At 37.4% G+C, this 134681-nt stretch overlaps 1 protein-coding gene and 1 long non-coding RNA gene across 2 annotated transcripts in view; both read left to right on the top strand.

The window, feature by feature from the left end:
- The first annotated feature begins 17756 nt into the window (after positions 1-17756).
- On the top strand, positions 17757-92196 carry PLPP3 (phospholipid phosphatase 3). The gene is made up of 6 exons (XM_026707174.2): positions 17757-18581; positions 53935-54092; positions 66183-66466; positions 67508-67565; positions 80037-80213; positions 90256-92196. The coding sequence occupies exons 1-6, from the start codon at positions 18443-18445 to the stop codon at positions 90376-90378; spliced, it is 939 nt and encodes a 312-aa protein (XP_026562959.1). The 5' UTR covers positions 17757-18442; the 3' UTR covers positions 90379-92196.
- A 37077-nt stretch (positions 92197-129273) lies between these two features.
- LOC148126143 (uncharacterized) overlaps positions 129274-134681 on the top strand; it is a 6637-nt gene continuing 1229 nt past the window's right edge. The window contains exons 1-4 of the long non-coding RNA XR_015742880.1: positions 129274-129366; positions 129467-129548; positions 130099-130436; positions 133078-134681. The exon at positions 133078-134681 is cut by the window's right edge and continues 381 nt beyond it. This is a non-coding gene — a long non-coding RNA (uncharacterized LOC148126143). The remainder of the gene's footprint in view (positions 129367-129466; positions 129549-130098; positions 130437-133077) is intronic.

Below are 134681 nucleotides of genomic sequence, written 5' to 3'. Positions count from 1 at the left end.
GACAGTCGGAACAATCAATGGAACAGCTTGCCTCCCAGAGTTGTGGGTACTGCATTTCTGGAAGGACCCCGGCCTTGGGCAGGAAGTTGGACTGAAAGACCTTCAAGATCCCTTCCAGCTCTATGATTGTATGATTCTAAAATACAATGTATGCCTAGTGCTAGAACTTATGAAGAATATAGCCCAACTACATGCTTGATTCCTTCTCCAACTTGATTCCCACTTGGGGTGCAGCATTAATTGCTAGCCTTTCATTGAAGGAACTCTAGATGACATGTTATCTCTGCAACTGCTCTATAAAGTGCCTTACTGAAAGAAGTTCAAGGTCATTCAAGCTTGTCTGAATTTGAGCAGTAGTCTCTGATGCAAAACTACTGTTCTATGAGCCTCACTCCCAGTGGGTTTCTGAAATAATATCCCTCTGTTGATGCATGCAGCACTTGAACTCATGCTGGTTCGATACACATCTGAATTTATGAATGTCACCTACTAATGTCTGAGGCAGTTTTAGCATCTGCCGTCTATCAATTGTGGGCCTCCGAAAGTCTTTTGAAAAGAACATGACTTGATCGCACTTCAGATCTCATTACTACTGAATGCAACCAGCATATGTTGCCATGCACATTTCTCAGGCCCACAGGTTTGGATCAACCCTTGTCTGCACCACTAGCACAGCCGTGGCCTTGTTCAAAGAACAAATAAATACTGCCTTGCTTTGCCTCCCTATCTCGTAACTACAAGGATTTTCATATCCAGAAAACAGCAAGGTCTTTATCCTAAAACTGCTTGTGTGGTCAAGAAATGGAAAAGTTTTGTTCATGGAAAATTACAGAACTAAACTGGTCGCACAAAAGGACACAGCAGTAAGGGAAGGGAGAAGTAAAAACAAAACAAAACACAAGCTATTTTCTTTCCTTCCAGGATAAGCAAAAGAAGAATGATTCTAAAAAATCTGTTTATGGGAGAAAACCTCAAGGAAATAAATGGGTGTTTATTATAAGTAAATTAATACAGGTAGTCCATAAGGTACAACACTTTGTTTAGTGACCATTCAAAGTTACAATGGCACAGGGAAATGTGACTTATGACCATTTTTCACAGTAACCACTTTTGCAGCATCCCCATGATCATGTGATCAAAATTGAGGTGCTTGGCAACTGGTTTATATTTATGTCCCTAGCTGTGGCAACTGGTTCGTATTTATGACTGCAGCTGTGTCCCAAGGTCATGTGATCTTCTTTTGTGACCTTCTGACAAGCAAAGTCAGTGCGGAAGCCAGATTCACTTAATAACTGGGTTGCTAACTTATCAACCGTGGTGATTCATTTAACACCTTTGGCAAGAAAGGTCATAAAATGGAGCAAAACTGACTTAACAAATATTATGCTTAATCACAGAAATTTTGGGCTCAGTTGTTGAGGACTACCGGCATTTATTTATTTGCTTACAAACAAAAATGTGGGTGATTGTTCCATAGGTCTCGGTGAACATACATACAGGAATAATGTTCAGGAATAATGTTCAGGCAGATGACTGCAGTGCATGATAATGTTGGATTTTGAAGTTCAGTCTGCACAAAGGCAAAGCCATAGGGAGAAGAAGAGTTGTTATCCCAAGAAAGATTTGTTAAAAAAAAAAGTATAATGTGTATAACTTGTTCCCATACTTCTTGTTTCGTGTCAGCTCTAATGAAATCAAATGGAGGAGCTCGCTAAATTTAGAATTCCACAGTGTTATATATGCTTATTTATTACATTGCCATAGTTAGGCTGACATTCTGTAACCACATATCTGGAAATAAGCCTCCACTCCACATTTTCTAATTATCATGCTGTACAGGGTGATCATAAGCATGCAATTTACGAGAGCTGCTACTTGTAAGTGTGTGGCTGTAGCTTGTCTATTGTAAAGCTCCATTGAACTCGGAGGACTTGCATATAAGGAAAGGCACCCATAAGGCTGCATTGTAGAGTTACTTCATTAGAATATGTGGTCTTAAAAAATGCCTAAAGTATTTTGCTTCAATACTTTTTTTTTTAAAAAAAAAAGAAAAAAATACGTTGAATCTACTGTATTGATTTTTACAACCAGGCTGTATCTCCACACAGCTCATAAATCATAATAGAGCATATTTGGACAGTGTAGTTATTGTTCCTAATAGGAAAAGGGAGAGCTTATTATCTGTGACACTTCATGTTCACTGACATGAATGGAAAAAGAGAATGGGTTTGGAGGATTTTTTATTATTATTTTTTTGTGTGTGAACAAAGGAGAGGATTCAAAGATATAAGCTGTCTTAGAGAAATTTCAAGGACAGTGGTGTCATTTTAGATTTACAAACTTGATGCTGTAAAAGATTGATGCATTTTGACATGCCAGAGACAAATTAGCTTATATTACTATGCCTGTGCATTTAAACCAGCCTTTCCCAACCTGACGCCTCCCAAGATTTTGGATTTCAGCTGCTAAAATCCTGGTTATCATATAAAGTTGAAGCTTAGTATATCTAGAGGACATCAAACTGAAAAAGGGTGGTTTAAAGCTGCAGGATTAGAGCAAAGAAGAAATGTGAAAAAGTACAATTAGTTTAGTGTTCCGTTCTATGCAACTGGCACTGCTTTGGAAATTTTATGCATAATTATTCAGGGATAACTCTAAATGCATTCAATGAGTATAGAGCTACACTCTGTGATATACTGTAATAACTTATAGATGATCCTTAAATTTTCCAGCATTGAACCACGAGCACTAGAAAATCCATTTTAAAGATATTTATTTTCCAGATCCTTTATCAAAAGCATAACTGGTCTAAAATTATAAGTATCCCTATATCAAATGATACTGTTCTAAAAGTTTCTTTTGAAATATTTTTAGCCATTCTGTTATTTGGCAGCAATTTGCACCAAAGCCATAATAATTAGTTTATTCAGGTTCTATCTTTTCCTTGGATGCTTAATTCAATACATAATTTTTAAACCCCAGATTATCATAATTATCATTGTGAAAAAGGTGTGTCCCAAAAGTACCAAACAAAAATGTAAATGTCATTAACTTGCTGCAATATTCAGAACTTTGAATAACCACGAAGGTGGAGATTTGGAAGCCAAGAGTCATTCGTCATAGTTCCCAGGTGCTTGTACAACAGTTATTCAATGTGATCCCTCCCCTTTTCAATTTATTAAGTGTCTGGTGTCCTGGTCCATTAGTTCACTAATTTTGAGCATATACAATCTATCCTGATTCATAAGTTATCGAAAAATAGAACTGTTGAATCATATTGAAGTACCCAATTCCCAAACCTTGACATGAAAGATTACCTCACAAAGCTAACATAAAACAATTCCATTCAATTAAGTGAGATAGTACCATAGAAAACTCAGGATGATTTATTTTAAAACCAGTATCAAACCAGTACAAAGATGAGTATTTTTTTATCCTCAAACCCTTCATAACTTTGTCACTGCAAGATTGTGAGGTAAATTGGATTTTTTAAAAAGCAGTTCACAAAAAAGCCCTGGATCACCATAAGGAGCTCTGCTAGTCAGTGATTTGAGGATGTAATGGAAAATACAAGATAATTCTTTGGAGATTTAATTGCCACATAGCATGCATAACTAAGGTTTATCTGAATAATTCTAGTTACCCTTAAGATTAGTTGCACATCACATGATGACCATCTCTTGACCTGCTTCAATACATGGAATTCCCCCAAAACCAAGAAGTTTGGTCTCCATAGCACTAGTTAAATAAAATAATTAGATTTTTTTTTTTGTTATTTGTGGAATTATACAAGCAGCAGCTAAAGAAAAAAGCAAAGTAGACCTTTTCTGATTTGTTCTAGCAAAAGAAAGAATCTATCCCTATTTTTCGATTTAATATTAAAAATAGCAGTCAAGAAATGAACGGTACTTTCTGCACTGTTTGCAAAAGTGTATGATGTACTCTAGATTAGAATATTTGTCTTCAGCCTAAATGCTGGAATAGGCTATTTGAACATAACCTGAAAGTCTGCATTCTGTCTTTTTTTTTTTTTTTTTTGCAAAGTTCTGATGTATAATGGCAATTATTTTCATGACTCAAAAATACAGGCTTAACCTTTTGATTCCTTACTTTCTAAACTGCTGGATTTTGGATGCTGATCAGCACATTTTGGATGCTGGTCAGACTTTGTGATAGCACAAAGTCAACTATTTTAATGTCAAATGCTGATAACTGTGGCAAAGACCAAAGAACCAGTGAGTAGATTGGTTTTAGTTCCTTGGAACAGATAAGGAAAAATGAAAGATTGCTCACAAGTGCTCCAAACAGTGTTGTGGTTTGCCGGCAGCAAGTGTGGATGTCTGAGGTCTCGGAGAGCGAGGACTCAGATGAACGTCCTGTGTGTGCTGCAGGGATGGGACCAGGACCATCAGGGAGTGGAATGCTGCCTTCGGAGATTGTGGAGGCTGGCAGCAGTGATGAAGAGGTCCCAGAGGAGCCTGTACCCAGTGCACATGCGCAGAGGGCTGCTCGAAGGAAAGAGCAGCTGCAGCAGCATGGGTGACTCAGGAGTAAGGCTGTAAGGTAATGGCCCCTCCCTTAAGAGATAAAAGCCAGCTGAGAAACTGGAGTTCTTTGCAGGAAGCAAAGAAGTTTTTGCACTCAAGTCTTGTAGATGTTTGGAGTATATTGGTTGGTGTTTAGAGACTCTTCGTGTTTGAAATATTTCTTAGAAACTTTATCTAGTATTCTTGGCAGCCTTGCACAACCTTGGCAAGGCTCGTTCTTGTCAGAGACAATTAATTTGAAACAGCCTTTTAACCGTGAAGGAACTGAATTCGTAAAGAATCATTAAAATGTTTTGCTGTTACCTCTGTTTTGTGTTTGTTTCCTTGGAACAAGGTTTGGGTCAGAACACAAAGCAGCTCCTTAGGCGGAGACTGCAGGAGAACAATTTTCTGGACATTTGAGCACTGGGAAATGATAGGATTAATTATCTTGCTCGCAACCACAGCAGAGACTTTTAAAGGACATTAAGTTAGCAAATCTCACTTTCTAATCACTTTTGGAACTTGCTTGTTAATTATTTTTAAGCTATTAAAGATTCCATAATAACAAGTTTGAAAATACTGGGTAAGTCTTCCTTCAATCCAAAATGAAATAAAAATTTAATCATATGCGTAAGAATGTAAAGAATCTGAAATGAACAACGAAAAGCTAAATAAGATTGATCTTAGAAATTATAAATAAACTAATTGGGATATTGAAACGTATACACGAAGATTTTGAGATTAATTATAAAGAACAACTTCTTATAGGAAATGGATCCTGTTGTTTTTATAAGACATAATGAAGACAAACTGTTATCTTTGGACATAGATGCTGGACATTAGCAGGGGAGTTTTTTGGTAGAGGAAAGATTTTTAAGCATGTAAAATGTTATAGAATGTTACAACAATAAAAATATTGAAAGAGACTTGATGAATGGTCCCGAATGGAATTATAAAATAGTAGCCACAATAGCAACAATGTAATTAACTCTGTATCCAAAATATGTTATTGAAGAAATGACAAAAGTAGAATATATTTGACAAAATAGAAATGGTTTTGAAAGTAGATTTACAATTGGCAGGGCAGGGGAATTATTTAGAGAAGGATATTTTACTGGATCTACAAAAGAAACTGGTTGAGGTTTTGAAATTTAAATGGGAAATAACAAATTAAGAGATGTGGACATTTTGTTTCCTATTAAATTTACAGAAGAGGTTTGTTAAAGCCTTGAAGAACTCTGTGCAATTGGATAAAAGAAAAATGAAGAGAAAATGTCCAATAGGATAAAGGAAAAATGAGTAGACAAATCCTACAGCAACATTTGAATGAACTAAAAATTAAGAGTGTTAGAAATAAAAAGAAGGAATATGAAGTTGGTTTATTTGATCAAGTTAAACAAGATACGTTGTCCTTCTGGCAACCATTTATGGATTTTGAGCTGACACCAGCAGATGACTGAAAGGCATTTGGTAGGTTTATAGATAAGATATGGGGTGTGGGATGAAGAGATAATTGTTTGTAACCTCATAGGGGATGAAAGGACACTAAATTTCTTCATACTTGTGATGAAGAACACTTCCTTATATATTTCTTTCTCTTTATTCTTATTTTTCTGATTTTTTTTTCTTTGCACTTTTTATTATCTTCTATTCTCATTCTTTAAATTTAGTTTGTTTTAGATTTTACTTTTATTACAGTATAGCGACATTTGTATACTTACAATTTCTTTCATTTAAGATTAGTACCAAAAGCCTGATTTTGAAATATAAGGCAGAGAATGCATAGTTCTGTATGTAGAGATACACACATGCACACATACTTTTGACCTACCAATGTTTATTTCTGCTACAATGTCTACTAATTTGTTCTCTTTTCTGCCTTAATTAATAGCCTGCCATATTTAGTCTAATTTGGCTCTAGACACTTAAATTTGACAGCTGAACTATCTTGAATGCCAAAGGAGATTAATTTCAAAATATAGATATTTATTGAAATAGAAACTGAGAGGGTAAAATCTTTGGATGATTTAAGTAGTGATAGTTGTATTTGGTTATCCTGGCAGAATAGTAATTGTTTTAAATGCAATGTAACAATGAATAAGCAAGTTTTCATTCACAAATGATTTTGATAAAATTCTGAATTCTTCAGTAGCTTGGAAAAGTTTGATAATACCATTTTTAAAAATTCACTCATCATGACTTTTTCTATATCCTTTTTTTTATGATGAAAATTTAACTTTTGGGCATAGTAATTATTGCCAGATTTTCACTTTCAGCAATGGGTAAGCCAAGGTATTGTTGTTAAATCATAAAGTTGAATGTTATGAATTAAGCAGGGGAATTAATGCTTGTTCAAAAACCCTGGTTAGGATAATATTCTATAATATGCTAAGTTGTGTATTTGCTTACAACAGTCACAGTGGGTCATCAGAGATAGTGGCTGTAGAATGGAAAGAAGTCACATCACACAAATATGTCCGGCACTTACTGATCCTAACCAATATAATTATTTTATAAACATGATTATTCAAACTCTAAAAGTGTTTAATTTAAACTGAAGTCAAATTCTTCATTGAACATATAAATTTTGTTGCAAATTAAAGAGTTATAACAACCAGAACAGAGCATCTGAAAAATCATACAGATTTGGTGTTTTAGTTACAGTATATGGACAACACTAGTACATATAATACACATTTAGCTGCAATTATTTTGGATGTCCTTGGACCTGTTGCACATTGGGAATTAAAATTGAAGTGATCTAACTTAGGAACCACTCAATTAAAAGTGTTGGCAGTCCTTGAAATTAAGTTAGCATTTATAGACAATTAGCATAGTTAGCAACTAAAAAAATATATCCCAAAATCTTGAAAAATATATGCATTTGATTAATAGTTTAGTTTGTTTATCCTACTGAGTTTTTATTGACACTGAGTTAGAAAGAAAGATCTAGAACATAAAGGTTGTTTGAATATTGACTGATTCCCTCCCCCTTAATTTCATGGGGGTGATATCTGTTCCATCTTTTTAAGATACTTGGAGCTAATCATGCAAAAGTTGAAATGTTCTTCTTCAGTGCTTCCTTCAGTTCTATATTCCATTCAGTACATGTTGTAAGAAGATCCTTTGCTGGACTTCAAAAGCTAGGGATGAGAGATACATCACAAGAAATATAAAAATAGCAGAATTTACCGTGTTTCTCCAACAATATGGCCTCCACCAATAGGAAGGCCCAGCATGATTTCTAGGCATGAGGTAAAATTAAGCCCCGTCCCCAAAATGTAGGCCTATTTAATCCATGTGTTTCCCCACCATTTCTCACATTGTTCATTAAAACTACATGAGGTGAAGAGAAATGGGGGGGGGGAGGGGAGGGAGAAAACTTGCCTTTAGGAGCGCCCTGCAGGTGGCCTAGGCTAGAATACCCCAATCTACTACCAATAGAACATTGGCCGATAGAAGCTCCCCGAAGGCAGAGTCACCAGCCGCTTCTATCGGCCAGTAGAAGCAGCCTCAGGGCGAGTGCCCACACGCATTCCCCTCGCCACGAAGCCATTTCTATTGGCCAATGGAAGCTCCCCAAAGGCAGAGTCACCAGCTGTTTCTATCAGCTGATGGAAGCTCCCCAAAGGCAGAGTCACCAGCCGCTTCTATTGGCTGGTAGAAGTGGCTTCGTGGCGAGGGGAGTATGTGTGGGGCGGTCGCCCTGAGGCCGTTTCTACTGGCTGATAGAAGCAGCTGGTGACTCTGCCTTTGGGGATCTTCTATCGGCTAATAGAAATGGCTTTGTAGCGACGGGAGTGCACGGGCAGCAACACCTCGCCCTGAAGCATCTGGTGACTCTGCCTTCAGGGAGCTTCCATCGGCTGATAGAAATGTCTTCGTGGTGAGGGGACTGTGCATGGGTGCTCACCTCGAGGCTGCTTCTACCGATAGAAGTGGCTGGTGACTCTGCCTTTGGGGAGCTTCCATCAGCTGATAGAAGCAGCCTTGTGGAGAGGTGAGTGCGCATGGGGGACTCTAGGTTGGGGTGCATGTGGGGGAGGAAATTAAGTCACCCCCGAAAAGACGTCCTAGCCGTTTTTTCGGGGCTCAAAAAAAAAAAAAAAAGAAGACTTGGCCTTAATTTATGAGAAACAAGGTACATACATGCATGATTCAAGTTAATTCTCAAAATCAGAATTTTGAGACTTCTCCAAAAAAACCACCCCTTTTTATATAGGTGAATAATAGGTTTTTTTGATTTTTCTTCAATTTCTCTGCACAGCTTCTTTTTCTATCTTTAATCTAGTCTCTCTCTCTCTCTCTCTCTCTCTCTCTCTCTCTTTCTCTCTCTCTCTCTCTCCCCCATTTGCCTTCCTTCTGGCTGGTAATTGTGTATATTTTGAAGCTCTAGAAGATGCCAGACACAATTTCTGGTGTATCAAATATTAAATAATTAGATCACAACAAATAATCTGAAAGTTCATGGAGTACTGTCTATTTCCAATGAATATGAATGCAAGGCAATATAACAAATCTATTAAAATATATAAAATTATTTTACTGGTTACCGGTTGTAATAGACTAAAGAAAAACAGCTTTAGTGGTTGTGTGGAATCTCTGTCAGTGAGCATCAAGAATGTATAAGGAAATGAGAAGCCAAAATCAATATTCTGCTCCTCCAAGGCCTTTCAAAGTCTGAAGCAAGTGTAAGTTTCTCAGCTTTGTTTTAGAGCATATGCTTTTACAGAGACTAAGTTTAAAACCTGACTAATGTATTCAAGATTCAATCAAGACATTTATCTTGATTGCATTAACATGTGGAAGCACTAGATGGTAGTATTTCCTTCTGTTTGAGTTGATAAAAAGGCCTGCCAAATTTCAACTGCTTCCATGAAGGGGGGGAAGTGGGAAGAGAAATCTGATTCAACCCATAAAATAGAAAGAAACTTTATTCAAATCGCTGTGTATATGAATTCCTTTGTCAGATAGCTGTACACTGAATTTGGTAACAGCTCTTTTTTTTTTTTTAAGATGAAATAGAGAAGAATGAGACTAAATGGCACTTTTGGAGGGACCATTAGTAGCATGATGCCATTTCGGACTGCCGATAACATAGAACAAAGAATCAAGCATTGGTTGATTGCTAATACAACGGTTAATAAAATTAACCCTCTTCAAGTTTTCCCATGTAAAATTGACCCTCTCTGGAAATTATTAACTATACAATTATTTGAATTTAGACGAGTTTAGCAAGACATTCTTCGGGTCTCATATTTGTATACCTTTTCTGAGCGTATAGGTAGTCCTTGACTTATGACTTATTGTCCAGAACACTGCAACTGTCATAAATGCATACCAAGCATCCAAATTTTGATCACATGACTATGGGGATGCTACAGTGGTCGTAAGTGTGGAAAAAAAAGACCATAAGTAACTTTTTCCAGTGCCATTGTAACTTTAAACAGTCACTAAACGAATGATTGTAAGTCAAGGATTACTTGTATATAATAACAATTTCTGTTAAAGAATTCAATTATTAACTAAAGTTTTGACCATTTGATTAGGCCATACAGGATTATGTATTTTCATTTCATATAGCACATCATTTAACCATGTTCCACTCAGACTCATATCTAAGTCCAGATAATGAGACACATTATAAACATTGTCTCACTTTGTTGCCAAAGCTTAGGGCTCTCAAGAAATAGTCATAGGATCACAGCTATGAAGTATGATCTTGTTTCTGTTGCTTACTTGGATGAAATTCCCATCAAATGTCATGAAAATCTTTTTCATCAGAATTCCAAAATATCAAATCAATGTATTGGATTTACTTTGAGTTATAATTAGATATTGATTGAAATTATTGACATTTACTTAAAGTTGACAGGTCCCTTTAAAATCTCTATAAGCCAATTCTAATTATGACAAAAAATTCACTCAGCTCATTGACTACTAACCAAGTCTGTTTTTCATTTGGAACACTAGATACTGCTGAAAAGAGTACAGCTTGATTAAAGACAGTTTTACTAACTGATCACAGTTTTAATCAATCACTTTTGCACAGTCCTTGCATATGTAATGTAAAACATTTTTGAATCTAGAAGCACATTTATTTTTAGATGGGAGGCACATGTTTTACGGGATTCAAAGGAAGTGCTGTTTCACATTTGAGAGACATGAGAGAGAATATATCTCATAAGATAAATAAACCCAGTTTGGTCTAGTGGTTAAGGCTAGAAAGCAAGAGACCACGAGTTCAAATCCCAACTTGGCCATAAAAGCCCATTTTGGGTCACCTAGGGCTCTCACTCTCTCTCAGCCCACCTCACCTCATACATAAGATTATTGTGTTATGGGGAAAATGGGAGGAGGAAGCTGTGTTTGAATATGTTTCTCTGCCTTGAGTTATTTGTAAAAACAATAAAGATAGGATATAAATAAACAAACAAAATAGCTGGGAAGATCACAAATCACAATCACATTACTATAAGACACTGCATCATTGTAGATGTGAGCCAGTTGCCAAGCATCCAAACTGAGATCATGTGATTTCAGGGATGGTGTGTTGGTCATAACTTCATGAACGGGGCATAAATCACCTTTTTTTAGGCCATTGTAACTTCGAACTGTTGTTAAAACAGTCCTAAATCAAAGAGTACCTGAAATGCTATTTTATACCTGCCTTTTAAAAACAAGCCCTGTAAGATCTGAAGTACAATACTTTCTTTAAAGATTAGATAGATGTGTACTTACTTTCCACAGCAAGGTGTAAATGATGGTGTTTGTTGTCCAACACATACAGATGATACCTACTCTATTGGGAAAGTCTGGTGTAACAGTTGTGCTGTTTTGTATCAAGTTTCCTTTCGTTTCATTTTCACCAGTTATGTCAGACATCGTGATGGAAGTCTTCTCGAAAATATGTCCATTGCCAATGGACAGGGTTTTATTTTCATTTTAATAAAATGAATGTTGAAATGTTCTTAGAGCTATTTTCTTTTATTATTGCTAATTCAGTAAATAAAATCTATGTTTATTCAGAGCATGTTCTCTACCACTTTACATCAGAAATAGACCCAGTATGGTGTAGTAGTCAAGTTGTGGGAGTAATGTTGAGGAAACCTAGGTTCAAATCCACTCTCATTTACAAAAAGGTCACTGAATGACATTGGGCCAGTCCCTTTTTCTCAGCCAAGGCCTTCCTGAGGTTATTTTTTTTAGGGGAAAGTGGGAGGAAAAAATGCTAGCTATGCTGCCTTGAGCTCCTGAACAAAAGGTAGGGAATAAACCTAGCAAGTAAACAAATAATTGTCCACATTGATGACAGAGAAGCTAGCCTTAGTAAAGAAGGCCAATCCTTCATCCTACAATCATGTTGTATTAAGCTAGAAGCAAGCTTCCTTGAATACAAAAGATTTAAGAGCTTTACGTTGGATTGCTTTGTTAAAGGATCCTACCACCAGCTCCACTCCACCCGCTCCAGCCTGTATGCTGCTAGTAACGTAGCTATAAATATAATCTTATTGAGCCTCTCTTTAGATAGTGTCATTTTATTGAATGATTGGTTTTCAAATGTACCGGGTTGAAACTGATTAATGTTCTGTGGGACCTCATTGTAGAATAGATAATGCTAGATAAATGGGATATAACAAATGAGTTTATGTCTCCTTCCTTGTGCAATGCCCTGTCCTAATACACGTCGGTTTACCCAAGCAGATTGTCTTTTGCGTCTCTACACAAGGATACAAGAATCTGTTCTTTAATGCCAGAATTATGTATTTCTTGTCTTGCTGTGTTGGGAACGTTGGGTAGTAGCTCACTGCCGGTCTGGATAGGTTCCACCCAAATGGCTGTTGATCTAAGGCCACCCTTTCTGGATAAGCTGGATTCTGACTGAATTTTGAGAAACACATTTAGGGATCTAGGACATTTTTAAAAAAATTCCTTGGCTAAATGAATATTACATTCCTAGACAGGTTTCCCAAGTGCAAAATTTAAAAAGTTTGTCCTATTTACTTAGGAGCTTACAAGGGTCTACATCAGGGGTATGCAAGCCTAATTTTAAGACTTGTGGATTTCAACTCCCAGAATTCACCAGCCAGCATGGGAATTCTAGGAGCTGAAATCCATAAATCTTAAAAGTTGCTAAGGTTGTATACCCCTGGCACACACAGTTCTACTTCTTTTTCCTGACAACCATCTTGTGAGATGAGTTAGCCTGAGTGAAGAGGTGATCACTTAGTGAAGCCAAAGGTGGATTAGAAATTGAGTCTTCCCAATAACTTAACAGCATTTAACACAAAACAAGGAGAAAACAGACCAATCAAGTCCAGGCTGATGAAGGTTAGATTTCTATGTCAGATGTAATCTAATACCGAGCCAAAATCTAGTGGAGAGTGCTGCAGCTGCTACTGTTTTTATCACACAGTTTTCATCTCTCTCAAACATTTGTAATTGCCAATCCGGAAAAAAAAATCTTAGAAGGAGCTTCCCAATGATGCCTTCCATTTGTATTTAACTGAAGTGTGGGAAGCCAAGAAGACAGTAAATGGCTGGAAGGAAGATGGTTGTTGAAGGAAAAGCATGACCCTTAGTAATGACGGTAGCAGCTCCACTGAAAAATCTTGTGATGGAGTTTCCCAATTATATCTTACGTTGGCTTGCAATTGAAATATGGGAAACCAAAATGGTTGTGGACAGTTGGAGAGATGATTGTTAAGGTAAAGGAGAGAACATTCACACACATCCCTCTTGGTTGTGTTACAGTTAAATAAGGGCAGATAGGAAAGTAATTTACAGAGCACCCATGAGAATCTCATTAAATGCAGGTAGTCCTCAACTTATGATCACAACTGAGCTCAAAATTTCTGCTAAGTGAGTTGCTAAGTGAGTTCTGTTCTATGATTGTTAAGTGAATTACTGCAGCTGTTAAGTTAGTAACATGGTTGTTAAGTGAATCTGGCTTCCCCATTGACTTTGCTAGTCAGAAGGTCGCAAAATGATCATGATCCTAGGACACTGCAACTGTCATAAATATGAATCGGTTGGCAAATGTCCGAATTTTGATCACATGACCATGGGGATGCTGCAATGGTCATAAGTCACTTTTTTCAGTGCCGTTGTAACTTCAAACGGTCACTAAATGGACTTTTGTAAGTCAAGGACCACCATCTCTCTTTTTCTTTGACAGAAAGCAAATTTTCTCTCATCAAACTAAATGGACATTGCTGTGAAAAAATGCAAAATATTTTTTTTCCCTGCAGGTCCCTAATTAAGAATGAAAACGCTAAGGTTCCTCCTTAAATCCATTGAGGATTTTGATTTCCGACTCCGCAAGTCAGAACCACTGGAAACAACAACCAATAATCAATGGTTTAGTTAGAGTGAATGTCGGATGTTAGTAAGCCGACACTGCATATAAATTACATGAGTAATTTTACTTGTTGCCTTCAAATTCCCCCTATTAAGGCAAAAGAAAAAAAAGAAACAGGCATGTTAAAAGCATTAGGTGAAGTGTGCATTAGGCCATTACATTGTATGAGTCAAATCCATCTTAATAGTGTAAGAATTCTACGTCCTGCCTTTGGAGATACAGAATTATTTTCATGCCAGGCATTTAGTAGAAGTTGTATGATTCCCAAGCAGCTTCTAATGATCAGGTTTAAAAAAAAAGTAAGCAAGAGTAATAATCCTAAATGAATAATCTGTGCCCTCACAACTTGGGAATTGCTCTTACCCAAAGCCCAAGATGTCAATCATTGTGTACCATGTGAACAAACCAGCCTAGTTTTGCTTAAGGGACATTCTGGATGAATAATCCAGTCAAGGATAATGTGTTATCCTTTCCCCTATATACAGGTAGTCCTTGACTTAAAACAATTCATTCAATGACCATTCAAAGATATAATGGCACTGAAAAAAGTGACTTATAATCATTTTTCACACTTACGACCTTTGTAGCATCCCCATGTTCATGTGATCAAAATTCAGATGGTTAGCAACTGGTTCATATTTGCTGTGTCCCAAGGTTATTTGGACCTGTTTGGCAACCTTTTGACAAGCAAAATCAATGGGGAAACCAGATTCACTTAAGATCTGTAACTTATCAACTGCAGGGATTCACTGAAAGGTCGTAAAATGGGGCAAAACTCACTTTACAAATGTCTCACTTGAACAACAAAATTTTTGGGCTCAGTTGTACTCCTAAGTCAAGGACTACCTGTACAGAAATCGTGCCTAAACTTTAAACTTGGTTCCATACACTCCCAGTGCATCTCCAATGGAGTGCCCTGATTCAATTATTAATCTATTTGGGTGTCCATGCTTTGTCTTGAAAAGCTTTCTCCCTTCATTTCAGTGAAAGAAATCAATTTAAAAAATTTGTGCAAAATAGATTAACCAGCAAAGGTGATGCTACATTCCTTTTGGTTTTTGCTAGTATAGATTACATTGGTTCTCATCCACAAAGTAGAAGTGAATATAATCTGTATTTGGACCAAGTCAACATAGATGTATATTTTTGCCTGAATGAGTGCACAAACTGCATAATGATGGTGGCAATTATATTTGTGCGATAGATAACAGTATATGTTATGTAGCAAATCCCATATAAATGAGACTTTTAGTTTTCCTGGAACTGCAATTAATTTATGAGCAAGATTTTAAAATTCTTGGCTTTCTAAAATATTTCACCTTAAATTTAGTCTCTTTCTTTGGTTCTGAGCAGAGCTATTCCTGGTTTTATTTTCTAAGACACTAGCTGGCTATCAAGGTCATCCTTCAAAATTCAGAGGATGTCAAAGGTGGCTTGCTTTCTAGCATGCCAACTTTTTATTGGTTTGTTTAAATACCATTTAAGTAAACTTTTTTTTAAAAAAAGTAGAATATGACACCAAGGATTGTTTATGGACGATTTAGTCTCCACAAGCACCATGTTTGGGTTAAAATGAAATCAAATAAAATCAGCAGGTAGATTTATGGTGGAGAAAATCTCTTATGCAACATGGACAGTTTCTGCAACGAATATCTTGTAGGTTATTGGGTTATTTTAGATATAGAATGTGCAGAGATGAATATTTGGAATATGAAAGATGCATACAAAAGTCTTGCTACATACAGGCTGTCGCCACATGAGACAAAACACTATGCTATGTTGTGATTGTCTCTATGTCTCCTTCTCTTTAAAGAAACATAACTATGGATTAATGTTGATCTGGATAATCCAAATAACCCTTATTTAGGCTAAACTGCCCTGTTCCAGGATGCTGACTCTCTAAAAGGAAGACAAATGGGTTTTTGGAAAAGCATTATATTAACATTCTAATGCTATGGTAAAATTTGGAAACTTTTTTTTAAATAACTGAAGTTTTCATCTCATTTTCTTTCCCAACATTTTTGACAGGCAGTCTAATTTGACAGTTGCTATTACTCATTTCCAAAGGCAATTGAGTGAACATCCATTTAAAAATCTTTTTAAGGTGGCTAACTGAAATCAATGTCAAATTCAGTCCCATCCTGGCTTTTTAAAACTAATATTAATAAAATATATGTGAATCCACCCTTGTATCTGAATGACTGGATTCATATACTGTATGTAACAAATGTGAAGTGGTTTTCTGGTCTACCTACCACAATGCAGCACTGATTGTCAACAGCAAAAATGTTTTATTAAAAAATAAGAAGAAAAATAAGCCAATTATAACTTCACTAGGTTTTATATTATCTATTTCATTAACTCCCAAACACAAAAGGCTGTTAACATCCAATGGTGTTCCCATGGCCACCAAAGCCAGGTGTGAAAGTTGTAAGCTGCATAAAGGCACCATGACTTGTGGGATTGCCAAATGATGGGAATGGTAATAGCTCAGGTCTGCATTGCAAGGCACCATGTTGGGGGAAGAAACCCATCCAGTTATTATTCCATGTGTCTGTGCATGTGCTGTAAAGAACGGAGCAACAGGAAGCAACAGTTATCACATGACATGATCCTCTGGAAGCAAATATCGTTCTCCATTATGACCACCCTGTTCTCTGTAATCTTTGGAAGTCTATTTTGAAAGAAATGCAACCTTAACCATGGGTGAAAAAGATGAATATTTGTGACATGGACAATCAATTAAATAAAACCTCCACATGCATGTTTCTCTCTGATACATATTTAAATCCTATTAGTAGAAGTTGTGTAATATAAGTAGAGCAACAATGTTCAAATTTTGCACACATTTAAAAATATTTTTGTCTGAGGATTCCTTATTAAACTTAGACTTAGAATAACTTTATTGTCACTTTGAATGTACACTAATCAGCATACATTAAAATGAAATGTCATTGCACATAGCTCTCAAAGGGTTACCATCTCTAATATACACTACATAAGCATGACAAAATACAAAATTATACATATAACCATATATGACAGAGAAACCACAATCTAGTTTGGAATATTGTTTTAATATCCTGGAATGATTCCAGATTCTATGGCAACGTTTTAAGTTATCTATTTAAACCAGCATTTCTCAACCTCAGCCACCCCTTTTAAGATGCGTAGATTTCAAGCTCCCGGAATTCCCCACTAAACAGTTTGTGAGGATCCCCAAAACCCTTGCTGCTGAATTGCAATGTTTTAATAGGAAGGAAGGATATTGTAATCCATCTTTAATGTTGATAATTTTGAATCTTCTGCTCAAAAGGGGCCAAGCAAGCCCCTCAAACCTTTCATTTGAGCCCAGTTTCTTTAGTTTTCTAATGAAACAGTGGAGTCTAGTTTCATAAAGCCAGTATCCCGCCAAATAGGATGGAATGTGTAGCAGCCCCTTTACAATCCCAGCCCACGTGTTCCCTGCTGCAAAGTGATCGCCGTCTATCTCCCTCAGGCTGTGGATAATGGGATTTGAAGTCCATTATCTATCCTCCTCGAAGGAACCAGGCTGGGAAAGGCTGCTTTAATAGATAAGTGAGATCTTCCCTCGCTGTTTTCCTCACCGGCGGGACATCCATCGAAGTGCCTGAACTTATACTCGCTGGCCACAGTCGGGTTGCGGGTAAACAGTCCGGGCCTTAAAACCAGAGCTCTGTTGCTTTCCGCTGGGGGCGCTCGCACGCCGGATTTCTGGATCGCTTTCGCCTCTTTAACTTCGCTTCGGGCGGAGACGGGACGGGGAGGTGGAGTTGTGTTGGAGGGAGGGGGGAGACGACCGCGAAGTTAATTATCATATCTGCCAGTTTAAGGAAGGGGGTTGTACTTGGAAAGCGCACAGTGGAAAAAGGACTTGACGAAATAAAAGTAGCGATGCAACCAAGCTCGATCCCACAGTACCAGTGGCGGCGCTAGCAGCGGCAAGCGCAGCTTCGGCATATTTTGGGAGCTTGAGCTCGGCTTGCGGGCGAGGTCCTCCTGGACGCTCGCCTTTCTCTCTGCCCGGCCCCCCAACTCCATTCATTAGCAAACCAGCCTCCTGGCTGAGAAGAACTGAGCTAGTAAACCAAACTCTCTGGTTCGCCGGTCGGGAGTAGCCGGACCACAAAACACGCTCTGTGTGTGTGTGTGTGTGCAAAACTTTTTTTTTTCCCTTCCCAACTTTTGGAAACTCATCCTTTCCAAGGAGTTTTCATTAGCTTTCATCAGGACTCCATAAGGATCGAGAGGAGGGGAAGGGAGACCTTTCTGCGGTCTGGAAATTTAATTCTAAGCAGCAAAGTCGACCCAAACAAAGCTTGCGACCCCCTCGACCATCGCCTCTCCTCCTCCTCTCTCCTCCCGTAAGCGAAGATCCGGACGCGAAAAGCCAGCTAGCAGCATCGTTTCCAGCGCCGGGATTTTCTGCTTTCCCCCCCCTTTTTTTCCTTCTGCCTCCCCTCTCCATCAGCTCTCCCGAAGACATTCGTTGCTTGGAAAGGCGATTTCGGTTCCCCCTGTCCACCAAAACATGCAGAATTACAAGTACGACAAGGCGATCGTTCCGGAGAGCAAGAACGGGGGCAGCACTGCCTTGAATAACAATCCGACCAAAAGCTCCAGCAAGAAAGCTTTGTTGGTTTGTCTCGACCTCTTCTGCCTCTTCATGGGTGAGATTTGAACCGAGCAGATCCTTTCTCCTGATTTAATTCTCTCTCTCCCATCTCTCTTTCAAAAAAAGAAAAGGCAATCCTAAACTTCCAGCGTTGGTCGTTTGCACAAACTTTTCTCCTCCTTTTCCACAACCTCCTTGTAAATACTAACCAATTCTCCTGTTCTCACTCTTCGATCATTCTGCCTTTTTTACAAACTTTTCTTCCACTCCCTTTTTCCTGCAAACTTTTGATGGCCTGAACTTTCTCGCGCTGATTTTCTGCAAGGATATCGTTGTTTGGGGCTTGTTTGCACCGTGTTCTCACTGAGCCTTAGGAGAGGCTCCGCGGGTGGGTGGGTGATCTCAAATTCTCCATTGTCTTGCCTCAGGTGACTGTGTGTAAATTATTGGCTAAAGCCCTTCTTCGATTTGAGGCACAGGTCTTTTGCCTCCCCCTCCCCTTAATGGGCTTGAGTTTACTGTAGGAAAGCACCTAGCTCCGAGATTGACTCGAAATAAAAATGGATGTCCTACCACTGAGCTGAACCTCGTGTAAACAAAGCATCACTTCCCGACTTGCAACTTTAAAGGCAACTGAGCAAATGAGGCGCCGTTTCTGTGGGCTAAATTCATTTGGTTGGTACTAATTGAGCTTCTAAAGTTTTCTGGGGCGAGCGGGTTGCTTTTCGTGTGTTCCAGGTCTGAAGAATGTGTGTGAATTTTAATCTCAAGGAAGGATCCTATTTGCAGTCGTAGTAACAAACTCCGAAAAGGTTGTTAAAGGGGTTAGGAGAGTTTAAAGGGGTGGGGTATACACACACATGCACCATCATAAATCTACACAGAATGGCAGTGCAACAAAGCCATAGTGATTGGTGAGCTTGAAAGTTTGTTTTGTGGACTTCTGAGGGAACTGAGGACTTTCAAATCAGCTATATCCCTTTTAAATAAGAATGGTCTTCTGCAACATGTGGGAAGTGGCTAAGACTAAATAATTCTCTCCCCCTGCAAAGCTCCACTGCTTTAAATGTATGGCATGCCACAATCTGTATGACATGTCACAATCTGATAGAGAGCTTGCTTTTTTGCACCTAAAAGTTACACTTTTAGAATTTCATACCACTGAGTAGCTTTTAACAGGACACATGGACCCTCCCAGATAACATTTTGGATAATCATAGTAAGGGCTCATTATGCTTTATTTGTCTGGCTTCAGTTTTCATGAATGACAGGCAAGTGGTAAATGTCCATAAATGCAAAGGAGAGGATGAGAATTGCTCAGTACATAAGCAGATGTTAAGGGATGTTTAGAAGTTCTGCAAGTCCCTTGTAAACATTGATCCTCTTCATTAACACTGCAAACTATCCAGGATTGAAAGGTGATCAAACTTCTTGACTAAAAAGATTGGTTTTCAGGTAATCCTGCTGATAGTGCACAGAAATTGAAAGATGGTCACGAATGCTGTATGACACTGGTACTGAGCTGTTTGTTCAAATAACTCCCGTGAGGAAAAGAGAAAGAATGCACTCCAAATTTGTTACCATAACATGATCTAAAAGGTTCTTCAGCTTCTCCATTTCTAATATGGGTATATAAGATGTATGGGTGGCTTCTTCATTTTGGGGTATGCTGGTGGAAGGGATTTTACAGTTAGTAAAAATCAAATGTATTGAAATGGGATTATATTAAGGTCATTTCTGAGTTTATCCACTTACCAAAAAGAAGCAATTAACCTGGCCTCCTTTCTCAAAATGTTTTTGAAATTTCAAAAAGTATAAAACACAAAACAAAGAAAAAGATTTTTAAAAAATGGAAAGGGGTAGGAAAAAAGTAAATGTATGCTCTGATCAACTATATGATTTGCATACATATTGTTATATTGAAAAGATCATAAGTGTATTAGCTATAGACCAAAATAAATTTAGTCATTTATGCTAATTAAGAATCTGGCTTTGTTGACCTGTAATTTAATTGCAGCTGTCCAGCTTACACAATCTAATGGGTTTATAATGATGTATACATATCAGATGGTTGAACAATTAAACCTTAATTGGAGAATACCCATACTTTGGTGTCCTATGACTTCTGGGATTTAAAAGGCCAGCCCAACAATCTTTGGGGAAACAAATCAAAATGGTTCATTGGAAATGCAACATTTATATGATATCATTCAAAGTATTACATTTCAATAGAACTGGCACAAATGTGACCTTATTCTGTGCAGTTAGGACAATATATCATATTGTTAAGCATATTATCAACATTAAGCAAGAAGTAATGTCTCTAACAGTCTTCATGATTGGTGTTTATATTCTTAAATGCAAAGTTAATTATGTGGTAAGAAAACCAGTGGCCATCTGCTCCTGTATCATTCAAGTGGGATTCTGAACATAAATGCCTTTTTTTATTCAAATGTTTTCTCATTCACTTCAGAAAATACTCTTAGATTTCTGACATACAAAAAATGATGTTTTTGTGTGTTCCAGGTCTTAATAGTATGTTTATACATGTGAATTCTTTAGTCTCTTTACAGGCTAAACAAATCTCAGACTAATCTCAGACTCTTAGAGTTTTTACATTGTTTTCCCCTCATCTGCCTTATGCAAAATAATCAATGGAGGCTAATGCAAACAGAAAAAAGAACATGAGGACTAAGAGCGCTGCTATGTCTATTGAATAAGGTGCAATTAAAGGTCTGATCCTGTTTCTTAAACCTAAAATTGGCATATATATTTTGGGATTGCAGCTTCCACAGTATTCCCCAGATATTGATACAGGGAAAGCAAATTGATTTTGGCTACTGGGTTGCACAATTTCCTGTCAGTGAGTAACATTCCTGGAAAAAGTCACAGATTCATGATGCCATCCTTTGTATTTCATGAAAGGCATTTTATATAACTTTATAAAATGTTTTGTAATGAAACAAATCTAGAGAAGCATTTATTATGGAACAGATTCTTTATAGGCAATATGTTCTTCTGTCATTCTGCTATTGCACTCTTCCAACCAGGGAGATTAGAGACTGATTCTCTCCAGATAAGTTGGATTTCTGACTTGGAATTATGAGGGTCGTAGGCATGCTATTCTTGAGCAAATGTCAGATTCAGTAATGTGATACGCAGAAATCCTTCTACAAATGATTGCTCAACTCATTGTTCTGTACACTTTTCACCAAGTTAACATTGGACAACAATCCTTTAGTGTTTTGCACACTGTGAGATTGCTAAGCAGGTAAACATACACTTAAATTTCTGAAAACTGCAAGACAGTGAATCCCTGCTTTTAACATACTCCTGGAAGAATGTTAAATAGAAAAATATATCAGGGTGATTTATATCATTTGAGCAGTTAAGTCATTATACAGATTTGTCATAAAAATTAAGCTAGATGTAGCTGCCCTGTCTTTTCTTATTTTATACTGGGATGCCTAGATGCACATTTGGTCCATTGGAGCAACTACACTGGGTCTGTGAAATAGATTTCACTCTAACCCAAGGGTCTTCAAACTTGGCAAGTTTAAGACTTGTGGACTTCAACTCCCAGAATTCCTGAGCCAACATGATTGGAGGAGGAATTCTGGGAGTTGAAGTCCACAAGTCATAAAGCTGTCAAGTTTGAAGACATTTAATCATAGCTTCCTCGCCTAATACTTCCTTCATCACACTGACATGGTTCATACATTAAATTAAGCTATAATGTGGTTTATTTAACTTTACTTTCACATGTTCTGGGAACCCAGCTGTTATGGATTGTAAATTGTAGTCTAATTAACATATATGGACCCAGCCACTTGTGATTTATTTCAGGTCTTCCTAGGAATAATTCCCATTGAATTCCTGATAGTTTCCTTATGAATGAAGTTAGGCTGTCATTTTAAGCACAGAGTACAGTATAGCTTCTCTGCTTTAGAAGAGGCACTTGTAGTGGGTGCTGTTTGGCCAATAAATCAACACTTGTTTAAGAACAGTAATTATCTGCACTGTGTTCTCTAATGAAGCCTCCAAGTAGACACTACTATCATTTGCATATTCTCTAAGGTACTTCTAAAAAATGGCTTAGCTGTTAAAAAAATGTAGCAGTTACAATTTTTATCCTGATATTATGGTAACCTTAACAATGCTTTACTTATTTCACCATATTGCAAGAATCAGTTAGCTTTCACATACAAATGCAGTACAATAGCATGTCACTTTAATAACCACATTCATAACAGATCAGGGGTCTTCAAACTTGACAGTTTTAAGACTTGTGGACTTCAACTCCCAGAAATCCTCCTCCAATCATGTTAGCTGAGGAATTCTGGAAGTCTGCAAGTCTTAAACTTGCCAAGTTTGAAGATCCTTGCACTAGACCATACTGTTTGCATGGTGATCCTGGTAATGACTGGAGAAATACATGGTCTGGGATCAGTGGCATAACATAATTAATCTTTTATGTACACTGAGAGCATTTGCACCAAGACAAATTCCTTTTGTGTCCAATCACACTTGGCCATATATATTCTATATTAACAAAAAGCCTTTTATGTTCCGTCAAGTCTTTTTATTTAGTGTCATTTAGCATATTGAAATTTGGAATGAAAAGCCACAGCTTAATGCTAGCTATGACGTCTACTGTAAGAAATAAATCCCATTGATTTTAGCGGGACTTTCTTAATCCCATTAAATAATCACTTTGGAGTATTATGGCACAATGCTACTCATGTACCCTTGAAAGCAGTAAGGCTTCTTTCAAGGTAAATATGAATGATCTTAAGATTTATGAGCTGATTTGAGCATGAACTGATCGATAGGATTATTGAGTTATCAAGCATCAGTTGAATTTACTTCTTCAATGATCTTTGTAAATGTAGGAAAAGCAAGTGAATAACCTTTTCCTGTGAGCACTCAATTAAGGACACTTAAAAGTGGACTTCTGTGTATCTTCCCACATAACCATGTACTGTCCTTTGCTTGGCTATGGGCCAGTGTTTTCACTCCATGGTGACAAGGAAAAAGGGGTTTTTTTTGGTTTCCTTTTCTAGTACATAATATATAGATTCAGATTGTCAGTCCAATTACTGCTGGTTTTCAAATAACTTTTATAAGGGTGTAAGATATACGATGGACTAAAAGTTGGTAATTGTCTAATTTTAAATTCATAGCAATGAATGAATGTTTCAGGTAGCTATTTTATGGCCAAAAATGTTTCTGTAATTAACAATGCAATTATACACATTAAGATTTCAGTAGGACTTACTGTGCTAAGAGTTTACAACTTTGCCAACAGGTTAAAAACAACATTAATTAGTGTTTTGCTGAGATATTGGGCATTTTTTTTCTTTCCTCTGCTGGATATATATCAGATGAATCTTCAACCATATTCCTGTGGGATTTTAATCCAATGATAGCTTAACATGGTTTTCAAAACAATGGAAATGAGCTTGTTGGAGAAGAAAGGTTACTTTTTAAAAGAGTTCTGTTTATTTGTTTTGTTTTATTTTATTTGTATTCCACTTTTATTAATTTTACAAATAACTCAAGGCATTGAACATATCCAACACACTTTCCTCCATGCAACAACAAACCTGTGAGGTGAGTTGGGCTAACAGAGTGACTGACTCAACCTTGGCCAGCTGGTTTCATGTGTAAGGCAGAACTTGAAGTCACATTCTCCTGCTTTCTAGCCTGGTGCCTTAACCACTAGACCAAACTGGGTCTCAAAAACATTCATAAAGAAAACAAAATAGCTTAGATTCTGTGGACAGTGAAGAACTGAGTTACAGATAGAGTGGCCTTGGGCAAATTGTTGTTTCTCAGCCTGATTTCTCCAGTCTCCAGACAGAATAATAACTGTGAGCACAAATGAGGTAGAAATCATAAAATACTTTGAATAGTGGTGTGATGCTTTTTATTACTTTCTCTAGCACACATTCTAGTTTTATGATGATAGATTTTGTATAGTATCTAAAATGACTAAAATGCATTTTTGAAATCCCTTCTTATAAGAATATACTTAGAATCCTGTACTTAGATAGCTTCTAGGAAAGTCCCTGGCCTTGTCATGTCAACACATTGGAAACTGGTTTATTTTATTTTTATTGTACAGCAATAATTGATTTTCTGGGCATTATAAAACCACCTGAGTACTCCATTTTTTGTTCTTTAAAAATGTGAAACTGAAACAAATCAGTACATAAAAATGCATCCTATATTGGAATAGTAGTTTGTGTAAGGTACCAAGTAACAAGAGGAAAAATGGTAAATAATTGTTTTAATTGGATGCCAAAAAGAAATACATTTAATTAGTGTGTATGAACACTCCCTTCGCCCAATGTAAATCATGATTTTTTTTTCTTATTCTCTAAACTGCTTAGCGTACAGGTGGAAGAATAGTAATTAACATTAGAGTTAAATATCTTCTACATTAGAGCAGTTGCTACTGGATTCAGTGGGACTTAGTCCTAAAAAGGAGAAGGAGATTGCATATTTATCAATAAAGATGAAGCAAAAGAAGTAATTGGGATGAAAGATATTAATAAACTGCCTGGCAAGGATATTTATCTCATTTTTGTTGCTTACAAATTATGCAGCCTTTATTTTTGAATGCTGTGTTTCCTACCAGGATTAACTATTAAATAGACTCTGCATTTTATCTGTGTGATCCACCAGCTAATAGTTTGGTTGAAATTTATACTTTCAGTACAGTATCCTTCTTAAAATCCTGTACTTATATTAAATTATTGTAGATATGGAATAATGGTCTTGGAGCAGGAATAAATAGCTTGTGCATTTCCCCAGTTGCCATGCTGTGCACCTCCAGGCAATCAGCAGCTACATTATCTGCAATTGCTAAGTTTCAGCTTCCACCAACTCTAATTTGCATGACAAATGGAAAAGGATGATCTTAGATCCAATCAGTATCAATTGGAGGGCCACCAGAGATCTCCTTTGTGCTTTTTACAACTCTGATCCATATAAGTGTTTAAAAACATTCAGCATCTGCTGGCAAAAAAGCATTAAAACTTGTTTCTCTCCTGAGGATGCTATGGATTGGCAGATCACAACAAGTTTTTATGTTTATGTTGCAACTGATACTTAGTCAACTACTGAGGATCTTTCTATTGCTTCAGTCAGTTACTTAAGACCAAGCAGGAGCTGATGAGCAGATAATGCCTTTGTTATCTCCTTACACTTAAAGCAAAGTTTACCCAAGTAGGTGAATCCTATGAGCTATTTTTGAAGTGGAATTCAAGCACAGTAGTGCTAAAAATAAAAAAGACACCTATTTTATCTGAGAGATTTTACAGCATAAAGGATATTTTAAAAAGATAAACAAAGTCTAGAAGTATTATTTTGGAATTACCCAAAGCAATGAAGGTTGCAGTTCTAAAAATGTTACTGTGGAATTGAGTCTCATTCAGTCAAGAGAATAGTTGTCTAGCTTATTCACTACTATAAAGCTCAATTAATGGACAACAAATATATTTTTGTCAATCCAGGAACAAAGAATCACTTCTACATTCTATTAAACACATTTGCAATAAGATTACTTTGGATTTAATATGATCAAAGCTATTGGGAAATCAACAGCATGCTTTACATCACTCTTCCTAATCTACTATTAGATTTCAGATACTACTCAGAGGTGTTAGACTGCAGATTACATAATTCCCAACTAGTATTGCTTAAAGTTGTTTACCATTTTTTCCCTGCTCCTTCTACATGTTTTCATTGAATGTATTGCAGGTAAAATCTTTACCTAGTCCCAAATGCATACGGTCCTATACTCCAAGTTCCATTTAAAATACAAAATCATAAGATATGATATGTAAATGCCTGGTTTGAAATCCTAATCCCATAACTAGCTCTGTTAGTATTCTACAGGGTAGGTATTTTCTCTTTTAAAGACTGGAAGCAGAAACTAAAGAGACAGCTGATATCATTACCATATAGTAAGGTTTAAACCCAGACCATCTGACTAAACAGTCAGTAAAATTACTACGTTTGAATCTTGAGCCCTTTGCCAAATCAACATGATGATCAGCATTATCAACAAATGAAATTCTGTGTTACTTTAACGTGCATAATGAAGGAATCATGAAATAATTTGCCAGAAAGTAGCTCTCAGCAGGCAGCAATGGCATGTTCAAACTCTTGGCCCTAGAGAGTTCCATCTGGCAAAACCAAGAAGAGAGCTTTCTCTGCCATGGTTCCTGCCTACTAGAATAGCATTGTCCCTGAGATTAGATTTGCTGGCCCAGGTGGCCTTTTGCAAAGCATTATAAAAACTTGAGTTTGCCATTTAGCCTGAGGCTCTGGCAGTAGGAGTGAGCCCCTTTCATGGTTAATTTGTATGTAGGATGTTATGAATGTTCTTGGCAGCTATTTTATGCTTTTGACTTTGTAAAATGTGAGCACTTATCCTGTTTTTGTTTATCATTATCAGTTGTCCAGAAACATGTATATATAACAAGCATCCATACAAATGTATTAATATATTTATTTATTTATGAAATGTATATGCTGCTTACCTTGTAGTACAAAGTTACTATCTTTAGGTAGTAGGTTTGGAGCCTTTCTATTTATAGAAAGATCTGAGTTTGAAGCTAATCTCAGATAATATTAATTAAACTAATTTACTTTTTTGGGGATTGAGCAATTTTGTTGTTTTCTGCTTTCCATAAATTTGCTCATCTCAAAGGCAATACATATCATGAGAGATCGGAAGTCTGTGAATAAGACTTCTGTATGTGCAGCTTATGTTTTGACAGTTGCCGTAAGATATTGGAAAGGTAGAGGTTTTGCTGGATTGGTGGCTAGTTACAAGTGTAATGTCTCCAATCAATAAAACTAGCTTGTGAAATTACCAGGGGTTGTCATCAATTTGAGAAAGGCAGTCAAAAGACAAAATGGATTTGTATCCATTTGTATGGATTTGGGGTGGCAGTTTGCACACCTGTGTGCACACCTGTGATCAAGTACATCATAACCAATTCCTCTCCAGTGTATAGAAAGTTCAGGTTTCTCCCAGTTTAAAACATTTTGATCTTCTCTGATCTACAACCATAACAATAAGTACATAGCTTTTATTCCAGATTTAGATTAGTGGCTGTTATATTCTGGGGGAAAATGGTATCAAGAAATTAAGGCAGATAACATGATCCTTAACCAAACCTTAGGGAATGCAGATAATTCCCTACTGAGGATTATATTGTATTGATTATATGGTATATATTGAATTTGTAAAATACATTTTAATTTTCCCCATTGTCCCAAGTTGCTGGATAAAATCTGTTGCTTTGTGTATTCTTATAGTGTTATAGTATTTACTGCAGCTTAGAAATCAGTAAATTTTCTTCTGTTCTCCTAATAGCTGTGTTAGGTACTGTGGATTGAATCAATATTCCTAAACATTAAATCTTCTGTCTTCACTTGTTTGTAACAGGTTGGTGATAAGGTTAGTCTGAAAGCAGAATCTTTAGTTGGGAAGAAAAACTTCAGAAAAAAAGGGAAGAGAAACTAGTAATGATGGATCCCCTGTTTAATCCAAATTATTTCTGGTTCCCTTTCCCCAGCCTAGGATTCAGTGAATGCTCTGAATAGTTTCAGTATTTTCTTAGAAGCAACAGCTTCAGGTTGCTAATTCATTAATCACAGAGTTAAGATTCTATGAATGCTACTTTGAGTAACTCACTGACTTTTTTAACAGGCTACTACAACTTCCAATTGGTACTCATGAAAAATGGTGGCAGCATTGCATCCCAGCCACAAATCCACAATATCTTTTATTTTAAAATGGGGCTTGAGTACAATTGTTTTAAGTAAACTTTTCTTTTTAAAAAAAGTTCAACTCTGCACAGGTTTGATTGGGAACAAAATTACATCTTCAAAATGGGTATTCCCTTTCCAGAGCCCTTTTTTTTCCTCCCATTGTAGGCTTCCTCAGAGTTTAGATATTCTGCAGTAGAGGCAGGCCCACCCTTTCTTTTGGTGGATTTGCTGAAATTCAAAAGAAAAGGGGAGAAAACGAAGAGAACGTGAAGTATGCTTGTCCCCGCTCTTTGAAATCTTTGTCAGCTGTTTCAATTCTTCTGTTTGGAGGAAAAGAACAAGGGAGGTGGAGAGGCATTTTCCTGCTAGTTTTTCTTTTCTTTTTCAGTGCTAAAGCTGTTAGCAGAGGTTGGTTCCTGTGACACATAATTTGCACAGAAACCTAACTGAGCTGTCTTTCCCACTCTTATGCTCAGTGTAGGCATTGTACAAGCCTGGTCTCCATGGCAACTGGCCAAGAACACCAAGCTAAGGTCTTCTTAGCAAAAGAGACTCCGTTGCCATGGTTTTGAGGCAAGAATAACACCATCCCAGAAGCCTTTTGAGGTAAACTGGTAATTTTAATGCAGTTAATTGTATTTCTCACCCAAGCAACCTCAAACAGACTCCCAGTGAAAAATTATTTCTTCCTTGCAAGTCATCTACTCCTACTGCCCAGGATCTTAATTAGAGACCATTAAGATATCTTACTAAATTTCTTCAGAGTTAATACTTAGTTGTTAAAATATGAGCTTGTTCAGATTTGAAGCGGCCTTTTCTGTATCCTGAAACTTTCTTGGCCTTCCTTTCTGGGAATTTTTGGCAACATTTCTAAGCATTTTGAAAGGTGAAGTCCCCACACATCTAGAGGAAGACTCTGAACCAAACACCTGACTTTGTGGCCCACCATGGACCCTTCCTCTTTCTTCACCCCCTCTACTCATTACTTAGAAAGGCTGAATTGTCTCTCCTTGTAACTTAAACCATATATGACTTAGGCCATATCAAGATACCAAGTGAAAATGCTTCTGCATTTACTATTTTAAGCAACAACCCTGCTTTCATCTGAGCGCACTAGACAAAGAAATGCAAAAGCATTCTTAGTATCTTGATATGGCCTAAGAATTGTCTACCGCTCCTTGAGTGGCAGAAAAGTAAGATTGTGTTTACCCTTCTCCCCCACTTCTGATTTCTGTTTTGTCATGTTGACAAACCAGAAGATGATTCTGGCTTTGTTTCCCCTTCTATTAAACTTCTCTTGCTGACAGGACAATTACCACCAGTCTTTCTCCCTAACAAAGGATAAGTCAGGTGGCATAGACCAGGTTTACTTAGATGCTTAGAATGGTGGGACACTCAACTAAGGAATAGCATGCACTAAGTTCTGCTGTCTGATGGAGTCAGTGCTCTCAATTCTGTTGTTTGAACTATTTTTTGAACAGGAGTGAAATTCTTCCTTAAGAATAATAAGTTGCTTTTCAGAATTCGCCCAGCTGGCAAATAACAGGTATGGAGAAGGCTTGAAGTTGACAGGTAGGTAAGATCAGTGATCAATAAAGTAGTGTTTCAAGGGAATGACAGTTCTTGGCACTGAGATTATTGGTCTTTCCTGCAGCCTAGGATAAAATGGCCCCAGAAGGCAATTCCCAATGATCAGATTGAAAGGATATTCCGGCAACAGTTCAACATGGTCAGTAAAACCTGGGCTGATGGCTACTCCATGATGAATCAGCCAGCAGATGACCATTGATCATATCCACAGTGAAAAATTTATCAGGTGAAGAAGAAACTACTTTAAAGCCACCGCAGATAAAGATGACTTTAAGCTGCCCTCCAAGCATGGGAGATGAAACAAGAGCAAGATCATGAGGTCATGACAGGAAAATTGATTTCTGGACTATGTTTGTGTCCTGGTTAGGGTGAACAAGGAGGAGCAGAAGAAAACAGTCTCATTCAAAGATTAAGTGGGTTGGTTATTAAAGACAGAAGGAGAATGATGAACAGCCTTCTATTCATCCAAGAATTGTTTATTCAGATAAGGCAAAGAAAGAAACCGATGTTACCAAATTTTACCTTAGATGTGTCTTGAGTTCTATTTTCATCAGAGGACTAGAGGAACTGAGGTTTTCTGAGATTCTAAAATTGCCTTTTTCAGACATCATCAGTTGCTCAGAAAAGGAACAGATGACAACTCTTTTAGTCAAGATTAATTGATATCAACAAGCCCCTCTTCCATTTTGATGTAATTATATGGCTATAGCCCATTAATCAGCAACATTGTCTGCTCCTGGAATTCCACTGTGTCTCTTTCTGTTTGATTATATCAGTAGACTGCCTGGTGCTTTGATTGCATTTTTTAAGGCTTAGATTGTATTGCCAGTGGCATATCTACAAATAAGCTATTTATAGTTTGGGGCAAAAACGAATCAGAAGCAGGTGGGAAGCCGAGTTTCGTACAAGGATCCCTAAGGCTTTTACCAAATGGGCGTATTCCTTGCATTTATTTTATTGAGGTCTTTATGCTGCTGTCAAAGTGGCAGCACTTTTCAGATGCTGGAAAACTGATGCCTAATTATAGAAATCTTGTAAAGTTTACAAGTTCTGGTTTGTCTCTGATACTTGGGTTTCCTTCAAGCAGGTGGAGAAAGGCCCCTAAGACATCAGGCTAATGTTCTCATTAAATGGCTGGGTTGTGAAATCCAAAACCAGAGAGCAAGGGCCAAGTTAGACCTGACTAAACATGACATCTCTTCAACTGTGTAGAGTAGAGCTGAGGCTAATTTTGAGAGCAGGGCTGCCAGTGGATGAAGAATGGAGAACATTTCTTGTCCATGTTTTTTCCAGAACCATCCTAGTACCTTCTAGATCTGTTCTATTATAACTCTTATCATCCCATCAACACAACTCTAGTAGACAGGGATCATGAGAATTGTCATTATTGTAACATATCTGGCCAGCAGGTAAAAAAAAGAGTGCTTACCCTTATGCTACAATCACTGTAAAAATAACTACTAAAAAGGAATTATAGAGTTGTGAAGGGCAGCATTACCTGTTCTGCCTTAGACACATTTTTATAGACTTTTCTCTATTGCAGTAAGGCTGTACAGGTAGACCTCAACTTACATCAGTTCATTTAGTGATGGTTCAAAGTTACAAAGACACTGAAAAAGTGACATGACTGTTTTTCAAGCTTATGACTATTTCAGCGTCCACTTGATCACGTGATCAAAATTTGGATGCTTGGCAACTAGATAATATTTATGACAGTTGCACTGTCCAGGAGTTGTGAGATCAGAGTTTGTGACCTTCTGACAAGCAAAATCAATGGGGACTTTGACTTTAACAGTAATTGTTACTAAATCAACAGCTGCAGTGATTCACTTAACAACTGTGGCAAGAAAGGGGCAAAACTCATCAAATGTTTCACATTATGCAACATAAATTTTGCGCTCAGTTTTGTAGTCGTAAGTTGAGAACTACCTGGATATAACTACAATCATATAACCTCATTCATGACCAAGGGTCCATTTTTTCCCTAATAGATTTGTTAAGGAAGAAATGATGGAATAACCACACATTTTTTCCTCATCTATTATCATTCAGCAACTGTCTGCCAAGAAACTTTCTGTACACTGTACATCTGTACATCCATTCTGCAGCTTTTCTCAAATCCTCAGAAGGCATATCCTGATACTTGCACATAGGCGGGACTCAAAGACAGAGATGCTGCACACAAATTATGTTCCAATATTCTGTTCCAGTGTCTGTGCGCATCTGTCGAAAAGGGTTTTAGACCCCTGTCCACAATAGGGGACTCTTTCATATCAGTGTCCCTAGTCACATTTAGGATGCAAATGGGTTAACTCCTGTCTATTAATTAGCCTCCTTTTGCAGCAATATCTATGAACAGCTGGGCAAATGCAGTTACTCGAAATTGAGGCTTTTGTGCACGCCTGTACCTCTCCACCTCTATTTTATTCCTATTTCATGCTGGGTCTTTCCTGGCCTGTGTCTTTGTGGTTTTGTCATTCAAGTTTGCATCAGTTTGTGAGTGAGTTTTTAGAAAATTATACTTTCCAATAGCCTGTGTTCTCTTAAAGGTCAAGGTTTGCAACACTTTCAATCTTTCTCTTTTTATAACTTGTCATGAATTATTCACAAACCGAAATCCATGGAAGAGTCAAATGGAAACGGCCCATTTAAAGGAAGAGAAAGAAACATCCTCACGTGCTTAATGTTACAAAGAAGTTTCCTGAAGGCTTGGCTCTGTCCTTTCTTGGAAAAAAAATATTTCCCACCCTTTTCTTTCTCTATTTTGCATAGCAAACTGTACACCAGCAAGCATAGGCTTTGGGCGATTCTCTAGCGTGGACTTGGCTTGGAATGTAAAAAGTGAATAAACAATGGGTAAGTTTGGGATGGTGTTACATGACTTCTTGCAGTCAGACTGCATTTTTTTTAGTCAAGTCTTTTCTTTGAAATTCCAATCTTAATCCATACAGTTTGGTCAAAATCCCCCAGTGCCAATGAGTGAATCCTTTATCTAGTGCTAGATATGCCTCTGATGCTCCTATAGTGCTTGCTGTGACAGAGCATTGGAAGCAGCCATAGATGCCTGGTTGCTCAGAAACATCTTCAAATCGTTATTATTCTTTCTGGAGAAAAAAAGTATACGGTATTAAGGAGCATGTCGTCCAATCTTCTTGATTAGGAAGCTGAGTCTCCATGCCACCCATTGTCTCTCAGTAATGTGAAACAAAAGTGGTCTGGCTTACATTCCATAGAAGACAATTTAGCTGCCATCTAATTGGAAAATGATTTGCTTGCTCTCCCATGAAATAAATGCCAGTATTGGTAGAGGTATTTTCCTTAAAACAGAGCAAGAAAAGGAAGGCTAAAATTTTTCCTCCCTGGTCTGTGATCCAAATAATTATGAACTTGACCCTCAGCAAATACTCTCTACATTATTAATATTTATTTACTTGTATTCTGCCTTTATTATTTTTACAAATAATTCAAGGCAGCAGACATATTCAACACACTTTTCTACTATTTTCTTCACAACAATTTCCCTGTGAGGTAGGTTGGATTGAGAGAGAGTGGCTGGCTCAAAGTCATTGCTTTCGTGGCTAAAATGGGACTTGAATTCACAGTATTTTGTTTTCTAGTCTGATGCCTTAATCATTAGACCAAACTGTCCTTGAGGCAAAAACTTTCCCACTGACTTGGATATCACAGTGTTAGAAGAACTTTGCCATCTGCTTCCAAAGTTGTTTGCAACAGAACTAAAAGTGCTGTATGAGAATCAGATTATTTCAAAGCAGTGATTTGGATTTCAGATGTGTTTTCACACTGAATGGTCATGTTCCAACTTTGAGTTTCAAGCAGAGAATCGTTGATAGCATGGAAAATATGGCTCTGCCACCTACAGTTTTACTGCAGCAAGATTAGTTTAGGTCTGGGGGGAAAGGCTATATAAATTTATTCAGGTTGTCATTTGGTATTAATGTATGGGTCATACTGACCCTGAAATACTGTTTTGAGTGACAATGGGAGTTTTATGAATGCTTATCCTTAGATCTTTGGTTGTGCTTTCATAAGCTCACACTAGAGTATCTTAGTATTGAACAATCATTTGTCCTTGGCAGTCAGTGAAAATGATGCATGTGCAACCTGTTATAAAATCATATTGCCAGAACCCAGCTGTCCTGCTGTAAGTATTCCTGATGTGAATCTTCAGCATGTCTCTCTGGAATCTGAATTGTGACTCCCATTTCAGGATCAAGCTGCATGTTACCTTAACTTAATGGCTTTAGTTTGGGATGGATGATTTCTGATCCAGATTCAAGTGGGTTGAAGGAGGACTTTTTATCTGTTAGTTCACACTGAAATCTTGGTTCAGTTTATCTACCCCATAAATTGCTTTTAACTCAATGTTGACCCCAGGCGACTGCCCAGACTAAGGTCCCTGCAGTTTTCCTGAGAAGATTTTTCAGAAGTAGTTTGCCATTGCCTCCTTTCCAAGGCTGAGGAGAGAGAGTGATGAGCCCAAGAACACCTAGCTGGCTTTATGCTTGATGTGCTCACAATCTCCCAGTTCCTAGCCTGGTGCACCAAACCGGCGCTTTCCCCATAAATTACACAAGAATGATTTTTTCACATGCAGAACTGGAAAGTCACTTTGATCCCTACAGTAGACGAATGGCGACAAAAATGGATGGAGTTAGCAGAGATGGCTAAATTTACTGGTTTGATCGAAGAAAAAATACAAATACTTTTATTTCTACTTGCAAACTGCTTCTGGACTTTGTGCTTGAGGTGGGGAAAAAATGAAATTTCGATTTTAGGTTTTACTGATTAGATAGATTTGTTGTTATGGAAATGGTTAGTTTAAACTATTATGTGAAAGTAAAACGTTGGGGTTTGATGTTAATGCCTTATTCTACTGCACCAAAGGGATTTAAAAGTCTTTTCTTTCTTTTTCCTCTTTTCCTTCCCCTCACTTTTCTCCTGCCTTTTCCTTTCCCTATTTTTCCTGTTATTTACTTTCATATTTTCTTTGTATGCTACATTACAAACTAATAAAAACTGATAGAAAAAAATAATTATTTTTTCACACTCACAGAAAATGTAAATTGAAGGTGTAGGATAGGAGATTCTAGAACTTATTTTTGAGAGGAGAGGGGCAAAAGTTTAAAAGCCCTGACCTGAATCAGCAATTCCACGTTGGCAATTTGTATGTGCATGTGGAGGATTGGCACTCCAGGTTGGAGCATGGTGGTATGTATTGGCTCTTAGTGATGCCAGCACTGAGCTTTTTAAGTCTAATCATTGGTATTTATTTAGGAAAATAAATGTCTGGATTTTTCATAAGCAAGGAATTGGCAGTTGCCTTTCTGTGTGCTGCCAAATAGTATTGGTTCAGCAGACTATTATGGAAAAAAACAAATTCATAAATGTAACTTCGGAAAGACAAGATGAAAATGTATGTTGAGGTCAGGCTTTACTATTAAAAATAAATTTCATACATGCGTCCTTTTTTAGAACAAGCTAATAGAACATGTACGCTGTTACATCATCTACTGATTTATTTTAAAAATGAATCAGGGCAATTGTGGCCTTTTTGGAAGTGTTAGGCTTTTTGAACACTGAAGTGCACATTAGCAAAAGTAAGTTATAGATTAGAAAATTATTCCAGAGAAGCTGGAGGAAAGAATCCAAAACTTTCAATATAAAGAGCTTCTGGTCAACCAAAGAGAAAGAGAGAGAGAAAAAGCAAAGAAAAGCTGGAAAAATAGCAGATTTACTTTATAATTAAGTATTAAACTATTAAAGAATGAAAACAGCCTATTTCAAGCTTTGTGGTGCTTCTTAACCAGATATTGCTGGAAAATGATGCTTTTTCATGATTTAACCTGGAGTGGGAAAATTTTAGATCTCTGGTATTAGTTAAGGATAAAACTTGCATTTAAAATAGTTCAGCTTGGTTGATTCCCCCAGTTTTTTTATTGGCACTAGAAAGAGCTTCTTGATAATAAAAATGTCTTAGCACTGATGCTTGAAAATCTGTTAAGGGAAACCATAAACCTGCTAGCAGATTCTTCCAACAGCTAAGGCCCATCAACCATATTATAGGATTAAAGGGGTTCACTTGCTGAGTTGGGAGGCAACAGCAGCTCAAACAGCAAGAAGCTTTTCAGTGGCCAAGTTGAGGTTTGGCTTTGCTGAAAACTGTTTGGGGTTGGCGCAGCATCCAGAACTCTTTGGTAAGGAACAAAATATATTGGGTATATGCAGTGAAGTAGAAAGACACTCAGCAGAGCATGGCTTTTAATGTAAGGTGATAAAAACAGCTTTGGGGAGCTATCTCATTTCTCTTTTTTTGCTCGGCTTCTGTTCATTCTTCTGGGACAGCTCTTCCCTTATTCAAACTGTTCTTGTATTGGCTACCTAGAACATTATTGATGAATAGGATGTCTTGAGTTCAGCCTAGTAAAATTTAGGTATTTCTGCCAAAGTCTTTTATGTAACATAGACTATCAACCTACAAACTTGAGGATTTTTTTCTTCTATGGAGAGAACTTGCTTAGTTTTACAGTGTAAATTCTATTCTATTTTTTTCCAGTAAGACATAATACTCTTAATTACTGCTATATGTACCACATTTGTTCTTCTTTTTCTGACTTGAATCCACATTATAGAAAGTAATTGGAGGAAGATGAGTTGTGCTAGGAAGCAGTTAGTAACTAAGTTTTTCTGTTATATGAATAAAGTCAATTACATTTTTATTTTTATTTATAGACCCTATTGTTTTACAGGGTTTTTTTTAAATTTGAGGCAGGATGGTTTGCAAAATATTAATCATTCTGTCTCTCTGTTCCACTGATATAGCTGTACACTTTCCCATTATGCTTGGGTTCTCCATTAATTTTCCACAAAGTGACATTTGCTATTAAATGAGTGTAACCATTCTGCTTAAAGAAATTAATAATACTGTAATGTAAATTGGAGGGATAGGGGGAAGCCAACCATGTCCAAAGCTCAGCTGTGAAGTGCCAAGTACATATTTCCCTATTGTTTTCCTAATTCATTTGAACAATTTCTAATGAAAAAATTTTTTTTTATGAAAGGTTAAGACTTGCCACCTTGGATGTATGATGAAATGTTTAAAACACAAAAGCAGGGGTAGGAAGGAAGGTTTGGTTACACTAAAGACATTATGATTTTCAGCAAGCCACACACTAGAGGCTTTTTCTAATCTTTTTGGTAACATTAAGAGCACATGTGGATTTAAGCTTAGGGAGGTCTTTAAATCATTGAAGCTCACTCCGATTTTGTATCTAGTTTCTATCTCACTATTGTGAATGTAAGGAACTACTTCTAATGAATTCCAGAAAGAGAATTAGAATTTCCTAGTAAGTAAAATATAAAATCTAGAACAACGTGTATGCATGTTTCCTGTGGTTTGTAAACCTGAAAGCAAACACCAGTCTGGTAGTCTTCCACTTATGAACACCATTCAGCCCAAAATTTCTGTTGCTAAGCAAGACAGTTGCTAAGAGAGTTGTGCTCCATTTTATGACTTTTCTTGCCACAATTGTTTAGTGAATCACTGCAGTTAGTAACAGGTTGCTAAGTGATTCTGGTTTCCTCATTGACTTTGCTTGTCAGAAGTTTGCAAAAGGTGATTACATGACCCTGGGACACTGCAACCATCATAAGTATGAACCAGTTGCCAAGTATCCAAATTTTGATCACTTGACCGTGGGGATGCTGCAACAGTTGTAAGTGTGAAAAATGGTCATAAGTCACTTTTCCAGTGACGTTCTAACTTCGAATGGTCACTAAACAAATGGATATAAATCTGTAATCCCCACTGCTGCCCAGATACTTGATTCCTTCCAGATACATTGTCAGTATCGCCAGTAATTCCCATGACTAGACTTGAAGGATTATGTGCAGGGGTGGGATTTTACCTGTATAACAACAGGTCCGGTTATCAAGCGCTTCACATTTAAAAAAGGCAAGTCCATACTTACCTTCAGCTGCAGCCTTTGTGAAGACAACAGTAAATCAGCTTTGCTCTAAACAAAGGCATAAAGTACAGGAAAGAGCAGGGGTAGATGGGCGGGCCCACTTCGTCATCGCAGCGAATCAGTTTGGAGTGAGCTGAACATGGGAAAAAGGGTTTGTCAGATCCGGTCCAAACCAGTAGAATCTCACCCCTAGATTTATTTATTTTTTTTGTAAATTTTATTTGAGTATTCACAATGAGAAAAAAAATACAGATAAAACATCTTTTTTGAAAGTAGCGTAATCCCGGGTTACATATCTTTGTACAGACACAAATTCAGGTTCATGCTCATTTTTATATTCTATTCCATATCTTACTACTATTTTACAGTTTCTACATAGCTTCTCCCCTCTTTTAATTTTCTCAATTTTATTTTAATTATCTCAATTCAAATCATTTTATTTATATTTTTTGTCTGTCCTGTTTCAATTGTCTATTATCTTTTCTCATTAAACAAAATTTCTCCTGTAGTTACTGATTGGAGTATGACGCCTTTATATCTTTTAAGTTTATCCATTTAACTCTTATTTAGGCTTCAATATATACCCTAAAGTTAACATTCAATATAATACATAACTTCCATTCAGATTCTGCTTGGTACATTCTTAAAATACACACTATAATCTTTAAAAAAAAATTATAAATGTATGTAATTAAAACAACACATTCCATTCCAATTCAATTCTATCATTAATATTAATATTCATTAAAGTCTTAACTTCTTTAACATTACTTTTCAATTAAATATCATACTTCTATGGGAACAATTATAAGCTTTCCATAATTAATTCCCCTCCCTCTTCACTTATATTTTATAAAACATTAACTAATTAAAATGTTCCCGTTCCTTCCTAATTCAATTTTCTTATTTATTTTATTTCACTTATTTTATTCACAAACATTTCACTAAATTACACTATTTTATCCCTCATTTTAATCATACATTGTTTCCAATTTTCTAAAGTTATTTCTATTACTAATATAACAATACAATCTTATGTACCTTTACAGAATCCCTTTTTCAGTTAAATTTTCACCCATTATCTCTAAATAGGTCCTGTTTCTCTATATCTTGCTCTGATCCTTTGTAACTTCTTTTCCTTTCCTTCTTCCCTCTCTTCTTCCCTCTCCCCTTTTTACCCCCTTGTCTCAATACCTCTATTTCTCTCTTCTGTATTCCCCTTTTCTGTTGCTTTCCAGTATTATACTTATTTTTTGAATTATTTTTCTTTTCTCTGGTTGTTTTTTAAGTCTTAAATTCTCCCTTCTCTTTCCCCCCTTTCCTTTTTCTTCCCCACATAAAATTACTTGTTCATTAAAGATGGCTTCTTCTTTGTCCCAGTCTTCTTGTTTTGCAGTCTTTTCTTGTTGTTTCTCATAGTTCCAAATCTCCATTTCTAAGAATTGAAAAACGAAGCCAAAAGAACCCTTCCCTTCTTGTGCATCTTCTTTGTACTTTTTATGTTCCATTTTCAATTCATCCAAAAGTGGCGCTATTGTATAAATTTTTAAACAACCACCCGATTAATTTTAGTCATTCAAATGTAATAACCAAGAATCCAAAGATCACCAAATAATCCAAATACACGCAAGCTGTTTCTTTTTGCTCTTTTTTTCACTTTCTCTTCCTGGGGTTACTGTTTAGTTGCAAAGTTTCAGTTAAAATGTATCTTTTAAAAGTCTGGTTGAAGTTTTATTGTAAATTCTTTTTAATTCCAGGCAGTCTCCTCCCTCTTCCAGATCCTGCCCTTATTCTTTTTCTCTCCCTTCCTGCTTATGAAAAAAAAAATTAGTGTCCAGAAATCTTTATTATCCCTTTGACATTTTGTTTTATTTTCAGCTTAATTGCCTATTGATGTCAAAGTGGATTTTTCCGATTTCTTATTTAAGTCTCTTAGTTGTCAGTATAGGGAAGAGAGAGAAGAAGAAAAAAAACCAAACCTTTCCCTTTTCACTTTCCTTCGCTGCTTCTGACTCTTCTTTAGGAGTGATGTTATTTTTTTTGTAAGTTTAAGTTCCAGGGAACCTTACTTGTTGCTTTTGCAATTTAACCCGGTCAGCCAAAACTTTCACTTCTTATCTTCCTCCTGCACATTCTTTTCCAGTTGAGTTCTTCTTTGTGGTGGCCATTTCTGACCACCTCTGCAACCGCCTTCGGGAAAGGGAGTAATGGCCAGCTGAGGAGGAGAGATGCGGCTCTCCTCAACCCTGCTGGCGGTCTCCCCCCTCTTCACCAGTTCTATGGGGTGGCTTAGCCCCGAAACCAGCCAGCTCGGAGTGCTCCAGTGGCGAGCCCAGACCGAAACCGTGCACAACCGCGGATTTCTGTCTGTCGCCGAAGAGACTTTAAACCGGAAGCCGGGAATCCCACCCCTAGATTTGTGTAAAATGCCCAAATTGCCTGGGTCTGCACAGCACGCTGAACCAATGTTAAATCAATTTAGGTTAGCACCAATTACAGGGTATTTTAAATAGTGTTAATTACAAGCCATGTACTGTAATCTTTTACCTTTTCAAGTAAATTTGGGGAGGTCAACTCTTGTTTAGGATCTTCATCAACTTCTTTCAGTGGAGACAGTGATACAGATACGATCTGTACTATAATCATCTGGCTTCTGTTGCTTGTAGAATATGGAATAGAGAACTGTAGGGTTTGATCTCTAAAAGACCTTGATCAAAGGCACAATAGCAGTACTGTAGGACTTAATATATTGTTCCTATAATTTAATGGTTGTACATGACTGGTGCAAGCCAGGGGACTGAAGGCACATTTGAAGAAAAAAATCATTGCTATTTACCCAGCTCTATAAGTATATACAATATATGTATTACCTTTTGGCAAACTAAGAACTAAATTGATTTTTTCTTCTGGAAAAAAATAAACATGTTTCTTGACTATTTAATATTTGCCATTACTTTAAAACTAGAGTCAGTTAACAATTGCCTGCCTGTTAGGGCATGTCAAATTTTTCAACTTTCAATTTCCATACATTTAGGGCTGCTCAAAAATTGTGACATGCCTTGGGGATTGTAAAAATATTTTGGTTACTTTAATATAAGTTAGATGTGCTTAGTAAGTAACTACATAAATAAATACATAACTTTTTAAACATCTTGTTTGTTTCATTTACAATCCCCTTATCCTGAATCCTATGGCCTATTATTTAAACTATTTGTTTGAGATTAAGGTTGGCAAACGTTATAATCTATGTTGAGCCTACATTAAACTGCTAAATGACATTCGAAGACCATTAATGCCCTCAGCCAGTTCAGGCTCCTATACCTAGCAAAAGCAGCCAAATATAGTTTATCATGCTTTCATTCTCTGGTCTCTTATCTTCAAAGGTAAATTTCATTTACAGGTAGTCCTTGGCCATTCGTTTTGACTGTTCAAAGTTATAAGGCACTGAAAAAGTGACTTATGACCATCTTTCATCCAACTGTTGTTTCATCCCAACGATCACATGATCAAACCATGTGAGCCACTTGGCATATATTTATGATGGTTGTAATGTCCCAGGGTGATGTGATCACCTTTTGCCACCTTCTGACAAGCAAAGTCAATGAGGAAATCAGATTCATTTAACAACCATGTTAGTAATTTAACAACTGCAATGATTCACTTGACAATGGTGGCAAGAAAGATCACAAAATGGGATAAAACTCACTTAACAACTGTCCTGCTTGGCAACAAATTTTGGGCTTAGTTATGGTTGTAAGGACTACAGATTTACAACTCCAAGTACAGACTTTGAGAATAGGTTGACTCTGATGGGCCTGAAACAGGATCATAACCAAACTACTATCCACTTTCTTGCAATATATTACTGATACATGTGCTAGTTACATGTGTACATGTACACATATCCACACATTCCTTTGGGACACTACCAATTTGTTTCTGAAACTTTTATACTATTATGTTTGTTGTGCCGACTACTTCATAACTTTTTGTATTCATGAATCTCTGAATAAGCAGACTTGACACCTTTTTGTAGATTTTAATGTATCCAGGAAAAATGTAGTCTGTTTATTCATTTCTGTAGAGAAATAGATTTCTGGTTGGTGTAGTTTGACAAGCCTTTTCAAATCCCTCTATAAGAAAACTAGGAAAAGAGAGGAAGAGACTTTGGACAGTTTTTTTTTAAAAAAAGCTTCAATTTTCTCAACTATTAAACCATCAGAACCATTAAACCATCAGAACCAAAACCATTGCAGCTTTTAAGCACATCTGTTTCTAAGAATGATTGTGAATAAGGTTTTAATTGTTAAAACCAGCCTTTTGAAGGATCTTTCTGAGGGATGAATGATACACATCCAAGGTTGAAAAACGCTCTACTGTTGTATCATATCTATTGTATAGATTACATTTATCTTTGATATATTTTATTATTGTGCAACCTTGAGCAACATTACAAAAAAGTTTAGTAATTCTGCCATCTGTAGAGGAGTGGTCTTTATAGACAGAAGGAGTGGTCTTACTTTAATAGACTGTGGTAGTGCTCTATTGAGTACTACCAAATTTAGTTGCTGTTTGGGAGCTCTGTGTGTGTGTGTTTGTGTGTCACTCTCCCTCCTCCATCCCTTTGTGATTGTGGCATTTTCTCATAGCTTTGTTCCCAATCCCAATGATTAAATTTCATCTGGGTGCTTCTCCTTTTTTACTTTTCCCTTTTCATGTCTAATTTGACAAAGGGGGTTGTTGAGCAAAAGGATTTTCCATGAAAAGCCTACGATTTTCAGGCAATCATACCAGCTTGCTCTCATGGCAGTGCCATGGTGAAAGGGAATAACATTATTTGGCATGGAGCCGTTAAGGGGAGGGGAAAGTACTGAGAACAGAGGGGCCTTTGTCTAACATGTACCGCAATAAAGTGCAAAAAAAAAAAGTGAGAAAAAGAGATTGCTATTCCCCAAAGCTTTTTTCACTTTTTTCTCCTCCAATTTATTCACACATTGCCTGACCGCAGGGCACCTCATTGTTACAGGAGGTCTGAACAGGAAAGTTGGACATTATCCTTTTTTTATTTATTGAACATATACATATATGTCCTCTTGGGTCATATTTTTTATATATGACCCAATATATGATGATGGCAGATGAGATTCTGCTGAAACGTTGCTACAACTTTAAAAGCACAACTACAATGACGTGGGAAAATACCCGAACAAAGCTGAATGCCATACATGTAAGTACCAAAAACTTAAGAATATATATATATATATATATATATATATATATATATATATATATATATATATATACACACATACATACATACATACATACACACATACATACATGCATACACACACACATACATACACACACACACACACATACACATACATATATATATATATATAATATATATATATAGTATATAAAATGACCCAAGAGGACATATATGTATATGTTCAACATATTTATGATTTTGTGTGAAATCACATTCTGTGGGGATTCCATAGAAACCCTACCCTGGAATTACAAGTAGCAGTATTTTCAGCCTCATGTTAATGAAACTTGCTCTAAAAATCTGATTAAGGTAAAAAAAATTGTCATTATTCTGGAATCATTGGGGAAATTCCAACGTCATGGCTAAAAGTCAAACCCAAAAGTAGAGATGAGAGTTGGAGATTTTGAATTATTCCAGTCTGGGTTCCCTCACTCCAGAGTGAAAGAAGTCAACCAAGAGGGAATGGTTTTTAGCCATCTTTGTTCAAATGCAGCAAAAGGGATGCATAGTAGAAAATCTGGGCCTAATATGGTGAATACCATTGTGCGTCAGTGCATCTGATTCTATTTAACTGGAAGGTTTTCAATGTCACAAGTATATATGAATTTAATCTCGGATGCTAGCTGGTATATATGAATTTAATCTCAGTTGCTAGCTGCCTTGTAGAGCAATCAAAACTTACCAAGACATTGTGCTACCAAAACTTAAAGTCAAATTTTGCAAAAGGATGTGCTCTTCATTTCCTTTACAAAAGCTGACTGGATTGGCAATTGAATCTTATTTTTAAACTATTGGCAGTGGATTCACCACTTTATCCATGGTAGCAGATGGTTTAGAGCAGTGGAATAAGCAATGTTTCCACCAGAAGGAATAACAGTAGGTTTCACAATGATCAGAGGATTCTGCCTCTGTCACTTAGCGTGACTGCTTTCTTTTGCCTAATGAAGGGTTGGCCTTAATGAAAGCCCCTTGGACAGCTTTTTATACTTTCAGGGTAAGAGCTCCCTGCAATGAAAGCTAGTAAAAGCAAGAAAATTGCAATAGGCAGCAAAGAGATTAGGGTACATTCCTAATCTAAATGAGCAACACATGCAGAAAACTTTTCTAAGAAAAATGGAAAGGTGATTCTGCTAGAAGGGGAAGTAAAGAATCAAGAGCAAAAAAAATGGTCTTTTAGGTCTAAGAGGTGAATATTAGAATGTTTTGTTTTATGAACAGAAAGCAAGAGTAGACAAAGGCATGGTATGCAAATTTTTCAGGCTCACAAGTTTTCATAATTAAGTGTAGAAGAAAAGGATAGCTGCCTAAATGCCCCCAAAATTGGAATTACATAAGGCAGATGAAGGACCAACATGAAGTTATTGTGACTGTACAGTACTTTGGACAATGGGGCTAATGTTACCCCTCCTCCCACACACACACGGCTTATAAAGGTTTGTGCAGATACTTCGCAACTTGCAACCAGAGGTGGTATTCAGCAGGTTCTGACCTGTTCTGGAGAACTGGTAGCAGAATTTTTGAGTAGTTCGGAGAACTAGCAAATACCACCTCTGTTCCCACTCCCATTTATTCTCTGCCTCCTGAGTCCCAGCTGATCAGCTGGATCTTCTTTTGTTGCCCTGCACAGGAGAACAGAGCTGGAAAGCAGGCTAGGGGGAGGGGGAGGGAATGGGATTTTGTAGTATCCTTCCCCCAGGAGTGGGAAGGGAATAGGGATTTTGCAGTATCCTTCCCCTGCCACACCCACCAAGCCACACCATGCCCACCAAACCATGCCCACAGAACTGGTAGTAAAAAAATTTGAATCCCACCATTGCTTGCAACCATTCATTTAGTAACTGTTCAAAGTTACAACAGAACTGAAAAAAAGTGACTTATGATTGGTTTTCACATGACCGTTGCCTCATCCCCATTAAAATTTGTGCACTTGGCAACTGACATGCATTTATGATGGTTGCAGCATCCTGAGGTTCTGTTATCACCATTTGTCACCTTCCCAGCCAGCTTCCGACAAGCAAAGTCACTGGGGGAAGCCAGGTTCACATAACATCTGCAGGGATTCGCTTAAAAACTTGGCAAAAAAAAAAGGTTGTAAAATTGGGTACAACTCACTTAATAACCCTCTTGCTTAGCAACACAAATGTGCTCAATTTCGGCTGTATGTTGAGGATTACCTGTTTTAAGATTTGTGGAGATGTTGCATATACAAGATTGAAGCAGTTTACAACCTATATTGCTGCCAGTTTATTTTTTAAAAAAAAGTTTTTAAAAAATGCCAATATGATCATATTCATATCAATATGAATAAAATGTGGGGGGGGGAATCCTCCTCTATTCATTAGTCCTGGTGTCTAGGGTTAGATATATTTTTCTTGTTATGGATCAACAGTAAATCAGAATTTCACAGTTTGGCTGTAATAAGGCAGTCTGGCTCACCACCACCCCCTTGATTGTGTGTGGGGGTGGGTGGGTGGGGGGACACAGAATGGACCCAAAACAAAACTGGGAAGACTGTGTGTCCAGTGCACTTTTCCACAGCTTCATAAACCGTTGTGTATACATCTGTAGGCAGTAATTCAGTTGTGATTATTACGTAAGCTTCAATCAGTTAAGAACTTCAGAATTACAACTTTCTCGTCTCAGCTGGGTCAATCAAGGTCAGCCGCATATAATTTACTTCTGGAGCTTTAGCAGTTTGAAAATACTACAGCTTGCTATGATATGTCTTCTTTGGAATTTGATGGAATTGCATGGTTTTCTAAATTGCTATATTTTGATTCCATTTCTTTTTGGCTCCTTCTAGATGGATTCCCTTTAGCATACTTAATGGTTTCATCAACTATATAGTTTCTTATATCATTAAGCCATTAATGTGAGAAATATGGAGTTCTGTGCCATCAGAAATATGAGAAGTTCCTAACTGGATCTTCCAAATGGGGTTGCAGTGTTTTAGACTTCCCTCATTAACATGAGAACATTTATTAGGTGAGATTTGTTTATATTATTTTTAGGCCATTCAAAAGTAAGAAGGTCTGGGAAAAATGTTTAAAAGAATCAGATTAGATCACTGAACCAATTTATGAGCAGTTCTCGATTTACGACCACTCAGTTAGTGGCTATTTAAAATTATCTCAGACTTTCCGAAGGTGACTTACAACCCAGATTTGAAGTATTGATGGCCCTGACCCCATGATCCCATGATCACATTTTGGGTGCTCACTAAGCAGCCTGTATTTGCAGCCATTTGCAGCATCCCACAGTCATGTAACCTCAATTCATTATATATATTTTTTTGCCAGAATTGCTGTTTGCTTCCCATTTCCAGCTCAAAGCACCCATTGTAGACAATAAACTCACTTAATGACTGAGGCATTCTCTTAATGACCATAGCATTCTCTTTATGACTTCCATGTTCGCTTAACAACTATCACAACTGCAACATTTTTGCTATGATCCTCTTTTGCCTTTTGACATAAATGCTGGAGACAGAGAGATGATTCTTCAATAACAAAAACAACTATTTTCAATCAATGTACAGTTGTAGGGATGCTGATAAAGTACAATACTGAGTATATTTGCCTGGCAAAAGATTGCAGAAAACTGACTGTACTTTATCCCAAAAAATTGAATAATAAGCTCATAATTTTATGACCTAAACAAAGTTGCATGCATATGTTGAAAAAAAATGGAAATATTTACCTCTATTGCAAATGGAAATGTGCCCTCTTTTGTGACCTGACAAGCAAAATCAATAGGTAAGCCATTCACTTAACAACCTTGTTACTCATTTAACAACTGCAGTGATTCACTTAAAAACTCTTGCAAGAAAGGTCATAAAATGGGCAAAATTTACTTAACTGTCTCACTTAGCAATATTGTGGTTGTAAGTCAAGGACTACCTGTATAGTATGGATCTTATCCAATTGCATTTTATAATGAATTCATAAATTTGTAGCTTGGTTTTGACCTAGTATGATGTGTGAATCTAGAAAGTAAGACTTGAAAATCAGAGGTCATTGACCCCACATGCACACGTATACAAAATGTTCCAAAATATTTCAGTTTTTTCCCCTGTTATCTTTATCTTGAGTCATACATAGGAAGAATAGGAAATTTGGCTTCTTATCCCAACTAAAGAGATTTGATAGTGCAAATAAGAGGATTTGTGCAATTTTAGTTGTTCCAGGTTCTCTCTTTTACCCTATTGTCTCTCTAGTCTTTGTAAGCTAAAAACAGAAGGGGCAAAAAGTGTTCTATTTTTTTGTATAAAATCTAATCTATTGATTTATAAACCAAACATAAGCCAAAGTAAGGTATCACCATTTTAGATTAAATCATAGGTTGCCCAATGACCTCTAAATGTTTTGCACAGTACTCAAATTTATTGTACAACTTGGTATGTAATCTCCTAAGGCTATGAGTGTGGCTTAGCTTTCCAAACATTGCCATCAAACTTAACTTTTAATGAAACAGGATGAAAAGTTATTAAATGCATGAGAAATAATCATATGAATCATATTGCATTAATGCTATCAAATCCGAGTGCACATTTGTATCAAATTTATTAGACTTTGTCTTCTCATTCTGGACTTCCCCAGCTGTTTGATGATGACTGTTGGCCACCCAAAAACAAAAAAGAAAACAATTCCGTCTTCTTATCAACATTTCTTTAATATATTGGTCATGTGACTTAGATCCAATAAGAATTCTACTCTCAAAATCTGGAGGGCACAAGTTTATCTAGCCATAAATGAAATGCTTGAGTAAACAAAACTCATGTTTTTAAAAGTATATTCATGGCCTTCTAGAAGATAGTAAGAATTTGGCATTGTGTGTGTTTGAATGTGTGTTTGTATAAGATATACATTCACATATCAAGTATGTATGTACTTTTCACTTGACATTGTTGAAAGTTTTAACATGTAATGTTATTCCTTTTGTTCTTTTAATAACTCTAAACTGCCCAGAGTCCATGATGAGTGAGAGGGATTGATAAGTTGTATTAGTAATAAATAAATATATTGGAGAATAAGCTTTTGTAACAGTTACTGGAAATCAACTCAGGTGCTTTACCAAACTGGACTTCTTTTTGTGTGTCTTGTAACATCAACAGAGAACTGAAGAGGGTGGTATGAAAACAAAGTAAAGGGAAGAATTTGAAAGGTGGGGAAAGCAACTGTGTTTAATTTAGTGCAAAAGTGACCTTTCAGCTGGGAAGATCAGAGCTGCTTGGCTGGGTCACCACAGAGAGTCCAGTGATGGGTGGCCAGTGAAAGTTTACCCTCTCACAGCCCCCATTCCCTCCCAACCTGCCCAAGTGTTAAGTTTTCAAAGGTTCGATATTTCAAAGCATTGAATCCAACAGATGAGTCCTTTGATTTTTCTCCCCGGTGCGTGCTGTCCTAAAATGTCATGCTTTTTAAAAAGAAATTGCCTCCTATGGTCCTGGGGTTGTTAGCATTTGCAGAGGTAGAGTAAAAAAATTAATTGGTTGTGGAGCAAAATGTTGATAAAATAATTTATATGGTGCCTCAAACTCACCAGGATTCACTCAAAACCTACTACTCAGTATTAAAATGTATTAAAGAAAACAGCTTCAACTTTTTTTTCTTTCATTAAAGCCCCTTTGCAAATAAGACAGCACCAGCGGAGAGGAGTCAAAAAGTCACCGTGACTTCCCTCCATGCAATCGGTACATTGATTTTCTTTGTCTTTCATCTTCAACCATCGGTCTTAATTGGATCCATGAATATTCACATTTGTTTCTACCAGCACTGCAAGCAAAGAGGGTTTCATTGTATGCTGGAAAGAAAAATAGGTCTTAGAGATTAATGTCACGTTATTTAATATTTTAGGATGGAATCTCCAATTAAAGCGTGGAAAAATGAAGATTTCTTAAGCCAATAAATTGTCATGAATTCAAGAGTCTCTCAATGAGATTCTTTCATGGCAGAGGATGAAATAGAAGCTCAATCTCTCTGCTCAGAGTCCAACACCTCACAATGTTAAGATGAAGGGGAAGAACAAGGAAGTGATCTATGCAGTGACCAGCATTAACATTAGTGGCTGACTCAGATGTTGATGCCAAGTTATGTTTGCTGCTCTTTCTCTTTCACAAGGACTTCATCAAGGAGTTGGATTGTCTCCAGTTTGGTCTTTACTATACAACAAAATTAACATCATAACTCAGTAATTCAGTTATTGTTAGTGGATTTCTTCAGCATTATGCAGGTTGAACAAAACCCATCTCTGCATTGCCCCCAGCATGTGGATGGGACTACCTACCATTTTAGGGAGCAGAGGAACTGATGCTGTCATGCTCAGGACTATCCTTAGCCTGCTGGAAAATGACCCCTACCTCAGTTTCTTTGTTCCATACCCAGTTGTATTTTTCCCCATCTGCCAGCACACAAGTCAACCTTCCATGCTTCATTCCATTCTACGTGAATGCCTCCATTTGTGTTGGTTAGGATGTGCTTTAGCGGGTGCCTCCCTTGTCCCCCATCCTGAAATTACAGTAGTTATTGGTGTTGTTTAGTTAGTTGTTGTTTATTTATGGAAAGGGAAATGATGGACTTTTCTTTATTTTGTTGTATTTTGTTTTGACTTGGTGAATTAACAAGAGTTCTATCAAGTTTCTCCTTCTAGCCTAAGTGTCAGGATGAACTGTACAACTATTTTGTCCAAGTAAGAGAATGGAAAGAAATTGTTGATTGATATCCTGGAATAGGTAAAAAGAGGAAAGAAACAGGAGAGCCCACCATGGTCCAGAGAAAATAGTCATTATTGTGGGTGGGATTTCTGAAGCTGGCTTCATTTTAACTAGTTCACACCCAGAAGACAATCAAGACTGCTGTGCAGGAAACCTTTAAAGTCCAACTGAAAGCCCCATGAATGGAGTCTGTTTAGAACAGAGTGGAATACAGTAGTAGCAAAGCTGTTAATATTCCTGGTTTAACTGAAAGCAGAGGTTGGTGGGGGCCTTTCCTGTAAACATTCACACTCCAATGTCTGTGTGTTCTTTTTCCTCTGCGATTTTCATCTGTGGTGACCCCACAATTGCTTCTCCCTAGGGCCCAAGGAGAGTTTCATCTGTACTTTTATTTTCAGGGTGGCCTAAATCCATGCTGGAACCTCAATGCTAACCATTCCCATAAGTTGGGGTGGATGCCAGACATTGTTGGTGGCGACTGACACCCAACTCTTCAAACAATCTGGGCTCCAAAAGATAATCCTTAGAAGCAAGATTACCTTTCCCAACACAGTGGCACCATCAGGTTCTTTCAGAGGGCAATGTGTGGCTAGGCCTAGATGTAACCTTTCTAAACATGGCTTTTGCCCAGGCCTCAAGAGTCTGGGCATTACATGGGTTCTGTGAGCAATATCCGTTCAGCTCCTGTGGGTGTGTTTATGTTTCTCATATGAAAATAGGCAATCTGAGGTTACTGCTGTGTTGGAAAAATGTCAAGACTCAATTGGCAATATCCCACCAAACCACACGTTTGCAGGAGACAAAAACAAAACACTTGAATTTTAAAACCATGCTTGTATACTTGTGTGTATCTCTCTCTCTCTCTCTCTGTATGTTTGTATCTCTGTGTGTGTGCAAATGCATGTGTAATAAAAATAATTGAAAAGATTATTTCTAAAAGATATGAAGAAACTAAAACATATGAAGAACGGTTGCAAGATTTGGGTTAGGCCATTCTAGAGAAAAGGACTAGGGGTTACATGATAGCAGTTATTTCTATATTGGGGGGGCTGCCACAAAGAGGAGGGGGTCAACTTACCAGAAGTGAAGACAAAAAAAAACAATGGATGGAAACTAATCAAGGAGAGAAGCAACCTGGAATTAACGAGAAACTTCCTAAAAAGTGAGGATAATTAAACAGGTTGCCTTCAGAAGTTGTAGGTGCTTTATCACTGGAGGATTTTAAGAAAAGGCTGGACACCCACCTGTTTAAAATGGTATAGGGTCTTCTGTTTGAGCAGGGGGGGTTGGGTTAAAAGACCTCCAAGGTCCTTTCTAGCTCTATTCTGATTGATTGATTGAAAAAGAAAAATGAAGCCTCCAATTGTTCCCCGAATGAAGAGAAAACATAATATAGTGTCCGATCTTGAGAAGACTCTTCTTGCCTTTTCTTAAAGCCTTCTTTAGCTCTCAGGTTCATTGTTTGATGGAACATATGTTTTACAGATCTGTCATGTGAAAACTATTACACAGAGGAACTAGAGCAATAACAATAAGCCACGTAACCATGGTGCATTTAATCCCTGAAGTTGGATTATTAAACTATTGCTTGTGCATATGAAGCCAGATCGCATCATGCTGTGTTAGCTTTTCAGCAGTAAATTTTCATTGGGATGCAAAGGGTTTTTCTTTTTTTCTTTTTCTTAAAAAAAAAAAGATTATTAGTATCACATACTTTTGGCTCAGAGGTTCAACTCTGTCTCCGCATTGGCTGTCTCCCAACATAATTTAGGTTGTGGAAAGAGGATGTCTGCACACACTAAGTTTTGAGTTGCAAAATGAAGGCTCAATTGACAAGAATATTGCTGCTCAGTAATTATGAATGTGTTGTAAAATAGACAGCTCCATAAACAAAGCTACCTGATTAAATTCCAGGTCAGAAATTTCTTCCCTGATTGTAATTTCCATTATCATTTTTAACAGATGTTTATTAACATACAGTAAATATTGCTGGTAGCATGTCACAAATTAAAGAGCAAGAACATACTTTTTCTATTTTCATCAAGCAGTGGTTTTTCCTGTCCCCAAATTTATCCTAGTTTCAGGAAGATAATTCAGTTTTCTTTTATCTATTTGATTTACATTCTTCTCTGCTTTTGTTAGCACTTGGGGCAGTTAAATGTAGAAGAAAAACAATTTATAAAATAGTGAAATGGTCGTATTAAAATTATTGATAAAATGAAGGGATGAGGCCATCTTGTGTCCCGATAAATGATGGCTAACACACTAAAATCCTATTTCTGTGGGAATTGGGATTTCGATTCTAGAGTTTTTTTCATCTCACAAATGCTTTCTTCCAGACATGGGTAATTTCTTTCTGTTTGTATGAGATCACCAACTCGAGTCAGGGGGTTCAGAAACTTTAGGGATAAGAGAACTGTACCCAAGCAGTGTGCAGCCATTAGAGCAAATCAGAAAAGGTCCATGGACAGTATTGGCATCTAGAAGCACAGCTGAGAGGCCCTTCCACCAAGTTCATGAAAGACCTACACGAATCTGATAGTAAACTATGTAATGTGAGCAAGCTGTTTCCCATCAAAAGCCAAAAGTGGGACTTTGAAAAAGACCAGTTATCCCGAGAAATCCACATGCTCATAATCAGGGGGTGACCAAGTGAGATCTTGGTAAATAAAAGGCCTTGAGCAAGAAACATTTGATTCCCAACTAGCCACAATGGTAGTATTCTACCTCTGACTCTATTTAGTTCTCTGTCAATGTCAGTTTGGCTCACTGTGCAAGTTTCAGTAGATGTCAGAATATGTCCCAGACCATATACCACAATGCAGGTGAAGTAAATAAGCTGGCCTTGGTGATTGCTAGATCCTCAAAGAAGCCGCATCTTAATGCCAATTATGTTAGTGTTATATTTCTCCTTTTGTATCAATCCCCACTGTTGGCACTGGCAGTTGCACAGTAACAGCACTAGTTGCAGCCATCAAATCTGTACCATTAGCAAGTTCCAGGGTCATGGGGAGGTTTTTAATTTGTCAATTCTAAAGGAGAGGAGCATTGAGCAACAAATTGGTAAGAGCAGGATCTTCAAACTTGACAGCTTTAAGACTTGTGGACTTCAACTCCCAGAATTCCTCCTCCAGTCATGTTAGCTCATGAATTCTGGGAGTTGAGGTCCACAAGTTTTAAACTTGCCAAGTTTGAAGACCCTTGGGTAAGAGCATTGGAGAGCATGCATATACACGTCAGAGAGAGAAAGAGAGAAGATATTATTTCTCCTGTAATTCTGGAAGTATCCCTTTGGGCACGGGTGGGCAATTATGGTTCCTTTACATCTGTGGACTTCGACTCCCAAAATTCTTGAGCCAGCATGGAATTCTGGGAGTTGAAGTCTATAGGTCATAAAGGGGCCATAGTTGCCAATCCCTGCAATTGATATTTAGTGTTTCTGAGGCAAAAGAGACAAAACTCTACCCTTTCCCTTGAGTTAGAAAAAGTTGGTGTTGGTTGGCTATCAAATAAGCTGAAGACTTCTGGGCCCCTATGTTTTGTTCAAGGGGCATTTCCTAAGCACAGTGGTTTCTTTCATCAAGCAAAATATTGCTTATTTCATAGTAATTCATATAGATGGACTAATAGAAACCATATTTCTGTTTGGCAACTTTCCAAGTATGTTTTAGAGATGATTACATTTGTTACTGGTAATGTAAACTTTATTCAAGATCTTCAGTTTAGTTTTGTGAACTCACCAGGAAGTTCATTCTGATTATTTGTGGTTGGGCAGCACATAATTTCTGTAGCTTTTGCTGAGCAGGGAACTAACTATCTTATGTCCATCCCACCTTTGTATTCTATTACTACAAGATAGATGAGGCCTGAAATAAAATCGTTTTAAAGATGACAATTCTGCTGGGCTGGATGATTGTGCTGTTATGTTTCTGGCTTAAGATGAAGTTGCAGGCCTTCATTGAATTCTTAATAATAATTTTTTTTTTTTTTTGCTATTTGGCTGAGTTTTCTATGTTTCTTACAACTTTTTCTTCTCTTGCTTTTCTCTTATTAGCTGGATTGCCATTTTTGATCATTGAAACAAGCACAATTGCACCCTATCCACGTGGATTTTACTGTAATGATGAAAGCATCCGTTACCCTATGAAAAGTGGAGAGACCATCAATGATGCTGTTCTGTGTGCTGCAGGCATTCTTATTGCCATACTTGCTGTAAGTAAGACAAATAACAGAAATCTGCATCTTGTAACCAAATTTGCCATAAAATGTTTTCTGTCTTTAAATAGAACAATTAGCAAAGCCATAATGCTGGGTTTTTGGTTAGGCACACTTCATGACTTCAGCTGTGGTTGTTTTTTAAACACCAGGGCTTACATTAAACTCAGCCACTGGATTGTTAACAAAATACTGTACCTGTCTTTTGGTACTATTCATAAATAGCTAGTCATTAAACTATCTTTTGGAGAAAAAACGGTTGAGTAGTAAATGGCTTTGATATTACAGTTTCAACTGCAAAATATATCTGGCCACTATACGGATCAAAATAATGTAATGAAGTTAGGGTATCATTGTTCTGTCTCTGAAGATCGCATTAAGTGATTAAGAATGTAACACTTGAAGAACTTTATGAATCAAAGCATATACGAATAATCTCAAAGTAAAGACATGATGGCCTTTCAGAATCATGCAAACAAGATAAATCCCATAAAATTTAGTTCATTCTATTTTTACATTTCAGTAACGTGCAGCTAAGAGCTTAGAAGGTTCTGGTGCATAGTATCCCTAGACTGATAAGCTTTTTTTTTGGGGGGGTTATATTTCATGATGAATCATGAAGTATATTCTTTCTTGCAAGTAGCCATTATCTGTCAATACTTCTCACATGGTACAGGTAGGCCTCAGCTTAATGACCACAATTGAGTCCAGAATTTATGTTGCAAAGTAAGAAATTCATTAAGTTTTGCCCAATTTGACGACTTTTCTTGCCACATTTGTTAAGTGAATTACTGAGGTAAAATTAGTAACATGATTGTTAAGTGAATCTGGCTTCCCCATTGTCTTTGTTTGTCAGAAGTTCACAAAATATGATCACATGATCCCAGGACAATGCAACCGTCATAAATGTGAACCAATTGTCAAGCATTCAAATGTAAATCACATGACCATAGTTTGTTATTACGTGTCATCCCATAAACTATGATTTACATTTTCTCTGCAAAGTAGGTGAAACTTTGGTTTGTTAAAATAAGTAGCAATTAATTCCTTGAATGCTTAAGGGAAGAAAAAAGGAGAGAGTCCATGAAGCCAAGGGTAATTTTTACAATAACAAATAATGTTATGCTTATGAAGTAAGTCATCAGCTATACAAAACCACTAATTTGTAGACAAATGTAATTTCCATATTTCAGGACCATTAAAGTAACTATTTACATAAATAATATTTTGAGAAGAATTTTTGTTCACATGAATGGCCAACTTTGTTATTTCCTCTCCCAGGCAATTCATTCATTTTTGAATGCCAGCAGGATGACTGGACTGGTCGGTCAGATGCCATATTTTTAGTCTTCTTAACTGAGAGGCTGTCCTTTCCCCACTTTTTCCTTTTTAATTGTTTTTTCTCCCTCCATAATTTTTTAAAAAAATATGATCTAATTGTCATCAGCCCCCAGTTTTAACACATTTGGATACCTTACTCACTGCCCCACTTTTCTTAGCAGTTATAGCAGTGGGATAAGGATGAAAATCAAAATGACCACTGAGAAGCAGTGCTTAAAGAAGCTCAACCATAAACCACAAGCTGATTTTCAGGTAGAAAGTTTGGGCATGGAAATTATTTTATAAGAACTTAGTTTAATAAACTAACAAGATCTGCTTCTGATTTCTTGCATGCTTTACAGATAGTACTTGCTAAGCCACACAACTTGGATTGAAAACCCCATTAAGTTGAAAAACCACGTGATTGCACCACTTATTGAGAGCAGTTCTGGTTGCTGTCCTTAAGCAAGGACTGCAGGGTTATTAAACAAGGACCTCAAATATCTATGACTTCTGACTTCCTGCTAGCTTCCTTATTAACTTTACTTGTAAAAGCCAATAGGGAAGGTCACAAATCATAATCATATAAATATGGGACTTTGAGAACTGGACATAAGACCTGTTTGAATCCTACTGCAAGTTTGAACAATCACTAAACAAATGCTCATTAAGCAAGGACAACCTATATTGTATTAGTGACTGAAATAAATACAATGAAGTAATAAAGTATGTATTATGAAAAGTCAAGTAACTTTTAATCAGCTTTCTTACAACAAAAAAATGAAAATTAATTAAAAAATAAAAAAGAAGAAACAACCAAACAATTAAAAAAATGCTTCTGAGTTAGATTTGCAGATTAAAAAAAAAAAAACAAATTGCAGTAACCATGTATTGGGAAATATAAATGAATTGATAACTATTAAGGTTTTTAAAAACCGAAGAAAGCTTTATTTGTTACAATGAAATAGGGATACATCCTTTTTTGAAAAAAATAGAGGTGTTAGAGTTAGAGATGATACAAATAAAATTGTTACTGCAAAATTTAAAAACAGCATTTCTTGTTAGGTACATTCTAGTTAATGTAGCTATGTTTACAGCTTAAAGCTCTCTGTACTAGTCTAGTTAACACTTCAATTAAATAAAGCATTGCAACATTGCTATTGTGTACATAACCTGCTCATTTAGAAAGGTAATGATTGATGAATAACCCAGCGACAAAAAGAAGATAATTGTTTAGATTACCATTTCTATTCTGTATTAATTTTATTTATGTAACCATGGCTATGGCTGATAGAGCCATAGCAGCTATAATCCCTGCAGGTTTAAAAAATTATATTTCATTGTTTCAAAAAACTTTTAGATTTTCAGACAGCTATTCAAAAGACAAATACATATTTCCTTCAAAAGATATAATTTAGGTTCCAGGATTATTTGAGTAGAATATGAATTCTTCAGAAATTTTCAGAATCCCTATTCTTCTCTTACTCTTACAATGATTGTTTTGTTTTCCAACAACATAGAAATGTTGAGGAAGAAGAAGCATTCATTTTTATTGCTAGAACTTTTTAAAGGTGGGTTGTTTTTGTTTTTGTAATCAACAGAATATCTGTGAAAGGTCTAGATCATGTTTTATGAAGCTTCCAAGATCCACAAGGTTCTTGTTAAGTAAACTTTGGTGGTTATGACCTTTGGCTCCTATGGTGCATGAGAGGATATGAATGCACAAGGCATTTGAAATACTAATTGCCTTAGAGACCATGCTTCCAGGCCTCCCCTAAATATTCCCAGAGATTATCCCAGTGTGCATTTCTTTCACCTTAGAATGTATAGCTTAACTTTTGAGGTTCTCATTTTATCCACTAGTCCTGGTCATGATTTATAAAAGCTTCCCTTAAAGGCCAGCTAGTAACAAAAAGGCTTTCTCTTCCACTTCTGAGTAACTAGGGTTATTCATCTCTTGACTTCTGTGTTTGATCAGTTTAGAAAAGACACTTGATGTACATCATGCACAAGAGACACAGATGGAGTAAAGATCACATGCATACTTATATGGGAATACATTTAAAGGGACACTTTAGCCTTTGCTTCTGAATAAACATACAAAGACATAATTATGTTACACATTCTTGGACAGGATTTAAATTGTCTTTTTAGATGTCATCCCTGAGGTTGTTTAAGCAAGTCCAACTTCCTTCCTTGATTTTGCTCATTGGAAGCTGGCTGGGAAGGTTGCACATGGCGATCACAGGATGCTGTAATCGTTGTAAATAAAAGCCGATTAAGCTACCAGTTGAATTTTGACCTCAAATCACATTTTTTAGTGCTGTTGTTACTTAAGTAGTCACTAAATGAATGGTCTTAAATCAAGAACTACCTGTACAGATGCTTGAAAATTAAAAATTCCTACTCAGCAAGGGACAGTTGCAAGGGTGACTTGACAGAATCAGAGAGGCAAGTTCTGTTAGAAGCTTTTCATCCCTGTTTTTAGCATAGTGAAATGCTTGAACTTTATTCTTAACATCACTACTCCCCTTTAAACATTTCCAGCAGTTCACACCACATGCATCCTCTTTGCTGGAGACGTAAGTCAGAAGAAGAGCTTAATATCTTTAAAACTTGTTTATTCAGGATGAAGTTTCAGATTTTGCACATCTGCACTGAATTAGTTGCAGGAGCATTCTTTCTTTTTTTTTTCTTTTCTTTTTTTCTTCTTCTTACTAAAAAAAACCCCCGGGGTCAGCATTTGCCAAAAGAACAAGATTCTCCTACTTCAACTTATTAAGGGTTTTGCCACAATTTTGGCTATCGGAGGATGGGTCATGACTATATAATAGCACGCTGTTGGGGAGGCAAACTCCAATTTTCAAACTGCTATATTCGTGCAATTATCAAGACCACCAGCAGTTTAAAAGAAAATATAAATCTTGTCAAATGCTCACATGTGTCCCTTAAGCAAGTTGTTAGCAGTTTTTTTAAAAAAGGGGGTGCATATTTTTGTATATGCCAAAGATAGAACCACTCTGTATTTTTGGTTGTTTTTTCCCCCCCAATTCAGCCGTAATCATACTCCTGATTACATAAGATTAAGTTCCATTGTGCCCAATTTATGTTGTAAATTTTAAATCTTACAATGTTTTGCTAGATCAGGCAGAATTTATTTCTGTATCTTTGATGGTGTATGCAAAATAATGAGAATTGAAGGTAGAAAGATTCAATTGCAGTTTGTGATTATAAATTTGCAGGCATCAATATTTGATTTCAACTAATCTCAGAGCTGATTTGCCAAAAAAAAAAAAAAAATCAGACCCTAGGCTCTAATGGGAGGCATCAACATTTCTGCAGCCGCTTCAATTTTTTGGGCAGAGTGAGTTGAAAAGATCACACATAGAAGAGCTTTCTAATTTTAGAAATTTAAGCTCTATAATTTCAAGGATCTGCTGAAATAATTTTTGAACACTCTTCCTGAACCTCTTTTAAGGTAAGGTTAACACATGTGAGGAACCAATAGTTCCCGAATTGTGTGGCAAAGGGCATATTAGAAAGCTTTCCTTACCAGTATAGAAAGTATCCTCCTTCACAATAACAATTTTTGAAATTAAAACTTTTCCTAAAAAGTTTTCTACCTCTTAACGGTTTACTTTTGGCATGACTAATTGACAAGGTTAACTTTTGGGAGGAACAATGTATTATATAGACTTTGTGCAAACTTTAAAAAATGTCAGATATCACTACTGTCTATTATTATGAAATCTATAATATAAAATAGTACAGTTCATATACTGTAGTTGAAACAGCAGCTAAGCAATCTCAACTCATTCATGCAAACAAAAAGATATATTTGTTAAAATAAGCCAAGACACAAAAAGTTGCAGAATGGAAACAGAAATTACTTTCGTTTATTTTTGAAAGAGAGGGGGAGGAATAAAATGGAGACTTAGGAACTACAAACAGTTTGGAAAAAGAGACTCAGATATAGTTTAAGAATTAAGGACGAATAAGCTGAAATGATTTTATGTGTGTGACTGGAGAAAAATGGAAGATCATAGAATAGATTTGGGGAATCTTATGTAAAGTATCTTAAAGGAAAGAGGAGTTAAAAAAATTTTAAAAAATTGAGTCCCTATTTCTCTCCACTCACCCACCATCTATCAGAAAAGTGAGTCCAAACAGCAGGAGAGTACTTCCACGAGCACTGTGAAAATCAGGCGTGGTGCAAAGATGAGCAAATTCATTGGTTGGTGAACTCAACCATTCCTCCTCCTCCTCCTCCTCCTCTTGCCACCCATACTTGAGTAGAAACCAACAATAATGTTTTGGACCCTTCGAACCAGAAAGCCAGCTGTATGTCGAAATTGCTTTCACATCTCTCTGAAGTTATTTGAAAGGTCCTGATTTGATCTGATGCCCTGAATTGATTAGATTATTTGACTTGTTCAAATAATTCAGTCAGATTTTCTTCAATGCAGATAACCCCTTCAAAGATCTGAATAGGAAAAGTCGACCTGTATATAAGATATGTTGGGTGGAAGTATCAATCGCTGTAAAATTCAAAGTTTGCTGTGTCATGTTTTTATGCACTAATCATTCATCCAAACCCCAGGAAAGGATTCGAAGTAGTCATGAGGATCAACTTACATTTGTATGTTTTCCTTGTACTTAATCAAATATATTGAATGTAGGCTTACTACACATGCCAATGCGTGTGTGGCGGAAATACATTCCAAAGTGTCCACAGAAACCACAGAGGATTTGTAGGGATTCATCTTCCAGTAAAGGAACAATGTTTCAGTTGCCTGTAAATAAGTACAATAGACCATCTGGCAATTAATTGCATTCTTGCAAGGAAAAGATTGAGACAGAGATGCCTTTATTCATCCCGTATTCAAATCTAGTTATTGGTTTTCTGCCTGCATTTGAAGGTAGTCCAACAGACAAACTATCAGCTGGGCAGCACTTGTATCTCAAGGATTTTCAGCAGATTTTGGAACAGGCCAGGTCCTAAACCTAGGTAGCTTTAGTGAAGCTCCACAGCTTTCGTATCAATTTACATTTGGGAAAGTGTTGCAATTTTGCAGTCCAAATAATGCATGGAGTTTTATTTATAAACTAAAAATACCTTGATGTTTTTCTTAAATTTTATACCATGAAGTAGCCATGATTCCTGCAGATTTAAATTAATCTAATTTCCCTGTCTTCTCTTTTACATCTTTATTCTGTAATTTACATAATTCATTGCTTCATCCAGTTTCTGTTTCCCTCAGCCCAGTTTCTCAAATCAAGAAATCTAGAATCTTACTTCCATCTGTTTTGAAACTTTCTCTTGTCTCCTGCAAACTGGGTTTGCATGGCAGAATAACCTTCTATGAATTATATCTGTGTATACTAACTGCTATCTTAGAAAGAATCTTCTTTTGCTTTGACCCATAATTGTTTCTTATTAGATACTCTTAACCAACAATCAGTAAGTTTAGTGCCTGCTCAAAACCAGCAATGGATCTTTGAAGCATTTTTGTTCTTGTTCTTAGGTGAATGTAGAAGAAATGTGCTAATCATTAAAAGAAAATTTAGGAGATCTATTGAGCAATCTGATGTCTTCACTTGCATGAAGAACTCCAGATTTTAAGTAATATAATTAGCGATGTGTGCTTTGTATGTAGATAATGAAAGACATTTATTGTGTTGATACTTCAATTCTGGACAAGACTCCAATCAAGTTGTTTCCATTTGCCTAACATTTACATTTGCTTTATTTCCTCTGCTTCTTTTAGGTTTTTGTGCCTTTGGCATATTGACTTTTCATTTTATGATTCTGTGGCATATTGATTTTTTGGCTTCTTCTTTCATGATTGAATGTTTGGAATTTTGCTTTAGAAATTAAGACATTGAAAACCAAATCATAGGTTTCCTTCAGAAATAACAGTAAGCATAAATAGAGTTTCTTAGAAGTAGTGTAATCCATTGATTCTCATTTAGTTCTTGAAAATTATCTTTCTCTTTTGCTTGAGACCTTTTTAAAAGTTTTAATTTAGTTCTATGTTTTAGTTTCACTAGAAGTAATTAGTAAAATTGGAGTTCAGAGTACCTATTTTGAAAATACGGCAAAAAGTAATTAAACTTACGTTTCTCTTTCAGTGAGCATAAGCACTTGATTAATTTGTGTATTTTCATTAAATTGTCTTCAGGTTTTGAGATTAGAAGATGCTAGGCAAGCATGTTTTTACAGCTGATGCATAGTATTGCTATCAAGTCCAAGGTATTTCCTGTAAATGTGGAAATAACCTAGTTAAAGCTTGTGAAATGTGCTAGTAAAAGCATGCTTTCCGAAGCAACAGAAAAATATGAGCAAGTATGAACTCATCCATGATTGTAAGGACCATTGCATTAATAATTGAATGTAAACACAAGAGGTGCTCTTGAAAACATGCCTATGGTGATTACATTAGCATCACTTCTGTGCTTGCTTGCTTACTTACTTGATCCTTAGGCACAATCATTTGCATTGATCATGTCATCCATCTTGAAGCATGTGCCCTAATGTAAATATTCCCGCTTCTGTCTCATATACTTCCAGGAATTTGCAGGTTTGTGATCCTCTTTTCATTTCCAGTCCTCCATCTAGAACTATATAGCAACTGGATGACATAAGCATATAATTTGGAGGCAACTATAAATGCTGATTTATAGCACTCCAAAAATGAGTAGTTAATTTCACCGTGCTTTCTAAATAATGCCATGTAACACATTTCTTTTTGAAATGGCCTTTCTAAATGTCATGACTCCATATAACGATGCTTTTAGTAGAAAATCATTGTTGATGGTTTGAGTAAATGCTCATATAGCCTTGTACTTTACAGTGTAAGCAAAAGGTCACAGATATTCAGAATGACTATATTTTGTTTTAAATGTCCTTAATCTGGTACTCCCGAGACACTTTGGCGCCTATCCTCTGGAGCAAGGTTCTCTCCAAGAGGCAGATGGCCTTCACACTGCTGTTATTTAGATGAGCTGTGAATACCTAACTCTTCACCCAGCCCTTCAACAAGGGAAAGTGTGATCCCTCATCTTATCATACTTTCTATCTTTATGCTTTATTGTAATTTCTTTGATTGTTGGGATCGCCCTATATTAATTCAAGGTTGGGTGCATACAAGTGAGTGTTATTATTAAATTATTATAATCCCCATTATCTCAGCTGGCAGAAAATGATGGAATTTTGATCCAATACATTAGGATTATAAGCAGAATCAGTACTAAATAACATTAGTTAAGAACAATCATTTTTAATGATTTAGGAGTATTCTTCTCCCCCCCCCCCACTTCCTCTGTTATTATGTAGCTTGTGGTATAATAGAAGTGAGACTCAACCATGAAGTCTTTTTCAGAATTGTTTGCTATTTTGCCTGAGAATAAGTTGTGTGATAAAATAATAAATTAAAAGTAACACTAAAGATATTTAGGAGCTATGAAGAAAGTGCTTCTTTAAACACTGTAAAATAAAACTGGAGATGAGAGGAGAGCCACCACTCATAACATTCTTAAACAGGAAGATAAGATAAATAAGATTCATGGGCATATATGGAAGATACATCTTCCTGTGGTTTAGACTAGGGTGGGTAACAATAGCAATTTTATGATCTGTGGACTTCAATTCCCACAATTCCTACATCAACATGGTTGACTCAAGAATTCTGGGAAATCCACAGGTTATAAAGTTGCCATAGTTGCCCATCCCTGACTTCCACTATTGTTTTCAACCTTGGCATTGTTGAGGAATTCTGGGAGTTGAAGTCCACACACCTTCAAGCTGCCAAGATTGAGAAACACTGGCTTAGACATATGGGTGCAGTCATAGCAGTAGCACTCTTAAAAGCCTTAATCCAGAAGGCAAGCTTGAACTCTGAGGATTAGCTTAGGAACTGTTGTACCTGTGGAATTACTTGCAATTCTTGACTACACCTGAAGCTTATATTTTGCAATGTCTGAAGAGCAATTGTCCAATAAGTGGTGTAATGATGCCAGAAACGCCCACAGCTTTTTGATTTTATTTTATTTGGTTGCTTTTGGGTAATAGGCAGTACATGGTATTTCAAATGAAACCAGCTGGACCAGTTTTTCTAATTATGTCTCCAGAATTGTCATTGCCTGTAGGGTAAGACCTGGAACAAAGATATCAGGATAATTCTAAAGTTTGCAACTCTTAAAACAGTAACAAGATCTTACACACGTTTCTGATTTAATATCAAAGCCATGTTATACTTCTAATTTGGAGATCAATAAATTGCTCTGAAGTATTGCATGTCTGTATCCTGATATGTATGTTTTCTTTTCAATATCAGATTCAGCGACTGGGAAATAACCCAATCACATTTGTGTCATGTGGACTCTTTTTGTCAAATGTATAAACACAGAAATATAAAAACAAAACAAAACAACACACACACACACACACACGATTTTAGATTGCACAGAAATGTTTGGTACAGCAGAATGAAGTAGATGTAAGAATTCCAGCTATTGGGTGATGTGAACTACAAACTACATTTGTAACATCTTTAACCATGCTGAGTTGAGTAGAGCTACAGAGGTAGAGTGGAGGATTCCATTTTATTATTCAGAATAACACATTGTGTTATAGAAATAATCACATTGTCATATAGAAAAATAGGCTTAGCAAGTCTGCATATGAAGAATATGGAGATCTGTCATTTCACTGGTCAATAGAGCACAGATTTGTTCTTCAAGATGATCTAAAGCTAGCATGACAGTAACTCATTTAAGCAGATCAGTACTGCTTGTCCCATACAGACTCCTTTGGAAAACAAAATAAACAAGTCTTGTGAACTATAGTAACCCCCTGTTAATTTATTCAAGTATATTGAAGTTGAAATAGGTAACCCAAAGTACTAAAAACTAGTTCCACTGAATGAGCGGCTCCTTTTCTGATAAATCGAATTGTCTGTATATGAGCATTATTTAATGGAATTAGAAACATTTTTTGGTTAAATCACATCTTTTTATTAATGCATTTAAAAAGCCATATAAGATCTTAGAGGGAGAAGCAGAGAGAAAATCTGATTCATAGAAGAGAAAAACAAAGCTTTATTTTTATTCTAAAAAGGATGATATGATAGCTTGGAAATACATTAATAAACATAAAGTACCTGCTGCAACTGGTTAGATACTCGGGGGCATTTAAGAGAAACTAATACAGTCAAATTTAACCCGCAAAATCAGAGGAGCAAACCAGGGGTGGGTTTTTACTAGTTCTGTCCACCTCTGTAGAACCGGTAGCTCTGAAGAGCAGCAGACATAAAACCGATTCTATGTTTGCTGATGTTTTTGTCCACCCGCCCATCGGGGCTCTTACCTGACCTTTATTTACTGATTTTTTCAACTTCAGCTACTGTGCGAGGCATAGCTGCAGTTAAAAAAGCAGGAAAAAAGGGCTTTTTGAAAGGCTGCTTCTCTGCACGCAGCATGCTGATGACACAGCGTGCAGGGAACCACATCATAAATCACTGAACCTCATAAATGACCGAACTGGTAGTTAACCCTGTCGAATCCCACCCCTGGAGCAAACCCATGTGTCAATAGACACTCTCATCTACAAATTAATATCTGAGAAGTAAACATAAGTATCTCTTAGTCTTCATCTTCTTCCATAACTGTTGTTACTTCACTTCACATCATTTTCCCTTCAGTATCAGCTAGAAAATACTATCTATAATATGCAGTATGAAGGTCTGGATTTTATTTCAGATGGACTGGTGCTATTATTGGAATTGAATTGGTTTGTCAGGGGGTCAGGATAGAGAGTCTTATATGCTGCTGTTCCAAACTACTACCCAAAACAGCTGCTTCATTATGAAGTTCTAAAATACTGTGGCTAATTTGTTGCTCTGAATACCCTCTTATGTTAGCTGGTAGGCCAACTGGAAAATTAGTAGTAAGTGTGCCTGAGGCATTGAGTACTCTTGGGTTAGATCTGAGTATTTGGTATGTAAATGCAAATCATTTTGAAAGACCAGATAAATCATCAGATGTTCAAGCAAAGAGATCACTGTCCCAGACACTGGCAGTAATATGGAATTATTTGGTACACCAGTAGATTTTGAGCAAGTGTGAGCTTATGATTTCAAATATCTGCAAGAATAAGGACACAAAACTACACTGTGGGGCTTGATTGAATTCTACTTGGCTTTGATGGTATATTTGAAAAGCAAACTTATATTGAAAAAAAGTGCATGAGCACATTTTAGCATTCTGAAATATACTACTAGTTTCAAAATTAACAGTTCAAATCCCTTACTTTGAGCTAATTTATTGTCCACTTTTCTGCCTGTGATGACCCTCACTTTATTGACTATATTTCCCACTTTTAAATGGAGAATTGTGATTTAATGGAAGAGGTAAATCACCTTTTTAAAGTGAAGTTAAAATATCCTTCAAGACAATTTCATTACAGGTGAGAAAAGACAGTCTGTAGTTTTCTTGGCAACAATATGCCATTTCCTTTTTTCTGGATGCTTTCTCAATTCCACAGCTTTATATTTCCATGTGACCTCCCCCAAAACATATTGGATCCAGTCCAGATTACATTTTTTATATCAGCCAAATTCAACCAGTTGCTGCCAATACTTCATTACTAATAAATCATTTGGTGAATAGATTTTAGCAGTTACACTGTGATCGGCTACTGTATTAAAGCTATACAATCTTCAATAAAACTGAATATCCTTTTAAAGAATATACCTTTCTTTTTTGCAGATTATTATAGGAGAGTTCTATCGGATCCACTGCCTGAAGGAGAAATCTCGATCGTTTATCCAGAACCCATACATTGCAGCATTATACAAGCAAGTGGGCTGCTTTGCATTTGGTTGTGCTATCAGTCAATCCTTTACCGATATTGCCAAAGTGTCGGTGGGACGCCTGAGACCTAATTTCATTGCAGTGTGTATGCCAGACTTCACAAAAATCAACTGCTCCCAGGGCTATATACAAGAATATCAGTGCCTTAATCCTGATGAAAGCAAAATCCAGGAAGCAAGGTAAGAGTATTCCCCCCCCCACCCCCCCAAACAGATGTTTATAGCTCAACCAAAATGATGTCCTTTCGTCTATGTAGATTTCATAAATCTTTCTGGAAAAAAAATATGTGAAAGAAGAATGCAAAAGAATGTTAACATTGTTGGGAAATCAAAGTTTAAAAAAGCAGTTAAGAAGAGTGTGTGTGTGTGTGTGTGTGTGTATTGGTTTGTCTATTAATACTGTAATAGAAACTGGAGAAAGGGAGAACTCATTTATAGTCAGGATTTTAGATAAATTATACATACCAGTTTAATTCCACTGTAAAAGTGAATTGGACAGATTCTCTCAGGAAGACACCGTCTGTGAATCTATATGGCATACTAAATACGTATTATATGCTGTATAAGAGGAAGTGTGCTTTCTCATGCTGGGTACAGTGATGATTGCATTGTTTCCATTTTCTACTTTTCAAGAGTATGTGAATGCACTTCATAGGAAGATTGGATAGTAATAGCACTTAGACTTATATACCGCCCCATGTTTTGCAGCACTCTCTGGCAGTTACAGAGCCAAAATATTTCCCCCAGCAATCTGGGTCCACATTTTACCAGTCTTGGAAGGATGGGAGGCTGAGTCAACCTTGACCTTGTCAGAATCGAACTACTGGCACTGAGCAGTGAGTTAGTCTGCAATATTGCATTCTAATCACTGCACCACCATAGCTCACAATAATTGTTTAGTAAAACCAAACAGGAATATTCAATCTATTATTGAATGTTACCTAGAGTCACCTTGTGTGAGATGGGGTGGCTGTATAAATGTTTGCAGTGACATTTTTTGATTTATACTACACATAGATCAGTTAATATTTCATCTTATATGTCTGCTGTCTTTGTAACAAATGTTCAATCCTGAATTAATAGCTACAAATGAATTTGGATAAAATAAAGAGGAGTTTTAATTCTGTGGATTTTTCACCTTAAGAGATGAGAAAGCAGAGTAATTGACCATTTATTCAAATAACAGAGTGAATGCAATGCTTTGTATTTTTTCCTTTTCAGGAAATCATTTTTCTCTGGACATGCTTCCTTCTCACTCTATACCATGCTTTATTTGGTGGTAAGTGTCAAGGTTTTTTACTTAGCAAATCATATGTAATCTCTCTTTCTCTCTCAGGTTTATAATGAGAAATGAATGAATATTATGAACCAGAAAAAGTAAAATATCACTAGTACATATACTTCATGTAATAGAATAATAGATTAAAACTTTATTTATTAAAACCTAGAATATAACTTAAAGGGCTTGTCTCTTAATCATAGTTCCTATATTGGATTGTTTATGCAAGAATAAATCCATGTTAAAAAAAAAACCTCTGTTATTTATGAAATAGGATAGACACAGTAATTTAGATTCTACTAGTTCATAGAATATATGGTTGAAACTAACTTGACTTTTACAAGTTCATCCACACATAAAATTGCTTGGAAAATGCAGCCGTGTAAACATGAAGAAATGCAATCATGTGAACAATGTTTATTTTGGCTTCCAGCCATCATTTCCATATAAAACAATGTGACAAGGATCCCGCAATACTGGTTTCTCTCTTTACATTTTTAAGAGTTTCTGATAGTTGTTTTGCATCCAGGAGATCTTAGATTCAAATCAGGGACATAACAGGTTTTTATCGAGAAGATCCAGAATTCAAGTTGCAGTGATAGTGTTAGGAAGGACTGAAATACTGGAAGATCTCTGAATTTCAGTGGTAGATTACCACGAGTTTGATGTTCCAAAAATAATATTTATTCATAAATGTGGAACAAGTGCTTGTTAACAAAAGGGGCAGAAGTGAAGCAGATAAATCACTACGTTTGGAAATTAAAAAGCGGCAAAAGCTATATTAAGAATGTATTGGATGGAATGGGAGAAGAGTTACCAAAGAAGGAGTCAATAACCCTACATAGAATATATCAATTGATAGCCCAGATTAGCTGGTTGATGCACTTAAAAAAAAACACCACATCTCTGTTCAGGAGGAGTAATAAAATAAAGCCATGTGGCACAGGTATGTAGTCCCTCCCCATGTGTCAGCCTTACTAGATAGATCACACTAGAAAATCAACTCCACTGGAAAGATGCCAGAGATTGAGATGAGTTGTAGTACCAGAATCTTGTGAGGTTATACTGCACCTCCACTTCCTTATAGTCCAGTGAATTCAGAAGCCATCTGCCTGAGATGGTTTTGAATGTTATCTCATTCTAGACTTAACAGTGTTTTACACTTTGTTGATTTGCCAATGGACCTTGTATATCTCCATCAAGGTCATCTTCATTACTCTCTACACTGACATATCCAACCTTGGCAAATTTAAGATTTATGGACTTCAAGTCTTTGTTGTCTAGGAAATTCTAGGAGTTGAAGTCCTCAAGTCTCAAAGTTGCCAGGGTTGAATACCCCTACTCTATACCATAACACCTTGATTGAATCATCAATGCTGACCTGATTGAAACAATAGCTCTGATTGATGGCAAATATATTACTAAAACTTTACCCCCTCTTTCTCCCACCATAGTGTTTTATATGTAACAAAATATTCTCCTTCCTACAGCTGTTGCAGGATTACTAACCACAAATAAATAGATTGGCATTAGAACCGTAATTAGGGCCAGAATCTGCTTCCCCTGAGGAAATTAAATCAAAATCCACTCAAAATTGATCTAGTGTTTGGTGAAGTCTCATGTATACCCAAAATTTCACTATGGAAACTTGTTTTAGGTATAAATAAAATGTTTAGTAAAGCAAGGAATACAACAAAGGCTTTCCTACAATGTAGAGGAGAATATTTGGACGGATGGATGGATGAATTTGTTTTCAATTACAATTGTCTTTCAATTCTAAATGAGACTAATTTTAATATATTAACTTTTTAGTATAAATTAAGTTTAATATAAAACTTTTAGTTTATTTATATTTTTGTCATGTTCATGTAGTGTATATTGGAGGTGTGGTGACCCTTTGAGAGCTGTATGCAATGAAATTTCATTTCAATGTATGTTGGTTAGTGTACATTTAAAGTGACAATAAAATTATTCTAAGTCTTTAGATGCAAGATTTTAATACATTAACTAGATTCTGCTCCTTGTTTTTTTTAAGTGTTATTTGCTTTATTAGTATAATATATAAAAATTCATTCCAATCAAACTGTGTGTTGTCTGGGTACAATTGTTTTTAGGCTATTATAATCAGGGTATTTACAATAACATTCATCACAATAATAATACTGTAATAACAATAATATTTAGCTTGTCCATTTTAACAGATTTATCCTTTTTATGTCCCTGTCTTTCTAATTTCTGTTTTGATTGTCTAACCATTGATAAAATAAGTCCCATGTCAAAAAGTATTTACATTTTGTGTTTTATTACATCCATTTGATTTTTTTGATCTGTGTGTGTGTGTGTGTGTGTGTGTGTATGTGTGTGTGTGTGTGTGTATGGTTCTTTCTGTGATTCCCTTTCTAATCTTTGGTATTCTTCCTTTAGCATTTTCTTATTTTGTTTCTTCTTATTTTTCTTCCCCATGTAAATTACAGCGAATCCCCAGATATACATTTTAACAATATCCCATGAATTTGCAGTGAAGTCTCTCCTTTCCTGTTCTCTTTGAAGAAAAAGTGCAATTCTTTTTCCATATTTTGTATAAATTCTGCTCCTTGTTAAACAGCCTAGTTGGCAACCAGCATTAAAACAAATCCAGGTTAACTAATACTACCTATGAACTATGGTTGGTTGATCTTGATCATGAAGTGTCATTTATTAGCCCAGAAAAATTGTTAAGGAAGTCAGCATAATTTCAAGTTTATAGGAGAAGTAAAGACATTTTGGGGAAGGGGAGAAATAACAGCTCTTTATTTTAACTTTAGAACATCATTGTAGCCTAGAGCAGCAATTCAGCCACTTGTCTCCATCAAACAACACTTGAATCCTCTGAAAGATTACTAAAAATTCTTGTGCTTTCAAGAGTGTGGCTGCACCCACATGGGCCAGTGGGTGACATCAGACAGAATTGGATAGAGAAATACAATCTTAGAAATGGGTCCATTAATTTGAATCTCATGCATTCTTCAGAAGGATTGGAATGCTTGGAAATCCTTATCTGCATGGCTGCTCTGTACCTAGTTTCATTACAACGGCATCAAGAGCGCAGAAAACAGCGAGAGGAGGAAAAAAAAGCAAGGGTACAAAATATACACCCTTGCACATACTTCATTTCATCAGAAAACATAATGAGATAATGTTAGGCTGCTTATCTGGCATTTGCATACATTGAGTGAAAATTATAATTATCTCTTTCATTAGGCAAAAGGGGTAAAAAAAAAAAAACTCCTTTACCCAGAAGCACTCCAGGAGCAGGGCAGGTGGATTTGACCTGCCCACATAGTTTCACTCAAAATTTCTGGGTCTGGCCTTTTTTTTCTTTGTCAATGAAAAGTGGCTCTGCCCTTCCTTTCCTCCGCTTGTTATGCGAAAGTGCTTCCTGGCTGGAAGTAAGCTGGGTAGAACTCCTGAAAGAAACCTTGCATAGGTCAATTATGGGTGGAGTAGCCCTGAGCTCTTTGGAAGGAAGAGGGAGAGATTTAACGAGTGATTTGTGATTAAAATATAACATGGGAAAGGCCCCTTTTTTCCCCTTTTGAGACTTTCCAACAATCTGTAGGCCTCATATCTGCCATATTCTTAGGTATGAAATAGGAATACCAAGGAAGGATGCAGACTTGAACATATGAAAACATTAACTATATCTATGAATTTCCTATTACAATTCCTTCTTGTTGCTGCCTGAAAAGATAAATTAAGACAACTCCCTGCTGTTATTCCTCCTCCTTTCCCCTTTCCTCTTTAAGTTGGTAGCAATCTTTGTAATTTAATTACCATACATCAAGGCTGTTTGATAGTCTATGTGAATTTATTTCCTCATATTTTCTTCTCTCTTTCTCTCTCTCTTTCTGAAAGGATTTCAAGGTTACTCTGTAAACATTTATACCGTTTCCTCTCAGCAATGCTAAAATAATATGGCCAGTGAACTAGAGGGATGAGCATGCAACGCAAAAGCAGTTAAAATTTGATTTTGTTCCCAGCAATGCATAAATGGAGTGTTTATATTTTGGCTTTTGGTTATTAGCAATGAGGCTCATCTCTGGCCAGCATGTGATGCATCCAGCCCGTGGGCCGGTAGTTTGACAGCCCTGGTCTAGATATTGTACAGAGTGAAAATCAATCTATACCTGGCCTGCACAACTCATGCTGAAAGAGCCACAATGATAAACTAAAAACTATCAAGAGCTGAAAAAAAAAAATACTGGGAAGTGTCCATCAGCTTCTTTCTGTGGATAATGGAGGAGCAGGAACATTGGAGCTGGCAGTGGTGGCTCTAAATTTATTACTTTTAAAAAAATTGGTGGGTCTCACAAGGCTGTTTGGCAAAGTGTATGCAGCCTGCAAGATACATGTTGTGAGGCCTGATCTAAACCATGGATTAGCACATTGTATGAACCCAGTAACTGCAGTGGTTATGTAACCATCTCACTGGGGGGAAAAGTCTGATAAAAGTTTAATAGAAGCAAATAGCTATTTGAAGAATCGCATTGGATTTATGAAAGTGGGATTGCCACTACTATTGTCTAGAGGGTCCTAGGAGGATGAAGCTATGATTCGAACTGGTATCAGTCTGAGAGTACCTGAAAAGGCTCAAGATCTGCAAATTCTTTCACACTGTACTGATAAGCCAGGACAAGAGCACATGTAATGGAAGCGTAGCTATTTGTGAAATGTCCTTGTTTGATTGAGCACTGGAAATCTCCACAATAAATCCTGGAATTGCTGCCAGTGGAAATAGATGGGTAAGAAAAATAGGTGCAAGGAAGTTTTAAGATTCACCTTTGGTTTAAATTAGTCACTCTCGGTTTGGATTCTTTTTAAAAATACTGGCATGCTCAAACAAGTATTTTATTGCTGCTGTACTAGGGTCTGTCTTTGCATGTTTTGTCTCATACAAAAATGTTGCTAAATGTTTTCCTCCCTATAATGGTACATATAATCAAGGCCCTTGCTGGTTTTCAACCTGTTGAGAACTTTCTGGCCCAGCTGATCATATAATTAAATGCAACCTGTTATACTACTTTCATTTGTTAGAATTTGAAAAAAATGAAACTTGAAGTGCTGACTAATGGCAAACTTTTCAATAAGGTGCTAATTTTCTTTCATTCTCAAAATGAGGAAGGAGCAACTATTGAGGCCATTTTCCTTAAAGAATTATTTTGTCTACATTCTAGACCTCTAGGAAATGGATGTTCATGAAATTTGTCAAGGTTGCTGGTTGTGGCTGTTGTTGTTTTTAATTCCACCAAGATTAAAACTGTGTTCCCCAGAGCCATTGACACATTAGAAATTTTAAAGCTTCTGTATTTAAAGCTTTTGTAAGTTCATATTTGGTTCCTGTTAAATTTTAAAATCCAAAGAAATGTTTTCATATATTTTGAGGATTCAGATTTTGCCTCTACTATTCAACCCATGTTTAGAGCAGATGACATGTAATATACCACAGTTAATATAGCAGCTGGCATATTGCATATGTATATATAAAAGTTTAGGGAAAATATGACAGTGATCTGTAATCCATACTTAATAAAATGGAATATATGAAGTGGTCTCAAAACAATAATTTTTAAAAAGATTTTCAAATAGTGATGGCTTTTTTAAATAGATTTAAACAAATGCCTGTATATCTGAATACAGTTTGTTGTTGCTATAAGATAGCATCTCATCACATATTTTTAACATGTTGATCTATTGTTATATGGAAATAAATTAGCCCTTATTGTCTGTGAATATAGAACCAAGCCTTGATTAATTTGTGTTCCTTATGACATCCATTTAAAAAGAGTTGAGAAATAATGGAGACTAACAGATAATTCATTCCTTTAATTGATCAGCGGGATTTTTTTTTTAAAGATAAGTGTTGTTGCTAAGGAGACACTGCCACTTATGTACTTTCTATACTTGGACCTTTAAAATTAATTTTAGTTTGGGTGCATGGATTTTGCTCTATCATCTTATGGTAAAGAAGCAATGGCCCAAAGTATGTGATAAAATTAGCTGTTTTTGCAGAAATTTAATGCCAGAATGTCTATATTAAACTTGTAAAGAGATGTGCCAGAAATATTTGGCAAATAGACTTCTACATCTGGGGCTTTGAAATTATCTTTCTAAACTCAAGAACAGAACAATGATTGAAGAATCAGATATGATGGTTTCCCATGATCGGTTCAATATAAGCCAACTTTGTTAACCTGATGCCCTTTAGGTCTGTTGGGAATCAGCCCCAGATTGTAAGCTTTCTGCTTTTTCTTACAGAGAATAATATCTTAATTTCATTTTTAGATGCATCATTGATTAAATATGATAGACTTATTATGTGACAATTAGCTGTATCTGTGAAAGAATGTTACATTGTGCCTTTATATAAATCAGTAGTTCTGCAGTGAGTGCAAAATCTCTACTTCTGTAGGTTTACCTCAGTAAGGAGGAAGAAAAATGAGAGGAGGGGAAACCTGAAGTTCCAGGGTCACATAACCCTTGATCCCATCTCCTCTTTTTCAGCACCTGGTTGCTGATAATCGGCCCACAACATTTTTTTGTTATTTTTTAGTAGAGCAAAAAAAGAAATTAATATAATCTCCAGTTAGGTATAACATAGTTGATAAAATAAAAAGGGAAAGGGAATCCCCTTAACATCTTAGGAAAATACTTCCAGTTATGTCCATACATATAATGAGATCCTGCCATTGTGCTATTTAGCATTCTCAGTAATTAGAAATGTGACAAATTATCAATAGGTTGCCGACCCCTATATTAAAATTTGTTAGACCAAAACTTATTTTAGCCTTAATGTCCTGTTCTGATATAACTGTGTCAGTCTTCAAACACTACATATTCCCTTTGTCTTCATTAATATCAGTTACTGTCTTAATGTTTGCCAGGGTTTTGCTATACTGTAAGTCAAGTATATAATGTTGCCCTCAGAGACCATGCATGTGCCAACAGTCATTGGATTGCTTTTTTATGTAGCCTTTCCGACATATCTTTAATTGTGCCAGGATGAATTAGGAATTCAATTCTTACATATATTTAATAGTTGAATTTCTAAGATTGCTTGATATTCTTAGCTATCAAAGCAGACCTAAAAGTATATTTCAGTAAGATAATGGCCAGTGTATTATTTATTAGATAAACATTGGTGACTGGTTTCAAAGCGCAAATTCAACAAAGGAAATACTTTAGTTTTCCCCTCTTGCATTTTTCTAACTGATCTGAGCAAAGCCACATTCTGTTACTCAGTCACTTGTAAGATGTTAATCTTTACTACCATAAAAAGCTATGAATCAATTTTATAGCCACATTTCAATTAGAAAGTAGTATTTTATATTCCTTCTTATTTATCCCCCAAAACAACATTATATTGTATGCTAATCCATCCCATCAGCCTCATCACTAATGTGTGTGTGTGTGTATGTGTAAATAAATATATATATATGATAAATATATACGGTATATATGAATTTCAAGTGTTCAGCTCACAAAATATTTATACTTTGTAGTTGGTTGTATCTATCTTCTCCTTTTACTATCCAGCTCCAAACTGACACTTTCCACATGTTTGGAGATTATGATTAAAAGCTGTAGTTCCAACACAACTTCAGTTATCAAGTCAGAAGAGGATGTCCAGTTGGGTTGAGTTTTTCCATCCTTCTCAGCAATTTCAAATGGCACAAATTGATCTCAGTTTAGTGATACGGAGTATCTAAAAATGCTTTTGCTCAGCCAGGACAAATAAGCAGAAAGTTAATCTGACGTGCATGAACTTCATAACATGTGTTCACTAATATTACTGGAAACAGCCAAGAAAAAAAAAAGAGTTTAGTAGGTAGTGAATTTAGAAGCAGAGCCTGGGTTACAGGCTGGAATGAGCCCCCCCCCCTTTTTTTTTTTTACAATGTATTCAGAAAAGTAAAAATATAAGCAACTATTAATAGTTTTCTCCTGCTGTTTTATAACTTGCTGAAGAAACATGGATACCTCATTTTTATTTGCTTAGGATATCTGGCTGACCACAGTCTATTCCCTCTGACTTCACTGGAAGTCCCCTGGCAATGGCGTTGCTGCATGTTCCCCCAAAGCTGTTGGTTATGTGGTGGTGCAACTCTTGCCAGAATTTTAATACTTGTATGGTTTTTCAGCAACTCTCGCACTAGATGGTCACCGGGTCATTGCTTTTTTCCCTCCCTGTTTGGTTTTGTCACACTTTTCTAGTCCATGCTATTGGTGGCTGTTTTTCCCATGGCTGACCATTGGTCTGCTGCTATAGTTGCTCAATGTTTTGTTACTATCCAAACACCACCTTGGCGCCTCTGTAAACCTCCTATGACTGAGTTTGCAGCAGTTAAAGACTTTACTAAAAAAAACATATATAATTCGCTATAAAAACAACTTCAGATTTTTTTTAAAAAAAATAAAGTTTTGTTTTCTTTAGCTTGGTTTCACTTTATAATGAAAGCCTTTGAGAAGTAAGGATAGGATGGCAATGTCAAAATGGATCATGAATGAGAGAGAGGAAGATTTGGTTAAAGAACTCAATTAATTAACCCTTCATGTTTAGTAAAAGTCTTGGACAAACCTGCTGTTTTTACAGCATTTGATCATAAGAAAATTAGATGCAGATTTTAGCATGAATTCATCTGTGATAAAGCCAGCTTGTTTCTATTTTCCTAGGAGGGCTTTTTGCAAATTTGTTATCATGTCATATTTTGAGACATATCTAAAAAATGATTGGTAATTTGATTCTAGGGTATATGTATCATTCTTATACAAAAAGTGCTGGTTACAAGCCAGACACGATCTTTTCATTATAAAAGGATATGCATATAATGATTAAAATTTTAAAATTCAACTTAAAGCTTAATTTTAAAAGGCACATCAAGAGTAAAATTTCACTGGCTTTAGCTTTCTCTTTCAGAGCATTTCAGTAGCCAAAGTGCCTTTATGGGTGGAGTACTATGATTCTATTTATCTAAAAGATATGTGGGACCCCACATCTTAAAATACAACTCTGAATGGCTCACAATAATGGTAAAACCAAGAAATGGTAAATACTGTTTAAAACACATACTTCAGCCATTCTCCTTTGATACCTGCAACTAAACTAACTACCTTCAGTTATCTATCTTACCCTATCCCAGTGCCACAGGGCATATCCAGCTCTTTACACTCTTCTGGAAGGAGAAGAGGGTGAAGGTCTGATGGCTCCCCAAGGAAATGTAGTTTTCCAGGGTGGCAGCTGCTACACTTCCTAGGTCCCAGTAGACCAGGGGTGTCAAACTCAATTTCACCGAGGGCTGCATCAGGGTTGTGTTTGACCTCAGAGGGCTGAGGTGGGCATGGCCAGCATGACATCACTTGTGTTGGGGGGGCACCTGTGATGGCCCAAGCACTCTGCCAGCGAAAACAGGCTCCTCAGCTCCATTTTCAGCTGGGACAGCTTCCTGCAACCCTTTGCCAGCAAAAACAGAGCTCGGGGAGGCCGCACACAGCCCCCGTGAGTTCTGTTTTCGCTGGCAGAGGCACCACGGGCCAACCCTTCACTATTTTCAGGGCAGGCCCATGGGCCAGATCTAAGCACCCCGTGGGTCAGATCTGGCCCCTGGGCCTTGAGTTGGACACCCCTGCACTAAATGATAACATTTCAGGGAAGGACTACTAATGTTCTAATATGCCAGGTAAAAACTGGCAAAAATAGGATTTAGACATAGGGCTTGTCCTCAGGCTGGTAAACCTGCCTGACTTTGTCAGTCAGACATGTACATTTGATCTGGGTTATTGCTAGAAAAAATGTTAAGCATTTTCTTTGTACCCACTTTTTTTACAGCGCTAATGCACTCTTAATCACACGAACATTATCAAAGAAAAATAAAATCTAATATAGGACTGGGCTTAGCTTAAATAACTTTTCAATGTGAGAATACATGGCAGTCACAGGATGGCACACAATTGGACCCATTATGTTGATAGAAATAATTTGGGGAGAGGGTATTAGGGGGCAGTTGTGGGCAACTCCATTCTAGAGATACGGAAGTACTTTCACCAATCTAGGAGATGAACTTGGGTGGGAAGGTTTTAAATTCCGTACACACATCCGGGAATTACACCCACTGCATTCAACCACAGATACTTTGATCAGGACTGGATATGAGTTAGATCTAGATACAGAAATTGTATCAAATGAGAGCATTCTTCTAAGGAAGATTTGAGAGGCCTGGGATTCAGACAAGGGATTATCCCTAGTTGCAAAAAGCAACCTCAAGATTCAAGTATGTCATTCAGTAATTTACGTTCCACCAAAGAATCTGATTGCGTGTCATGTTCAGTGAATCAGAAACTCTTGTTGGATATTTTTGTATTAATTTTAAGTTCTTTATTCAGGAATATGCAGGACTTTTTTTTTAATGCACTCTTGTAGGTGTAACGTGACAGTCCAATTCCTCCAATCAATATTACAGCTCAAATCCTACCCAGGACATTTTTGTGACTTTGTCACATCCCATTCCTTGCTTCCTACGCACAGGAAGGCAGTAGTTGATGAGGTATTCAGTCGGGCCTACATTCTCTACACCCTGACTTTTTGGGTTGGGTCAGCTACCAGCTCCCTTTGATTTGTGAATAGACGTCTATGTGTTTCCTGCAGCCTCTTTCCCTTTTTGCCTCCCTGGTTCCCACAGGAACCTGAGAAATAGGCTGTGCCCTCAGCTTTTGAGAGGAAACGGGATCAGGATAAGTGGGGAGAGACGGGGCAGGGGACAAGTGCCCATTTGACCTCATTCAGCTACTTCATCTCAGGTCACACCCTCAGTTTTCATCTGCGTATATGTCTGCATATTTATAGGTTTCTGCTCCACCTCTGTAGGAAAAAAAAATGTCATTTTTCACTCTAAATTTTATGTTTAAGTAGCCTTAAAGTCAAATTCACAAAGCAATCTCAACAGAACTTGAATTTCAGGCAAAACTAGAAAAGGGGTGACAAATAAAACACATGACCTCACAGTGTAAGAAACTACATAGTATTTTAAGTTATCCAGCAGCCAGTTTTGAAAGAGCTTTGTTGATTTTTAGAGAGCAGAGAAAAAGGGAGGCCAGAAGGATTAGGGCACCTTATGAAGAAGCTCTTAAGGTGTGGGATATTTAGTCCCAAGAGGAAAAATGACAAAAAGGAAATATTATAACCTGGAAAAAGTGACATAGTATCCTTGTAATTCAGAATGAGACTCAGGTTTATCCAGTGAAGTTTATTAGCACCGATCCAGGGAAGACTAGGTAGGTAATTTGCTATACTTTGGTTTGAACATTCAGATTTTTAATCTGAATTGGAGCAGGATTGTGATGACCCGGAGTGTAACACAAACATAACAAAATCCAAAACGTAAATAAATGTCCTTTAATGCCACTAACTTGGCCCCACTGTTCAATAATTCTCATTTGGAGATAAAATGTACTCAAAAATAGTCTTCAAAAGAAAGCAATACAGTCAAAACTTAATGAGCAGATAGAGGTGAAATAAATAAATAAAAAACAAACTACATTGATGAAATTTCCACAGCGGACCAGGATAAGTAATTACCAAATTCAAGGAGATAACAAGGCACACTCTGTGGGAAGAACTCCAACCAAGATAACTTCAGCCCAAAACAACATGCTTTGCTTCTGGCAACACTGTGTTGTAATCGTCTCTCTTATATACTCCCCAGCTGCAACCAGTAAGGAGGATCATGGCCGCTTCCTCTCTTGTAAACCAAGTTGTTGCCTTCTCCATTCTTCCTTGTGTGTCCTAGGATGCAGAGGAGATGGACCTAGTTCTTCCTCTGACTGCCCAGCTGGCCTCTGCCCTTCCCCAGCCTCCTCCACCACCTCCAGAGCTACATCTTCACTCCCTGTTGGCTGTTTCTCCTCTCCCTCAGAGTTCCACTCTACCAAGGGCATGACAGGGATAAAATGTGGCTCTGGAAAGCAGTTCCCACCCCAAAGAGTAATTAACTTTCATAAAAATTGGGAGAGCTGTCATCTTCCAGGTGTTGCTAACTATAGTTCCCAACATCATGGCTGAAATAACCCAGCACTGAAAGCCCTCTGAATTAAAGAACGCTCTGCCATGTGATGTGATGTGATGTGATGTGATGTGATGTGATGTGATGTGATGTGATACTTAGTGGCATAAATACCACTCACACAGAAAATGGAAAAAAAATATTTCACCGTGCTACTGATTTCAGGGTGCCTGACTTATTGCATTTTGGGCATATTAGACTACAACTCCCATTGAACCTAGTATTGGTACCACAGTATGTAGTACTAGCTTTTGTACAGGGAGAATTGGCTAAGTTGAAGAGGATATTTTGGAAGCTTCATATTGGAGAAAGTTGACAGGGTAATTTGCTTTGAGGACATTATCATTGTACTTTTCTGTTACATTCCTTGTCGTTACAGTTGTACCTGCAAGCCAGATTTACTTGGAGAGGAGCCCGCCTGTTGCGCCCGTTGTTGCAGTTCACACTGATCATGATGGCATTTTACACAGGACTTTCTCGTGTGTCCGACCACAAACATCACCCCACAGATGTACTGGCAGGCTTTACACAAGGAGCCCTGGTGGCATATTGTATAGTAAGTCTTCTATATTACCAGCTTATTATTTCAGTAAATGTCTGTAAATGTCACATGTAACAAAAATTGTACTCTGTTCCATGGTAGGGACTGTGATAAGACTCCATTTAACTTAAAACATCCATTAATTGTAATACGCCACATAAAACAAACATCACTATCCAAGCACCATATGTAAGAATTTTATCTCCATCACCCTGTGAGGAATATATATCCAACAGAGAGGGAGACACTGCTAGTGAGACACTTGTTTGTGTATGTAGAAGATTTTTATACTACACTGCATCTGAGAATCTCAGTAAAACACTAACAATCTAAGCAGTAAAATAAACTAAACAGTAATAACACTTAGAAACGGAATAGATTAAAATCTGCAAACTAGGAAGTGACCAACAAGATTTCTTAAAATATTTCTAAGATAAATACACAAAGCTAGAAGGACCAGGAAATTATAACATGTTTTACATAATAATAAAGTTAGCTCTTGGCAAATGTTCCTGGACAGGATTTTTCCATCTTGTAGATATTATCTTTCTTATTTCTGATCATGATGGTACCTGGAAGCAAGTACAGCATATGACCTTATCATCTGAGCATGCTTTGTAAGGAAAATAGTTCGCTTTGACACCTTTATTGCAAGTTGTTTTATGTTTTTAAAAGTGTCTGCCACCACACACTTGAAGGGATCCCAGAGGTAGAGTCTTTCAAAATTAGCTTTTGTGATGCTACTTTTCTCTGTGTAAATCTAGGGTGCATTTTAAAAACATGAAACCTATTTAATTTAAATTAATTTAACTTCATTAATTAAATGTAATTAACATAATTACTTCTTATAAATTTGACATTACATTAAAATTGTGATTCAGTTGCAACTTTTGGAAGGGCTCAGAGCCACTCTTGTGGCTTTTGTAAGCTTGATGTGAACTCCAGGTAGAACAGCCCTGCTATAAAGAAACTGAATGCCTTGATTTCATATTCTCGCAGAGTGTTGATTAATTATTGGCAATTGGTTTACTTAAATTTTTGTGCTAAAATTATAGCAGAGTGCATCATTTAAAGTGATGGCGTATTGAAATTGGATTTTTGTTTTGTCTGGTCTAAATATGTTCATTTTAATGTGGAATAAGTCTACTTGCATTATAAAATCAGCCAACAAAAGTATAGAACTTGTCACTATAAGACAGGAAAAATGGCTATAGGATTTTAATACACTGGTTATAGTCTTGAATGTCAGCCGAGAAGCGAAGATGACATTGCATGCATAGGGATGGCATGATGCATATTACATGATACATCAAATGTCAGTTTATTATTATGGCTTCCACCAGACATTACAGGGCATTGATGTCTGGGACACTGGCACTGCAATATGCTAAGAAATTGTTGTGGCCCACAGGCAGGTTTCATGCTAAATAGTCTGATTAATACTGCTGCCAATTAAATTTGATTAATAGACAGTATCCCAATCTTAGAAGCTCATGATGAATTGCATTGGGAGAGACACCTGGATACTATCAAACAGCAGTTGATGTACATGGAAGTGAAAGAGACTCCGAAGTTTTAGCAGACTGAAAAATAATATACTGGGTTTTTTTTAAGTTGGTACAAATATCACTATAACAATATAAAAGAATAACAGAGTTGGAAGGGACCTTAGAGGCCTCCTAGTCCTCGTCAATCAGGAGACCCTATATCATTTCAGTCAGGTTGTCCAGTCTCTTTCTGAAAGTCTTCAGTGATGGAACACCAACATCTGAAGGCAAGCTATTCCATTGATTAATTGCTGTCACTATTAGGAAAATTAATTGCTTAATCCTTAATTCTAGGTTGCTTCTTTCTTATTTTTCAGCCATTGTTCCTTGTCTTGCCCTCTGGTAATTTGGAAAATAGTTTTATCCCTCTTGTCTTTATAGGAGCTCCTCAGATACTGGAACAGTGCTACCATATTCCCCACCTCCCTGGTCCTTCTTTTCATTAGACTAGAGACATACCCAGTTCCTGTAACTGTTCTTCATATGTTTTAGCCAGTCCCCTAATCATCTTTATTGCTTTTGTTTGCATTCTTTCTAGAGTTGCAATATTTTTTTATATCATAACCATCAAAACTAGGTGCAATATTCCAAGTATGTCTCACTAAGGTATTATGAAGTGATGTTAACGCTCACATGATCTTGATATTATTCTCTGTTAATGCAGCTTAGGACTGTGTTGGCTTTTTTGGAAGTTGCATCGCTCTTGCACTTATTACTATTGAGCTGTTATATTAGCTGAACATATTAGCAGCCAGGAATTGGTTTGGGGAAAGGAAGGAGATTTACCTGTCAGTAGATTGGATTAGGTTGGCATTGGTAAAACCAAGCAAGAATGGGAAGGACGTTCTTAAGCCAAGAAAACAAATGTAGGGTTTCTTTATATAATGCTGGGAAAATGGAAATATACATGCCAAATGACCTCCAGCCTTTCAGGTGTAATGTACAATGCTGAAACTCATGTGAAACAGCTGTTTTCTGCATTTCCCCCCAAAGATCAAGGTTTGGCATGTTTAAGTGTTTGAGGGGGAAAAAGCTTTCTTTGAATTTGGGCCAGACTGGGCATATTACCAGCATAGTTTATTTTATTTATTCATTCATTCATCAAATTAATTTCTCATGAAAAAATGTCTCTGAGCAGAGTTAAATAAAAACCGTAAAACAGTATTATATAATAAACAATTTTTATCCAAAATTGTGATTAGGCACTGAGAGGACAGCAAATGTAAGAACAATGGAGCCTTACTACCTCTCTAGGGGCCCTGGGGTCCCCAGGTCTGCTGGCATTACCAGATTTTGAGGGCCTTCCTTTTGGAAAAGAGGGAGCCAGCCTCACTTCAGAGGGAAGGATGTGTCATAAGATGGGTGCCATGGCAGAAAAGGAATCTTGGATCCCATCGCATACTCTTCTGCTGGATCTGGTGGGACAGGCAGTTGTAATTGGGAAGAGGTGGTCCCTCAAGCAACCCATGCCATAAATCACCTAGATGAATCCATAAATGATTACAGTGGCTTTTTTCTCCTTCTTTCCTAAAAGATTTAAACACTTTTGAAAGCTGCTGAATATTTTCTGTCTTACCTTCACTCCTCTCATGTTCCATATAGTCAGAGCAACTTTGCTGAATGAAACTTGTTTTGTTTTGGTTTTTTGCTGCAGCTGCTTTGAGCAGGAAATAAGAGCCATGACGGGTTTTTTTAGGTCTACTTGATAGGAGTCCACCAGTTATTTGGCTAATAGTTGAATTGCACTTATTGATAGGAAAGTTTCTCCTCCCCCTAACAATTGAAATTTGACTTCCTGTTACTAAATCCATTATTCTATATCAGGACTGTCATATTCCCAGCCATGGACCAGATGCGTCAGGTGCTAGCCATGCCCACACCCAGTTTAGCAAAGGGGGAGAAATCCCGATTCACATAATGTTGCCATGACGACGTAAGTTTGAGACTCCTATATTCTAAGGAAAAGGTGGGAAACTATGACCCTTTTATCACTTGTGGACTTCAGTTCCCAGAATTCCTAAAGCAACCCTGCTGGCTCAGGAATTCTGAGAGTCATAGAAGCCATAGTTTCCCACCTCTGTCCTAAGGAATGAGGAAAGAGAGATATTGCATTTCATGTAGCATCCTTTCAAATACTTGAAAAATACTTTATATATCTCAGCTTTTTTTTCCTATCAAGATTAATATGCCTTGCTTTTTCTACCATTCTTCCATTAACTCGGTTTCTAGTTTCCTGCAATTATCTCTTTAAATATTCAATTTCCTCACAGACACAACAATCCGAATTATTTGATTCCCATTTTCCATAGCTGTTTATGAAGGAATGCAGCTGTGTAAACATTCATATCATGTTTGTAACTGATAGCATTGTATGTGTCATTGAACTAATTTCAGGCTTTTTCATTTATTTATTTTTAAATAGTTGAACCAGGTTAAGTTCATATAACAAACTAAATCAAGAACTCTGATTAACAAGTGTGTGCATCATCACCCTCTCCGTGTGTTATTTCATTCCTCTCTGGAGTTTATTGTATTAACTAAAAGCTTGAAGAATTACCGTTTTGCATTTATGTACCTGGAATTGGTAACTAAGGCTAGTTATAATCCTATGCTTAATAGATACCAATTGTCCTCTAGAAGAGGAACAGAGGCCTAGGACCCCTTATCGGTATCGCTGTAAGGCAGCAGATTTGGGGGTGTCTCAAAAAGGTGGTGATTTGTGTTTTTTTAAAAATCATTTTGTTCTCTGTCCTAGATGAAGCATAGACTTCAAGGTGTAATTATTATGAATAATTGTGAATTATTGATGATCTCATGACACAGAAGTGAACAGCTTTAGACAGACAATAGAAGAGATGGACAGTTTCACTGTTTCCTGTGCAGTGGCAAGTTACAAATCCAACATACTTTTCCTGAGCAGTTAACAGATGGCCTGGTTTACTGAGGCAGAAGAGAGTTTGGCTGCTTTGCCTTGACTTTCCCATGATGAGCTAGAGGCCGGAGGAAACAGCTGTCTGTTCAATATCAAGCATATGCGTGGCTCTTTCCTTTTTCACCCCAATCATTTTTTTTTACCCTGCCAGCTCCTGTTCTATATGCATCAGCCTGAGCCAGGATACAGAGAAAGCATTTGTCACCATTTGCCCATCCTTGCAATGACAGGCATGACCAAAGAAAAGGAAACTGAGAAGAGGGGTGGTCAGCAATTTTCTAGGGCCTCCCATGGTTTCATGGCTACAGAATCTGTCAGTGTTTGCAGCAATAATATTTGATTCATGTATTTATTTGATTTATGTGCCACCCATCTCATCAATGTTTATGGTTATTGAAGACTGATTCTTATTTCTTTCATTGTATGTTTATTTATTTATATGCCTTAAATGGATTTCTCTAGTTCCAGATTGTGACTCTACCCTTGGTCTGCTTTAGCTTCTGTATAACAGAATTATACAGAATTATACTGATAATTCTTTTTAATCCTGACTGAGAGGTAGACCCATGTACAGAACTGTCTGTCTTACTGTTTTTCCTTCCTGTTGATAAAAGTCTGTATAGGCAAACTACTTCTTGCTTGCCCTGTTTTTCTTCTGTCCTTCTCACCCTACTCCCAGCCTGAAACTGATATGCAAAATGTTTTGCAGAAGATTTTTGAACTGGAGAACTTTCTCCCTATTTTTCTAAATCAATCAGTAAAGTGAAATCTGACACTCTTAATTGTCTCATCGCCAATGTTGGACATTGTCAGTCTGGTGTCATCCAGATATATGGGCTTACTATTCTATAACCCTTTGTCATAGGGTGGGTTTGATGGAAAGAGTTTTTGAATCATTTATAATAGATTTGTGGTGGTTGTGATTGTTCAGCTGCATAAAGAATGAGATATGTTCACTGAAGTGGAACTGTCACCTTAAGAGTTCTGTTGTTGCTTGTGTTACAGTGCCCTGCTGCACTTATCCAATTGACTTTTATTTAGTTGCTAAACTACCCCCTCTCCCCCCGAAAAAAAAAAGAATCTCCCTCAGGCAAAAGCTAAAATTTACATCCAGACTGAAATTCTTTGACTTATCTTCTAAAGTAAAAAAATAAACAGATCATTTCCGCTTAGGATTTCTAGAATGTTTTGGAGGAACAAGTCAAGAATCCTGATATAAACAGCTCAGTGGTAAACGCTTGGCTTGTGAAGTCACTTTAACAGCAGGAGCTTTGAGACAATATACACTATAGTCTTGTCACTGAAAAGTCAGAAGTCTGATTTGATCATTTATAGGGCTTTAAAACAGGTGTGTCAAACTTGATTTCATTGAGGGGCGCAGTTGACCTAGGGGGTTCATGACCATGGTGGGCATGGCCATGGCCAGCTCAACGTCACTTGTGTCAGGGGCACCTGTGGTGGCCAAGTGCTAAGGCAGGACTTGCCTCAGAACCTCCATCACTCTCCTTATAATCTCCTTCCTTCCTTTTCTTCTTTTTCCTTCCCTCTTCATTCTCCTTTCTTCTTCCTTCCCCTCTTTCCTTATTTTTCCTTCCTTATCTTCCCATCTTACCTTCTTGTTCTTTTTCTTTCCCTTTCTCCTTTCCTGTCCCTTCTTGTATGCTCAAATGCAAAGGGGGAAATAGTTCTCCCTTTGTTTTGTTTTTAATTTGTTTTGCTAGCCCTCTGCCAACAAAAATGGAGCTTGCACACTCCCCCGCTCTATTTTCTCTGGTACCATGGGCCAGTGCTTTGCTGTTTCCAGGACGGCCTCACGGACCAAATATAAGTTCCCCCTGGGCTGGATTTGGCCCGCAGGCCTTGAGTTTAACACCCCTCCTTTAGAAATAGGAAAAGCAGAAGGAAAAAGAAAATGATAGCCAGCAGCAAGATGGATAGATACAATCACAGTAGCAATGAGTACACTGTTGGGAAACCTGAAAGAACAGGTTAGAGACTGATTGGTATGGAGAAAAATCTATCTGTGTGGTAGGTAATAATTAAAAATAATGATGGCATGTAATCCGTCAATCCATCCATCTGTCAAATGCAAATCAGTCTCTATTCACATATTGCTAAGCCAATAAATAGGATACGGGTCTAGTGATTTATTACTCATTATATAATATTTTTTCAACCAGAAGGTTGTAATGTCCTAGCATTTGAATTTGTCTTGTTGGTATTGAAACCATCTAGTAATAGGTGGAATTGATTGTTCGATTGATTTCCTCAACTGAAAAATAAAAACAATATAAAATTTGTATTTCAACAGCTGAGACATACTTGAATTCTCTGTGACACTGAGATTTGCTAAAATCAAAATAAATTTTAGATTCAGACAGTATTACCCATGTGGTTCCAAAATTAGGGAGATCATGAATCTGAATCCATTTCCCTTTCCATCTTAGACTATTTCCAGATATTTCCCTAAGTACTCTTGATCCAATAAAAGTTTTTTTTTTAAATATCTGCTGATTATTTCAGATGACTTTGTATAGCAAATTTTTATTGGCAAAGAGCACCTTCCACAGGAAATGGAAGTTCAATCCAAAATACCTTGTGGATTTGTTTCATGTTTTTGGCATTCCACATACAAAGTGTGAACTTTTCCATGACCTTAGAAGGTCATGTTTTACTTTCTGTATGTGTCTGTATAACCCCAAGTCTTCACTAAAGCAAAATACAATTTAAAAGAGAATTAATGCTATTGCTACCCAGTATCTAATTTAAAGCCACACAGAACCAGGAGCTGCAGAACAAAGGCTAAGGCAGCCAAGATGATACCCCATCCATAATTTACTCATTTATAAAATTTGGGCCAGATAGAATCTAATCTCTCCATCGGTCATTTACACTGCATGAACATGATTCCTCCTTCCACAAATTGATCTGTCATGGAGTTTTGAATATATAATGTGGATATATGAGATTAAATGAAGTCTTGGCAGGCCTTCAGCTATCTACTGCAAAAAAGCTACAGCAACATTTGATCTGGAATATAAATAGCAATAGTACGTTGACTTATATGCTGCCCCATATTGCTTTACAGACTGTCTGGGTGGTTTAAGTGTTAGCATACTGCCCCCAACAGTCCGGGTTCTCATTTTACCGACTTTGGAAAGATGGAAGGCTTAATCAACCTTGAGTCCTGTCAGAATCAAACTCCAGATTGTTGGCAGTTTGCCTGCAATACTGCATTCTAACCACTGCCCCACTAGGGCTATTACAGTTGTGCACATACAGTACAGTTGTGGTATAATTTGAATGACATTTACCTTTTCCAATTACAAATCTAGAAAAAAACAAAATATCCTAATAGCACAAAAGACATAAATAGGACAATAAAGAGCATTTGGCTTCATTAATTATCTAGTACCAAGGTTCTGTTTTGAAGTTACCAATAGTGAGAGTTGCTCACTCTTTGAATATATGCCCTATACAAACTTCGGTTCATGCTCTGACAACTTTAGGAGGAAACAGAATGCAGATCTATCAGAGTTGTCTAGCACAAGTAACTTGTATGAATGGCAGGATATATATATGTATAAATACTGTATAGCATACAGACTAGTGAAAGTAAGTAGGCAGATGTGGTCATGAGTAAGTGCTTTGATTTCAATAGAATTTAGTCAGCGCTAACTTTTGTGAGTGACTCTGAGTTCACAGATCTTTTTCTTACAAAGTTTCTTACAAAGTTTCTCTGCCACTGAGCTAGCTGATGCTCTCTTTAATAGCATTTAGGATATTAAAGTGAGTAAACTTATTTCTCAAAAGCAAAAGGAAAAACATTCTGGAAGTACAATTGGGCTTTAATTTGACTTAATTTCAGACAAGTTTTAGGATGGCAGTGAGGAGGAAAGCATTCAAAAATATCTTACAGTCTAACTATGATTTTTCTCAAAAAAGTGTAATTCCTCAGTGAAGTAGCTATGCTTCAGTGCAATGTTTAGATGCAGAAATATTATAAGACTATTAGAAGTCTCGGTTTTAACATTTGCATCCATAAAATGAATCATTTCTTATATTTATAATGTACTTGGTGATTTCTCACTTTGGGAAAGCATTGAATGATACTTTGCTGGCATACTGAAGATGGCAGAGATTGAACCTAGTCCTGAAAGGAAGTTATACAATCTGAACAAAACTGACTCTTCCTCTCTCATTCTACTCCAGTCAATCTTGTATGCCATTTTTAAATATGTATAGTATAAGTCATCACCATTTCTCGGATTGTAGCTTCCGATTCTTTATTAACCCCATAGTATTTGATGAGCAATATCAGTCTAGTCGCCCACAAATTAGAAAGTAGAAAAAGTTCTACTTTCAGCGGAAATGTATAAATAAGTGCACATGTGTATCCATATGACAAGGATTTTGATGACTGGAATATTATTGTATAAGAGAGATTAACTTTTATTCTGCTGTTTGCAGAACGAAGCACTGTCTGGATCTCTTCCTTTCTGGCCTCAGAATAATATTTTGCAAGAGAAAAAGCACGCCCATTATGTGAGCCTGATAAGATGTTCAACTGCTATATTAAAGGAGGATGTTAAAGTTTCCTCTCTGGGATTTTTCATTGTGTGGCTGCCTCTGTGAATAGCTAAACGAAGACTTTTTCACATCCGTAATCGTGCTTACCTCATTGGCTATTTCAGGGAAAAGTAGCTGGGAATCTCTCTTACTGCTGCCCCATAAATACTGAACAGTCATCCTGAGTAAGTGTTAATATATTAATGGAAAGGAAAAGATGGTGAAGGAGAGGGCAGAGAAAAGTGGAGAAACATTAGACTAGTCCCTGACGAATAATTGCAGAGAACTGACTCTTAAGGAAAATTTATTAATAGCACAGTTTGGATTACCAGAAGGAGTGCAGCGGTGTGACTTTGTGTGATGATTTAGAAAAATAAAGTTGAAATTGGATTATTTCCACATTACCAAACCCGAATTCCTTACTTTAGTACACTGTTTGCTTAGGTATTTCCACACAGCACATTAAAATAGTAAATTATATTGTGAAGAAAGGCTAATCCAAAAGAAGAAGAAGAAGAAGAAGAAGAAGAAGAAGAAGAAGAAGAAGAAGAAGAAGAAGAAGAAGAAGAAGAAGAAGAAGAAGAAGAAGAAGAAGAAGAAGAAGAAGAAGAAGAAGAAGAAGAAGAAGAAGAAGAAGAAGAAGAAGAAGAAGAAGAAGAAGAAGAATTATTATTAAGAAATGGGAAATTCTCTTAGATAAGGGAGCTGTGTTGACTTCAGTTGCCAAAAAATGTATTTTCTGTGTGTTTTTGTGTATGTGTCTTGCTTGTTCTCCATTACACAAATTCTTTTCTCTTAAATAACTGGGGACTGTATAACTTCTAAAGAGCTATTTTAGCCTCTTCTGACAATGTTCACTTCACATGCCTGGAAAAAGTACCAAGCTGGGCAATTTTTTTTTTTTTTGGCAGTATCATCACTTTATCAATGAGAGGCTTGACTAAAACAAAATGCAGTAGGAGTAAAACATGCCAACCCTCATTTTAAATGTATTTATTTTTATTGACAGGTCTTTTATGTCTCGGACCTCTTCAAGCAGAAAATCAAGGTGTTGCAGCCTCCTCCCATCCGGAGGGAGATATTATCACCTGTGGACATCATTGACAGGAACAACCATCACAACATGGTGTAGACATTTGACTTCTTCTTATTTTGTTTTGTTTTTTTGCAAAATGACTGCTGACAGCAACTACCTGCTGCTCTCGATCTCATCTGACAGTAGAATGTAGGGAGAGACTTTTGCCTGACTGCAAGGTCTTAACTCTGTGGCCTTTTTACTCTACAACATTTGCATAAAATGGATGTTGTTCAGCCAAGTCAGAGGCAACAATCACAAAACATGTCAACACATGCAGGAATTTCTAAATGTGCAATTGGCTGAGTGTTCATGTTGTAGTGAATGCTAAATTGTTCATACTATAATGAACACTAAATAATTGTTAGGAAACTGGCCATCTCTGTTTTCTTTGGTTTTCCATCCTTCCTTACTTCCTATGAAGATTTGTAATTTTCTGCTAGGAAAATGGGACGGGGGTATAGAGACAAGCCCTCACTAACTAAATTATAGCACTACGTACCAGAAAGCACTGACATCGATTGTGGTCACTTTTTAGGGATAATCTCATATATATATAGGGTTCTTTCCATTCCATACTGTGACTTACTTTGGTTTAGATGAAGCATGCCCTGTAAAATATTAGAAAATATTTTTTTCCTATTGTACATTCTCCTGAACAATAATACCACTTTCTATCTGATGAGACATAAACAAAATTGGCTTGATAAACAGAACTCAGCTGATTTCCCGTTTGTAACATTCATTCAGTATTTGTTCTTGCAAGTGATACATCTCTAAACATTGGAGAATAGATAGGATTAATCAACTATAGGACATTCAACATATCCAGAATTTTGAAACAATACCTTTAATAAGTATTGTCCATAATCCTGTGGTATCTCTGGCCTGCAATTTACTCAAGGGCCCAGTAAACCTTCCTATTCACTACCACTAGTGGTGGAACTGTATTTTGAACAGTCCCCACTCATAAAATATTTTTTTTTGTGTGGACAGTCTTGTTGACGTATGTTAGCACTATGAGGTCTGGGGTTGAAACTCAGAACACTAATCCTCCAGGTGGGTGACGGACTGCTGGGCAGAGCCGTCTTATCCTGATATTCAGTTAAAACTCTTCTTGAATTTCCCATGCCCTGAAGAAAACAGGAGATTTGTAGCCATTCATTACGCCCGTTTCCTCCATTTTGTTGCTGTTGGGGTGAACTGGACCGCAATTCCCGTTATGATTGGCAGAACTGAATGAAATTGAGTGAGTTGAGTTATAGGATATGCATTAAGGGCACCAGGTTGGGGTGCAGCTCTGAAGAAACCAAGGGCAGGCAAAGGAGATGAATGAGAGCAGAACTAATTTTTGCCCTTTGAGGGGGAATTCTGAAAGACAGATGTTTAAATTTTATTTTAAGAGGTAAACTGAGCAGGCTAACTAAGCAGACTGGCCTTTGCACATCTTTGCCATGCAAAATCCGTCCTATCATTTCAATTCTAGCCAGCTATGTTTTTATATATATAAATATATATAAATATATAAATATTATATAAATAATGTATAAAACATTACAAATTAACTATGTAAAATATTATTTCCAAACAATGTTAGATATATCCACTATGATCATAAACTGTGTTTTGACCTGTGTTTATTTACATGTTGCTGCTTAAAAGGAAAGCATTGGTTTAATTTTTTTTATATAGTCGATTAAAATATTGTAGTTCTTTTGGTAGCAATATTTTAATGAAAATAACAACGAAAGACAGTTATATAAAATTGTATTAAATTGTCTGTATTTTTGTAATGTTTCTTTCTCCTTTTTTGTAAAAAGAAGAATATGCAAGACTTTTTGTAGAGTACAGAATTAAAGTTTGTATTTGCAAAAATATTGTTGTATAAATGTGCTTTATAGAAAGAATAACAATTTCTTGGGAAAATAACTTTTTCCTCTCCTATCAAAGGCTACATTCTTAGGAACTGCTTGCCTTGGGGGTGGGGGCAGATGTTGATGGGGGAATTGTCAAGTGCCTGGAAAATCAGGAAATTCAGGCAGCTCCAATGAATATAAAGATTTATTGCAAGCTTAAGTTCTCTACAGGAATCTTGACAGTCAAGGGAAGTGAGATGCATTCAAGGTCGACTGGACTTAGATCTCTTGTGGGCGCACAGAGACTCACGACTTATCACATGTTTGACCCCACCCTCAGGCTCAGCCATCTGGTCATCTCCTACAGAAATAAAGCAGCAGCACATACTGGGCCCAATGGGGCAGAATCTATTCTGTATCCTTCTGACAGAATAATTCTGCTTTTCTTTCCTAGTTCTTTCCACTCCTTTATCTCTTCCTTCCTCCCAATCCTGCAGCCGACAGGAAAAGAAGTAGGGATGGGGATCATTCATTCTTACTGAGATCTGAACTGAACAGATGGGAAATCATTCTGAGGGTCCCATAAAGCTTTAGTATTGCAAACTCTCCATCCTTGCTTTACATTAATCTTGGATCAGAAATATACAATTACTGGTTAAATTTTTTTTTGTTTAAATCATGGTAACTATGTCTCAATGGTAATGAAAAGATATGATGAAAGCATTGCCTTTTCCAAAACTTAATAATATGTTACTCATGGTATTATCAAGGAAATACCCCAGCTTTTAACTTACTCCTTCCTGGAATGCCTGCATACCAGTCCTTTTTTGGAAGATAAAAGCTTCATGTCACTGTGTCTAGTTTTTACTTCATGGGTTAAACTACACGAAATCCAGTTGTTCTACGCATACACACCACTTTCTCTGATTTTTAGTGTTCTTGTTTGAATGACAATGCTTAAGTAGCAAAAGTGGCATTATAAACAGGAGTTATGAGTAGCCTTGGGAAAAAGAATACAAGTCAGAAAAATAGAAGCATGTGTGCAAGGGTGTATTTTATAGAGAGATAGATGGAGTGCCTGTTAGAGAAAAATGAAAAACAAGTAGAGACCAAACTTGGTAAATTGGAGAAAATAGAATAGCATGATTGAAGTTATGAACAGAATTTTACACTGCAGGATACAGTATGTTATCATTTTTAAAAGTAGTTTGGGAAGCAGAGTGGCTCGATTGATACCTGAGAATTAAATTAAGTCACCTCCAGTAATTTCCATCCTAAAGTCTCATGACAGGGCGGTGAACAAATTTAATAAATAAATAAATGAAATCTAAGGTCACATATATGTACTAACCAAACATTAAATTGACTGCAGTTCTATTTGGGTCCAATTTGTGACATTACAATGTTGAATTAACAAATGAAATCAATGATATACTATACAACAGGTATTCAATTCAAAGTTGCAATGGCCTTAGAAATAGTGACTTACAGTACAGTATGACATGTACTCACATGACCATTGTATCATCCCCATAGTCATGTGATCACAATTTGGACACTTGGCAACAGCTTACATTTAAGAAACATGACTTGCTTAACAATCACTGCTTTGATTAACAACCACGAGGAAAATTGTTGTAAAATCAAGTCCAACTGGATTTCCAACCTCAGCAGAAATTTCAGTCTCAATTGTAGTTGTAAGTCTGAGAATACATGCCATACAACCATTAGCCAGAAAGAATACAATGTATTCTGTCCAAGCTGAAAGCAAATCAAAGTGAATTTCATTTAGGTGTTATCAGTCATTTATTGGAGTTCACTTGGTCAGTACAGAAAAGGAGTTTTAAAGAAGAGCACTGAGCACCAGACTAAACAAATAACCGCCACAAATAATATCAGAAGCTTGAGGATTCTCTATATCTATTTTACCCAGTTCTAAACGCAATCTGATATTAAGCAATTATGAATTGTGATCAGCATCTAAGAAAATGTCCGTTATGATTTTCCAGTATCAAAATACAGTAGATCGGTATATGGCCAATCTCTATAATTGAAACATATAAAATTGAAATAGTTGTGGGATTATACTCTTTTTTTTAATTTCCCAAAGAATTTGCCATCCAGAAAGATTGGTTTTGCATTAATTTACATGTTAGTTTTGTGGTAGAATCTGTGTTAGAAGTGTAAATTGAAAACTAGTTTTGGTTTGAATTGAAATCTGAAAGAAATATGAAGAGCAGACCTCCCAATAAAAGGATGGAGAATAGTTTAAAAATGAATAATTCAGAGGATCTCAAATGCTATGATACCATAACCCCCTGAAATGAAATATGTGAAATCCTAGCCCAACTTGCATGAATAAAACTTAATTATTTCGTAGGGGACAAGGCATGGCCAATAAGAAAAGAACTCTATATTTACGGCTAAAATTTAATTTATGCAGACAGTCCTCACCTTTGGACCACAACTAAGGAAAGCAAGACAGATGTTAAATGAGTGCCCCATTTTATGATTTTTCTTGTCCTGGTTGTTAAGAGAATCCTTGCAGTTGTTAAATTATTAAATTGGCTTGACTTGGCGGAAAGTAACAAAAGGAGATCACATGACTCTGGGACACTGCAACTGACATAAATACATGCCAGTTGCCAAGCATTTGAATTTTGATCATGTGATGATAGATAGATAGATAGATAGATAGATAGATAGATAGATAGATAGATAGATAGGTAGATAGATAGATAGATAGGCTGGCTGGCTGGCAGGCAGGCAGGCTGGCAGGCAGGCAGGCTGGCCGGAAGGAAGGAAGGAAGGGAGGAAGGGAGGGAGGAAGGGAAGGAAGGAAGGAAGGAAGGAAGGAAGGAAGGAAGGAAGGAAGGAAGGAAGGAAGGAAGGAGATTATAATGAGAGTGAGGGAGGGTCGGAGGGAAGTCCTGCCTTAGCACTTGGCCACCACAAGTGCCCCCAACACTAGTGACATTGAGCTGGCCTCCTGAGGTCAAACACAACCCTGATGCAGCCTTCAGTGAAAGTTTGACATCCATGTCTTAGGGGTTCCCATATTTCACAGAATCCCAAACATTTGTTTTACACAGTGAAACAGGTGAAGACAAATCCTGGAGGGATTTTTTTCAATATTCACATTTTTCCTATGAAAAGCGAAGGAGAAGAGCTGTCTCAATTCACCCCATTTTTTGCCAGGACTTAAGTCCGCAGCCAAAAAAAAGTGGGAATAAAGCTCTCCCTTGGGCGGAGGGTTGGACTGGATGACCTATAAGGTCCCTTCCAACTCTATCTGTTATCTGTACTGCCAAGCAATCAGATTTTTTTTAAAAGTATGAATCCCCTCTAAATCGCCCATAACCCCGATCCACAGTTTGAGAATACCATATGCAGTTGGCTTCATGCTCTAATGCTCAGCTTCCTAAAAGCTTCTCAGTGGCCACTATTTGAAACCTGACCCGGCTTTTTATAAACCAGCGGGACTCTTTTTAAAGTCTTAGGTGCCTTCATTGCCAGTCATCCATACATTCTCTTAATAAAAATGGTAAACTGAGAAAAAGCTGAAACTCGTGTTATAAAGTGCGGTCTGCCAATAGATTTAGAGGGTTGAATAATCCCAAGGATGCTAACTTACATATAAATTTTCAGCATTACAGTATCTATCACCGCAGTGGGGTTATCCTTATGGAATGAAATAATAAGCAGAAGATTCCATACTGAGTTATGTGGAAATATTGGGGGCCTAAGCTAGGGCTATACAGAATTACAGCTGGATTTGTTGGGAAGGGCCGTCCTCACAGAGGGAAACGGCAGAAATGGATATACCAATAAAGGAGAATGTTTATAGCTCACAGTTGAAATGAGAGGCCTTTGGTGCTCACCAAGATTGTTTTCTTGCAGACATTTCACTACTCAAATTAACACTGCTGATTTTACTTACTTTAGGTAATGCAATGTCTGCAAGAAAACAACAAGCTCGGAGAGTAGCACCAAGCACCCTTCAGATTTGTAGTAGATTTTATTTTTCCAATGTCGTCCAGCCAATTCTTTCATCAGGTACACATAATGCATTATTTTTGTATCACTGTACTTGAAATTTACATTGCATTACTGCTAATGAAACAAGGTGCTGTTGGAGGAACTACCACTGTTAGTAATTGTTAGCATTGTTAATAACGTTAGAGAACAGCCCTATTCTTTATAGTGGAGAAAATGTTTTATATATCTGAATATCAATCTCTGCATGTGTCAAATTACCTTCCTCCTTTTAATACATGCATTGCTCATCTTTCCTTCATTGCTTACAATGGACTTCCAGATTTCCAGACTTTCAGATTTCAAAGCATTACTCAGTTGCCTTTTGTGGAATCATTTTTATGTTCCCATTTATGTGCCCAAAGTTAAAATGCTCTAAACATTGTAGCTTAACCTTAAAGAGATGTTCTTTCATTTCTTTGATCATTTATTTTGCTCTTTTCTGTTCTAATTTTCTTCCTGCTGTTTAAAAGCAGAAACTCTGCACCTTATTTTAGTGTGACCACAAATGGATTTCTGTAAAAATCGCAATATTGACTTGGCTGTATTTTTAATTTTTTTTTAATGACCCCAACATGGAATTTAGTGGCACACGTGGAGCTGATCTTTTTAGTGAGCTGGTATTTTTTGCTTAGCTATTTGTGAAATGAGTACACCTACTTTTCTCATGATTCCTTGTTGATTTCCCTTTCTATCAATAACCTTGAAAATGTGCCATGTTCTTAAATAAAAATAAAGAAGTGAGAATGACGACCAAAGCTGGAGGAAATTAAAATGAACTTTACAGTACTCTGTAAATACCTATCAAGAAAGCTGTCCAAGAATCAGCAGATCCATTTGGAGACAGGGCTAATGATGGATTACGCCATTATCACTAAAGAACTTCATAAATTGTTTACTTTTGCAAACAGGATTGTCACATTCTATACATCAGTCCAGGTTGCTTAGGAGTAAAAAAAAAAAAAGCTAAAGACTTTGAATGCCCTTTTGGATCTGTTTAGCAGTGCAAAGGCTAACATCTGGCATAATTCTAAGAAGAGAAAAAGATTTTTTTAAAGATAGCTTAAAAATAAAAAAGGACAAAAGGTTAATTGTAAATAATTCAAAAAGGTGAGTCAGTTGTAATATTTTAAAAAAATAGAATAGGAAAAATGACAGGCCCAGAAATGATAATAATTCATTAAACTTACAAGCTGCTCAACTTCCAATGACGCTGGGGAGTTTATGATTATTAAAAGCATGTAAAAACAAAGAACAATACAAAAATAGCCCAAGACAAAAGAACAATGGCAAGAAAACCAACAACAACAACCCCAAACCAGAGGAGAATAAGGAAAGAGGCAAGAGTCATTCTCCCAAAGACCTAGGAGAAGAGCCAGGATTTTAAGATAAGGCTTTTTAAAACAGCAATCCCCAACTCTACCAGCTTTGCAGACTGGTTGCAGTGTGTGTGTGTGTGTGTGTGTGTGTGTGTGTGTGGAGAGAGAGAGGATGGAATGGTCCTGCAACCAGTGGATGAGTGCATGAGCACACACGCAAGCTGTTCACACAAGTAAAGCTGCGCACACACTCATGCACGCTAGCCGCTTGTGTGGCCCGGTTCCGATTGCCATGACCACAGGGGTTGGAGATCCCTGTTTTAAAATACCAATAGTTTAGCGACCATTTAAATCTTGTGGGGCGGGGAACCTTATTTCAGAGGGCAGGCACCCCTCCAGAGAAGATGTGCTTCTGGGGTCCGGACAGAGGGCAACGTTTTAATCAATGGAACACAGAGCATGCCATCCCTGAAAGATTGAACCAGCTGGGTAAATACTAAGGAGGGCAGGTGGCAACTCAAATAACCATGCTATATGCCATGCTAGTATATGTTTTCTTCAGGCAGTATTATAAAGGATGGAACTATATAACACAGGAATAAGCAATCTGGAGTTCTGGAGTTGTTTTGATTGTAATTCCCACCAACAGCGAAATCTGGTATTAGGAAGGAACAATTCTATTTGCAATAAAACCTGTTGATGCCAAAATAACACCTGGGCAATTATACTGTAGTATTTGTGGTTAGAATGCTGTATTGCAGGCTAATTCTGGAAACTGCCAGCAGTTCAATCCTGACTGGCTCAAGGTTGACTTGGCCTTCCATCCTTCTGAGGTTGGTTAAGTAAGAACACAGATTGTTGGGGATAATATGCTGACTCTGTAAACTGCTTAGAGGAGCTGTAAAGCACTACAAAGTGGTATATAAATCTAAGTGCTATTGCTATCATGAATTTGTGCGCCATTATTTGGTAGAAATCCATAAGTTACAGCATTTGTATAATGAAGTCACAAGTATACCTTGTCATTTTCCCTGCCTCGCTACCCTGCAGATTGCTACAGGAAGGTTGTAGATTTTCTCCATTGTACAATTTGACTTAGGCTACAAAATCTCCCTTGTCTAAAATTGCACCACTAGCAAAGTTGGAGCTGCACTTTCACTGAGGAAACTACAAATGTGAAACAGGATTCTTTTCTCCCTGCAAACTTAGGATACCATACTACTATGTGCAAGAATATTAACCTAACGAGAGTTCTTGCCTCTTGATGCTGTTGCTTAGGGCCTAAACAGCAAATGATGCAGCTGTCTTCAAGTGGCTCTGACTGAAAATTATTTCTGGGCAAACAAATAAATATAAAAAGTGGACTCTGTTCCTTCCCAGGTCACAGAGAACTTATCAATCTTATACAGACATATCATTGCTTCATCTCATTTTGAACTGGCAACCTTAATTGGCAGCAGCTTTCTAAGCTTTCAGACTGTTAGCTTTCCCAGACATACTTAGAGATGCAGACTGAACTGGCTATCTTCTGCATACAAAACATATGGATTATCATTAAACATATGTTGCCAGCAGCCTGTTTTCCACACAAGTGGTCTGGTTGTGCAAGAGGTGAATGAGTGAATAGACATTTCTGGGAAGGATCAGCACAATGAAATGTCCATGCATCCCTCTGTCCTCCCCCCAAAAGAAGAGGTGGGGGGGGAGGGAAATGTCTATTGGGTGACTTACTTTACTTATTTATTAAATTTCTATGCTGCAATTCTCCCCTAGAAGGTGACTCTGTGCAGCTTACAAATTATTGAACAAATCATTGACTTACTAAAATTGGGTAGCGGTATAGTTTTGATAGTTGCGATTTGCTGAACAATTCCCAGTTATAGTTCTTCAGTCTGTTGTCCTACAGATAAGTTGGACTACAACTCCTGTCACCCAGAACCAGTATCCCATATGCTGCCCAATTGGAGAATAACACTGCAACAGCCTGACACAAGAAAAGTAGTTCCCTGTAAGGTCACACTGTAAATTGTACCACACTGTAAACTGTATTGCAACTCACTAAAGTGGCTCTTGATGTTACAGATAATCCCTGCTTTGTAACACTTCATTTAGTGACTGTTCAAGATACAATGGCCCTGAAAAAAGTGGCTTTTGGTACTGTTTTTCACTCTTGAAACACTCATTGTAACATCCCCAAGATCATGTGATCAAAATTCAGATGCTTGGCAACTGACTCATATTGATGACTGTTGCAGTATCTTGAGGTCATGGCATCACCTCCTGGCAAGCAAAGTCAGTGAGGAAGCCAGACTCACTTAAAACGACCACACTGGTTGTTTAACCTGGAAATAAGGAGAAACTTTCTGACAGTGAGAACAATCAACCAATGGAACAGAAGTTGCCCTCGGAAGTTGTGGGAGCACCATCAGTTGAGACTTTCAAGAAGAGATTGGATTGCCATTTGTCAGAAATGGTGTAGGGTCTTCTGCTTGGCCGGCGGGGTTGGACTAGATGAACTACAAGGTCCCTTCCAACTCTGATTATCTGTTATCTGGTAATTTAACAATTGCAGTTATTCACTTAACAAGTGCAGTAAGAAAGGTCTTAAAAGGTCAAGTATTCACATAATAACTTGCAAGCTATTATAAGTTGAAAACCACCGATATTTGAAAAAGCATCTCTGTCAAGGTGCTTATTCAGAAAAAGTTACAACAAGGTCCCTCAGCAATTTCTTTTAACTCCCACTTCAACTGCTCTTAGGCTGATTTTATGGCCAAAACCTTACTTGCCTCATTTTGAGTTATTTTCAGTTTCATTCAATAGAAAAATTATAAAACATTACTTTGATTTAAGAAAACTTCAGAAAGTTTGGGCTCATATTACTATGAAGCAGCACAGAGCGGTCAGTAACACAAGGGCTGTGTAAATATTTCCATTATTTTTCACCGTGTATCATTCTAATTAGCAAGCAAAAACATATGTGCACAAAGGAGAAACAACAATAATGTTAATGAAGGCTATGAAACTGAATGTTGTGTTTCTAGGCATTTCTTTTTCATCAATTTGTGTTGTTCCAAGACTCCCACTGTTCATGCTACAAAATAGTAAAATGTAATCATTATCTTTAAAATAATATCAACAATATGTATTTCACTGAGGAAGTGCTTTTGATTTTGTAAATTGACTAAAATATTGCCACAGCTATATTAGAAATTAAAGAAATTGGTTTTCTCTTCCCTGTGTCATATTTCATTTAAATATGAAACTTAGAGAAAAATACCATAAGAACAAACATTTAAAGTGGGTTAAAAACTACAGGAAAATACTTGACACATAATTTGGAAGTTTGTACAAATACAGAAGAGGAATATGTTTAATGTTTAAATATTCCTATTCAATATGGTTGAATAAATATTAAAAATTTTAAATGTTAGCTAAATTGTTTAAATATTCCATTTCTGTGTTTATAGAAATTTCCAAATTATATGTCAAGCATTTTTCTAGTTTCTACCTTTTTAAAAGTTTATTCTTATGATATTGTTTTTAATTTCATATTTATATGTTCCAGATTTCAATCCAAACAAATATCTATATGTATATGGAAGTAATCTTGTTAGGAATAGTTTTTGTGGAGTAACTAAAAAGGTAGAGCTCAGAGGTGAGCAGAATTATCTTTGATGCTATGTTCATTTTTTAAAACTACGTAGTTTCTAATATGGATGTGTAGCACTTCAGTTCCAGAGCCAAGAAGATCCTTATGAGCAGAGAGGTGGGCAAACTGCACAGATCAGCACCTTTTTAGAAAAGCTATATCTTTTCTTGGGCTCACTCTGTGGTGTGCAAACCAGGAGAAAAAATATGCCTGAGTTAAGGAGGTGTCAACAACACACTCACACCTGCACACTTTCTTACTATCTAACCCAGTGGTGGTATTCAAATTTTTTTTACTACTGGTTCTGTGGGCATGGCTTGGTGGGAGTGGTGTGGCTTGGTGGGCATGGCAGGGGAAGGATACTGTAAAATCTCCATTTCCACCCCACTCCAGGGGAAAGAAGACCCAGCCACTCAGTTGGGACTCCAATCAGCTAGAACTCTGATCAGCTGGAATTCCGAACAGCTGGGACTCAGGAGGCAGTGATTTTTTTAAAAAGTATTTATTTGATTTGTCAGTTGCTTACAAAATACAGGTATAAGAATAAACATAGTTTTGAATACATGAGATAGATACTTATAAGAAAAATAAAAAGAAACAATAGGACAGGGATGGTAGGCACAATTGGTGCGATGATGATGATGATGATGATGATGATGATGATGATTATGTGGGGCCAACCAGAGGTAGCATTTACCGGTTCTCCAAACTACTCAAAATTTCCCCTACCAGTTCTCCAGAACCTGTCAGAACAGGCCGAATACCACCTCTGATCTAAACGCCACAGATACACTGAAAGAAAACCCTGATGGGCTTCAGTTCTATGCTTCTGTAGTGAGGTGAATCAGCAGAAATAGTGTGGCAGCTCTTCTGCTTACTCTCTTCCTCCAAAGGGCCAAAGTTGGGTGAATATTTTCTGAACTACAAAAAATTCAGACAACCGGTACATATGTCAATACAATACACTAGCAATAGCACTTAGACTTATGCACCCATAAGTGTTATAGTGCTTCACAGGCCTCTCTAAGCAGTTTACAGAGTCAGCATATTGCCCCCAACAATCTGGGTGCTCATTTTACCGAACTCAGAAGGATGGAAGCCTGAGGGAACCTTTAGCTGCTCAGAATTGAACTGGAGTAAACAGTGAGTTAGCCTGCAGTACTGCATTCTAACCACAGGGCCACCATGTTTCTCTACAGAGATACATAAAACACTAACTGATGATGATGACGATGGTGATGATAATGATGATGACAATGTTATCCATTCAGTCATATGTGAGTCTTGGCAATTCTATGGCCCAGGTCTCTCTGTGTCTTCCGATCTTGCACTACTTCTTTGAGTTGTTCTATTGTCCGGCTGGTGTCAGCTTTGATGGTCAAAACTCTTAACTATTGGTGGCCAACTCCCGATGCAATCAGACTTGGGGAAGGCATGGAGTCAATACCAAAGGTGATCCTTTTAGGCCTTCTGCACTTACAAATTTTAGAGCATCTGCCTTGCATCCATAATATTTTTGCCATTGATCCCTATTTAATGCTGCTGTATATTTAAAAGAAGGCTGCAAGCACAGAGTGATTCTAATTCCTCATTGTGCCAAAGAATATAATTGATTAATTAGAGCAATAAAACTATATCCAAATCCAATTTCCATTAAGAAACACTGAAGGCATTTACTCTCTGCTGTGGGAAATATTCACTGGTAATGAATAGACCTTTAAGATACTTAGCATAATATAATGTATTAAATTTCATTCTTGTTATTAATGTACCTTGAGGGGTTTTTTTTCCCTGTAAGGATGTAAATTTCAGCAGTGGAAAAATAGAAAAGGGTAGGTAAGAGTGATTAAAAATCAGTATAAGCACAGCTGCACATATAATAAAAATGCAAAAAAAAAGAAAGAAAAAAAACCTCCTCAAAATATCCCAAAGAAACAGCAGTTCAGAAATCTAGCAATATTTGCAATGTAGCAGGGATAGATTTACTGGCCTAAAAGTATGTTTAGAAAATAAAACATTTTAGATTAAAAGATTCAATATTTATTCTGGGAACATTTGAAAGCTTTGTCAGACCCTGGTTCTTTACTAGTTAAGACAAAATTTCTAATAAATCCTGATGGCATTTCTCCCCATCTCTTTTGTATTATTAACATGACTAGACAGATACTGTCCTGTTCTTGCCTCCTATCCCTATAAAATTTAGCTTTACAAAATATACTGTTACCTAACTTTCTTGAAGAATTTTGCATGTCTCATAAAATACATGACATTCCAGGAAGTTTGAAATTTATCTAGAGATTCCAGAGAACTCATATTAATTGTGATGTTTCTGTATGCAGAGATCCCTGACTGATGATAAATTGTAGCACAGGTAAATGTAAGAGAGGAATATCTCTCTCCCTCCCTCTCATTAAAAAGTGTCCACATGTGCAGAGCCACTCTTTCGATTTCTTTCATCCGTTCATGTCTATAGACATGTACTAATTGTGGCCTAAGATCGGCAACCTGGGGACTGTCCTTGGTATTTTGTAGGGAGCACAAAATACAGAGGACAAGAATGGAAGCAGGCTGTGTTATGCCTCATAGGTTGAAATAAATGGGATTTTTGAACACTGAAAGACAATCTGAGACTGCGCTGGCTAATTTTCTTTGAGTGAAGGAATCATTTGAAAGGATGCTTGACAAAGCAGATCAAAACGTCAAGGAACAGTACATCACAGACAATCCCAGAAGAAGTATCTTCTATGAGTGGCTATACATAGCTTAGATAAGGTCATTGAAATGGTTGCAGAAGCCCTCAAGATGATGCCGCACCTCAGATCTGCAAAGCAAGGGACTCTGCCATATCCCTAAGCAAACTATTTACTGGTTCATAAAGCCCTATAATTTATGGATTATGCTACAATTTTTCTCATCCTCTTGCCAATTCTCAACAACCACACTGCTTAAATTAACAATATATTTCAAGGAGGGTTGGGAGGCATGAATACAGATTGGGATATGCTTGTAGTCCTTAGGGTGCACAGTATACACCTCTGCTTTAATCTCCAATTTAACTTCTAGTTTTTCAGTAAAATAGAGTACTTTCAAACAAGTTGTTTATTGCAAAATCATCTCCCTTAGGATAGATCCTGAATGATCTGGGGAACTCCTCTATCCTTTCTCCCCACCACTTCTCCCTTTTATTTTTTTTCCTACAAAGGAAGGTTAATATTGATCAACATCTTTTGACTATTAAATCATTCTGCCATTATTGGTAATTGACCAAGATGTAAAAAAAAAAAAGCAAGGGAAACCACCAATCATAGAAACCCTCCTCTGGACAGAAAGCCTGGCTGGCATCACTATAAAAATTTGAATCCAGAAAGCAGCTCCTTAAGCCAACTTCAATTCTAGCCAGTGTCAGCCCAGGAGATTTAAGGCTGTTGTGTGTAGTTGTCCATTGTCTAAGAGGAAGAACCATAAAACTCTTATAAAGTAAGATCTAATCATGGGACCTTACTGAGATTACTGAATTTGGAAACATTTGTGGAAAATGATAAATGTGAATTATGATTGTTGCAATACCTCAATATTATTATCTGTTTGTCTTTAATTCTGTACTGCCTACAACTGCTCTGTGAATGAGTTAGATGGTCTCTAATTTTGACAGCTTCCCTGATTTGGGAGTTCATTTTTGCCATATGACATTCTTCCTCTTTTAACTGCTTTTTCACATGCATGGCTATATGGACCCAGTGACTATTCTATAGTCTTCTATCTTCTGTAAACAGACCAGATCAGTCCAAAGGAAACTGGGTGTAGCCGGACTTCAGGAAAACAAAAAAAGCCAATCAAGTTAGGCCTGGGAAGATTTCTTCTTCTGTTTCCATTACTGGGAAAAACATACGTAAGGAAGTAATATTTATAACAGTTGAGGAAAGACCATTTCCTGTGGCCATCCAGAAATGATAGCTATTTTCAGTGACCTGCAGTAAAAGGAGAAATTAGATTAAAAACTCCAGCATAGAATTTATACAGGGACTTTGTAATCTCCAAGTCAAATTAACATCTTTTGCAGTAGTGGGGACATGGGGAGTGGGAGGTGGTTTGAAAGAAAAGGGGTTATTTGCAAGCTTTAGTGAAGTCACCCATGGAAGATTAGCATTCTTGACATCAGCTAGAAGAAATTATCTCTTTGTATGGAATGTGGGGAAGACATCAGGAGCAATCAGTTACTCAGAAAAAGTGCACAGTTTGAGTTTCTGGAATGGAATATGCCCCTTTCCCCCTCTTGCACTAAATGTTACCTCTGCCTCCAAAAATTATTAAACTGTAAGTATTGATGTACCAATAAGGAAGATCTATCTCAAGAATTGTTGCAATCATTTTAATTAGCTTTTGAAATCAAACTTCTAATTTTAATTACATTATACATTAATCAAATCAAATTCTTATTCTACCTCAATCCATGTTTTGAAGCTTGTCTTTAGGTGTGGTTCTAGCTTGGATATAGGTTGGAATTTATATTTCATGGCATAAGGAAAAGTGAACAATACAGTGGCATGGGTCAAATATCAACTATCCAAGCCAAAAGAACAAGGATCAACATGTTCAACAAGTGCTAACTTGAATCTTTGCCAATTGAAATAGCTGATTCAGTTATAACTCACATTCAGTTATTCTGATGTTTATTTTGAATGAATTATTGGTCAGCATTATTGAAGATTGGAAGCCTTCTCTGCACACTTTCCAGAGCCTCAACATCTTTTTCGGTCATCATGAAATTAAAAAAAATATATTGAGACCTTGGAAACCATGCAGAGAACGGCAATAAAGATAAGAAAAGGTCTGGAGGCTAAATCATAAAACTAATGGTTGAGGGAGCTATATATGTCTATATTGAAGAGAAGGACTGAGGGGAATGATAACATCTTCCAGTACTTGAGAGACTGTCATAGAGAAGAAGGGATTGACTGATTCTCCAAAGCACCTGAGGCAATGGTGGGATTCAAATTTTTTTACTACCAGTTCTGTGGGCATGGCTTGGTGAATGTGGTGTGGCTTGGTGGGCATGGCTTGGTGGGCATGGCAGGGGAAGGATACTGTAAAATCTCCATTCTCTCCCCACTCCTGGGGAAAGGTTACTGCAAAATCCCATTCCCTCCCCACCCCACTAACCTGCTTTCTAGCTCCATTCTCCTGTGCAGGGCAACAAAAGAAGACCCAGCTGATCAGCTGGGACTCAGGAGGCAGAGAATAGATGGGGGTGGGGCCCGTCAGAGGTGGTATTTGCCAGTTCTCCAAACTACTCAAAATTTCTGCTACTGGTTCTCCAGAACTGGTCAGAAATTGCTAAATACCACCTCTGATCTGAGGGCTGGATGAGAAGTAATGGGTGGAAGCTTATTAAAGAGAGATCCAATCTAGAAGTAAGGAGAAATTTTCTGACAATGAGAACATTTGATCAATGGATCAGCTTGCCTCCTGGGGTTGTGGATACTCTATCACTGGAGGTTTTAAAAAATATATCGAACAACCATTTGACTGGGATAGTATAAATCTCCATCCTTGAGCAGGGAGTTGGTTTAGAAAACTTCAGAGGTTCCTTCAATCCTATGATTCTGTGTTTTATGTTTTAAACCCATTTGGGATGGTGATCAAGTCAAGAGACTAGAAACTGGGAACCTGAGAGTTTTAATTCCTCCTTGAGCACATAGTTAGTTGAGAGACCTTGGGTCAATCCTGTCTCAAATCTGGGAAGCAAGGGGTGGCAAACCATTTCTGAAATATTGGCAATAAAACTTCAAAGATTAGTTCAGGAATTGTGAGGAGTCAAGACTAACTTGAAGGCACAAATACATAATATAAAAATGTTGATACAAAGAACCAGGACTGAATGAAATAGAAATAGAATTTTTTAAAAATAGTTTCTTCACCAACACCTCAAGAATTTGGTCATAAATTTCATTAAAATACATGAGCTTCCATGAGTTGAGCTCCCTTCATAATTCCTCCTGCCAATTCACCAACACAGTGACTTATCTGTGAAAAGCCAATTTCATTTGATCTTTTCTCAGTCAAAAATGGGGGACATAAATTATGTCAGCATTTTCTCAATTTTCTTCCCTTTTGAATGAGATGAATTCTTCATTTAAGAGAAGGGCAAAAAATGGATGCCCATTGAATGCCCAATTAGTTCTTTTTTGTACATCATTAGGATTCCTTGCAAGGTCTTCACGTTGCATATCCATCTGCTGTAAGTAGAGTAAGAAGACATGGTTAATGCCCAGTAGCCCTATGGGTCAGAAATGCAGTTCACAAATAGGCTAACTATTAAAAACAGTTAATCAATTTTATTGTTTTTAACAATCTCTTCACAGACTGAAGAAATTACAGATAAGTGTAAATTCGACACAGTTATTTCTGCATCCTTCACTAAAGATCATTACACATACATAGATTTAAATGTGTCAGAGAAGGTTCTTTAACTATTATCTTCTTAAATGTTGAACAACCATGCCCCTCTTCCCACATAGGTACTACCTCCATTCTAAGTAGTGTGTTGTACTACACCACTCCTGAAGGATGCTAAGTTGGGGAAGGTAGCTATAGATCATGTTAATTATTATACCCCTGATGTACAATCCCTAACATGAGAGACTAGCCACAGCTTTCAGTCTGCTGCCTATTTTAAACTTTCAGCCCTGAGGATGTATTAACAAAGAACAGACTTATACTTGTAATTGCCTTGGGAGGAGCAGCTTTCTTAAAATGAAATAGAAGACAATAGAAAAGTCAATTCACACACATGTGGATAAAAGCATGTTGAGGAATTCTTTCCAAAATTACACAATTTGAAATCCACATGGAATGCCTACCCTCTTTTTTTTTTTTAAGTGAATGTTGGCTTGACATGAACCATGTTTTCAGCCATTTCCATCTGAATGTTCTCATCTTTCTAATGTTTCATAATGGAGTGAATTTTTATTTTCTTCATCAGTGATTCCAGTAAGCATTCCTTTTATGTAAATAGTTTAGTATTTGCAGTGTACCAGAAACAATTGAACAACGTACAACAGGAATCTGAATTCCTGGTTCTCCAAGTACTGCTGTAAGCTGCTGTGCACCAATAATTACCTTAACAATGTAGGCTGTATAAAATGAAAAAGATCATATGTGCTACAATACAATGAATATTGCATGCTTTAAGCCCCCTTAAGTAGAACCAGCACTAAATCAGTTTTTCCTAATTGGCTCTACCAAGATATAGGAGGATTACATACTAGAATTTCCACCCATCGCGATCTTTCTGATTGGTCCAGTTGCAACACATCTAGACAATGCCAGTTGGGGACTGCTGGATTCAATCAGTGTTAAAAGCTGAGAAACAGGCTGTTTTGATAAGAAGCCCTGGTAAAAGTTAAAGAAAACAGTTAAAGAAAGTTTTGGAGCTTTGCACAAGTTTCTGAGCATTGGTGTAAAGTGATGGATACCAGCCACAGCTGACTCCAGTGCCGGCTCCCCTCTTGCTTGCTTACTTAGAAATGCTTGAGAAAAAGATCCGGCTTCTAGAACTTTCAAAGAAGGCTGTTTCGCAGTCATTTCATTCCCAATCAACAAAAGTGAAATTGGCATATTGACAATCGAAAGCTACTCAGTAAACTTTTAAAAGAATCATTGGAACCACTTGAAACTAAAGAACCATGAGCTATAGATAATTTAAGGATAATTTTGGTGCAATCTGAGCCCCATGAACAGTATGTGTTGGACATCTGTCTATTTTTTGAATTTAATTTATAAATTGCTTTCAGATACAGAGAGAAAACTGAACCATAAAGTTGTTCCATATCAATATACTCTTACTGTAACATAGTAGAAATAAGAACTTATTGACTAGTAGCCAGGATTTCTCTTTGGGTTACGTATGAGAAAAAAGGACTACCTGAGCACATATTTTATTTTTGGTCCCTCAGACCAGGGAGACCTGAGCTCACCAATCAAGAGTTGGCAGAGAGTGCTTGGTATCAGAAACAAGGAATCAGGAAGTGGACTATCATAGGTGTTTATTGCTGAGGTCAATTCTAGTGCAAAGCAAATTTGACACCCGCAACTTTCTTTATATAGCCTGGTAAAAATGTAAGTTCTTCTTGTTATTGAGATAATAGGAGTATTCTGGAGCGGATATTCTTTGACTCCATAAAGAGAGAGATATCTGCTGAGCTCACTCTTACGAACCCATTTACGTCCTGTGAGTTTTAAAAACTGAATGAAAGATTATAATAATCACAAATGTATTGCAAATAAGGAGGTTAGAGGAAAAGCAAATTAAGATGACTGGATCATTTGAAGGCTTTCACTGAAAGAAAAATAAAATTAAAGAATTGCACAGAAAATATTTCCACTGGATGGGATAGAAGTAAAATAAATGAATAAAAATGAAGTAGAGTTTAAGAAAGTCTGGGGACTGGACGAAGGAAGTAATAAGGAGAATAAAATGAGCAGAAAATATAATGTTGGATAACATAAGAAGAAATGAAATAATGAGATATAAAGGAACAAAATAATAGTGAGTTAAAAGTGAGATGTTTAGAGTGATTGTAAAGCTGCCTACAGGTATTAAGAGTTGGGCAGCATTTAAGTTTAAGCTGTTGACCTAAATTATTATTACTTAGGAAAGGATAGCACTGGGCGGAGGGCAGAAAAGCTGAAGATGTAATAAAGTAGCATGTTCAAGAGTTAAAAGAAGAAAACTAAGAAGTGGAATACATATGAAACACTTTACATGCTTAATTGGTTTTATTATTTTTTTTCCAAACAATTCAATTGCTCTTTGTTACAATAAATTTCTGTCTTTGAGACAGAAATAGAGGTGCCCCTCCTCCCAAGTGAGATTAGTCATTACCCTCTTGACTTACTAAAATAGTCTGTAAGCCTGGCTTTGCCAACTGGCTTGGGGCCCCAATGGGCAGCATCCCATACAAAATTAATAATTAAGTAAATAAAAATTATAGCTAAGAAACAAACATAACATAAGGACAAGTTTTGCATGATGGGAAAGGTGTTATGGGAAGCAGCCCTATGGAAGAGGAAAGATAATTTGACTAAAAAACTGACAGAGTAGCGTGAGGAATAAGCTCCTCCTTTTATTGTCTTCTCACTGAAATTACAGAGACACACACACAATGAAAGTTACTATAGTGAGCCAGCAGATTTTCACATGACTATGTAATTTTGCGTGAGAAAAAATTTCATTGGGGGAAAGAGTTAAACCTTTCAAGATCGCTTCCCATAAGTGCATTCACATGGAGCTAGAAAATACATATGGTGGGACATTTGATCCCAATTTTACTAATTCACCTTTTAATGCAAATATTTCTAATTTCCCAAACCTATGTGCAAACTAGGAAGCATTGCACATTAATATCTCCACTTCTCTAAAGTTGCAATGCCCTCTACAATTCAACAATGTGTGCACTGGGGAGATCCAGGCACAATGCATTATTTTTAAGACATAGCATAAAAATGTGTATTTTGGTAGGAAAAAATGTCTATTCAAATGCATATCTTGAGGAAAACCCAGAGGTGCAGATTGAAAAAGAAAAACACAATTATATGTGAAAATGGAATGGAATAGACTGAAGATTACATGAATAGCTGAGTGAAACAGAGTCGAAGCATTCACTCATCCCTCTCTGTAGGAATGAATATGTGGCCTATGATTTGCCTCAACAAGATCTTTGTATCATGGGGATGTATCACTTTGCTGGGACCATATGCTTCCTGGATGGATGGGGCTCTATGGGCACAAAGCCAATGTGAGACCAATCTCCTTTATTTGGTCACTTGGCTTTGTTAATGATGGCTTTTTGAGGAAAATGAAGAGGTCGAGTTGAATCCCCTTGACAAAGAGATGTTGAAGGAGTGGCTTGCTTCATGGCTATTGTTATGTCCCTGGAACTTGCCAAAGTCCCCACCCAGGTCCGTTCATGCTGCGGGGGCGTTTGCTGCCCCTCATTGGCTGGCCTCCCTCGACAGCCGGCTATAAAAGCCAGCTGCAGGGTCCAGCCAGCCGCTGATCGCTGGAAGCCTGCTCCAGGCAGGGCTAACACATTCAGTCCTTTATTGTTCCAATAAAGTCTTTGTTGCACCCAAGCCCTGGTCTAGCCTCTCATTGCTCAACTACAACACTGGCGACGAGGATGGGATGGCTACCAGAGGCAATTCGCAACAGCTGAAATCACTAAAATAACCGCTGAGCCGCAGCCGCACCGCCGGAGAGCTCGGTCAGCAAAGAGCGAAAGTAATAGCGTCTGTAGCCGCTTGTTAGCAAGCTATAGAGGAAAGTGAAGCGCTGCGAGCCGCAGCCACTCAGCACAAAAAGAGCGCAAAATTCAAACGGCTGTCGTTTGGTTTCTAGCCGGATACAGCGCGTGCTGTTATTCCGAGCTACTGACACTCACGCAGGCGCGATTTTCAAAGCGCTATCAGAGAGTGCAAGCCAGCACCGCCCTACGCTCTCCAGGGCGCGAATTTCAAAACGCTGCCAACAGTCGTTGCAGCTCAGCCCAATGTAGCCCAGAGAGAGCAGAGGGTCTATGAAGCCTCTCCAGAGCTGAAGTCACTAGACTAACAAGAGCACAAGTGCCATTTGTGTCCCAGAGAGATTTCTCAACAGCATATCACGCAGGAGTCCTCATCATGAACTCCAACCCAGCCTTCCCACCGTTCAAACCGGAAGAAGAAAAATGGGAGTCATACAAGAATCGTTTTAACCACTACATCAACGCTATCGGTCTGGCTGATGCTGGGGAGCACAGAAAAAGTCATTCTTCCTCAGCTATTGCGGAGCCATCGTTTTGATACTGCCACAGCACTCGTCGCTCCACGTGAGTTAAAAATGTCCCCTGGCCAGAGTTGCTAGAAATTCTCACCAACCATTACTCCCCAGGCCCTCACAAATCGCGAGGCGTTTCACCTTCCGGATGAGGAAGCAAGCAGAAAAGGAAACCGTCAATCAGTATATGGCCGCCTTGAGGACTGCAGCCTCCACTGCGGGTTCGGGAACTATCTTGATGACATGCTCTCGACCAGCTCGTCTGCGGGTCAAAGACCTTCACCTCCAGGGCGACTACTCGCCAGGAAGGACCTCAACCTATCCCAGGCCGTCGAGGAAGCCTTGGCAGCAGAGCTGGCAACCCAGTCCGCCACTGAAATTCAGGCCCGTTCTCCCAAACAAAGCTGCGCCACCGTTCATTCAGAAGAGGTAGTCAAGAAGCGACCCTAACGAGCAAACAGACATCCACCGCCTCACTCATGCCAAACAACCACAGGCAGGAGCCAGGCTAGAAACCAACAGCGCATCCAAACACATCATCCTATGCCTATCCTGTGGAGGACCTCACTCGAGAGCTACATTGCAAATTCAAGGGTGCCATCTGTAACCAGTGCCACAAAAAGGCCACATCGCTAGAGTCTGCCAGGCCACGCACAACTCAGCACAAAAGGTTCCGTCCTTTTCCCATTCTAGGCCTCAAGGCAAGTACTCAATTGTCACACTTGCTACCATGCTAACCACACCTGTCACTCTATTAGTAAAAAACACTTTCCGTTCTATTAGAAGGTAAACCATGTCGTATGGAGGTTGACACGGGGTCAGCGCTCTCAATCATCTCTTGGAGCACCCTCAAGAAAATCCAGCCCAGACTATCCAGAAACCAGCTCCAGAAGTGCCAGATCTCCTTGAGGGATTACCAGGGAAAGGACATTCCAGTGCTCGGCAAAGGCAAGTTCCTTGTTAATTTTAAAAGCTTTTAAAGGCCACCTGCCTCTAGTGGTAGTTAAGGCAACCTCCCCAGTCTTCTGAGGCTTGATTGGTTCCCCTACCTCGGCCTAGGGTTAACAGGAGTCCATGCTGTCTCAGCTTCTGACACTGACTCCTTATTCACTGACTACTCAGGCGTATTCAGCAATGAGTTGGGGTGCTATAAGGGGACCCCATCTCATTTGCAGTTGACCCCAGCGGTTCCAGTCCGACTGAAACCGTAGAGTCCCATTCGCCATTCAGCCTAAACTGGACGCCTTGAGCTCGATAAATTATTAAAGCAAGGGGTCATCGAGCCGACAGACTTCGCCAAATGGGAGGCGTTGTCACACCCCTCAAAAAGGATGGCAGTCTGAGAATTTGTTCTGATTACAAAACAACAATCAACCGTTTTCTACAAGTTAGCGCGTACCCAGTCCCGGTCATTCAACATTTACTGCATACCTTTGAGCCTGGCAACATTTTTGCCAAATTGGACATGTCGCATAGCGTATCAGCAGTTCCCGTTGACAACCAAGCGGGCGGAACTGCAGACCATTGTGACTCACAGGGGTGCCTTCCGGTGCAAGCGTCTCCAGTTTGGCGTAAGTGTTGCCCCCGGGATTTTCCAATCCCTCATGGAGCGTATACTACAGGGCCTCCTGGCGTAGTACCCTACGTCGGCGACATATTGGTCTCAGCCAGGGACAGACCCCAACTCTTCCAGAGAGTCAGAGCAGTGTTAGACAGGTTCAGACAGCATGGCCTCAAATTAAAAAAGGAAAAATGTGCCATTACCACTAGACAGGTGGACTTTCTGGGCTATAAGATTGACGCCTCAGGCATCCACCCCTAGAGTCCAAGGTCAAGGCAATTCATGAGGCACCCACGCCAACCACTAAAGCCGAGCTACAAGCCTTTTGGGGATTATTGAACTTTTATGCATCATTTCTACCTCACAAAGCATCAGTAGCAGAGCCTCTACATAGGCTCTTAGATAAAAAAGCACCTTGGCACTGAGGACACAAGGAAGACACCGCTTTTAGCGCAGTCAAATCACTGCTCACATCTGGCGCGTCCTCATTCAATTCGACCCACACCTTCCACTGGTCTAGCCGCGGATGCTTCCCCTTTTGGGATTGGCGCCGTATTAAGCCATAGACTACCCAACGGCTCTGAGGCACCGATTGCCTTCTTTTCCAGAACGCTCTCAGCAACAGAGCGTAACTATAGTCAGATCGACAAGGAGGCTTTAGCCGCAGTGGCCTTGATTAAGAAATTTCATGAATTCCTGTTTGGCCACAACTTTGAGCTAATCACGGACCACAAGCCTCTCCTGGGTCTTCTTTCGGGGACAAACAGACTCCCCAAGTGTTGTCTCCCAGAATGACGAGGTGGACTTTGTTCCTGGCGCCTATTCGTACAAGCTCATCCACCGCCCCAGGAAAAACATTAAGTCACGCAGAGCGCCCTCAGCCGCTGCCCCCTGCCAGCTCCAGCAGAAGACCCGCCCGGTCCACGCCATCTTCGATGTCACCGAGCTCGACCTCCCTGTCACCGCTCTCGACATCGCCACCAAATCCAAGACGGACAAAACCATCGCCCAGGTACTGGACTGGGTGAAGAGGGGTGGCGGGCTCAAACCTCTCAGCCGAATTCACACCTTTAAGACCCGTCAACAGGAGCTGTCTAGCAGTATACAGGGCTGCCTGCTGTGGGGCACCGGGTGGTTATTCTGGCCTCACTTAGCACACCAGTCTTAGAGGCACTACACGAGGGCCACCCGGGCATCGTCCGGATGAAGGCGTTGGCACGGCTGCGTCTGGTGGCCAGGCCTGGACGACGACATCGTCAAGTGGGTAAGCTCATGCCAACCCTGCCAGGAATGCAGACCATCCCCTCCAGTCACCACCCCACAAAGTGGGAGAGCGCAACGCACCTTGGTCAAGGCTACACATTGACTTAGGGTCCGATTCACGGCAAGACCTTCTTGGTGGTCGTAGATTCATACTCAAAATGGATCGATGTGGCCCAACTATCCACAACCACCACGCTAGCAGTTACCAAGGCTCTAACTTCGCCTATTAAATAACACGGGTTACCAGACACCATTGTTTCAGATAACGGCCCCCAGTTTGCCTCAACAGAATTTAGCCGTTTTGCCACAAATCTTGACATCCGACATATCTTCACGGCTCCCTTCCATCCTGCCAGCAACGGATTGGCAGAACGAGCCGTTAGATCCACAAAAGAAGCATTAGCCAGATTCAGCAAAGAAGATTGGCATCACAGGCTCTCCCGTTTCTTGCTGAGCCAACACTCGACCCCTTGCATGGTTACCAACAAATCCCCTGCAGAACTTCTAATGGGTAGGCGCCTAAGAACTGTGTTGGATAGGCTCCACCCTCACTATTGTCCTGACACCCCTCTCGCTTCAATGACGGGGTCAGAGATTTTGTCTTGCAGGAACTTGTATTTGCGAGGAACTATGCCGGAGACCCGCTGTGGATCCCAGGAGTAATAGTAGCCATCACCGGCCCCGGTCGTGCCGAGTCCAGCTGGAAGACCGGCGCATCTGGAGAAGGCACCTGGATCAGCTAAGGAAACGACAGAGTACCCTCGCCAGTGTTGGATCGTGGGCTCAGGTCGACCCCCCAGGTGCCACACCAAGCTCCCATCGAAGACCATGCCAGAGCCACTGCACCACCTACACCGGACCAGGAGAGTTGGCAGTAGACTGGGACTGCCAGATGGGTCCGCTACGGCACCAGTAGACAGACGGCCACAACATCGCCAACCAGAAGCACCACACGGTGCCAGTGCAAACCCAGAGCGAGGCTGCACCCCATCACCAACCCTACCGGGTTCCTGGACTCTGAGACACTTGGTAACTCACTGGAGTTCGACGCTCGGGCGCCAGCACAGACCGCCCGCTTATTTAAGTGACTATGCGTGTTCGCATCTGGGGGAAGGGGTGTTATGTCCCTGGAACTTGCCAGAAGTCCCCACCCAGGTCCGTTCATGCTGCGGGGCGTTTGCTGCCCCTCATTGGCTGGCCTCCCTCGACAGCCAGCTATAAAAGCCAGCTGCAGGGTCCGGCCAGCCGCTGATCGCTGGAAGCCTGCTCCAGGCAGGGCTAACACGTTCAGTCCTTTATTGTTCCAATAAAGTCTTTGTTGCACCCAAGCCCTGGTCTAGCCTCTCATTGCTCAACTACAACAGCTATTCTCTGAAGGAGCCCATTGATAAACCAAGTGATATGCTGCTTAGATTGACACTGCTGCCTTATTCATGCTTAGATTTTAGAAAGAATGGAAATTATATATAAAAATACAAATAATTTGCACATTCATGTGCACATTTACAATCTGCACATTTTGAATATTAGCAGGAGATTCTGAAAACAATATTTTTGTCCTTTTTTTAATCCAGAAAATAAATGGCAGGTAACAACAACAACAGTTATAAGAATGTAAGAGAATATTGGAACCGTCTAGGTGACTTTTTAAGAAGAGGGCTGGCTGTAGGAAAGCATGCTTACATTAATTTTAATTAAATGTGTGATTTTCATTAACTGTCTTGATGCCAGCAACTTCCTACCGTTAGTACATTAAAAAAACAAACCAAACCTTAGGTGAAAAATTCTCTCTTCTTTCCTTGTAATGCTGTTTTCATATGGCTTGGCATTTTCAGGGAACAGACCTGTGAGAAGGAAGAGGTAGAGGATGTGAACGCCCACAACACAAAGAAAAGGAAGGCTACGTTTACAAGCTCTGCTGAAATGCTTCTCAGGAAAATGAAGATGGCTGTAAGAGTTAAAAATATAATGAAAGATGGGATGTGGGGAAAAGCCAACACCAAAGCCATAATAAATTCTTAATGAAGCCTCCTGAGGTAAAGATGGACTGGATTTTTTTTTTCATTTTAATACAAGCTGAAGTAATTTCTGCTTCCTGAATTAATATGCATACTGGAAAAAATGCAATTGGAAAATCTCTGAAAAAGACATTGGCATTCCTCTCAATAACATTAAAATTACTGTTTTACACTCAGCGGTTTACAAATATCCATTGTTTGTTCAAGCTGAGCTTTATAAAGTGAGGATAAAAGTATTACCTAGGATTCTACTGATATTAGAGAAGAATTCTGTACCTAAAAGAGCAGCAAGTGCAAATGTTGCCTGATCAGTTAACTTGCCACTTGGAGGATTTATTTTCTCAAGTTTTTTGTTGGTTTCATTTGTTCTTTTTTTAATTAATTTGCTTTCTCCCTTCTTTTCTCTTAATTTGGTATATATTGATACATTTGTTTTTACCAAGAAAAGAGACTATTTGTAGCCCAGAGTTGGAATGGAAAGTCCTCGATGCTGTCTGAGTGTGGTTATCTTCTTGCAGATGTTTCATTACCCAAACTAGGTAACATCATCAGTGCTAGTATGGACTGGAGTTTGCTCTCAGGTTACTAAAATATAAACTGAGAGCACAGCCCACTCCTTACTAGCACTGATGATGTTACCTAATCTGGATAATGAAACATCTGCAAGAAAACAACAAACCTAGAGAGCAACATGGCATTTGTTTTTACAAGTAATCCACTGGCATAGTAAATTACTGGTGAAAATATATACCACAATGATCATTACAGTATATACTTCCAAAATACGCCAGCAGATCTTTTTCCTGGATTACTGGATCAGAGAATGTCAATTTAAAATCAGTAGTGAAAGTGACTATATGAAGAGGTCATTGATTGATATAGCCTACATCAATTGCAAGCAATCTAAAAACCAGCCAACATGTAGTCAAAGGACATTCAGGAAATCCCGATTCAAAACTTCACTGAACCATTAAACTCACTGAGTGTCCTTGGAATTAGTCACTAACTCATTATATAAAACCTTCCTGGTAGAGTTATCAAGTGGGTAAGATAGTCAGGAAGGATTATACTTGATGACTTTAACTCCAGGGAGACGCAAATAAACAAATGAAGACAAATTCTGTGCTTCTTAGGTGAAATGTCAGTCAGCAGCAGCAAAAGTGCCTAATTTCAAAAGAATGTAAAGAGAAAAATAAACATTCATTTCAGCAAGTAAGTAATTGAAAACTGGAAGGGTGACCACCTCCCCTGGCCCTGGGATGATCCACTCTCATTTGTAGTATCTGCCTGCCTCTCAAGGACTTCTAGAGAATTCTGTGCATATTAATAAAATCCTAATTAAATATCTCTGCTTTGATTATTCTTTTCACTAGGTTTCATCTAGCACAAGTGACCCAAATTTTGCTCAAGGAAAAAAACAAAACAGACTTTCTTTTGTTCAACAATCATTGGTATGAGGAACTGTCTGAAGAGTTCTGAATTCATTAACATTGTGAGCTTTTTTCTTCTTCTTCTTCTGGCTCTGAATATAAAAAAGTGCTTGTTCTTTAGACAAGTGTACATACACACATCCATGGAGCCTCACTGCCTAGCAAATGAAACGAACAAGAGGAAAAGAGCCACCATCATGAAAAGAAAAGGCTGAATTAAAATAATCATAATACAATAAAACAACATAAAGCAAGCCTGGAATCTGGAGGAAAAGGAAAGCCAAAAAGTCAAGCCATTTGTTAGACTTCTTCTATAGATCTTGTGAATGAGTATTGCAAAATGACAATACGTGAATAGCAATCACTTGCAAGGATTATAGATTACAATCTATAAACCACAATTTAGCAATAATTCCTACTGTGTCAATGAAACTTGTAAGTTAACATGCGTAGGATTTTGTGGTGTTTTTCTAGGCATCTCCAGTTAGCAGTTGACGTTGGCCAATTGTCTCCTTTGATGCAAAAAGAAAAACCATAAACATCAATTTCAGAAATATCGTGTTACTGGTCCTTCTGCCAATAAAATGACATATGGGCTTATGCGTATTATCTTCCAAGAACCTTAAGCTATTACTTCCTAGAAAAGCTACAGCGGATGTTTCTGCATTATCCTTCCTCTCTTCCCTGAAGAAGAATCTGAAGGGGAAGATCCACCCATTTCTCAAACAAAACATTCCAGATTATTCATAGAATTGTACAATTTCACATGTTGAAGTGGGATGAAAACATTTTATTGATTTGATAAGATTATTGAAATTTTAATTGACTTCAGTTTAGGAATCATGAACCACAAACTAACATTTGGGCCAAAGCTAGACATATAAACTAATTTTGAGTTTTGCTAATGAAATACTAGAAATTCTCATTCTATGTGATGAATAGAATGGGATTTTCCACACTCACAAATGAATTATGGTGTCTTGATTTTCTAGATGAAGTAATTACTAGTGAAGCCAAATTCCACTGTAGCGTAAACTAGTATATATATTCCCAGTGACATCCAAGTGGAAGAAAAAGGAGCAAAGTATACATAAAGCATATAGAAACTGGTCCAATTTGTTTTGCCACGTACTTACCTAAACAAACTATGACATGCTTCTGCATTTCAGCTCAGCCTATTTATAAAAACAGTAGGCTAGGAGAAGTGGAAAAAGGAACCTAGCTGGATTTAGGTGTTATTTTTCTAAACATTTGCTTCAGTAAGCAGGCAGTCTTTCAAAAGTACATGGCCCCATTGAGAACTTAAACTGCACAGCAAAGAATTTATTAAAACAAGCTTTCTTTTACCAAGTTCTAGATCTTTGCAGTCAGTCAGTGGAAAAGATGGAATGAAAATGAAAAACAATATTTTCCGGAGGGAAAATCTGGATACTATAAATGGATGCTCCTTAAAGTTAAGGTCATCTGAAGCAAAATGAAAATATCAGGCTTTCAAAAAACATATGTGCACAATGGCTTACAGCCCAGTATTTCATAGCTACAGCTCTGTGTTAAATAACAGATACCGGGTCAAGTTGCTACAGATTATGATTGAGAGGCAAACCATGCAATAAGATTTTGAAACGATTTGAAATTCAAGCTCTCTTTACAGCTAAAGCAAATGTTTTTTTTCTAGTGAAAGAGAGTTGCATAATAGGGAATAATTATGATTATTAAAAGAATTTTCCACAGCAATCTAGAAACCCTCTTTGTGCTAGCAGAAACCTGGTTTTAAAGAAGGCCCCCAACCGTTATGGTCAATTTTTTAAAATGAAGATATGAATCAAAACTGAGCTTTTGACAAATGGTTGTATCTAATGCCTGTGCTATAAGTGAGTAACAATTACATCATTCTTCAGCCTGCAGAAGCTATTACTAACATTACTTTTACTGCTCATTGCCAACAAGAGAAAAGAGCTTTTCACATTGTGTCATTTTGTTGGATCAAGTGTACACAAAACACAGATCACTCTATGGGGCTTCACAGGAATTCAGGGTTTGTAAGAGTTTTCATGAAAACTCAGTATTCTCTCTCTCTCCCCTCTCCCTCTCTCTCTCTTTCTCTCTCTCCCTCTCCTCCTTTCTCCCTCCATCCCTCCCTCTGTGTGTGTGTGTGTGTGTGTGTGTGTGTGTGTGTGTGTGTGTAGTGCCTTGAGGGGCAGTGGGAAGAATCTTGAACTTTAAGAGTCACACCCAAAATGGGGTTGAACTAAAAGACACTCTAGGTCCCTTCCAACTCTATGATTCTATATACTTCCATTGAAAATTTAATAGGGTGGTACATAGCAGCCTAGCCTAGATCATGGTCCACTTGCAAGTGATTCAGTGAGTATAGTGGAGTCCATAGCTATTTGAACTTTTAGGATTTCGGCATGAAGATAGTTTCATAAAAGCAAATTATTCCTAACCAAATCATAAATACCTCTGCTTGGTAGCGTGGCATGGAAGCTATCAGCCTGTGGCTCTGCTGAGGTATTATGGAAAACTAGGATGCTTCAATAGCGGCCTTCCACTCTTCTGCATTGTTTGTTCTCATGTCTCTCATCTTTCTCTTGGCAATGCCCCCTAGATTCTCTATGGGGTTCAGGTCAGGTGAGTTTGCTGGCCAATCAAGCACAGTGCCAAGGGGCACTGCCAAGTCCTGCTGGAAAATGAAGTCAAATGAAGTCAGCATCCCCATAAAGCTCGTCTGTGGAAGGAAGCATGAAGTGCTCCAAAATCTCTTGGTAGACAGCTGCGTTGATCCTGGACTTAATGAAGCACAGTGGACCAACACCAGCAGATGACATGGCTTCCCAAATCAACACAGACTGTGGAAACTTCACACTGGACTTCAAGCATCTTGCAGTGTGTGCCTCTCCATGCTTCATCCAGACTCTGGATCCTTGGTTTCCAAATGAGATGCAAAAGTTGCTCTCATCAGAAAAGAGACTTTGGACCACTGAGAAACAAACCAGTTCTTTTTTTTTTTTTATTTGTCAATTGCTTACAAAATAATAGGTATAAATATATACATAGTTATGAATACATGGAAATGGGTACATATAAGAAAAATAAAAGAAACAATAGGACAGGGACGGTAGGCACGTTGGTGTGCTTATGCATGCCCCCTACAGTTCTGTTTTTTTTTTTAGCCCAGGTAAGACGCTTCTGACGTTGTTTGTTGTTCCGGAGCGGTTTGACAAGAGGAATACGGCATTTGAAGCCCATGTCCAGGATCCGCCTGTATGTGGTGGCTCTTGATACACTGACTCCAGCCTCAGTCCACTCCTTGTGAAAGTCCCCAACACTGTGTTATGGTTTAATTAGCTGATTAGAGTGGAACACTTTGAGCCTACAATATTGAACCTTTTCACAATATTCTAATTTTCTGAGATTGTGGATTTGGGGTTTTCATGAGCTGTAAGCCATAATCATCACAATTATGGCAAATCATGGCTTGAACTATCTTGCTTTACATGTAATGAGTCTAGCTCATATATTAGTTTCACCTTTTAAGTTGCATTACTGAAATAAATGAATTTTTGCACGATATTCTAATTTTTTGAGTTTCACCTGTATATAGCTATTTCCATGAAATGGTTTAGATTTTTTGGATATATGTGTAGTCCATGAAAATTGATATCCTAAGCAGGCTTGTTTCCAAACACTACAAAATATTCTTTTTTGAGATGACAGAATAACACAGTGACAATATGCCTTCATGTTGTATGAAACCCCTGCAAGTGCATATGAAGCATCATCAAAAGAGCAGTGTGCAGATATACAAGTTTGCTTTGACATCTGCATATTGCCACTAGAATACAGATGTCAACAAGAATCCATGGATAACAACAAGCTGTTGAAAGTAATAATCCATCTTAATATCAACCCCCAAATTCAAAGAATTGGAAAGTAGACTCAAATCTTTCTTGATATACATGCATATAACCCTACTTTTTCTGGCCTTTATTATATAAGCATTACTTAATGTAAGAAGGAAATGAGAAAGACCACCTGAAATTTAGAGTTCATAAAGGCAATTGTACATATAGTTTTCCCAAGACATATCTTCGGTTTTGTGTTTCTTGGTGAATGAAACTTAGCCATTTGTAAAATCTACTTGCTTTCTCATCTTCAACATCTGTCAGCTCCACCAGGTAAGGTAGAGTGAAGGGAAGGAAAACTAAACCCAAAACTACACCATGAAAGAATACAGAATGTAGGAAAGGGGCATTTTCTTTCACGTTATGAAAGAAAAGAAAATGGCTATAGGGAGCAGCTGTGGCAATAGCCTTTAGGGTCGGTAGGATTATCACCGTGAAAGATTACAGTAGTTACACAGATGGATAAGGTACAGTATATTGTGCTATTAAGGTGTTTGGCAAATTTGGCACTGGTGGTCATGCACCAGACAAAACAGACAAAACTTGTGCCTTTGCAATAAATAGCAATAGTGATCCAGATTACTGTAGGATTAATACTTGGTTTACTATAGCTTTCCCAGTACCCATTAGTGATCAGGTTCCTCCAACAAAGTATGAATGAAAAATGTTAGAGTGAGGTTCCCAACATCCTAAGTCATGTGAATACGATGAGTGGAATAATAGAAGTAGCCTATATCTGATTACCAGATATAGGCTAGTAATTATCATATAATGGGTACTGTTTTTCTTCATTTTTCTGTGAAGGGAGGAAACCATCTTGTTCTTAGTAAAAGGGTGATTTCTCCAGAATGATTTGGAATATGTTCCTTACTGTGATTCAGGTCACAAACATTACAGTTTATTGTGGTGAATAAAACCCAAATGTGTATGTGATAAAGTTTAGGAACGATTCTGTGCAAGGCATAGATATTGTCATGTTTAACTTGAATTATCATGCAAGCTACTTCCCCACCACACACACCTTTAGGAAATCTTCACTTCCTATTTTATGGGAATGAGAAATTTTAGTGGAAGAAAAGAATGAGTTTTGTCAGGATTCTCTGTGTTTCATTGACAACAGCATCTAATTAAATCCAGTCATACAACTTTCTTAAATCACAGATAATTGTGGACTCTCTGAATATTTTATGATTGAGCCAGTGGCACTGGAAATAAATTCTAAGCTAAACAAGTTTAACTATCCTGACATCTTAAAAGGGACAATTGCTATTTCTTTTTAACTAGGTATTATTTTATTATCATATAACTACCTCTATTATGTGGGTTTAAAACATCCTTGATTATAATTTTTGAAAGAAGGGATTGTAGAGTTGTAATTGCAGGAATGTTCCAATCTCGGATGGCAAACCTCAGATAAAGAATGTTTCCAAGCAAATACAACTCAGGTAAACAAAGTCACTAATCTAAAGGAGGATTAGAGAGAGGAAGTAAACATATGTTAGACTTTAACTAGAGATAATTAATTGTATGGATTACTGTGCTAAACAGTAATAAAAGTTAAGCAGTAACAAAAGTTAACCAATGATGGAGGTTAATTAAAAATGTGTATAAATGCAAGACTATACTCCAATAAAGTTCATCATGATTCAGTTGTTCATGATCAAACAACTCGACTGCCTCGTCATTACAACAAGGGATCAATTACTTCTGATTCTCAAGCTATTGCCATATTTCAGTTTTCCTTTTTTAATGAATTTTTATTGGTTTTTAAGACAAACATAGACAGACAAAACATAAAAACATCAAGCCATCTTCCATATATATACATACAGTGTGTCAGTTGGTTTACAAATTGTTTTGTGCTTCCATTTCGTAGTCTTCAATTACAATTACATTGTATATATTCTCATATTTTCAATCAAATATTAAGTACATTAATATCATTGTTAATCAATCATTTGACTATACTTTTATTCATTCATGTTTTATGAAATAATCCATATTTTACTTAATTTGTTTTATGACAGTTCATATTATCATCTCAAATCTATCCTACAATCATTTTGTAGATATAAGAAAAGAATACATCTTTATATATTTATTATTTTCTAAGAATCTACATATTTCATTACCATGTTTTATTGTCTAACCATTAATAGAATAGATCCCAAATTTTATAAAATTGTTTATCATCTTGTTCTCTGATTTCAAATGTCAATCTACTCATTCCAATATTTTCTTAATGATTTCCTCCTGTAATGGTATTTTCTCATTTTTCCAGTTTTTGGCAAATGCAATCCTAGCCGCTGTTAATACATGCCAAATAGCGACTGAAAAGGAAAAAGGTGCAGTAGGTGGAAAGGTGGAAGTCAAAGAACAATGTGAACCAAGATCTACGAGAGCTGCGAAACCTAACTACAAAATATAACCATGGAAGAGGAAAAACTGATTACAATTAACATAAATGGACTTAACTCAGCTGTTAAAAGAAGGAAAACTTTCCATAAATTAGAGAAGTTAAAATTTAATATAATCTGCCTACAAGAAGTACATATTAAAAAGCAACATGAACAATTGCTGATACAGCCAAAATTAGGGAAAATATTTACTTCTTTGACACAATGCAAGAAAAGAGGAGTGGTTTTATACATTAAAGATATTATCCCAGCGAAATTGATCTATACTGATGATGATGATGGAAGATTACTAATGGTGGAAATAATGGACAATAATATGAAAACACACCTGATTGCAATCTATGCCCCGAATGACAATCAAGAAGAATTTTATAGAAAATTACAAATGAAAATAATTGAACTGGACTATGCTAATATAGTTATGATGAGAGACTTTAATGGAATTGTAGATAATAAATTGGACTATACAGCACAGAAAACAACAAAGCAAAACAGAAAGACTCTCCCTAAATCCTTTTTTAAAATGATAGATGAAATAAATTTAAAAGATACATGGAGAGAAAGAAATGCTAAGACTAAACAATACACCTTCTATTCAAACAGACATTTATTATGGTCCAGAATAGATATGATATGGATGTCAACAGAATTGTTAGCTAATATTCAAGAAATAAATATTGAAACAAGTACTTGGGCAGATCACAATCCAATGACAATTAAATGGAAAGGACAAAGAAGAAGATCTAGATGAACGTTAAATAATATTATATTAAAGGAAAAAGACTTCATACAGTGGATGGAGAAAGAATTGGCCTTTTTCTTTAGAGAAAACAAAAAAGAAGATACATCAATGAAGAACGTATGGGATACAATGAAGGCATATGCTAGAGGCTTGATAATAGACTATACAAGGAAAAGAAATACCATGAAAAGACTAGCCTCTAAGGCATTAAAGGATGAGTATAAAGGACTTGAAAAAGAGCTACAGAAAATGCCACAGAAAAAGCACATTAAGTTAAAAATTGATATAATTAAACATAAAATGGGACTTCTCTAAAAAGAAGAACTAGCTCAGAAAATCAGAGGTGTGAAACAGAACTATTTTGAAGATGCAAATAAACCAGGTAGATGGTTAGTATACAAATTGAGAAAGGAGAAAGAATCAAGGAAAATATCGCAATTAGTAGATGACCAAGGCCAACTTTGCTATGGTAGTAAAAAGAAGAAGGAAATTATACGAGACTATTATGAAAACTATACACACAAGAGAATATTGATGAGGAAAGAGTTAAACAGTACTTACAGAATGCTAATCTACCCCAGAGACCTACAGAGATTGAAACAATGTTAGAAAGCAATATAACAATGATGGAGTTAACTGAAGCACTTAAGAAGCAAAACAATGGAAAGGCACCAGGCCTAGATGGACTTCCAGCAGAATTTTATAAAACACTACAAGAATCGTTCAACCTTCCATTGCTAGAAGTTATGAACGAAGTTATGTTAAAGAAGAAGATACCCAAATCATGGTCAGAAGCTATATTACACTTGTCCGAAAAGAGGAGGCCGATCCATTACAAATCAAGAACTACAGACCTATTTCCTTACTAAACGCAGATTATAAATTTTTTGCTTCAATATTGGCAGAAAGACTTAAAAAATACTTAAACAATTTTCTCCACCCTGATCAAAACGGATTTCTGCCAAAGAGACAAATTAAAGACAATATGAGAGTAATCTTGGACACTTTGGAATACTACGAGGCACACCCTGAAAAGCAAATGGCTTTGACATTTTTAGATGCACAGAAGGCATTTGATAATGTGAATTGGTGATTCATGTTATTACAGCTGGAACAGATGGGATTTGGTAAAAAAATTATTCAAGCAATAGAAGCTATATATCATAACGAAACAGCAAAGGTAATGATAGAGGGAGAACTGACAGACTCTATTGATATAAGAAAAGGAACAAGACAAGGGTGCCCACTATCACCTTTGTTGTTTGTGTTAACCTTGGAAGTGTTAAACAGAAATATTAGAGAATAAAAGGATATAAAAGGGATGAAAATTAAAAAGGAAGAATTCAAGTTGCAAGCATTCGCAGATGATCTGGTTTTCATTTTAGAAGACCCTTTAGAAACAGCATTAAAATTGATAGAAAAGATAGAGGTATATGGAAAGGTGGCTGGTTTGAAAATAAATAAAGTTAAAACAAAGATCTTGACAAAGAATATGCTATCAAGACAAAAGGAAGAACTGGTGGATGTACTGAAAATTCAGGTCACGAATAAGATCAAGTACTTGGGGATACATTTGCCAGCAAGATGTAGTACACTAAAAGAGAATAATTATATCAAACTTAAGCAGCAGATTGCGCTAGATTTGGCAAAATGGGAAAATTTACAACTGTCCTTAATAGGGAGAATATCAACAATCAAGATGAATATACTACCCAGAATTTTATATTTGTTCCAAACAATTCCAGTTAGGCTTGGAAAAGATTATTTTGAAGATTTAAATAAAATTGTGTTGAAATATATATGGCAAGGTAAGAAAGTGAGAATAAAGTTAAAACTTTTGCAAGATGCCAGAATAAGAGGAGGATTTGGTTTGCCTAATTGGGAGTTGTATTACCAAGCTACAAATCTGATGTGGGTTAAGGAATGGATAACATTAAGAAATACTAGATTGTTGACATTAGAAGGACATGATCTGTTGTTGAGGTGGCATGCTTTTCTATGGTATAAAGGAACTAAAACACAGGGGTATTTTAGAAGACATCATATACAGGAGTCTCTGTGGTTAAACTGGGAGAAGACTAAAAGGCAATGTTATTTGAAAATTCCAGTCTGCCTATCGACTATTGAAGCATTTTCTTATCCTATAATATATAAAAAGGAACAGTTAGATATGGTGAGATATTGAATGAAAAGGGTGAACTTAAATCTATGCAAAAATTAGAAAAACAAGGTATAAAGATGAATTGGTTTTCATATGCGCAAATACATTCAAGGTATGACAAAGATTCTAAAACAGAAGGTTTCTATGATAAACTGACTGATTTAGATAAGATTTTGACAGGTACTGATGAAAAGGTGATTAAAAAATTATATGGATATTTATTAGAAATTAAACTAGAAGAAGAACAAGTTAAAGAAACTATGATTGCTTGGGGGAAGAATTTTGGATATGGGATTGATCTAGAGAAATGGCAAAAATTGTGGTCTCAAAATTATAAGATGACAATGTCAACAGCATATAAAGAAAATGACTAAAATACTGACAGCCAACGGCTTCCACAAAAGCAAAATCACTGGCTTGATCCACAAAAACACACTGAGACATAATGGAGACCTAGAAGATGAACAGACCTATGGAACAGCTGTCCTGCCCTACATAAGAGGTACTACAGACAAAATCAGTAAGATACTACACAGGCATCACATCAAGACTGCCTTCAAAACAGACAGAAAAATAGCAGCCATCCTAAGAAACCCCAAAGATAAAATTGACCTGGAAAACCAAAGCATATATGAAGTCCCCTGTGCATCATGCCCTGCCACATACATTGGACAGACCAATAGAAGAATAAGTACCCGCCTGGATGAACACAAAAATGCAGTAAAAAAGCTGGAACACACTTCCTCACTAGTCCAACACATAAAAGCCACAGGTCATAGCATGGACTTCAATGGCACCAAAACCCTAGCCACTATAGAAAACCCCAGCTACAGAATTATCAGAGAAGCCATAGAGATTGAAAAAAGACCTGAAAGCATGAATAGAAGAGATAATTCCGCCAGACTGTCAATTATCTAGAAGCCTGCACTCTCAAACAAAAAAAATCTCCACACCACAAGTCAGGCAAACACCTGGGCACAAACAGACTCCCTCTGATACCTCCAGCTCAAACACACCCCAATCAGGCACCAAGATGAAACCTAGCTTCCTGATAAATGATAGCTGTCCGTTTACTTGGAGCCAAGCCACACTCAAAGCCTCCAATGCAGGAAACACAATGTTGCCAGCAGATCACAGATGAACACAATACAGAAGCCTGATGATGGCAGATGAGATTCTGCCGAAACGTTGCTACAACTTTAAAAGCACAACTATAATGACGTGGGAAAATACCCGAACAAAGCCGAATCTCACACACACACACACACACACACACACACACACGTGTGTGTGTGTGTGTGTGTGTGTGTGTGTGTGTGTTTTCTTAAGCTTTCACGGGTATTTATATGTATGGTATTCAACTTTGTTCGGGTATTTTCCCATGTCATTATAGTTGTGCTTTTAAAATTGTAGCAACGTTTCAGCAGAATCTCATCTGCCATCATGAGGCTTCTGTATAGTGTTCGTCTGACAAACATACCATATATGTGTGTGTGTGTAATTATTAAGTTGTAGAATCCTTTTATAAAACCTATGAAGGATTCATAGGATTTCTTGAATACCTCATTCACTTTGCTCAATAATAACTGAAAATCTTGCAGTTTCTTTTCTGGGAATCTTGGATTTGGCAGTTTGAATAACCACACTGCATTCTTTGGGTTTGATTACCTTTAGCAGGTCTTTGTCTTGTCAAGTTAGAGCAGCTGAAGAGGTAGGTGTGGTTGCAATTGAGAAATCTAACGAAGGTGTGTTGTATATTCAGTTGGCCCAAAGCACATTGTGTGGATGGATATTAATCTGGTTTCTGGCTATACAGTATCTATAATTATGGTGCATAATCCATGCTGAAGCAATTCTTTACAAAGTCAACGTAAGATAACAAAATAATTTTCAAGCAATCAGAATAATTGGAATACTCTTTTATTATAATAATATGATACATGAGTAGCTCTCTCTGCATTTTTCAACAGGATACAAGGATGCATGACTTCTAGGGAAGAAATGAAGAACTGCTAACAGTTGGGTCAAAGACTGCAGTGGAATGAAGAACCAGTAAGTAGACCAGGAGAGGATTTGAGATTGCCCACAAGCACTCCATACAGTTGCTTCTAATGTGGAGACCTCGGAACAGACAGGTTTAATACTCTGAGAGTCGAAGGAAATCTCTTTTCATTCAAACTGCATTCAGTAACTTTTGAAAAGACACTGGGTTCTCATACTTCCCTTTCTAATCATTTTCAGAAATTGCTTGTTGAATGCATTTAAGCTATTAGGAACTTTTTGGGTTGATACATTTTATAGCACCAGGTAAGTTTTGTTCAATCCTTAGTGAAAGAAATTTTAAAAACAAGTTTAAGGACATTAAAAAAACTCGCTTTTGAATTCAGATTGATTTGAAATAAGGTTTTGTAATTCATTTTAAGAATACTTCTGGTGGTAAAATAAATGCTTTTGTTTTAAATTCTTTAAAAAAAACTGTGATGGAATGGGACTTAGAAGGTTAGAAAGTAGAGGGAACCAGTAGTAACTAAAGATTAAAATTAAAGGTGAGGAACACTTAAATCTGACTTACTAATTTATTTGTATTATTTATATTTTACAGTCCTTAACTACCATTTCCCTCAGAGAGTTGGATAATAATACAGAATGAATCAAAATATCTTAACTCTGAATATATTGAAGGATATTTTTGAACAATGTACCAGAAACTAATTTTGAAAGTGTTTGCTCTATAGACCAGCTGTGTTTAAAAGATATTATGGAAGAGAAACAAGTTTTACAGGACAAGACTGAGACTTATCTGAAATTGGATTTAAAAATGACAGGCTGCAAGAATGATACGGAAAAAGATGCTATACTGGATATGCAAATGAAACCAGCTGATGTCTTAATAATTAAAAGGGATGTACAAAGAACAAACCAGAAGAGTGATCCAAAAAGGTAACTATTTCCTATATTGTGTTTTTAAAACTTGTTATAGTTTTGAAACATTTGTGATAAGGGCCAAAAAGAAAATATTATTATAGGACATTATTTAAAAATATTAAAGATCTAGATTGTTGAAAGTAAAAGGAAGGAAAGTTGGTTTATTTGATCAAGTTTATAATATGTATATTGTTTTTTCTTGTAATCCTTAATGGACTTTTGCTGACCAGAACTGAATGATGAGGCTTTAAGAATATGTTTATAGATAAAGAAATGGTATAGAACAAGTATGCCATATTTGTTCTATTTTAAGAGATAATTAAATTACTACAATTGTTTATACGTGTGATGTTTTCTCGTTGGGAGAGGGAACTGATGAAGAAATTACACCTGCTAGGTTTTATGGGGGATGCCCTGGGAGATTATGGCCTACCCATTGACTTGCAATATCTATGAGCCAGAGCTAACAAAACTTGCTCCCCTCTGATCTTCAGCCAATTTAATAATTACGGACTGAGTATGGCTTCCTATTTTTACATTCCGAAGTACAGAAGAGCTTTCTCCCTAGCTCGCTTTAATGTTTTGCCCTTAGCACTGGATGGGCGATTTAAGAAGCTCCCGATTAACGAGCGGCTATGCCCCTGTGACAGAGCTGAGGTTGAAACTGTGGAGCATGTCCTTTTATATTGCCCTATGTATAACGCAGGCAGATCTAAATTACCGTCTCTCCTTGAAACAGACCCTTCTAGACCCAATGTTAGTAATTTTTTCTTATGTTGTCTAGGGGATGGCTCCTCATATATCATTTCTTTGGTTTCCAATTTTTTTTAAAGAGCTGTAACCATCAGAGGAGAACGCTGTAATTCACCTTAGTCAAGTTTTTGGTGGCCAATTGTTCATGATTAATTTTCCCATGTTCTTCTTTTGTTGTACTTGTGTTTTGGTCTGTGACCGCAAATAAAATATTATTACTATTATTACTATTACTATTTTTATTATTATTATTATTATTATTATTATTATTATTGTTGTTGTTATTGTTATTATTATACGTGTGATGAGAGGGGAATAATTGTATATTGATTTTCTTTTGTATATTCTTACTTTTTCTTTCTTTTCTATTTTTCTTATCTATTTCTATTTTCCATTTTATTCTTTTATTTTATGTTTGTATTAGGTTTTTATCTTTTTAAATTGTAGTTCTTAATAAAAATTACTATTTAAAAGCGATAGAAGGAAGGGTGACTTAACATTTCCTGTGACTTCCTGTAGTCCTTATAACCTCTTCAAAACTCTTCTGGAGAATTGGGACCCTCTCTGGAGCAGAAATGGAAGAAGACCAATAAAGGAGAATAGTGTTGACATGAGAGGTCCTTGGTGCTTCCTGAGCTTGCTTGTTTTTTTTGTTTTTTGTTTGCAGATGTTTCATTACCCAAACTAGGTAACAACATCACTGCTAGTCCTATCATGCACTGATGATGTTCCTAGTTTGGGTCAGGAATGGGATTCTACCGGTTTGGACCAGTTCTATAGAACTGGTTGTTATGATTCTGCGCAGTTCGGAGAACCGACAAATCATGCCCCTGGCTGGTCCTGCCTCTCTCTGCCTGCCCCTCCCCTCCCAATCAGTCCTTATCGTGCATGCGCGACATCCCATGGACACCCGACATCGCTGACTGCATTCTTCACCATTGAGTCACTCCTTAAAGTATTTCTTTATTTTTCTCCTCCCAACAATCAGCTGTGCCAGCATCCCCCCTCGCTGTCTTACTGCTTCACCCAGGAGGCTTCCCTGAGGCCCAGGAGACCAAAAAATGGAATGTGGAGTGTGCTGTGCGGCACCCCGTGCTCTGTTTTTTGCCTTCTTGGGCTTCAGGGAAGCCTTCTGGGAGCAAACTCGCCCCACCGAGAGGCTTCCCTGAGGCCCAAGAAGGCAAAACATGAAGCATGGGGTGTGTGTATGCTGCACGGCCCCCCATGCTCCATTTTTTTACCTTCCTGGGCCTCAGGGAAGCTTCCTGAGAGCAAAAACACCCCCTCAGGAGGCTTCCCTGAGGCCCAGGAGGCAAAAAAGTAGAGCACGGGGGGTACTGCAAAAAAAGAAGAAGAAGCCACAACCACCCAGTCACATGGCCATGCCCACCTAGCCACACCCACCTAGCCTCGGCCACAGAACCTGTTGTTAAAACTTTTGAATCCCACCCCTGGTTTGGGTAATGAAATAGCTGCAAGAAAATGAATAAGCTCAGAGCTCAAACGAACAAGGACCTCCTCAACTGAGGAAGAGTTAGAGTGGAAAGGATAATTACCAAAAGTCAGTTCCCTCCTCCTTTATTTCATGATGGATGATGTTTAAACTGGCAGGCCCAAATTACTTGGATCCCCTCCAGTGTTATAACATAAGCAATAGCCAAGCACCCTATTTATTTCCAATGTATTAGTTATGTTTCCTGCTTAAAACTATTTATTTCATAAATATTGTAGAAGAGAAGTGATGTCAATGTTGAACTTTGATGAATTTTTTTAAAAAAGTTAATTCTAGCTCTTACTCATTATTTGGACCTATATTTCAATTTGGGGAAGATTGTTTGTACAGTGGGAAACATGTTCCAGTTCACATTACTAATGTCTTGCTCTGTTCAATCTTTTTCTTCAGAGTTTGGGAGACAGTATGCATACTTAGAGTATGGAGTGCAAAGAAGAATAAGAAACCATTGAGACGGTTCACTCCCTGCATATTCTTATTTTAGTATAGGGGTGTCAAACTGGTAGCCCACAGGCTGGATGCACCATGTGCAGGCCACGCTCCCACACCAGCTCCGTGAATGGGAAAAACATCATGAAATGTCATGTGATGGCAATGTGAGGCAGCGAGTTTGACATCCGTTTGTATTTTAGAACATTTATATACAGTTATATTGATTTCAAAGGGTTTGTCTATGTATTCAATAACCAGTATTTTAATTTGCTCCCAGGACTAAAATGCTACGGGTTGATTATTATCTAATTTCATAAAATTTAATGCTTTAAAAATCACATTAAAACTACTTCTCTGGAATTATTAAAAAATACATATCTAAAAGGCTTTTACAAAAATATAAATCTTGGAACAGTAGAAGACAGCAAACAAACGGAGTGACTTATGTCAAAATCTGAAATAGAACTTTCTAGAAAATTTGAGTCAGACGGCAGAAATGCATGATTTGACACATATATGCACAAATAACACCATTTCTTATTTGCGTAAATTGGTTATGGTTGTTATGAGAGGCAAGTCAGGAAATGTCTAATACTTAGGATTGCCAAGTACAAATGCTGCATGTTCAGAACTATTTTCTTCTTTAAAAAAAAAAAACTTTCATTTTTCTTTTTCTTCTTTAAAGTGGGAAAAGACCATAGAAAATTATTTTGCTTTGATGAATGGGAATTGCACTGGTTTTTATTAAACAATAAATAAGAAATGTTTAGGTCATGACACAGCAGAACTGTAATAGATGATTTAAGGTGTAATGAGTGAAACAATATAAAAACAATAAAATGTGGTAAAATGTTGCAAAATTGCAGTAAAAAAATGGGCACAAAGCAGTGGTGGGATTCAGCCAGTTTGTACCAGCTTGGGAGAACTGGTTGTTAACTTTCTGAGCAGTTTGGTGAACTGGTTATTTGAAAAAATCATTAGGGCAGAGAACAGGTTGTTAAATTATTTGAATCCCACCACTGGCACAAAGGATGTCTCTGATCTATTTGTTTTACTTATATATATTTATATTATTCCTTTTTATATATTAACAGTGCAATGTTCATGTCAGGGTATAAAAGGGGGCTGACAAATATGGGATACGAAATGGCTATATTCATTTTGTATCTTTGTACGGGGTCAGATGCAAGCACCACAATGTCTTGCTGAACAAAACATCCTTTATTCTCTTTGTCTTATTGACCTTCTTGAAAATTAATGAGCTAGCAGTCATTTAGCAATCTCCACAAACTATTAAAAACTTGCCTATCCAATATATCTTGAAATCCTCTCTGATTCAAGTTGAAAGGGAATGTTCACATTGACATACAAGAACATTGCTCCTTAATCCATTTTTGCAATTAACCAAGGGATTAAATTTTCAATCAGTGAAGTTTCTGGTTCATGAAGCCTCAGACATTTGGGATCTCCCTTAAAATGGAAGATGTAAAGATAGTATAATATAGTTCATTGTTGTATTAAGGCTGTCGATACTAAAAATAAAACCTAGACTTCAGCAGAGC

This window comes from Pseudonaja textilis, chromosome 3 (assembly GCF_049901715.1).
Source record: "Pseudonaja textilis isolate UNSWEBS1 chromosome 3, rPseTex1.2, whole genome shotgun sequence".
Taxonomy (NCBI): domain Eukaryota; kingdom Metazoa; phylum Chordata; class Lepidosauria; order Squamata; family Elapidae; genus Pseudonaja; species Pseudonaja textilis.
Note: the sequence above shows the minus strand (reverse complement) of the source record. Positions and strands in the feature narration are given on the sequence as shown.

Excerpts from the sequence above, each read along its gene's own strand:
- PLPP3 (XM_026707174.2), top strand. The coding sequence starts at position 18,443 with ATGCAGAATTACAAGTACGACAAGGCGATCGTTCCGGAGAGCAAGAAC. Across the intron at positions 54,093-66,182 it reads TTCTTATTGCCATACTTGCT|ATTATTATAGGAGAGTTCTA; the intron begins GTAAGTAAGACA and ends TCTTTTTTGCAG. Across the intron at positions 66,467-67,507 it reads AGCAAAATCCAGGAAGCAAG|GAAATCATTTTTCTCTGGAC; the intron begins GTAAGAGTATTC and ends TTTCCTTTTCAG.